Source organism: Takifugu rubripes, chromosome 7 (genome assembly GCF_901000725.2).
Source record: "Takifugu rubripes chromosome 7, fTakRub1.2, whole genome shotgun sequence".
In the NCBI taxonomy this organism is placed as follows: domain Eukaryota; kingdom Metazoa; phylum Chordata; class Actinopteri; order Tetraodontiformes; family Tetraodontidae; genus Takifugu; species Takifugu rubripes.
The window spans coordinates 3,967,715-4,088,424 of record NC_042291.1 but is presented as its reverse complement, the minus strand read 5'-3'; the positions used below and the strand labels follow the sequence as shown (position 1 = coordinate 4,088,424).

Below are 120,710 nucleotides of genomic sequence, written 5' to 3'. Positions count from 1 at the left end.
GATGGCCCTTTTGGGTTTCCTCTGAGCCCTGAGCTCAGTTCTTAAGATGCACAAAGTCCCAGAGGCTGGAAACAAACGCCACACATGTGACAGCAGAGAGGAGACGGCACCCGGGTTGACAAACAGTCGGGACACTGTTGCCTGCTGGGGGGTCGGCTCTGGCCTTTTACGGAGCACCTGCTGACCAAAAGGCTTGGAAGAGATATTATGAAGTAAAATGAACTACGCTGAATAATTTGGACACGAGAAAGACAAAACCAGATGGGAAAATGATGTTAAAAGTGAAAAAACAAAACTAAGAGGAATACAGAGAAGACAGAAATAGATCATGTGTCCATATTGTTGTGTTTTCCTGCTTAAATCTGTGTAGAAAATATCTCCAAATGGAGATAAAGTATCATTTTTCTGATTAATCTTTTCTTTCTGAAACAAAGAACATGACATAAAGGTCTCTGCTTCTGAAACTAAATAACTAACTAACTATGTTCTTATTAAACATAACAGACACCAACATTTCACCCAAATGCAGAAGAACGCTCAGATGCTTATGTAAGAGTTGCGGATGACGGAAGAACATGACATTAGCATTAGAGTCACTAGTTTCGTCGACAGACTTTTATACGCTGAAGTGCAGAAAATGTAAAATGAACACACTGAGACCACATCGAGTGGAGGTTCAGGTCAGATGAGTGCTGCATAAGTGAATGAAGACAACTGGTTCCCACTGTTCCTCCCATCTACTCAACTGGTTTGGGAACAGTGAAGAGACAGGAAGAGAAACAGCATAGAAGTGCCTCATCAATGAATAATGCATGAATCCATCTGCTGACAGAGGACACGTCTGTCAGGCCTCCTCAGTGTCCTGCACACACGCACAGATGCATCTACGGCTCCGTGTATTGACTTAGATGTATAGCTGATGGGCCTGAAGCTCTATAACAAACACAATCCCTCAGGTTAAGTGTGCTGTTCTCTCTGCCACGCTGCTCTTCATCCTGCTGCAACTGGCAGATTTAAGGGCAAACATGTGGCATCCATCAGGATTCCCAGCAGCGCTCGAGTCCACACACACACACACGCTGCAGTTGAAGCTGGCAGGTTCAGAGATCATTTCATCTCCGACCAACAAATATATCAAAGATGCTGCTTAATGCTTAAAAGAACATGGAAATTATGGGTGTGGAAGTTGAGCTAACTCTGCATGCTAAACATGCTTGTGTGACTTAATTGCTTTCCATGTGTGTTTTCTAGCAGCTTGCAAACGGTTCCCTGTGAGACAGTAGCAGAACAGACGTGCCGTCGTCCGGCCCAGATGGCAGAGTGGAGAAATCTCTGCCACAGTAATCATGCTGGAGACACCTGGAGCAGCAGAGCGATGGCAACGACAGGGAGCATAAAGCAAACACTAAGTGAAGCACTCAACCACCTTAATAAGGTCTCAAATTAGCTTGTGAATGAATGCTGCACTCTCCAATCCATCCCACTTCACCAAATGTCAGCTGGGAGTAAAAGGTTCCGTTGTGTTTAAACGACATCAAATTACAGACCTGCCACTTAAAGAGAGTACATACTTTAAAGCAAGCACAGTCAATTCACAGAATCCATCTCTACCATAACCCCCCCTCCAAAAAAAATAGATGGAAGACTTATTGCTGTCTTTGAAGCATAAGAGCAGGAGGAAGTGGCTGGTTGTATGAAGTGTCATCAAGCGGAACCATAGTGATGAGCCAACTCCTGGGTCAGGTCCAGCTGAGCGCTGGTCACTCTGGCTCAGAATGAAACCACAGAATCCTAATGTACAAACTTCGACAACAGACAGGACAGATTCGCATTTACAATCTAAAAGCTGTCACATGTAAAAGAAAAAGAAAAAGCGGCTCAGTGGCAACAAAGAAAGAAAGAAATTGTTGCTGCACCATCTCACCGTTAATCAGGTTACCCAGCAACGGCTCAGTAAAACCACTGGTTACCTGGAAACAGATTAGTGATATGCTTGGTTACCCAGCGACAGAATAGTGACGTGCTCAGGTACAAGGGACACACAGAGCAGCATATTCTTTCTAAAATAAACCTGCTGCCTGAAAACATTTACAGAAGAATCTTTACAACACTGTAAAAATGAGAGGACGTCAACAAAGAACATGGAGCAGAAAAAGCTGGGTTCAGTATTTCTGTGGGTTTAACGTTGGCAGCAGCATCGTGACGTTCAAAACACAAAACATGAACATCAGGACAAAAGGTCGACAGCAGCATCTACAGCAGAGCTTTCATCCCTGATCCCAGCAAGGTCCATTAAGGAAGAGGCCACAGTGGGATGTGAACCTCATGGTTCCCACCATCCAGCATGTAGAGGCCACAGCCAGAAGAGTTCCTGTGCAACACTTCTCTACAGTCAAAATCCTGGGAGTGTTTCCTCCAACAGTCAGACTAGTTTCTGTGCTCAAGAGTGGATTCATAACAATTAGACTTGATTACACCAAATCTTTCAGCAGTTGTCTGATCACAGATTAAAGCAGCTTTGCCAGCAGAGATGTCTGCATGTGTGGAAAGTCCCGGGGTCACCTTTGTCTAAGAGCAGGGGCATAAAGGCTGATTTTCTGGAGCCCTGTTTTAGATGTTCTAGAGCCCGGTACATACATAATAAAGTACATCTTGAATCTTGAATGTTCTAGAGTCCCGTTTTAGATGTTCTAGAGCCCGAGCCCTCTTTTAGGTGTTCTAGAGCCCTAGCCCTGTTTTAGATGGTCTAGAGCACATGTGTCAAATTCAGTCCTCGATGGCCACGATCCTGCCCGGTTTTCTGTCCTACCAGGCTGAAAATGCATTCAGTAGGATAGAAAACTCGGCAGGATCGTGGCCCTCAAGGACTGAGTTTGACATGCCTGGGACTCTAGAGCCCTAGCCCTGTTTCAGATGTTCTAGAGTCCCGTTTTAGATGTTCTAGAGCCCGAGCCCTCTTTTAGGTGTTCTAGAGCCCTAGCCCTGTTTTAGATGTTCTAGAGCCCAGTTTTAGATGTTCCAGAGCCCTGTTTTAGATGTTCTAGTGTCCCTTTTTAAATTATCTAGAGCTGTTGGGGTCCATGGTTCTGGGTTGTGTGTATGGTTTTTCCCTCAGGGGGCATAGAGGAGCTGATAATTTGCTACAGCTGGCGCTGCAGGCAGGCGCACCTGTCGGCAACCTACATCGGCCACCTATTTAAAGACGGCGCGCCTGCCTACCAGCGTTGGAGAGTTTTGTTGTCTTCTCTGCTTGTTTGAGCAGGACTAGAGAATGCGCAGAACCTGACTCCCATGTTGTCTCTGTGCCGGAGCTTCCTGTGCACCCTGGAAGATTGAACTACTGCTTCCCTGCGGTCCAGGAGGACTGCCAGTTTGATTTGTTTTGTTGAATAAAGACTAGTTTTTTACTTTTTATCACTGCATTTTGCCTGCTTTCGGGTCCTGTAACAACCCAAACCGTAACAAGAGCCCTGTTTTAGATGACCCCTGCTGGGCTCAAGACAGTAACGCTGACGAGTGTGGACGATGTAAATGTCAACGTGTAGCTGGACGAGGCTCAAGTTTCAGTTTGGACTAAAACAAGAACATCATTCCCAGTTTAGACAGCAGAAATGCAAACGTCAGTAGTACAGTAGTATATGAAGTATTCAAAAATCTGCTGCAAAACCTGTGTGTGTGTGTGTGTGTGTGTGTGTGTGCGTGTGTGTGTGTGTGCGTGTGAAGGCCTGGACCAGCCTCAGCAGAGGGCTGATCTGCAGGATCTTGGCTGTGTCTCCTGGTCTGGTCTCCTCATCTTTGATCACAGACGAGTGGCAGCAGCAGAAGGAAGCATTGTTGTCATGGTGTGATCCAGGTTCAGCAGTAATCCTTAGGGATGTAGGTGAGGGTCAGGCTGGAACCTCCCATGAAGCTCTGACGGATGGATAACAAGGAGAGGATGACTCCATTATCTGCCTTCCCTATTCTCTCCGGAGGACGACAGCCAGCAGCGGCAAATCGATCGGCAGAACGTGGGAATCCCGGTGAGATGAATGAAGGTGCTAACGAGATGCAGACGTGGCAAATAAATCGCAGAAAGTTCCCCCATCACACAGTTGCAAGTGGAATTTCAACAGAGTGAGATGGAGAAGCTGCTGTGTGAGCAGGAAAACACCTTTAACAGTTTGATGATACAACTGTTGGTGTTTGTCGGTGCACAGGTGACTCACCTGGACTGGAGCTGATGGACAGTTTAAAGCAGCATCATACTCTGGCATCAATGAGGTGTTCTGAACCAAGACAAGCCCAACTCGTCCAGATCTTGGATACTCGATTGCAGTGGCTTCTTTGTAATGCTGCAACCACAAGGAATTCTGGGTAAACCTGAATTTTGTGGATTAAAAACAGGAAGTACAGGAATGTGCCAATCTGTTGTTGCAGGAGATTTTGAAGTGAGATTAATGATATGAAATATCTTTACAGACCGACAAAGATGGAAAATTGCTTTTCCAGTTGGATTGTTGCTGTATTCTTTCTCACATGGGCAAGTTTTTGGTGTGTGTGTGTGTGTGTGTGTGTGTAAGTGAGAGAGAGAGAGAGAGCATGTGTGTGTATGTGTGTGAGTGTGTGTGTGTATGGGTGTGTGTGAGAGCATGTGTATAGGTGTGTGAGAGTGTGTGTGTGTGAGTGTGTGCATGTTTTCTCTCTTCCCGCTGTGCCAGAAATGAACTATTTGAGAGGCTTTGACGCTCCTGAAACTATTTCAGCTTCACAAATTTCAATGAAATCTATCGTTGTCTTTATGTGTTCTCCGATCTTCATCACATGAACAAGTTTGTGATCAGGTTTTCAGACGTTTTCCTCATGCCCAGGACATGTGTGAAAGAACCTCCAACAGGCAGCAGCTGGGAAAAGATCTGTCACGTTTGGGCTGCACAGGAGAAACAGCAGATAACAAAAAGATCGAAATGTGAATTTCATAAACACACACACACCCACACCCACCCACCCACCCACACACACACACACACACACACAGACACCCTTACACACCCTCAGACACACACACACACACACACCCGCACACACCCACCCACACACACACACACACACACACAGCCTCACACAGACACCCTTACACACCCTCACACACACACACACACACACACACGCACACACACACACACACACACACACACACACACACACACACACACACACACAGAGTAATAGAACATTTTTGCAACTGCACCAGGTTCCTGAGCGACACGCAGCAGGTGACTCAGTCTGTTGTCCTTCTTCACCAACTACAACTCAGGGGACACATCTGTGAAATTCCTGAAGATTGTGGACGTCGTCGCTGTCATTGGTCTCATCCAGAACAGTGACGAGTCTGCATACAGATTAGAGGTAGGTCACCTGGAGCTGAATCTGGACAAGACCGGGGAGATGATTAGTGGCTTTCGGAGCGACCTGGCCTACGCTCCCCCTTCTGACCATCCTCACCAACACAGTGCCCACAGTGGGCCACTGCTAATTCCAAGGCTCTACCTTTCACAGGACTTTAGTTGGTCCTCACACTTTGACTCAGCCAGAAGGCCCAGAAGAGGCTGTCATTCCTGAGGCAACTCAAGAAGTTTAGCCTACCACAGGAGCTGCTGATGATCTTCTACAGTACCTTCATCCAGTTTGTGGTAGAGAAAAGTCTGGAGCTCTGGACAAAAAGGCTCTCTGCGAGAGAGAGGAGGCTCCTGCTGTGGTACAGCAGAGAGGAACCGAGCCCGACCCCACTGACACCTTCCCTGACCTCCAGCTGAGCCCTGGGTCTGAGGACTTCAGCGGCCCTCTCCTGAACGTCTACTACAAGAGCTGTCTCTGTGTGGATGGACAGGCTGGGGGAACAGAGTCCACATTGGAGGACCCTGTACAAACCCCCATCAAAAAGAGGACTGGAGACATGCAGTGGAGGATCCTGCATGGTGCCATCGCCACCAGTGCTTTTATGTCTGTTTTAAACTGTAGTGTCTCCAAAGAATGTCCGTTCTGTGGTCTGAGACGGTTTTTCATGTTTTTACAGAGTGCAGCAGACTCGCATGGGTTTTTTTTTTTTAACTGGAGTTTTTAATCGTTTTAATGGTAAAAAACTGAAGGCACCAAGTGTCAGGTCTTAAATCGCAGAGGCTAAACTGATGATTTATCTGACACGCAGGGACAGGATCCAAGATGGGGACAGACTGAGGCTGGAGTTCTGCCTCTATAAGGCCACCACAAACCTGGAAGGGGTCCAGCAGCTGTAGGAACATGAAGGTGTCCTGTGTTCAGTGACAGAGCAGAGACAGTTAAAACTCGCTAACTACCTCCTAAAATGATGGAGTGATTGTTTAATATATGTTTTATTCTATTTATTATTGTCATTAAAAGTGCTGTTAAATGTCAAAGTCCCTCTCTCTCCCTCCCTCTCTATCTTTCTCCCTCTGTGGTGCCTTCTTCAAGAGTGAGACAAAGCACAGGACCACTGGACCACAAAGAACGTGCGTTCTGGAGTGACCAATCACAATGGATGAGTCTGGGTTTGGCATTTGTCAGGACAAAAAAAAAAAAATCACTCTTTATTTATATAGCGTCTTATACAGTCAAAATTGTTTCAAGGCGCTTTCCAGAATCCCAGACAAGCAACAGTGGCAAGGAAAAACTCCCCTTTAACAGGAAGAAACCTTGAGCAGGACCAGGCTCATGTAGGGGGACCCTCCTGCTGATGGGGGGGTGGGTAAAGAGAGAGGAGAGGAGAGGAGAGGAGAGGAGAGGAGAGGAGAGGAAAGGAAAGGAAACCAAACCATGACCCAGTGGGGGGACAGAGGCCTGTCAGGTGATCATATTTCTGGACCCCGGCAGCCTCGGCCTATAACAGCACAGCTAAGATGTTAACCTAATGATTAGATGACCCCTAAGTATGATAGTTTGTCTATCTATGATAATAACTGGAGCTACAGAATTAGTAGCAATAAGCTTTTTCAAAGAGGAAGGTTTTAAGTCTGATCTTAAAAGTAGAGATGGAGTCAGCCTCCCGTACCTGGACAGGGAGCTGGTTCCATAGCAGGGGGGCCTGGTAGCTAAATGCTTGGCCCCCCATTCTACTCCTAGAAACTCTGGAAACCACAAGTAGACCAGCATTCTGAGAGCGGAGCGGTCTATTGGGCTGGTAAGGTGTCACTAGCTCCTCCAGGTAGGATGGAGCTAGGCCTCTGAGGACCTTGTAGGTCAGAAGAAGGGATGGATGGATGGATGGATGGATGGATGGATGGATGGATGGATGGATGGATGGATGGATGGATGGATGGATGGATGGATGGATGGATGGATGGATGGATGGATGGATGGATGGATGGATATTCTAAATTTAACGGGCAGCCAATGAAGCGACGCCATTACAGGAGTTATGTGATCTCTTTTGTCAATACCTGTCAGAACTCTGGCTGCAGCATTTTGGATCAGCTGGAGGCTTCTTAAAGAGTTGTTTGGACACCCTGATAATAAAGAATTACAATAGTCCAGCCTGGAAGTAACAAATGCATGGACTAACTTTTCAGCATCAGGCCGCGTCAGCACCTTCCTGATCTTTGTGATGTTCCTCAAGTGAAAAAAGGCGCTTCTAGAGACTAATTTAATGTGTGAGTTGAAGGAGAGATTTTGATCAAAAGTTACTCCTAGATTCCTCACAGAGAGACTAGATGTTAATGAGATACCATCTACAGTGATCATGTGATCTAATCTATCCCTGAGAGGTTCAGGACCAAACACCATGACCTCAGTTTTTCCTGGGTTAAGGAGGAGGAAATTTGAAGACATCCAGGACTTTATGTCTTTAAGACAGGTCTGGAGCTTCACTAACTTCTCTGTCTCCTCGGGTTTCATGGATAAATAGAGCTGAGTGTCATCAGCATAACAATGAAAATGTATCCATGTTGCCGAATAATGTTCCCTAAGGGAAGCATGTACAAGGTGAAGAGGATTGGTCCAAGTACAGAACCTTGAGGAACTCCATGGCTAACCCTACTGTATGAGGAGGGAACACCATGGACATGGGCAAACTGGTATCTATCAGATAAATATGATCTAAACCAGTCTAGTGCTGTCCCTTTAATCCCAATCACATGTTCCAGTCTATGTAACAGGATGCTGTGATCAACTGTATCAAAAGCAGCACTGAGGTCCAGCAGAACCAGCATAGAGACCAGTCCATGATCTGAAGCTATGAGAAGATCATTAGTGACTTTAAGAAGTGCCTTTTCTGTGCTGTGGTGAGCTCTAAAGCCTGACTGAAACATCTCAAACAGGCTGTTCCTCTGCAGGTGCTCCAGTAACTGAGTCACCACCACCTTCTCTAGAACTTTAGAGATAAAAGGAAGGTTGGATATTGGCCTATAATTTGCTAATACGTCAGGATCTAGTGATGGTTTTTTAAGCAACGGCTTAATCACTGCCACCTTGTAGGACCGGGGTCCATAACCTGACACTAAAGAACCATTGATCTGGTCCAGGATAGAACTGCCTATCACTGGTAAAACATCCTTCAACAGGTGTGTTGGGATGGGATCTAAAAGACACATGGTGGACTTGGATTTCTGAATTAGCGATGACGCTTCAGAAAAATATATAGGGGTGAAGGAGTTTAAGGGCTCATTGGAGAACCTGTATGTTCCCACAGTCAGCACATCTGGTGATGGTCCAGTTGTTGGGATGGCCTGGTTAGCTTTTTCTCTGATAGCTAGAACTTTATCAGTGAAGAAGCTCATGAAGTCTTCACCACTAAGGGAAGAAGGGATACGTGGATCTAAAACACTGTGACTCTTGGTTAATTTGGCCACAGTGCTGAAAAGAAACCTGGGGTTGTTCTTATTTTCCTCAATTAAAGAAGAAAAATAAGCTGTTCTAGCCTTGCGAAGGGCCTTTTTGTAAACTAATAGACAGTCTTTCCAGGCTACATGATAGCTGTCTATTTTACAAGAATGCCACTTCCTTTCCAGTCTTCGCACTTTCTGCTTGAGGGTCCTAATGTGTGAATTATACCAGGGGGCACACCTCCTCTGGGTTACTATTTTCTTTTTCAGGGGGGCAACAGAATCAAGCGTGATTCTCAGTGAGGTTGCTGCACCTTCAACAATAGAGTCGACCTCAGCAGGGCTAAGATTATAATGATTGATCCCTGGGGAAACACACGGTGGTCCTGGGATCAGCACAGGGATCGCTTCCTTAAACTGAGCTACAGCATTATCTGAGAGACATCTGCTATAATAAGACTTTGTTCTGAGGATAGAAGAATCCTTAATCAAATGTAAAAGTGATCAATGAATGATCTGACAGGAGTGGGTTCTGACGGAACACTGACACATGTTCTACCTCAACACCATCAGTCAGAACTAGATCTAAGGTGTGGTTGAAGTTATGAGTTGGTTGGTTTATCTGCTGGAGGAAACCAACTGACTCAAGTAATGAAATGAAGCCATTTCTAAAGCTGTCATTTATAATGTCTACATGGATATTAAAGTCTCCAATGATAATGACTTTGTCTGTTCTAAGGACCAAGTCAGATAAGAAATCAGAGAACTCAGACAAGAACTCTGAATGTGGCCCAGCAGGGGGCCGATATACAACTACAAACAGAAGTGGCTTTTCTGCCTTCCAGTTCAGATGTGTGATGCCAAGAGTCAGGCTTTCAAATGAACTGGAGCCATATTTTGGTCTGGGATTAATTAATAACTTAAATAATAACAACGCTACTTGTCCGACTGCATTGTGCCAGTTGTAAAGTTTGGTGCTAGGGGATTATGGAGTAGGGGAATGTTTTCTTCTGGAATGCCTTTCTAGAAGAGTTGAAGCTGTTAAAGCTGCAAAGATTTGTCTAACATCATTAAAGCCTTTGGATTAGGGCTGGGATGTCGCTCAAGCTCACGTGTGCAAACGCAGACAAGGGAATGCTTTTGGCAACTTTTATGGCATATAATTTTACATCTACAATTAATCTAGGACTTATCAAATCTCTTTTTAAAAAAAAAGCCCTGTGTGTAGACCACAACTGAAATATTTGAGGTCATCACACAAATACTAATATTGGACAAATATAAACTGACTAAATTGAAAATGCAGTTTCTAAGTAATGAGTTTTAGGAAAGACATTTTTCCTCATTTGAACTTTGCCACATTGGAGGCCTTCAGAGTGATCTGTCTGTTTAAGGTCAAACCACAGCAGCTCAGTTAGAGCCCAAGTCCAGACTTTGACCCGGCCATTCTAAAATCTTTATTTTAATTTATTTTCTTTCTTGTTTAAGCCATTCAGAGTTGAACATGCTAGTGTATTTTAGGTTGTTTCATGCTGCATCATTCATGTACTCATCCATGTACTTTCAAGTAGACAGTGGTTACATCAGTCACAGCAGATTGTCCAGGGCCTAAAGCCGTAAAGCAACCCCAGGCCATCACACCACCACCACCGCCAGGTCAGACTGTTGGTACAATGGTCTTTTGTTTTGTTTTTATACAGTAGATGGAACTTTCTAAAAAAGGTCAACTTCTATCTTGTTAGTCCATAAGATATTTCCCCAAGAGTCTTGTGGATCATCAGGATGTTTCTTTGAGCTGTGGTTTGTTTGTGGTCTGTACTGGTTTAGGCCCTGGAATTCTCCAATGATGCCAGCATTTCCCCGTCTTGTTGGGTCATGAACTCTGAGCTTAACTGAGGAATGTAGGTCTTCACATGTTGGTTATTTGTGACCTCCTGGATGGGTCATTGTTGTGCTGCTGTAGTTATTTCAGTATGTTCACTGCTTCTGGGAAGGTTTAAGACTGTTTCCAATTTTGTCCATTGGTAGAAGATGCTTCTGAATGTGGTTCAATAAGTCCCAAAGCCTCAGAAACAGCTGTAGCAGTTCAGACTAATAGATCTTCATCATTTTGCTTCTGATTTGTTTGGGAAGGTTCTGTTTCAGTGGTTTCTTTATCCAGCAGGTCAGTGATACAGTCTGGCTGTTGACACTGACGCTGACTCCAACACTCTTAAAAATGTTTAGATGCATCTGTTGGGCCGGCTTTGTCAGTCTTGTCTCAGTCTTGTGTCAGTCTTGGCAGGTCATTCTGAGTCCTGTCCAACCTGTGGGTGACAAATCACAGTTAAGTCATGATTTAACAAGTGGGCAAATGTTATAATCATTCAAAACTGAACTGTTTTCACATGATTAGATCTTGGTCTCACCCCCAAACTTTTAATTCTGGTAAAATCTGTTAAAAAGAAATAATCAGGAAAGAGACAGATACTTGTCATTCTCCCTGAATGTAACCATTAAATCTCTCATGACAGGACATTAAAGCAGCCTCATGTGCAGAACTAACGTCTGATCTGCTATGATGTGGACACAAAGCAATGATGTCAGTTGGTCTAATCTGAGTTCTAAGAGGCTGTAAAGGTAATATTAAATTGAATGCGTGCCCAGTTTAGCATCTTCTGTTTTCCTCCTGTTTGAATGGCCTGTTTCCATCCTGAGACTGAAGGGAAACTGCGGGCGATATCCACATTTAACTTATTTATTATTAGCATAACAAGTCATGCATGAAATGCTCATAAAGTTTTTATTTTTGTACAAAAGTCGGAAAAGTAGCTTTTCAATTATGAATAGGACTGATTTAAAACAATTCAAAGGACCGACTCGGCATTAAAACACAGACAGAAGCACAGATGCATGGAGACACCTTCCACCGCCATCTAAAATAAAACTGCTGCATTTTATTTTAGAGCAGCAGTGACCTTCCTGCTTCTTCTTCAGCTTATTGCTGCTTCTCTCTACCAGAACAGCAGAAAAAAAACCAAGAAAAAACTCCTTCAGAGATTTTCAAAAAATGTTGAAAAGAAGAAAAGTTCTATTTGTAAAGACTCTTGACTTTGACCTTGTTAATGTGCCTGTTTATGCTGATGTAGCACACCTCATGGCTGGGAACTGTGAATTCACATTTACCATTCAGACAACTTCTGTCTGTGGCTCCTCCTCCTCCTCCTCCTCCTTTTTCCAATAAATTCCTGCCTTAAAACTATGTGATTTGATAGTTTGCCAGGTTTTTATCCCCTACAGACTCTGAAAGAGCACGTTCGATCCAGATCAGAGCTGGATCAGTATTAAAACAATCTTTATGTTTAAATGTATGGTGGTCTATATGTTCTTTCCCACCTACACTGGTTTGAGGTTGAGAATTAACAATATTTTATTCACTTATCTACCACTTCACTTGGTACTCAGCAGAGGGTCACAACCCCATACTTTAGAGCACCCAACAAAGGATGCCTAAGGGACAGGTTTGAATATCTTCTCATAATCTATGAAACACATGTTGAACCAAAGCATACCCTGCAGAGGTTATACAGCTGGTCCCATGTTCCACGATCAGGACGTAAAAATGGGTTGTTCGACTGAATCTGTGGCTTTCCTCTCAAACAACCTGGTGAAGACCTTCCCAAGGAAGCTGAAAAGTGTGACCCCCCTGCTGTTGGAACATATTCTCTCTTCCCCCATTTTTAAAGAGTTGCCCAGGTTTGCCGTTCTTACTGTCCCTGACTGCTACAGTGGAGGTGTGTCAACTGAGAAAGCCCCAACAAAGCTCTCCAGAATTTTGTGAGGTCCACTAAGAGTCCTTTTCTGTGGCCTCCCTGAACTCCTCCAAAACACTACCCTTCAACCCTGTTGGGAGTTTCATAGGCACACACAGGACTCCTTTGGCTTAAAGCAACCCCTTACTTACACCACGAGGAAGAGAACATGACCCACTTCGACTCAACATCCCCAGCCTCCCTCAGAATCTGGGTGAAGTTCTTATGCTCAAACAGGTGTCAGGATAGGGATAAGGTTAGGGTAGGGATTAGGGTGAGGGTTGCACATCCAACAACAAAACACCACCCACTTCAGATAGGCAAGGTCTTTCCTCCAAATGTGACACAGTCATTGCCCATGTGAGCACTGAATTTCTCAAGTAAAACACTGGATTTCCCAGTCGAAGCACTCCCAAGTACCCTTTCCAGGGAACCCAAGAAAGCTGGATACTCTGTACTGCTGTTTGGCCCATAGACACAAACAACGGCAAGCAATCTATTCCCAGCTTCAAGGCACTGTGAGGCAACCCTCTTCAACGCTAAGCAGGGGAGCTATAAGTAAGCCCACACCAGCGGCCACCTCTCGCTCTGGGAAACTCCAGCATAGTGGATTATCCAACTCATTTCAAGGAGCTAGAGCCGATGCTGTGCGTGGAGGTGAGTCTAACTTTTTCTAGTCAGTAGCCTCTTAACCTCCAGCAAAAGCTCAGGCTTCTTCATTCCATGTCACTATAGCCAGAGTTTTGCTGAGAGAATTGGGTCATTGACACCCTCAGCCATGACTGTCACCCTAACCATATTGCAATGGCTCCTCGTGGACTTTCCTGCGGGCGGTCAGCCTACTGGAAATTAGACCCACACTGCCATTTCAGGCTGAGATTGGCTGTGTACCATGGAAAGAGAACCAGACATCAGTCACTCACCTGCGAGTCCCAACCCATGCCTTGCTCATGGTTGAACAGCGGTGATGCCAGTCTGAGCAACATAAATGTACTTGTTTGTTTACTTTCCATGGTGAGTTTATGAGCCACCCTTATTCTGGCCATCACTTCGGACGTGTTTGCCTTGGAAGATCCTACCTGGGCCATAATATCTCCTGGTCACATTGAGGCACACAAACCTCTCCACAGAACGGTGGCAGTTCAAGGAGGGCAACATCCATGTTGAACCTATTTCGCCACTCTGTGAAAAACAGTTGAAGAGATTTCCATTCTAAATGGTGCAACACTTACTTCAAACAACCCACCACTCACATGAAGTAACAAGAAAGTGACACCAAAAAATGGTCCAGCTGTTCACAGTTTTGTTGTAATTTTTGATGCAAACACAATTTGTTGCAAAGGAACAGATCGTTAAAATGTGTGTGGTTGCCTGGGCGGTAGCAGCATTATTTCATCAACTTACAGACACATACACACACATCCAGAATGCTGAAGGCCTGATGAGACAATACACAAGTGTTCCAAAAGTCAGGAAATGTTTTTTCATTTCACTTCCATTCAGTTTTGGATGCAACAAAGTGTTCAGGGAAGCTTTACATGTTCTAACTCCCCCAACAGTGGAGCAGAACTTAGCGGGTCTCATTAGGAATTAATCTAAACTAACTTTACTACTCCAGTATGTGTGTATGCGTGTGTTTGGTGACTGCTAGATTGCTCACCTCTGCATTGCAATTGATCCGTGATCTCTTTCCACGCTACCTCTATTTTTAACAATCATGACACTGCAAGGAGGTAAAGCTTCTGTTTCCACACTGCAACAAAATTTGCCTCTTTTCATGTAATCCACCAACTTCTTTTGGTGTTTTTCACCTCCATTGCAAGCTGCTAATTCAATGTTTGCCTAGCACCAGTGTCATGGTAGTCATTGCATAATTTCCTGCTGCATTTCTATTGGTTAGTTAGAAGACAGAGGTCGTAGCAGCTGTCACATTGTGAGGTGGACATCCTAAATTTCAGATATTGCCACGCATCTCCCACAATGGTGCTCTTTCGTCTAAGACAGTTTGCACAGTGTACACATATAGGCATAGCCTTGCACATGTCTCTTCATCCACACACTTCTCAGCACTCAGAATTAAATACCTTCACACTCCCACGCACTGAGCAAGTTACATCTGATTACAAAGTAAGATGCATATATCAGACGGAAGGTGCCTAATATTGAAAGTTCCTGGTACGATGTTTGACACGAGTTGGACATCTTTGGGGCAGAAGCTGTTTCTCAGCCTGGATTTTTTTAGCAATGTGACATCACTATTCAAATGTGATGTCAGAGCCTTTCAGCTCTATAATTCTCTCCAATATTGATGTGCTTTTTCAATATTTGTTGGGAATTCAGCAAATTTAGGATTTGCAGCACAATTGGTACAGCTGACTGATGATTTCTTTGTCGGATCAATCTTGTCCACTTGTTTGAATGAGCACATTGTTGATGCAGAACCCCACTGCTGCCCTCTGTTGTGGTTTTGGGGAACGGAGAGGTTCACACCAGTTTATTTCTGTTTCTGGGAGCATTTCTGGAGGCTCCTAAAAGTGATCTGGCCTCAGCATTCTGCCAGAGTGCATGGTTTTGGTTTTGATGGTAGAAACATCATCCTCGTATGGTGCATACTTCAGATTTACTTCTGCTTTTTCCATTGCAGCTTTAAGAAATAATCATGAAATAAAAATTTTAAATGTAAATACTAAAGTGTTCTATTTGAGCTAATTCTTACATTGGGAAAGACAGATTTAGTAGTGAGTGTCTGAAAAAAACCCTCTGTCACGGCTTACTGCAACTTTGGTTCTTTTAATCTTTTCTACAAGCTGCAGCACACATCTGCTGCATATGTGTGTCTGTGTTTGAATGTTTTGTAAGGACTTGATGTTTACTGTTGAAAAAGCCTCTCTATTCAGCATAGCCATAAGCTAAAAAAAATGATTAGCAATGCATAAACACTCTATGACCCATTTGTGACCCAAAATTGATGCAGGAGTGGACATGCACGAATGACTGCAGTTGCTGTGTAATAACAGCTTTTAAAATGGCTGCAGCACCACATCAGCATAGAAGGAAAGGTTTGGAGCGAGACGGCTTTCTGCTGCCAGCCTCATTAACAGGCGAACATCAAACACTCTGCTGGGACATAATCCCAGCCCGTTTTCAGTGCTTAAGCTCTTGGCTCTAATCAAAGAACACAGGTAGATGCAGAATAACATAATCCAGCAGATTAGTGGGAGTGCAGAAAAATTTATGGATGAGTGTGTGAGGAAGGAAACGATTTTTAAATTTAAAAAAAGAGCTTCAATCTATCACACAATACATCAATTAAAGACTTCAGTGATCCACAATAACTTTTAGGCTGAAAGTGAATTTTTTTTTATTTCAGTTGATGAAAACAGCCAAAATAATAGTTGTCATTTATCTACAACACCCCATAACTGTAGGTGGTGCCATAACCTGAGTCAACATGTTGAAACAACTCACAGGAGCTTCCACATCACCTGCAAATGTTCGATCAGGTGTGAGACGAAACAAACGAGTGATTGAGCTAGCTTTGTCAAGCTATAACTAGTCTTTATTACTCAACTCAACAGTTCCGACTAATCAAATGAAGCCTGGAAACTAGTAAGAAGTTAGTACTGGAATCTGGAAGGAAAGACTCTTCAAGACAAAGCTATATATGGGTATACATTTTTCTAAATCCACCAATGTTTCTGAGCTAGCCAAATGCTGGTGTAGCAGGAAATGCTACACTCCCTGCCCTCTTTCTGTCCTCCAGGAACAGTCATCCTTCTGAGTGAGTAACCCTAACCCGAACCCTAGTCCTTAACCCTAAACCTAACTCTAAACCCTAACCCTAACTCTAAAAACTAACCCTAACCATAAACCCTATCCTAACCTTAACCCTAAACTCTAGCCCTAACTCTAAATACTTACCCTAAACCCTAAACCCTAACCCTAAAACTAATCCGTAACCCTAACTCTAACCCTAACTCTAAACCCTAACTCTAACCCTAACCCTAACCATAAACCCTATCCTAACCTTAACCCTAAACTCTAGCCCTAACTCTAAACCCTAACTCTAAACCCTAACTCTAGATATAGAACACACATATTTTTGTGTCCATGTACCTGCGAGAAGAGACTGTCCTAACCACACGGACAGCCAATCAGATTGGCAGACAATGGCTGTCATATTTGCAGAGCTGTGTGTCTGAACTATTCTTGTACCTTTTCTCTTCACCACATATACATACACCCTCCACTGAGTCATGTCAACTGCAGAAGTCCTCAGACATCATGGCCATGGTTGGATATGTAGAGAGTGGACCGGATGATGAGCGCAGGAACTGAGATGCTCCTTTCAGTCTATTGAGTGACACTCTCAATAAATGCTGTTTGGTGTGCAGGGTTCACTTATCAAGACCTTACAGGATGGGGCTGCTACCGTTTGGCTCTTTTTTTAAATTTAATTTTCATTGTGTTCTTGTACATAAGGCAGCTGCCTTAGCTGTCAACAGCAGTGAATTGCTAGTGAACATCAGGAATAAGATGCCACTTACATTTTAAACCTTTGCAGGTTTTGTAATGGCCAAGTGAGATACTACGTAGAGGGGAAGACAACATGATGACCTGTGGGTGACCTGTCAGCAAGAGTGGCTTTTCATCAGGATGTGAAGGACTGTAACATCCAATGTGTTACTGGAACAGCAATCACATCACTGACTTCAATTCTGTTTTGCATAAGAAGGACGGAGGTCAAAATGTGGTAAATTTGTTTTTTGCTCCCGATCAGCCCCCCTATGAACATCAAGTGCTTGGCATTCTACCTTCCTTGAGACTTCAGCTTGGTCATCACCACAGCGGTCTACAGTGTGGACCTTGGCATGGCATCGTCAGGACTATGTGATGTGCGTCTTGTGACTCAAGACTAACACCAGGAAGCTGCACTCATTGTGATGGGGGAATATAATAAAGCGAACCTGATGCAAGCTTTGCCAATCATGCCCCAACACATCTCCTGTCTGACCAAGGAGACTCCTTGCATGCAAGCTTCTAAGGCTGTGCCAGAGGGTCCTATTTTGGAAACCTTGCCATTTTTATCATACTGGAATTTAAACAAGGACTCTAGAAGTTCTGCTCAGGCAGGAGGTGAACCTTCAGTAGTTGTGAAGTGGTTTGGTGTCCACAGATGACACCCATTTGGACAGGAAGCAGGGAAACTACCTGATATTTCTGTTTGTGGACTAGTTCAGCTTTCATTACAACACATCCTGGGAGACTGTTTATCAAGCTAAGAGACATGGGACAGAATAACCCTGTGTGCCTGGATCCACAATTTCCTCACAGGTTGCGCACAGGTGGTTAGGGTTGGCGACTCTACCTCTGTTTCCATCACCCTCAATACTGGTGCCCCCAAAGTCACCTGCTCAGCCCCATGCTGTATGGCTTTTACACTCAGGACTTCAGCTGAGCTGAATGTGCTTTGTGGTTAGGGTCCCCATTTTGTTGTTCTGGCCAAACAAAGACACTAAAGAAGCTCGTAACCAGAGTTAAACTCAAACAGCACATGGCCCATATGATTCTATCTAAAGAAGCCTGAACCTAACCGTGTACCGGTCGGTACTGGTGATGACAGCCATTATGTTGACCGTTTGTACAGTAGACAAAGATCCGCCCTGGATGCACTTTTGGAACACAATGTTTTGGTTTACTGGGAACAGACATAACCTACAGGTGACACCTTTATGAGTAAACACCCCTTTAGCTGTTGGCCAACCACAAATTAATTCAGCCAATGCCTTTGGATTGAGATACAGGTGCATTTAATGTAGATGCCTGCTGGGTGAACAGCGTAACGCCTAGATTTCTCTTTACGGTACAGTTGTGTAGCGTCCTTTGTTGGAGTTGAACTTAGCCTGATCCTGGCAACATCTGATCTGAATTCATCTGCAAATGAATTTCTACGTCAGGAGTGCTTCCCGATTTGAGAGCTAACGGTTTCTCTTTAGAAGATTGTGCTGGGAATTGTAATAAATCATTTCCTTTTCAAATCACAACTGATATTGACAAACATTAACAAGTATTGTGTCTCTTGCTGGCCACTATAGAAATAGTGTAGCGTCCATTGAGGGGATCCATGTCTAAAATGATATGAATGTGTCAGTGCAGAATGAAAGACCATGGTTAAGCTATCGCTAAATGTATGGGAATTGCTTATATGACAATAGCACTTTTTAAAACACTTGTTCTTAATAGCACCTAACTATAAATTCATCATTCTGCTTTTAACAAATATTTAAAGGAAACACTGATTTAAATTTGACCATTTCTTGGAGTAAGACTGGGACACGAGTGAGGGATCAGATGGTTACTGCACGCTGGAGCTGCAGGGCTCTGCAGCCGTGGTGATGCAGCAGATGCAGATTTGTTTGGCTTCACAGGTAGATATTAGTGTAGAAAGTGGTGCAGTCATTCCTTCGCTCATTCATTCGTACATGCATAAGTGCCAATGTGTGGAAAAGCATAAAATCAGTCATGTGTTACACTGAATGTTGCTCATGTTTCCTGCTTGTGGACATGTGCTCATCCGTCTATAAAGCAAGTCTAGATACAGGGCAAAGACTGGGATGAAGGTCACTTAAAGTATGGTCCATGTTTGCATCTGCCAGGGGGAATATCACAGCTGGGGGTCGGCTGAAAGTATAATTCTCTTCCTCTGAGCCTCTATCCACAGCAGATTTAGGGAAATGAGCTCCCGGTGGCTTAACTAATACGTAATTTCCCTTCAGTGAAAGACACCAGCAGCTTCGCAGCCATAACCTGAGCGTTTCTTGTGCTCGTCTTAAACTAAAGAAGCACTTCCTTCTCTTTTCATTGTTGACATTTTCTTGTGTTTTTCTCTGGAGCTCCTGAATTTTACTGCAGTGAGGAAAACATCACAGCAGGTCACCTGAAAGATAATGACACAGAGAGAAACAGCTTCACAAAAATCAGACCTTTCTGCCTTTAAAATCAATTTATATGCAAAAAAGGGTTGGAAGCATTCAAACATGCATCCATTTGCTGCTTCAGATGAGTTTAAGTTAAGACAAGTGATGGAAATATTTTAAATGGGGCCAATGTTAGATCAAATTGTTCTCACAACATGGCCTGATTAAAACCTCTTTGAGCTGGTCCGGAAAGTTTAAGGGAGAGACCGACCCAGCAAACCCAGGTTTCAACACATCCATACCACATTCAGAAAACAATAAGAGTCATAGCTAACAGCACGTGTTGACATAAGCTGAGGCCCCCAACGAGGCGATGAGAGAACAGGTACGAGAGCTGTGCTACCCCAATGTAAAGACCCCCTGAAGTCTACATGGACAACAAACCCTGAGCAGCTTCACATTCACTTACCTCTGATGGTGGTAAGAGCATCGCCACAAAGGCGTAGGTTCACTTTTTCACGCTCACACACTAAGGGCAGAGCAAAAAGTTAAACTGCTTATGGACATTGGACGACACAGCTTTGGCAGCCATTTTGGGGCTCAGACACGATGCAGACATATCACATGAGTGAAAACTCTACAGTGTGGCTGTGTCAGAGACAGCCCTGGGAAACACCGCAGTGATGCTTCTGTAGCAGCAGGTTATCTGTTGGGAGGGTGGTTTTCATGTCATTGCTGCAGTGTGGTCACCAAAAGAGAAAAGAAAAAGGGTAAAAACGCCACCTGGAGGTAATTTCTGACTCTGAAAATCCTAACTTAAGCAATTTTTAGAAATAAAAAAACAAACCCATAAATTGTAGCAACATATGACCTTATATCCCTCTCATTTCTGGTGTTGGGTTGAAAGGGTTAAATGTTAGAGGTACTTTGCTAAAACCACTCAGTCTGTCTTCAGAAGGAGACTATGCTACAGAGAGCCATGCTTCACCAGAATGAGCTTCCAAAGATCTACCTGTTGAACTGCATAAAGCTGGAAAGTTTAACAAAGTGATTTCAAAGACTTCACCAGGATACATTTAGGAAAATGTACAAATGGAGGCACTGAAAACATTTCATATGGCCCCAATATAAGCTAATGTTATCTGAACCAATTAATATGTAAGAAATCTCACACTTTCAAACGTAAAGAGGATGAAACAGATTTCTGTTCCACTGTAGATGTGACGACCCCAGTGTCCCCTCCTGGACACTAGGGGTCTCTCTGACTTTGCCTCTCAGTGCCTTGCAGGTCCTGATTGGATTGATGGGCTGCACCTGGATGCTGCCTATTAATTGGCACAGTACCAGTTTCTTTCTGTCTCTCAGCTGGACGTCCCTGATGCTTACTGTGCTGAGTCTGCACTTCTGTTCCGCCTGCTCCAGGTGTTCCTTTGGGCACATGCATTAGTGAATTTAGCATTCACTATTGATGGTTGTTTTGTGTTCACATTGAAGCCTTTCCACCTGTCCAGTCTCAAGTTGGTGCAGATAGGAGCTGAATCGTGACCTACAAGACTTTTGGGTTACTTGATAAGCAGTAGACTGGACTAGAGGCACGGAGAGCAGATGGGCACAAAGGTGTAACTTTGAGAGGTTTAAAAGTTATGAAAGATACCTGCCATAAGGGTCCCATATCAAGGACTCTTATCTAGGTTTGCTGATCTCACCAGGTCCACGCCACTCAGACCTCCCCCTTACAAATGGTGACTAATGCCGATGCCATTTGGCACCCTTGTGGCAATTTCCCTCACTTGGGTGACACCACACCCACTGGCCTGTACCCTGTTCTTCACATACAGCTGCTTGGTAGCAGCTTATATCTTTCCAAGGTTGACCATGTCCACAGATGCCAGCAGGTGTAGATCCAGCCATGGGATGTGCCAAAAGTAGCTGTCATTGTGCCCTTTGGCCTATTTTAGAATTCCTGCAAATGGCCTTTGACCTTAGAGAGGCAGTACATTCATTCAGCCTCTGTTAGACTCTGTCCTGTAAGCTCTGCTGACAATGCCAGTGCGTATGCAGAGGAGCACCTCCGCAGCTGTTTGAGCGGCTCGGTGAGCAAAGAATTAATATCAATCCCACCAAGCGCCAGTTTTACCAACCATCCATCGCCTTCCTGGGATACCATGTTAATCCACAAGGAGCACCTACTAGGGTGGACACAGGCACTGGTTTTCCTTGCCCCTGCACCATGAAGTCTCTTCAGAAGATTGTGGGCCTGGTGACCTTTAGCAAGACTTTTGTTGGTGCACCCATCTCCTAATGCCCCAATTGCCCTCATTCAGATGCCTCGTTTCATCCATTTTGAGAACCTGTCACCCGTGTTTGACAGGTTTAACTGGAACATTTACTCAAAAAACAACCTGGAACTACCATCAGGAATCCTTTGGCTGGTTTTTTGGCTCTACTTCCTTGACGAGTCAGCATCGTGGCATCCATAAATGACAAATGACTGATGTCAGGACGCAGCAGAATCATTGGGATCCAACTACCCCAAATGCAGAGCTGGCAGTATGTGACAGCAGAGCTGGAGTTGGAGTCTTTCATATTAATAGTGATTCATAAATGTATTGAACTTCCCCAATGACAGTTTGAATCACATCATCACAACCACCTGTTTTAAATGTATTTTCTGAAAACATCTTTTGTCTTGGAGTGCCACCTGAACACTTTCTACAATATATCCAAACACAACATTTCTATATTCGATATTTTCTACAACACTCTTGTTGCACACACTATACTAGCATGTTTTCATATAGCACAGAAGCAGCTTTAGACCAATATTTTCACCCTTTTTCCCCCCCATTTCAGCTATCGTTTATCTGAAGCTTTCCTCTTAGTAGACACTATCACCTTGATGGAGCGTCTAACCTTTATAGTCACCAACAATGAAGGCATGCTAACACTTCCTGGGATCAGATGCAGTACAAGCACATTCCTTCCATCCACTGGAGCCACGTCCCAGCTCACTCCATCCTCCATCTCTGTTACACTTTCAATAATCTGTATCTGAAAAAACAGTCTGGCAATTAAAGGCATCAACTGCTGATGCATCTGCATTGAAGCAGAACAGCGTCTGAGCTGGTCTGTGTAATGCTGGATTTTAGGACAAAAGAGAATTATGAAAAGCTTGTGAGCCAATGGAACCCTCCCAATAATCGAAGCTTTGAACATCAGAGGTTACGCTCAGCTTGTGTTTCTGTTCTTTATGCTCCACTCAGACCTTTAAACCAATCATTAAAAAAGAAGACCATGACACAATTTGTTTCTGTTCTTTAAATCCCAAATCATATTTTACCAGCAACACAAGGCCGAGGCGGGAGAGAGAGAAGCTCCTGGTGCTGCAGGAATGCAACACAGGCCGAGTGTGAGGTGGGGGGAGAGTCTGTGGCCCTCTTAAATATTTAATTACACATTTAGTCATTTGGCCACGTGCTGAATTAGTCATGTTTGATAATGGTGTGCAATGCAGATGACAGGGCTCTGCATTCTCCAGAGTCCTGCAGTACAGCTGAACCTCTGTGTGCCTCTCTTCCAAGAAGGAAATCAGCAGAACTCAAGAGAGACTTCCGCCACAATGAAAGGAAACACACATTTGCTCTGAAGCCTCGTCACCAAGCAAAGTCAATATCAATTTAATCAGTGTGTGTCCAGAGCGGACAGAGTTCCAGAATGCATTTATCCTGTTGGAGGCCAGCACAAAGGCTGAGGCGTGGTGGTGGTGGGTGAGGGGGGAGCTGATGGTGCAACCTAGAGATACAGCTGGATGGAGGGCAGCTGAAAGATGGAGCGCTTGAGCAGGCTTGCTTCCAAACTAAAACCTGTCAGCAGCAAAACAACATTCCACCATTTTATCTAACTATTGATACTTAAAAAGACATTATTAATGTAACTGAACCTTAGAAAAGGTTTGGTATTCATGAAAAAAAAGCTTAATAAAGAAATTTGGCCAATGAAAATGCACACCTGTACAAAACTGTACCAGAAGCAACCAGAACACAACATGTAAAACATTTATTTTCTTTCTTTTTAGTTTTCACAGTGCAAAATATACAAGTGTTAAAGATTCTTATTTCAGCTTTTTCCCTCCCTTAAATGATGCTTATGATCCATATTCATTCCCACTGAGCTGTAATGAATTCATGAGCACATGGATGTGTGTGACTGTGCAGAATCGGGAGAATCGGAGTTTCTGCCTTTGATTAGCTAAGATGCCACCACGGCTCCTCTGTCCTCGTCTCATTGCTGCTGTCAGACTGAGGCTGAACATCACAACAGAAAGAACGTCAGAAAATGCACAATCGGCCTGTAAATGTGCCACAAAGAGGAACGTTGGCAGCCCAACAATTTCAACCCTGATATTTTCCACGAATGACCAGGACACACAACTGGAAGGCTGCTGATGAAATATTCATAACTTGCTCATCTGTAATGTTGACATACTTTGGTGAAGTGGTGCGATGGCCTTCTGTTTGTCTGTTTGCTTCTGACTGGAGTGCCGACAATTACGGCAAATCGGGAAAGTCGTGTTTGTTGCCTCTTGGCTTAAGTATCCTCTCAGATCTCTCGGGGTTTCACATCAGAAGGATGTGTCGGTTCTTTCTGTTCAATCAGAGAGGCTCGTTTTTGTTTCTGTCTGCTTAAACGTTGGCTGAAAAACATCTTGTACGTTCAAAATAGCCACTATATGCTTCCCTGCGAAGGTCACACAGCAAATATGGTGCAGTTGTCTTCACACACAAATACACACATGCTAAAGGTTTGAATCAATATTCTTTACTACAGCCAACCAGACAGATGACTGCATAATAATATGATCACAGGTTACACACGTGTCAAGCAGCAAACTGGGCCAACAGTCAGCAAGTGGTTCAAGACTTCTAAGGAGGATCTGAGCAGCAAGCAGACACTAAAGTGGCTAAAGTAACGGCGGTGAGTCAAATACAGCTGCAGTTGGGTTTTTCTGGAGGAAATCTTTCTGTCTTCAGCTGATGCTTTTCATGTACATGTTTTGCTATCTTTTATTTGACAGAAGCTTTTAATGAAGAAAGTTTATGAAGTCTGTCTCACATGTGAAAGCGAGAAAGTTAAGTAACACATCGAATTGATAAATTAAAAAGTGAGCAGTTCTTCTCTTTGTCGATCAATTCAGAGTTGTGCTGCCCTGACAAGAAAGGACACAAGTGTAGAAAGTAGTGATCAGGAAAGAAGGAATCAGTATTTGTGAAGGATATGAGAGCCCCAGTGAGATGAGCAGGATTGGACCACCAGCAGGTCATGTGACAACGCTGTTCAATGTCCAGAGCATCACAGGCTGCTGATGGGAGAGGGTGAGAGGAGGACCACTTCGTTCGGTAGGCTCAGATTAAACATTTACCAAAGTAAAAATATGAAATATTGGGAGTGCACCAAGCATCAGTCATTGAGAGCTTTGCTTTGGTTGAGTGATGATTGATGACAATGAGCACATTTCATGATTTGGCTCCATTTTTTATGAATTTCACGGACTCTTTGACTGCTGCTTTACTTGGACAAAACCACAGTCCCACAATGCATTGCTCTCTTTGGTGAATACAGGTGGCGTCACGGCGCTGAGACGTGCTTGACTCCAGAAGAGGGGGCTGCTGGGTGAAATTTCTTTGGAGACAAGGCCATGCTCGGTGGAAACAGGGGGACAGGAGGTTGAGCCGCTTTTGTCTTCAAAATAAAAGCATTTCCAGAGGAACACCTGCGTGACAGAGGTTTCTGTATCCGCCCACACAGCAACAGGTGAGTCACGAGGATGCGATGTCTCCAGAACATATGATGCGGGACAGCAAGGAGGGATTAAAACAACTACAACAGCAAGTACACAACGTCTGGTGGGTGTTTTTGTTGGGAGATCACCACAGACAAAAGGCCTACGCGTTCACGAATGGGTCCGTTGGAAGTCAATTACACTTTTGTGTGCTTTTTACCACAGATGCAATGGCATAAGTAAGTTAGTCGTGACTGCGCTAGGTCTCTTGGATGCAAATTATTAACGAGAAAAATTTAATAAGCGTGAAAACACGAACGACTTAGTTCCACACTTCCTTTCACTCTTATTTTCAAAACGAGCCCGGAAGTAACTTTGCTGTAATTTCTTTCTTGACGGCGGCGCGAGACCTTCCAAATAAGGACTGAGGCTGTTGCTGCGCGCGGACACAGCGACGCTCCGATGAGAGCCGCGCGCAAGGCTCTCCCCAATCTGCAGTTCCGTTAAACCCTCGCGCGCACACACCTGACCCGTCCTGATGACCGGAAGGTTGCTTTAGAATTTGGAAATGAACTTTTTAATTTGAGACAAATCTGAGGTTTGGCGGGATAAGAAAGCTTTCAATCATAACAGAAACGCGCATTCACGAGAATTCTTTCTTTTCGTAAGTCTGACAGGCGAGAGTTTGTGCACACGTTTGGGATTTTATGAATCCAGTTTACGCGCAGAAGAAGACAGAAGGCAGCAGGAACACCGAGAACAACTCCGCTACTTTGCTCTCATCATCTCCCATAACGTCACAGCGGTTGTGCGCAGCGATGCGGGATTTCCGTCCGTAATCATGCGTTTTTGGGACTTAACAAAGACCATTTGGGAATGGGTCAGTGAAGGCACCACTGACTCTACGCGCCACAGGCTCTGCTAACTCGCTCAGGTAAATGATCTTTCGGTTTTTACTCGTCACTCCTCTTCTTTCCAAGCTTCACGCGCACCGTTAAGTTTGGGGAAATCACGCATCCTCACGCACAGTCAGCCGTGTGTTTTCTGTGTTGTTTGTTTGGCCGTGATGGTTTAAAAGGCAACAAAGCTAATGTGGAGTTCTCGGGCCACATTTTGTGTGAGACTGTCGCATCATGTTAAGTGTCGCACACCCAAAAGGCTCGCGCAGAGGGAGGCTCGCGCAGAGGGAGGCGCGCCGCCCTTTGTGGATGGATACATGGGTGATGGATGGCGGAGGCGCACAAAGTCATGTTGATTGGAAGATGTTGCCTGAGATCAGACTCTCAGAAACACAGCAGGAGCAGAAACAAATGTAACTTTTTTAGCGTGTCAGGTGTTCTGAAACAGGCTCCATCGCCGCTGAATAAAGCTTCATGTTCCTTTAATGAACTTTCCATTCAGTAAATGGAGTTTCTCTTCAGTTCAGCACTGATGGTTGAACACGAACCGCTGCACAGGGGATGATCTTGGTCTCAGAGGAGCGGATGGATGCCGCTGTGGCGCATCTCCATCACTTCATGGTGTGAGGAGGACCCCATAAGGATGTCTTGAGCTTCAAATGACAAGAAAAAGACAACCTTACCGCAGGAAATATGCCACCTTTCCTCATATTTAGAGAAAAAAATGTTCTTTCCATCTTTGCTGTTAGGATGAAATCGAAGATCAGCCTCTTCTGTGCTTAAATTTTCAGAACACGATGGATGTGCCACTGTTATATGTTTTTATTTATCCAGCTCAGTCTCAGGAGCTGAAAATGCTATTAAAAGGTTTATTTTTGCATTTGTTGTAATCTTTGACCTTTAGCAAGCCAGCGTTTATGTTTGGTCCACATAGCTTGAACATGTCTATGACACGGACGACTGCGGCATCTGAAATCATCGTTACAACGCTCAAACGTATTTCAGAAAAATCCGTAAGTCCTGGAGCGGACTAGACGGGATGGCGTTGGGAAAGCAGTTTTCTTTGTGCCCCGATTGGTGATCAGGCAGAAGCACAATGTTGAAGGAATTTTTTTTTTCAAATGTTAACATTTGCAGCTGTTTTCTGACATCTCAAATCAAAGCACGGGTGTGTACGATCCCCTGACCTCTTCTTCACCCTGACACGCACACAGGTACCCAGATTGACTTTTGCTGTCTTGGGCGCGTGTGAGACCCCCCCAGGTGTGGATATTTTCCTCCATGAGAAAGATAAGATAAGAGGGCATGAGGCAGTGGTAGCGCTGACAGGCACGGCTGGCTCAGAGTCACCAACACGCAGGTCTTTTCAGAAGCATTCATGCATGTTTTCTTTCACGTCCGTGTCCTCCTTTGTTTCTCCATCCTAAATCTCCTTGCTCGCCTCCTTTCTGGCTCCTCAACCTCCAAGCAGGCTGTCTCAGGACCTCATGTCTGACTCTTTGACCAGGGAGCGACAGTGAGCGGGGCAGGAGAATCTGGTGATGAGAAGATGGGACCATAGATGATGGATTGCAGGCCAGGTAGAGAGGCGGCGTAGACACATCAGCACTATTCTGTTGTTGTGGAGGCTTTGTGTGCGACATTCAACATGCTCGGGACTAAATACGCTGCAATCAGTCAGCAAAGACAAGCTAGCTGCATGTACTCTGAAGGTGAAACATGTCGATAGCTCCTGTCTGCAGCGTTCTTAATGGTTTCCTCACAGAGCAACGGTAAGCCCTCGGTAAACACCAGGTTCTGCGCTGGTTGTCAGATGGAGAGTTTTTTAAATGGTCACCAGTGTGATTTGGCATCGTGGTTCAGTGAGACAGGAACAGGCTGTTCACCAGTGGATTCATCCAAGGGCACCAGTGCAGACATGGACATGGTGGGCAGGGCCTCACCTAGTTGATGGCTGAGCTACAAAACCTGGTCTTCAGAATTCAGTGTGAAATGGCGACCTTTCACCATCATGTCTCAATGGTGTCTTCGTGCAGATGTCAGTAGGACATACCGCATTTAAAACAACGTACGTTCACTTCTGCAGTACAGAAAGAGAAGAGCCAGAAAACGTGAACATGTGAAACCACGTGTGCCTTTAAAATCCGGAACATTGTCATTGACACCATTAAAAAACATTTTAAACAGAAAACAAATCTTAGCAATCTTAATCTTAGCCTTAGCATGAAGTCTTAGCAACACAGATAGGGCATAGAAAGTTAATGTTTTAGAGGAAACATAAATTATGCTAATCAAAACTAGACCTTGTTCACCTTCTGGTTGAGTGCTTAAAATGCCATCCGTCCCATCTGGTCCCAGAACCTTTAGTGTTGTCCCATATACCTGGTGCAGGCTAAAAAGTCCCTATAGTGATACTGGTGCTTAAGCTCCAGAGGGAGTATGCAGCTGTCCTCAGCTGGCTGCTGTTAGCTACTACTTTACTTTCATCTACGTTTTTCTGCCTTTCTGTAGTTGTGTTCTCATCTTTCTCTTTTTGCTTGGAAGTTCTCCACATCTTTGGTTTTCCTCTTCCTTTGCATTCCAAAGTGGGATTTTTCTCTGATTCAGTGTCCCTGCTACTCCCCTATTCCCTTCAGGAACTTCTGGAAGATGCTGTCATAATAGTGTCAATAACCTCAATAATCTCTTGTTGGATTTGATGGAATTATTTCTAAATATTGGCTTGTCACATTTGGAGGGGCAGGAGCTCGGGATGAAGGTGCTGTGAGCAAACGCCTTGAGGTAACAGGATTCTCTAGCTTGACTATTTTTGTCTGGTGGTGTCAGCAAGTGAGTGAGCCACAGAGGAAACACCTTCGCAGTCGTTCTTCTCTGCGTTTGCATCAATTGGTATCACATCAGCTGACTGGCTGGGGGTTTACCACAACAGTCGATAAGATGATGCACAATTACAACCACACAACGTATTAACTCACCTCTGATCCAGCAGAATGGGAATATTTGAAGCGCCAGAGACGTCCAGATTCATCATCGCTGATAAAGATTATCAGTCAGGTGTTTGCTGCTGGAGCATTTGATCGCTGTCACCTGGAGGAATGCTTAAGCTGAGCTCTTCTGTTGGCATTGAGATCGTGAAAGAGTGTGACATCGACAAACACCATCTGTCACGTCTTCATTTCACACCAATCAGGACTGAGACTCCAGCCCTCTAACGCTCCATTTCACTGCTGTCCTCTGAACCTAAGACCTCCCAGACATCCACATTCTGGGTTCATCCTGTTGAGACAAAAATATCTGCTTTAATTTTAGCTTCTGAGATTCATCAGCGTGTGGACCTGAAGAAATGCCACTGAAATTAGTCATGCATGTGTAGGCCCGTCCACAGCGCGTCCCCCGCGCCTGAGCTGTACACGGACACCTTTCTGGAGAAAACCACAGATGGTGGATTCTGCTTCCCCCACAGCTTTCTCCGCACTGCCGTGACCCTTCACGCTGGCCCGAAATGCAACTTTGCATCAACACGCTGTGCCGCCATTTCTAGCACGTCTAACAACTGTCAGCTCTTCTTAATCACTTCATGAAATAATCACGACTCTGTCCTCTAACGAGCTCTTTCTAAGGCTTTTAGCTTCCTCTCAGCGCTGCTGTTTGTGGCGCCTCACGTGCATCTTGACAAGCATGTGCGCTGATGCGGCTGCCTCGGTTTGATGCCGGTTGGCTCAAACCGAGACCCTGCTGCACAACCGTGGAGTGGAGCAGGCACAGGTACTTTCAAAGCGTGGATGAAATGCTCTTTTCTTTGTCCTCTGATGAGATTGAAGGAAATCTTTGATCAGGAGTGGCGAGATAATCATCCATAGCCGAACCATGATTTCTATCTCTTTCAGCTCGCCCCTGGAAGCTCCATAAGCAGCCGTGAACACTAGAACTAATCAGGGTTATTACTACTCTCTGCACTGCACGCTGCACTTCAGATATGGGATTAGATTTTCCATCCATGACGCTGCCACTGCTCTTCTTCATGTTGAAAGTTGTTTCTGATGCATTGGACGGAGCCAGGTCACCCTTTTTCTTTGTGACATACAAACCAGAAGTGAAATTTTGTTCACTCAGAGCGCCTCTCCCAGTGCTCCTGTGTGGAGAAACATCAGCATGGACCCACCAGGCAGAGAGCAAATGGGTGGAGATGCAGCTCGTAGAGAGGAAGGGTGCTTCTCACTTCAATAACACTTCCTGTTGAGAAAGGGCAAATGAAATCTGCTGGGCAGGTAGTGGGGGCGGCAATTTCAGCACAGAAGGGAAGAGCATCTGGGTCTACCTTCCATCTCAGTCCCTGGGGCATGTCCTGGGTCTCCTCCCATCATTTAGTATGGTAACCGTTCCTTCTGCATTCCCCCCGCTGGAACCAGACCACATAACAAACTGGCATGTCAGTCACGTCGGGGGGGCGAAAGGCTGTATTACTGATGTACCCTGACCTTCGGAGGGATCCCACCTACTTATAGATCATCTTTCGCGGCGAGATTACCTGAACGTTTCGGTCATTCAATAGCTTTTCCAACCTGCTGCAGACCACTGGGGTCCACTTACCTTTGTGTTGTGATAAAAACCAGCACAAGGACCAAAACTCCTAGAGAATCGATTTGAGATGTGACCGGTGCCAGCTGGTGCCAGCTAAAATAGAATCGTGAGTGGTATACAGTGAGCCATCAGGATTACGGATATACTGCCCTTGGCCTGCTGTCTGTGGACGGTTGCTATGCTAAAGTAGCTGTGTGTGAAGCTCCTTAAGAAGACAGCCCACAGTAGCCAAAGACGTCTGCTGGACTTAGATAAATGTCTTGGTGCTGATGTCGGCTGTGCTGTGGTCAGCCGAGTTTGTCCGACGGTGGTGCTGAAGTGACCCTCTCAGCGTTCCGCCTCATTACATCTGCGCTGTTGTTTCTGCAGCAGCTGGAAAAGTGAGCTCTGCATGTTTTCTCTTCCCAGACACTCGATTTGCTTTTCTGCTCTTTCATGTGGCGCTAATGGTGGACAAAAGAGGGAAAAGCAAAGTGCAGTTTGACAGATCTTCATCATTCTTTTCCCCACACAATCAGACTCCTCTTTTATCATTTTTTCCACTACATTTCATCTGTTATGTCCTACGGCTCCTCTCTTTCCCTGCCGCGACGTTATTGACAGACTCCCGTCTGCACCAATGGTTCTCTATAGATTTATCAACTGGACCCGTTAAGGCAGATGGCTTCTCTCACCTGGATTTGAAGAATCTGCTCAGGAAAAGAAAAAGTTGGGACTTATTTTATACGTTTATTAGAACTAAACGTCTCAGCTATTTTACCAGGAAATCTTTGATTTGTTTTACATCCTGTGAAGTGTTGCAAGGTCTGCTGATGTTTTCATATTCACACGTCTGCGTGGCTGGAGCATTGACGTTTCCAGATGTAAAGGAAGTTATGGTGAAGAAGGGGCACGCCAGAGCCTTTTTCTAGATCTTTCTGGAGGCCTCAGCAGCCACGAATGAATCACCGAGGATCCATCTTTCAAAGACAACAAATCAAAAGCTTGAATTTAAAGCATGTGGAAGATCATAATTGACATCACATCCTAGAGATGGCAAGCTGGTCCCCATCCCATATTACTTCTTGTCACATGTCGTCAAGGATCTCCTGGAAGCTCAGAATGTGTCGTCTCTGCGGGCGGATCGCAGCAGATTTGTCAACTTCTGCGTTGCCTATCGCAGTGTGCTAATGTGCCCATGTGCTCCCCGCAACACACATACGCACATTTGGTGTAACTGCCGAGGAAATGAAAGACAGAACATGTTTGCTTGCTGAGCAACCAGCGGTTTTTCTGTGTTAGCACCGCTAATGTTCAAGCTTTATGGAACATCTCAACCTTCATTTCCACCATTTTGAGAAGGCAAATTTATTTGCAGTGAAAGGTAACAGTTCATTACTTTAATGTAGAGGTGAGACACGGGTGGAAATGTCAGTTTGAACAAGTTTCAAAGGAAAGTTTGGACAAGTGAAAGAAAGTGTCCTACGGTGACTAAATGTATTGTGACCAAAGGGCTGTTGCTTACGGACGCTCACTGTGATGAAGTGAGCCTGTCGGTGTGGTTGATCACCCGTGGACACCGTGGCCAGATGGCCATCAGGGATGCGCACAGTAAAGTAATAGAGTACACACTCGGTCAGCTTTGAGGCGCATTCCTTTTGTCAGCGTGTACAGTCATTAGAGCTTCACATTCCATGACTACAGCACATCTTTAGGCTGTATGGGAGTCCCTTCCTGCTGTTCAGGTTCCTTATTTAGACCAAAAGTTATTCGAAATTCAAAAAACTTTTGCTCAGACCTCTGTTTGAGCATGCATTTGTGTGAATTCTCAAAGTTTAGCTTGGGTCCTGTTAGACATCTGTGCTCACCGTTTAACATTCAGCTCAGACTGAAGACTTCTGAGTGACTGATAAGTTCAGTCACTGAGTGTGTTTACCAGTATACAAGAAAACCGCACTCCTGCATTAGTTTGGATACATAAAATACACGTGAAAGCTGTAGCTAGACTAAAACATCCCAATGTAGCTGGACTACCCCCCGATAGCTCAACTAATGAGAGCGTGAGGATGGCAATTTCTGCACATGTGCCATATTTTGCTCGCAGAGTTGTGTAAAACCTGTCTAGCGAACCACAGCAAAGGAAACTGCTGCGATACTAATTCACGGACAAGTTTCGCTGCTATTGATTTAGCTGTGGCTGCTAGCTTGCTGCCCAACTTCTTTATGTACTGCTGTAGTGTGATGTAAAAGGTCAACTGGTGTGGCCCAACACCAACAAATTAAAACTGCAAATTGTCACCTGGCCGGGGGGAGGGAGGTAGCCTGACTCACCTATAATCCGGCTTCTGCAAATTGCTTGCATAATTAATTCACAACAATTTAGTGAAAAGTCTAGTCCGGTTTAGATGCACATGGAAATGTGCTTAATGTGATAGGAAATGTTATTTCCCACGTAGTAAAGTCAGTTCTGTTGAGGAATACACGACAATGACGATGGCCAAAAACAGCACATTTCATTACTTTTGTGAATTGCTCCACATTGGCACATTAATCTTTAATATATTTAACATTAAATATAGCGCGCACCTAACAACAAAAACAGCTATGACTACCAAGCAACATGGGCTGCTAACTGTGCTGCATCAATGCTGTGAGCAGCTGAGAAGCATTTGTTATATTTGCCAAGGAAGGAGCCAATGGCTAATGTTCCATTGAATATTGCCAACCACTGACCTGGCAAACTCACTACAGCAAGAAAGAGATTAAAATATATTCAAAGTCCTTAAATGTAAATACATCACGTACGTTTGGTTCTGTGGTTATCTTTTTCTAAGCTTCAGGCTCAGCAATTTAGACTTCTCCTAACCTTGGAAATGTGTGCATTAGGACTACTTTGATCAGATTAGAGATTTCCATTAATTCAGCCTTAAATTGTATTTTATTCCAAGTGTTTTTGCCCACAGCTGGTGAGGCTCATCCAGAACAAACTGTCTGAGTACTGACTGAGTACTCTGTAAGGAACAATGAGGTCATGTAATCAGATGGGTCCACGTGCACCCTGTACCAAATGCGCTGAGATCTGATCAGATCTAGCTCCATCTTACATCAGGACAGCTGACTAGCTAAATATGTCATAAACTTTTCTTCCAAAATGACACAAGGGTGCTCCAGGATCACTTTAGTCAGTGACGTACAAGCACACGGCTGTAGTGAAGCCAAATGCTGGCAGCGTGTGTTTGTGAGTTTGTTTCTGTATATGTGGTTGACAGTTCCATATGGAGGGGTAGTATCATGAATCCATCGGTTGGGGGTTCAGAGTCAGCTGTGTGGGGCCTCGCCCTCAGGGACTGATTGTAGAGCAAGCACGGTAACAGCGGCTGGCACTGGGTAATTGTACCCTGCAGGCGTGTCATGTTTTTTCACTTGTGCACTGAGCGATCTCACAACACCCCACGGGCGTTTCGAATAAGCGCAGCTTTGATGGCAGACAAGAGGAGCCATACAAGCGAGGAATTAGAGAGTAATACATACAAGGCTACCCCAGTCTGCCGGGAAACCTCTCCCTCGGTTTACAGGTAAAACATTCATAAAACCGACCAAATACAGGACAGCAATTAAATACCAGCGACCTTATAACATCATACTTTGAAGATGTACAGTCTGCAGTAACCCAACATACAAACTGGTTATACTGGGAGCATCAAAGCATGAATTAACTTGTGATAGTGGGAGCAAAAGGTCATTCTGGGAGAGACTCCTGGTCCAGTAAATCAATCAGACGGTGCAGAGTGAATAAAGAGGAACACGTCAGATTGATCCGCATCATTCCTCCTTTTGTGTGAGTCCACAGGTGTCACCTCTAAATCTGCCTCCATTGATTAGCAGCAAATATGGATTTTTTTTCCCTCCCGAAGCCCCGAACTAACAGCAGCCTTGTTTGGCAGCTCGCGGTCGCGTAAATCTCTGTGTGACACTTTGATAGTGGGCGACATTGTGAGGAGAGCAAATATGATTTGAATGAGACGGTATTAAAATCTATTATCGACAGAGGTGGCAGCTCGAAGCTGCACTGATATGGAGCTCTGACAGAGAAGAAGAAGGGATGACAGTGTAGATAAAGAGGAGGAGTGGCTTGTGGGGGTGGAGCTCAACGATCAACAGAGTGGTAAACATTTCAGCCGTCACCACCAAGTGTGGGCAGCTGGTCTGTTTGCATGGCAATGAGAGGAAAAGAGGACAGACTGGCTCAATGGAGCCCTTCAAGGCCTAAGAGAGTCCAGGACAGTGCAGGTCTGTCCTGACCCACACCATCCAGAATCTGCTGCTGCACGTCCACCCCGAGGGAAAGCTCAGCAATGTGCTGAGCGGCTAATGTTAGCAGCCAAGTACAGGACACCAAAACACCTTTTGAAGGAGTAAAGTACCCAGAAACAACTTCTGAAGTAGTAAAGTACACAGAAATGCCTCCTGAAGTCGTAAAGTACACAAAAACAACTTCTGAAGTCGTAAAGTACACCAAAACACCTTCTGAAGTAGTAAAGTACACAGAAATGCCTTCTGAAGTCGTAAAGTACACAAAAACAACTTCTGAAGTCGTAAAGTACACCAAAACACCTTCTGAAGTAGTAAAGTACACAGAAACAACTTCTGAAGTCGTAAAGTACACCAAAACACCTTCTGAAGTAGTAAACTTTACAGAAAACTTCTAAAGTATTAAAGTACACCAAAACACCTTCTGAAGTAGTAAACTTTACAGAAATACCTTCTGAAGTATTAAAGTACACAGAAATACCTTCTGAGGTTTGTGGTGTTCATGTCTGCTCTCGATCACATCCGCTACTTTTTCATTCTAGTTGAAAAAGTAGTTCTAATGACACTTCAGAAAAACAATGATTTCCTTCATCTGAGTATAAGTGGACAACTGATGTTCACATCATCGTGTTTGTCCGACTAAGTTTTCCTTTTCGGACACCGAGAAGAAGCGATTGGAAATCACCGTTCTCAGGTGTGTATGAGCCTTTATTGGAGTTCAGGTGGACAACGCATGTGCACATGATCCACATACTCCTCGCAGAAGAGAGCACGGAGGGACAGCGTGCGTCTTACGTACAACAATAGGTCAACAAAGCTCCCCGATGTTCCATCTTCCTGTTGTTTAAAGTGCTGGCCTGCCGCCTGACTCCCGTTGCTCATGTGATGGAACAGGAAACGGAGCCGTTTTAACCGGCTGAAGATGAACACGGCCCTGAACAGGTTTGTGCCTTTTCACATCACTTTTGCTTCGCTCCATTGTGGCCGAGCCAGAACTACAGTTTTCAACGGAAAACGTTGTGTAAACAGCTTCTAATTCCACTTCTGATATGGAACTCATCTCTCTTTGTCAGGTTGTCATGACAACCGTCCAACATGGAGGCATTGTTATCGCTGTTTCAGGTTCAGGTCGTCCTCCAATAGCAAAGCTTAAGTAAATAAACATAAAATGTTGACTAAACATTCACAAACACAACCTGTGAACCCCTAACACTACCTGAAATAACCTTGTGATTTTTTATATAGCAGAACAATGCCATCCTTTCACCAGGTGCAACATTGATGATGTCATGTATTTAAGACCCAAGTGCCAGCAGCCCCCAGTCATCCCAGCAGCCCAGTGACCAAAGAGCTGAAAGGGTGGACAGTTTGAAGTACCTGGGTCTGTTCTGCTGCTGCTGCTTCATCATGGAGACTGTGTAGTCCACATAAAGTTGAAGGAGATGGGACCCTGTAACACTCCTTGTGGTACTCCTGCAGCACGAGTTCTTTGTTTTAAAGCGTCACCAGTATCACTGTTTATGAACCTCAAAAAGAGAAGCCCTGTGTTGTCCTGCTGTCCTGTGAGGATGCTAGCAGTCTGCCACATACAGCAAACCAGCAGCTACCTAGTGGTTCCACTGGTGCTGCAGCAACATCAGGTGAGAGACACCTGCTGGAAGTCAACCCGAGCAAAGCAGCCAGACACGAGAGATGGAAGGAGAGGTGCATGCAGAGGTGTCCATTACCTCCACATCGCTGACTCAGACAGTCATCCACCACAGATCGGATTGACTATTCCCCCGCGACACTGACACACGTCAGCGTGCCCGGAGAGGCCCGGGTGGGGCCAGACGTGCCTGCATGGTCATGGTGGACTTTAGGTCCTTCCCCCAGCTAGCCAATTAAACAGACACTAATGGTATGCTAACATTAGCAAGCTTCTTGCGAGGTCTTATTGTGGAAAGGGTGTACATGAAAACACCAGTGAAATTGGTATTGGTGCCTCTAATGTGCACATACGTGTGTGAGTTCATCATGAGCTGCTCTGAAGAATGCCAGATGAATGAAAATGTGAAGACAGGAACACAACACACCAGCAAACATTTCTGTTCCTCAGGGAGGAGTGTCATCACTGCTTTAATCATCATGGTGCTTTAAACCAAAAACATAGAAAACGAACACATCCCATTTCACTTTGGCTCAAGTCGGCTCTGGTGCAGGTGGACCTGAAGACGCAGCATGTTTCCTTCTGACAGTTGAAGATACATTGATCATCTGAACCATCATTCAGAACATAGACTACTTCCGCATGCGAAGGGTCACAACACTTTAACTGCAGCTCCATTCAGATCTTAGCAGTCCAGATCCCTCTTTAGTTTAACATTCTCCTTTCTTTGTAAGATTCACATTGTTCTCAGGGGCAGTTAAGGCATGGGTCCGTGTGCGTGTGCACGCACGCGCATGCTTGACCCTCTGTTTATTACAAAGACTTTGACATTTAGTGCAGTAAACACATTCTTCAGCACAGACAGATGATTATGGGTTTAATCTAGGACGTTATAGAGATGTCAAAGGTTGTGTAGTCACCATTTGTTGAGAAAATAATGTGACGTTCTGAAGTAATCCAGTAAGTCATCCACTACTAACACATCTAGATACACCTGGGCTGGTGTCTAGAATGGACTCAGAATGGTGGTCAACACTCACCTGAGTGGTAGTTTAAGATATTTAAACATGTTGATGTAGATCAAGGTTAAACGACACTAAGTGCATCACTGTCATCATCAGTGCTGCCGCTACGCCTGTGTATGTCTTCATTAACGGGCTGTCTCAGACTGTCCGCTGACCTTCACAAATCGATACTCCTGTTCCTTGGAGCCCGCCGTGAGGAGCAGTGAAGGTCTGTGTAACTCCTTCGCTCCCTTTACCTCCTGCACTCTTCATCCCAGCACGCATGCACGAGAGACTGTTGAGATCATGTCTCTTCTGATACCATCAGTGGCCATTTGCGCTCTTTCATCTTACAACTGGGCCATTTGTGGTGGGCTTAGCATGTCACAGATCACAGTCTCTAGCCAAGTCTTGAGTTCTTGTTTTCATTCTGCTCATGTATTTTACAATAGTCGGCTTCTTCGTCCAAGAGTGGTTTTATCTGTAGAGGAAAGCAATGCCAGTTTTCCCCACTCAGCCGGCTTCTCCTGGTATAGCATCACCTCCTTTCATGCTGCTCAAGTTCCGGTTTAGGATTTGGCCCAGAGTTGTAGGCCGCGTGCAGAACAGGCTGTTCCAGCCCCACTGTTGTGTGGACTTTCATTCCTTTTGGTGCATTAGCTCCACTTTTAAAATGTTGACATGCACTTTTAAAGGGACTAATGCAATAGTTTGTTTTGTCATGTAAGTCTATTGACTGCTAGCTTGTAATATAAATAAAGGTCAAGCATCTGGCATTAGCTGATCATTTCACGTTCTTATTGATCTGTGGCTGCTGACTGTTGGTTTTATTTGGCCCGTTCTTTCATCCCCTTTGCTCTCTTGTTTGTGATTATTCACTCTACTGCTGCCATCGTCACTGTCCAACATCTTAAACCCTGCAAGTGATGTTTGTCCCAAATTATTCAGGATGCAAAAGAGCTGAGTGACACTGAGGAACTGTTGGATGATATTAAGAGCTGAGAGATGAGGAGATCCAGCTATGGCTTTTTGCCTCGTGGTTGACACGTCATAGCTCCCAGTGCTCCTCTGCTAATCAGCCTGTAATCCCAGCATGTGACAAGTGATGCTCCATACAACTCTATCATTTTCTCATCAGGGCTCGCTTTGTCTCTGTCTATCGCTCCACTGTTCCATGTGTTTGAAGGGATGTTGCAGCGCTGTGATTGGGCCATTGTGCACCAGCCCGTTGGGCTTGTTTACATGGATTTGTGCTTCTGGGCTGCTGGCTAATGCAACACCTTTGTTCTTTTAATTGCTTGTTGTTGCAGCCGTAGGCTGAAAAGGATGAATAATTCCGCAGCTACTGAGCACTCAACCTTTCAACAACTTTTCAGCTTGAATATGAGGCAACGCCGCTGCTCTGTCCATTTATCACGATCAATCACTTTCAAACAACCAGATGATTCATATTCACAGATTGACTTATGTCTAAATGGATTATACTTCTCACATTTCAAAGAAAATGCTGTCGCTCACTTTCACAAAACCTTCCCCATAATAGGGGTCATGCCCTACCAGTAGGTGGTGATCCAGCGTATATCACCATCTTTATTTCTACTGTTGCCGCTGCAGGCTGATTATTAAATATTATTTCTAGAAGTCATCATTTTTGTCCTAATATTTGACTCCTACTCCAACTTCAGTATGTAGGCAGCGTTGCCCTGGTCATTTCCCCCCTGAGGAAACTCCTTTTCCCCCAGCAGAAGGTAGTCCAGGCATCCAATATCTGCCTTCACTCCCCGTGTGTGGACTGGTACACTCGGCTGTGGTCACGTCCAGATCTCCTGTCAGCAGCACATCTTGGTGCCTCCTGAGGCTCCTCCTCCCTTTGCTGCAATAGTTACTTTCCTCTTCTGTCTTCCCTCCCTCTGTTTGCTTCTCAAACAAGGTGGATTAGGAGAGGCTGGAGGACCCCCAACTTTAGGGTTAGACATCAGGGACGTTATTTGTGGGAGGAGGTTGGACATGAACAAGAAGTCCTGGAAGAGTGGAGCTGTGTGTGTGTGTGTGTGTGTGTGTGTGTGTGCGTGTGTGCGTGTGTGTGGGTGTAACTCTTGCCTGCTGAAAGCTGGAAGGAACATTTTTCCCCATCTCTTTTGGTGGAGACTTGAGATGGCACAGAAGAGGAGGGAGGCATGAAGAAGATGGATTTGTCCACCACTTTCCCTTCTTACAGAGATCTCAAATTCCCATCTTCTGTGGGATATTAGCAGGTCAAACAAAAGAGTGTCTTTGTTGCTGTTGATGGGGACGCTGCAGCAGCAGCTCATCCCTGCTAAATTGCAGTAATGAATGACAGCAGGTGTTGCCTTTGGTAATTAATTGTCTTCTAATTGGACAAATGAATGAGCTGGCAGAGGAAGTATGGGAGCAGACATGTAAGGAGGAACAGCAGTCTCTCCGGAGGAGACCCACATGAGCTTGTCTAACGAACAAAACCCCTCCAACTTGCCATCATGGCTTGGTGTTGCTATGGATATCCTCTGACACAGTGGCTGATGGAGGTTTCTTTGCGCTCTGATCGATATAATTACCAGAATTCCATTGTTTCTGTTCAGATTGGAATACTAATTGGTTTCTTCTGTCCCATTCTCCAGGTTCACAGGTAAATCTTGGATCGACTGAGGCAGCCATGGGCCGACTGCTGTAATCTTCTCCAGTTGGACACAGCGTCAGAGAAAAAGGATTCACATCAGCTGACATTATCTTCTGTTTGTCTTGGAAACCATGACAACTCCGTCTTGGCCTCGGGGCCAAAATCAGCCTCTCTCACTGTGGCTTCTGTATTGTGCCTCTTTGTTGCTGATCGCGGGTTGGGGCTGTGCCTCCCCATCGGGCCCCGAGTCAGAGTCCTGCTCTAGTTTAATCCAGAATCGCTTCTTTGGTTTCTTCCTATCATCATCTGTATTTCCCAGCATGCCTTGTTCTTGGACCTTGCAGAACCCTGACCCAAGGCGCTACACAGTCTTCATCAAAGTCACCAAACCCACCAGGGACTGTGTGCCATCACAGTTCCGCACCTTTCAGTATGACTCTTTCCTGGAGACGACGCGCACCTACCTGGGTATGGAAAGCTTCAATGAGGTGGTGAACCTGTGTAACACCTCCACACCAGTGGCCTTCCTGGAGGCCGGAAAGCAATTCCTCCAGATGAGAAAGGCTCCTCCTCGTTCGGGGAAGTCCATTGCAGATGGAGACGCTGAATTCAAAACAGAGTACCTGGTAGTGGGAAAACGCAACCCCAGCGTGGCGGCCTGTCAGATGCTGTGTCAGTGGCTGGAGGACTGTCTGGCCTCCAGTACATCCAGTAGACCCTGTGGCATCATGCAGACTCCGTGTTTGTGCTGGGAGCCACCACCTCAGCTAAGTGAGGGGGACGGCTGTTACCGCAACGGAGTTTACCTGGAAAACTGTTTAACCAGCCTGGAAGACAATGCGAAAGAAGCTCACGTCAAAGGTGAGTATGCGCTTCATGTTTTTTAATTGGAATGTTTAAGAAGGGGGATGTGCACCGTTTTCCAGCCACCACATGTGATCAAAAATCAAGATGTTTACAGCAATGTGAAGGAGAAGGCTTTTGCATTTGACTTTCATATGACTATAAAACATCTGTCTAAATAAGGTAAATAAAGATGTTGGTGTTGTGTGTGGATGTGGATGTGGACAACTTCTGTTTCTCTTGCTATCCCATCTAAATTAGCACCTCCTAGATCACCAGGCAGTACAAATCTTGTTTGACTACACTATCCAAGACTGCCCCCTGTGACTGTAACAGGTACTGCATCACCACCTTTCTGCAGGAAAGTTGAAAACAGAATCCAAATCAACTCAAGTTGAACAGTTAAAGACATCGGTGCATCACAGTATGATGAGCTGCTGGCATAAAAAGGGCTTTGCCATTTTTAAAAGAAAATATAAACACATCTAAATGTCAGTCTTCAGCACACTCTGTGTACATCAACAGCAATCATATGGAGCACTTTGAGATGGGGAGGAGGCAAAGGTGAGGTTTCTGGTTTCATGTGATGATAGTGGGCTCTTTGACCTTGTGAGGTCGGCACCATTGCGGTTCAGGAATGGTCACTTGATCAGACTCTGAAAGTCTGTGGGAATGAAGGAGACTAATGAACTGATATTTGATAGCTCTGGGGAACCGTAAGACAGGAAGAGGCTGAAACGTCATTGAATAAGGGCCTGTGGCTTCTCCCCAACACTTTCTCAGCAGACACACCGTGGCCTGACATCACTTACCTAGCTTTGTCAGGACTCTGGCCAGAGGGATACAACAATTCTTGGCTTCTATCCCCCAACCTTTCCACTGTTGATTTTATTTCTTCCTCTGCTACTCCGAATCAGCCTGTGGTCTTCCTCCTCCTCCCCCTCCTACCATCAGCCACCACTGCTGACTCCCCATCCCCAGGGTGATAGTGGGCTGATACCAAGCCCATCCTGGGAAGTCAGCCAAGCAAAGAAGAACTTGTGGTGGTATCTTCTGTGTTTTCCTCCCCCAGTCTCATGAGCAGCTAATATCCCCTCGACACCCCGGCTGCCTTTCTGCCAGTTATGCTACTTATGTAATCCTGTTTATGGTGCTGAAGCAATAGGGCGTGGGCTGCTGCTGCTGCTGAAGCTGCTGCTGCTGCTGCTGAAGCTGCTGCTGCTGCTGCTGAAGCTGCTGCTGCTCCTGCTGCTGAAGCTGCTGCTGCTCCTGCTGCTGAAGCTGCTGCTGCTCCTGCTGCTGAAGCTGCTGCTGCTCCTGTAGCTGCTGCTGCTGCTGAAGCTGCTGCTGCTGCTGAAGCTGCTGCTGCTGCTGCTGCTACTGAAGCTGCTGCTGCTGAAGCTGCTGCTGCTGCTGAAGCTGCTGCTGCTACTGAAGCTGCTGCTGAAGCTGCTGCTGAAGCTGCTGCTGCTACTGAAGCCGCTGCTGCTGCTGAAGCTGCTGCTGCTCCTGTAGCTGCTGCAGCAGCTGCTGCTGCTCCTGTAGCTGCTGCTGAAGCTGCTGCTGCTGCTGAAGCTGCTGCTGCTACTGAAGCTGCTGCTGCTGCTACTGAATCTGCTGCTGCTCCTGTAGCTGCTGCAGCTGCTGCTACTGAAGCTGCTGCAGCTGCTGCTACTGAAGCTGCTACCGAAGCTGCTGCTGCTGCATTTGCTGCTACTGAAGCTGCTGCTCCTGTAGCTGCTGCAGGTGCTGCTGCTGCTACTGAAGCTGCTGCTACTGAAGCTGATGCTGCAGGTGCTGCTGCTGCTGAAGCTGCTACTTAAGCTGATGCTGCAGGTGCTGCTGCTGCAGGTGCTGCTGCTGCTACTGAAGCTGATGCTGCAGGTGCTGCTGCTGCTACTGAAGCTGCTGCTGCAGGTGCTGCTGCTGCTACTGAAGCTGCTGCTGCAGGTGCTGCTGCTGCTACTGAAGCTGATGCTGCAGGTGCTGCTGCTGCAGGTGCTGCTGCTGCTACTGAAGCTGCTGCTGCAGGTGCTGCTGCTGCTACTGAAGCTGCTACCGAAGCTGCTACCAAAGCTGCTGCTGCTCCTGCTGCTCCTGTAGCTGCTGCTACTGAAGCTGCTGCTGCTCCTGCTGCTCCTGCAGCTGCTGTTACCGAAGCTGCTGCTGCTGCTGAAGCTGCTACCGAAGCTGCTACCAAAGCTGCTGCTGCTCCTGCTGCTGCTCCTGTAGCTGCTGCTACTGAAGCTGCTGCTGCTCCTGCTGCTCCTGCAGCTGCTGCTACTGAAGCTGCTCCTGCAGCTGCTGCTACTGAAGCTGCTGCTGCAGCTGCTGTTACTGAAGCTGCTGCTGCTGCATTTGCTGCTACTGAAGCTGATGCTGCTCCTGCTGCTCCTGTAGCTGCTGCAGTTGCTGCTACTGAAGCTGCTGCTACTGAATCTGCTGGTGCTGAAGCAGCAGTATTATGTTCTAAATATCAATGGAATTGTTACATTTTATTTATGGTCCTGACATTGTTATTAGAACATGAAGACAAATGACATGAGGCAGATATAAAAGACTTTTATCCCTCACATAAAACTTCAAGACAACTTAAAATCAAATTAAATTAGCTCTTTGTTATCCAACACAGGATAGATGAATGGAACTGTCTTTCTTTTTCACTCCACTGTCACTCAAATACCTTTACAAGGTAAATACAAACACATTTTAGCACTTTAGCACCATTTAGCTAGCTTCCAGTCCAAATTAAGTCGTTAACCTTTTCTAACGGTACAACGGCCTGTTTCTTCTGAACAACGCGGCTTGCAATGGTTCACATGAACCGGTGGATGCAGGAGTAGCGAGATTTGTGGGCGTGCGGGGCCAGCTTGTCTAGGGATCCTTCCTCCTGCTTCTGTCTCATTTGTGACTGTTGTTTACATGAAGACCCCAGAACGCTGCATGTTTTCAATCATGGGAAAACAGGACGGAACGTTCTGCACATGACTTAAAAAATAATTTGTGTTATTTTCCACGAATTAATTGTCTCATATTAATGCATTCATTTAGACAGCGCAAATACAGACATACACACATGCATGCCTCTCCAAACTACTGGCATTTAACAATTGAGAGATGAGTACTGTTGAAATGAAATAGTTCAGTCTTGATTCGCGGCTTGTACGTGGCTTGATCCTCTGTCCAGTTTGAGACATCTGACTAGTAAAGAAACAAGGGAAACTTTATTAGTGGCTTTAATGGTTGTTACATTTATGTATGTTGAGGTTACCGTATAACAAAGATCTGTATGTTGTTCGGTGACCTGGCAGCCGAACGCAATAAAAATATATATGATGTATAAAAATGTATAAAAATAGCATACTTATTCATTTGTATTTAGAATGGTAAGAAAATGCAACCATGAAATGCAAAATAGCAGCATATTTACTCGGTTGGTAGGATCTCTGTGACAGAGTTGCTCTCCTCATAACTGGCTGGATGGAGATCTGAATGGAGGAGTGGAGGATGAAGATAAGGATGGAGGTATAATGGTTGGTAGAAGTAGGTCAGAGACCCAAGGATAGTTAGGAATGATGAATGAAGGTGACAACCGATGTATTGGGAGAAGAAGATGACAGAGTTGCATTAGAAGCTCCTGGATTGATGAGCACACATGGTCATTGCTTGAAATAGGCCTGGAGGAGGTGGACCTGCTTTTTTCTTAGATTTCCATGTGTCCACAGCGGGACTGATGTAACCTGCTCAGGAGCAAGTATCACACTGGCACTGCGTCTGTCCTGGTCTACACCAGTTAGCGTTGGAATTAGCACACTTTGCAGCTAATGGATGAGAATGTGCTCAATATACCAGCTTGATGCTCAACAACAATGATGGGTCCTCCGCTGAGACCTGTTGGAGCTGCACGGAGGTTGTGGTCCAGTGGAGCAACTCAATATTCATTGTCATGACATTGATAGATCAGTGTTTAAATTAATCTGAGGTGAGAAGATGGTGAAGAAGGTGGCCGTCACTGTACAGAACATGCAGACTGGTTTCATTGCATTATCGAATATGTGGAAGACACATCAACATCCGCTGACAAGAGATTGGTGCGAGCTCATGATCCGGAAGTTCACCTCTAACTGTAATGTGAGCCTTTGAAATGTTAGGAGCTGAGGCTAATCTGCAGTAGTTGTCCGGACATCTTTAACCTTTATCCTGGCTATTTTTGGGCCATTCTGACATTAAAGCTTTGGGGACAAACCATTCGTGGCTGCTAGCCTCAGTCTAGAAGTGGTCTCCACACAGAAATCTCTGAGTAGAGAGTGGACGTGTCGTGTCGTGGGATGTGGCTGTGTGGAGCAGAAGAAGATTGATTTTTTTGGGCCCTCGGAGGACGGCAGGGGCGGCAGTGAGTGATTAAACGGTGGATCAGAGAGATGTGAGGAGATGAGAAAGTGCATGACTCAGTGTGAACAAAAGAGACACAATGGTGATAGCTTTGAAGAGGAGCCAACAATGAGAAACATGAAGGTGAGGGAGGATGGCTCAGACCCGCCGCGTCACACACCCTCGCCGTCAGCTGTGCAGCCGTACTCAGGTGTGAAATCAGCAAACCAGGTTGAGGTGGAGGAGGAGAGCGGGTCTTCCTGTCCAGGCTGAGTGGAGGTTTGCTCACCAGTCCTGACCTTATGGATGTGCATGTGATATCACTGTTATGGAGATGTGACAAGTTCTGTACTTGTTGTTTGTAATGTTTGTAACTGTCAGAAAGCACTAGTGGTGGTGCACCTGTGTCATTTCTCTCTCTTACAGCCAGACATGTTTCTGCAAATGTCTCAGTGTCCTTGAAGGGAGCAGCAAACTGCAGCCAGGGATCAGGAAAATGTTGACCTTCCACTGGGCAGAATTCCTGATGCTGCTGCGTCAGATTCTTTGAGCGGGCTACTTTGAGTTTCTGCTCACATGATTGAGCACCAGGGGGCGCCCTATTTAGGGGAAGAGGTTAATTTTTGCAATTCCTTCTGCCTTCTCCCTGAGCCCCTCCTGTCGGAAGGATTTCCCTTGAGTTGATCAGGCTTTGAGAACTTCATGCCTTCACGGTTTCAGCTCATGGGCGAGACCACCAGTGTAGACCCAAGGGGTCCATCACAGAATGCAGCAGCCATGGCTCGGCTGACGTGTATGTTTGATCTCAAGGACCAGTCCCATGCACACACACATGCACATACACACACACACACACAAAGCCGAGAGAAACAAATGTGTAAATACTGTAGATGCACTGAAATCCTTTGATTGCCTGAATGGCACAGTTGAAGAGGAAAGAAGAGAGAAAATAGTTTGCCCAGACAGTTTGTGGTCGTGTTTTTACCCCATCCTTTATACACCAGTAGTGAACACACAACTCAGGTCCAGGAGCAGTGCACAGCCCTGAGACTTTAACCGGCAACCCTCAGGTTACAGAACCAAATCTTTTTCTCTGAGAGTTGGGCCTTTATTGAGGAGAGAAAATGCTGCTGTGCTTTGCACTCGACAGGGTTGGGGTCAGGGGTCAGACCTTGTTTTTTCTGGGATTGTTTTAGCAAAACCTTTGGCTCCTCCAAACTCAACAATTCTCATGGCTTTAAGGCATAATACAATAATTTTAAAAATACCTTCAAAGTGTAATTTGTTGGGAATATTTCATCATTACAGAAGTTTTTCAAGAGGGAGATAATGGATTTTTTTACCTCATGGTGGTACGGACGTGTTATTTTCAAACTTTCCCTTTCAAATCATTGACCAAGTCAGTGTGATGTGTCTGGAAATTACAGACATGTCTTGGTCTCTGTGCCGCCTCAGCTGGACAGCCATTTTGTTGGTAGCCTTGGGTAATAAGCAGAGGGCGAGGAAATGTGCCTGTGGTGAGCTTTAACTACATGGCCTCCACCGAGATGGACAGTCCCACAAATACCATCTTTCACCACTCTGATAGCAGCCTAACTGTTGGTGACGGGGACGGAAGGCCACCACAATGAGGAGGAAACGCGCTCCAAGCCAACTGACTCACAGCTCCTCCTGCTGTCGCTGGCAGTGAGACCTGATTCTATCAGCATCCGTGAGGACTCCAGTCGCCTCGTTAATGATCACCGTTTCTGCTTCTCCGTCCAGTTAAAGGGAGGGAGGGAGCTGCACGTTGGTTCCTGCTGTTTCCTGTTGCACTACAGGGGAAAAGAGTTAACTCAACACAGTTCAGCTGGCCTGAAGTTCACCCACTTTGAGTCATGAGCTGCTAGGATCAATAACGCGTCTGTCTGGAGTCCTCAGAGGTGCGACCATGGAGACACTGAGGGACATGTCTCTACAGGTGTGAGTGTGATGGATTTATTATTACGTTCACAACAGTTAGCAATGCTAAGCTCCTACACGGTTGAAATGACTTCTTGGTGTCCAGTTACAAAGGACTGCATGACTGAGCCGTACACAGGCCTGAATGCTGATTGGCTGTTGGTTCTGCCTGAAGTCGGTTGGAGGTTGTGTTTGTCAGCCCTCTTTTACAGCAAAGAGAAAATGATGATAAAGAGTTCAACATTTAAAAGGAACTATTCAAAAAGAGCTGCATCATATGGAGTTTAGACTATCTGTCACACACCTCCCTCAGGTTCAGTTTGAGCTCTGCTGTCACCACATTCACCACCTCCAGAGGTCCACTTGCTCTCATTCTCCACCATCACCTTGTGTCGTCATGTCTTCTTCTCAGATTTCATCTTCCGCTGCTGTTTTGGAGAGTTGCAGTTGAGATGAATTAGCTGCATGCTAACATTTAGAGCTGTTGTTGCTGATATCGTTCTGCTCACGTCCACCCGTGCGCTGCAGATCTACGTGCTCCTTCACCAGCGAAGGGTGAGGAATTATCTTTCTCCAGGCTGTCCACCAGCAGACGGCCTGTCTGAGAGCTCCCCGAGGCTTTATTAAACATTCATGCTTTAATTAAGCAATTTTACCACCACAACGTTCAGGCTGATGATAAAAGCAGCGCCGCAGGATGAGTGTGCGAGTGTGTGTGTCTGTGTGAGTGTGTGTGTGTGTGTGTGTGTGTGAGTGTGTTTGTGGCTGTGTGTTAGTGTGCGTGTGGCTGTGTGAGTGTATGTGTGTGTCTGTGACTGTGTGTGTGGCTGTGTGTGTGTGTGTGTGTGTGGCTGTGTGTGTGTGTGTGTGTGTGTGTTAATTTCCTGGACAACAGTGAGGATTCCAGAGAAGATAAGGTGAAGGTTTTGACCTCCTGCGATGCTCATGTGTCGACGCTCATGTGACACCTCAGGTGATGAGAGGAGTTGTGTTGTCCACCTGAGTCATGGAGTTTAGGAGATCTGAAAATGTTTTCTCTCTGGGAAAGTAGTCTTTTATTGAGAGAATGTATCTGTGTGTTCCTGAAGGGTGAAATTGTGTGAGAGAGAGGGAAAGGGGTGTGTGTGGGTGTTTGTGTATGTGTGTGTCTGTGTGAGTGTGTGTGTATTTTTGTCCTTGTTAAGAGCAGACGGTGGCTCTGTAGGATGACTGTGAGTGTTGCTCTCCTTGGTGGCATCACCTGAAATGACACCCAGAGGTGAAACACTGTCAAAAACACACACCCCCACCCCATACACACACACACATTCATACTCACATGCGTGCACACACATGCGTGCACACACAGACTTACGCAATCACATACACACACCATCACACACCACACACCCTCACAGAGACCAAGAGAAAATGGAGACCCTCATATAGAACATGTAGAACATGGAGACCCCCACATAGACCAGGAGAACATGGATACCCTCACATAGAACATGTAGAACATGGATACCGTCACATAGAACATGTAGAACAAGGATACCCTCACAGAGACCAGGAGAACATGGAGACCCTCACATAGAACATGTAGAACAAGGATACCCTCACAGAGACCAGGAGAACATGGAGACCCTCACATAGAACATGTAGAACAAGGAGACTCTTAACTAGACCAGGAGAAGATGGAGATCTCACATAGACCAGGAGAACATGGAAACCCTCACATAGAACATGTAGAACAAGGATACCCTCACAGAGACCAGGAGAACATGGAGACCCTCACATAGAACATGTAGAACAAGGAGACCCTCATATAGACCAGGGGAACATGGAGACCCTCACATAGAACATGTAGAACAAGGATACTCTCACAGAGACCAGGAGAACATGGAGACCCTCACATAGAACATGTAGAACAAGGAGACTCTCAACTAGACCAGGAGAAGATGGAGATCTCACATAACCAGGAGAACATGGAGACCCTCATATAAACATGGAGACCCTCACATAGAACATGGAGGTCTAGGAGACCCTCAACTAGACCAGGAGAACATGGAGACCCTCACATAGAACATGTAGAACAAGGATACTCTCACAGAGACCAGGAGAACATGGAGACCCTCACATAGAACATGTAGAACAAGGAGACTCTCAACTAGACCAGGAGAAGATGGAGATCTCACATAACCAGGAGAACATGGAGACCCTCATATAAACATGGAGACCCTCACATAGAACATGGAGGTCTAGGAGACCCTCACATAACCAGGAGAACATGGAGACCCTCACATAACCAGGAGAACATGGAGACCCTCACATGCACCAGGAATACCTGGTGACCCCCTCAAGGTCACAAAGAGAACCTGGAGACCCTCACAGGAAGACAGAACATAGAACCAACTCAGGTTTTGAGGATTAAGCTTTTCTATAGGTGGACACAGAAAACAACAGGCTTTGATCCTCACAGGTGCAGTAAAGTTCCGATGGAAGTCAGCAGATGAAGTCCAGCTGGCATCTGTAGAACAGACGTGTAGTTTGATGTCTCTGCCCTTGGTAAGAGTTTGCCTTTAGTCTACTTGGTCACCGTAACAGAAGCACTCTGACCCTGTTGAGCCAGGTTCTCCTGTCTTCACTTCAGCTTCACCTTTGTGCTGGACTTCTTGGTGTTCCAGTCTTGTGGTATCGGCGCTGCGTCGCTCAGGAGACCTCAGAAAAACAAAAATTTACTCAATATTTTTTTCAGGTGTTACAAAGAGCAAATTCCTTCCCTGCTGTTCAGAGGCCCCAAGGCTGGACTGAGACGGAAATTTGCTGGCTTTTAATTCCCATTTCCTGTCCCTGCAGACCTTCGTGCTTCCCTCAGCAGTGCACAATGGAAGGATCATCTGAATCCTCATCAGGGGTCTTTGCTCTGCGAAAGCTTTTGGAGATAAATGTTGTTTTCAGAACATCTCGGTTCTTCTGCCTCGTTCACACTGAAGGGTCAACAAACAGGACACACACCAGAGGCATCATAGGCTGTGGAACGGAGGTGGTAACCTCCGATAAGCCCCACCCACCCGTGCACCCATCCATCCATCCATCCCTCCATCCACCCTTCCACCCATCCATCATCTATCCACAATCCATCCATCCATCCCTCCACCCATCCATCATCCATCCATCCACCCATCCATCCACCCCTGCACCCATCCATCCATCCCTCCCTCCCTCCCTCCCTCCACCCATCCATCATCCATCCACCATCCATCCACCCCTGCATCCATTCATGCCTCCATCCACCCTTCCACCCATCCATCATCTATCCACCATCCATCCATCCACCCCTGCACCCATCCATCCACCCCTGCACCCATCCATCCATCCCTCCCTCCCTCCACCCATCCATCATCCATCCACCATCCATCCACCCCTGCATCCATTCATGCCTCCATCCATCCATCCATCCATCCATCCATCCATCCATCCATCCATCCATCATCCATCTTCCCATCTACTCCTCCAGTCATCTATCCACCCCTCCATCCATCCATCCATCCATCTTCCCATCCACTCCTCCAGTCATCTATCCACCCCTCCATCCCCCCATCCCTCCATCCATGACTCACAGCACAACCATCATCCCACACTGTGAAGGGAAACCACAACTTCTTTTACTCCAGAGTGTTTGAATATCAGTGTGGGAAGTCCAAACTATAATGCTCAGGTGTGTGTGTGTGTGTGTGTGTGTGTGTGTGTGTGTGTGTGTGTGCGCGTGTGTGTGTGTGTGTGTGTGTGTGTGTCTACACAGGTTAACGCTCCCTGGATTCCTGTGAATTTACTTCTTATTACTGTTGTTTACTGAACAACTTAAATGTTCTCCCAAAGTAACTTTTAGTCAGTAGCAAGAGGAAAACACAATGACGCATTCATGGTGAGCTCAGAGGCTGAAGAAGCTCCAGAGAGCTGAGGACACAGTCAAGCACAGCGGGGGCGATTTTCACTCTTAATAACCTAGCGGGGGGGAGGCTGAGGGGGCGTGGAATCCACTTGAGGCCACAGACGAAATATGTACAGAGGCTGTGGCAGTTCCTATAGGAACGATGGAGGCTGATGCCAGGTGTCCCGGCGGCCCTGAAGGAGGGGGGCTGAACATCAGTGGGTGCAGTGGACATCAGCAGAGACACAAAAAGAGCAAAGTCAGTCCAGAGTTTCTACAGAGATGACAGTCATCCAACAAGGTCTTCCTCTGAGCTTTATCATCCCGCTGACATGTGCTGTGGAAGACGGAAAGCTGCTGCCAGCTGCCACTCATCCCTGTGCTCAAAGACCTCTGGAGCCTTCCTCTTATCGTTGTCTCTGACAGGGGTATCCATCTTCGGAATTGAAATGTCTGGTTGGCAGACGTGCACCTGAAACCAGAGAGGAACCTGGAAGAAATGCAGATGGCCCATCCAGATGAGTTTAGGCAGAACTCTGCTGCTGGGTCGGTTAGTTTCAGTCTGGTCCAGGGTGTCTGAAAGTACTCAAAGAGGAGAGAAAAGCCAAACGTTTGCTCGAATAAAACTCAGAAATGCCCCTCTGGCAGGGTGAACCTGTGATGTCATCAGACAGTTCCGACATGCATTTCACCTACAGCAGAAGTGAGGAGCCAGAGGCTGAGGTGACATCCAGGTCACCTGTGCTGCATCTTCAGCCAGATGATTGATCCCTGCTAACATCGCTGGACTGGACACTTTGTTGTTTCACGTTATGATACTCAATTTAGTTTGATCTTCATCAAGGTTGAAGATGGAGCCGAGCATCAGTCCATTGTCCTTCAGCTGTTGGAGATCGCCTGTGAAGCCCCTCCCCCACCCCTGGACAAAAAGGCTGCAACACTGATAATAGAAACACCTAATTTCTGTTATGAGTTCATTATTGTTCAAACTTTTTTTCCAACTGTGTCTGAGATGAAAAGCTACAATGCTGCAGATGTTAATTATATCATCCTCAATGCCTTCAATCATTTGTACTTGGAACACTGTTAGGGTCTGGGTTTTAACAGGACCCAAAAGCAGGCAAGAACGCAGTGATGAAAAGTCCAAAACCAGATTTAATTCCACAAACACAAAAACGGCAGTCCTGGACTGCTGGGAAGCACAAGTTCAAAACTTGGACACTCCAAACGAGCAGGGAACACGTACCATACACAAGATACAAAATACACTAGAAAGTACCAACACACCAAGGTCACCAAAAACACCAAAATACTCCGTCACTGGTAGGCAGAAGTCCAGTCCTTAAATAGTCGGCTATTGCTGATAGCCTGCAGGTGCGTCAACCTGTGGCAGGAGCATAGCTCTACCACGCCCCCTGCAGGAAAAAACAACCCAGAATCCTGGACCCTAACAAACACTCTCAGACTGTTTTTCTTTCCTGCATCTTCTTGTCTCGTAGCATGGAAAGCAGCTGCATCCAGCAGTCTCTGGCTCCAGGGGACATGCTCATTTCTTTTGGACTTTTGTAGGCTGAACAAGGGTTTACCATATTTGAAATCTTGAACAAGCTTTTCCTGGTCTGGTTGGAAGACTCTTGATGAAAATTGACAAAGGAACAATAGTGTCAACATACTGACCAGCGGAGACATGACGAATGAATATCAGTTTTCACCTCCTCTGAGCTTCTCCATGGAGCTTCTCCACTCCCTTGTATAGCTTTACCCCCCCAATGACACAAGCCTAAAGCTTTAGCCTCAGTTTACAGACACAGATGTACAGAGGAACCCCACCCCCCACAGTGCAGTTGACTGCTTCTGTCCTCTGGGTGTCTGCACTCACCTGATCCTCCACTGATGTTGGCTTCTTCGTGCATCTCCTGTTTTCCTACCTTCATCTGTTTTCTGCCAAGATCACATCCCCCCTCCCCCACCTGCTGATTGTCACACTTCCAAAATCACATTTCCTGTCTGCACGCTCACACACAGTAGATCTGTTGTAACCCCAAACTTGCATGTGTGTTTGTATGTGTGTGTGTGTGTGTGTGTGTGTGTGTGTGTGTGTGTGTGTGTGTGTGTGTGTGTGACTTTCACTGAGGTTTATCACACACACACACATACACACAGAGTGAAAAGGAGAGTACCGGTATGTCTGTTTTAGAGGTGGCTGAAGGTCGGGGGGGATTTGGAGGGGAAGAATGAATTGGAGGCTTGCGAAGGTGATTTGTAAAGGAAGACCCCACCCCCTGAAATATTACAACAGTAGAAAATGCCCTTCTGGGCGGGGGGGGGGGGATTATTCTTCCCTGCAAGACTGATGATTGAGCAAGAAAAGAAAATACAAATTCATCGTCCAGGTATTGTATCGTATTTTCTTCCCCAGCAGAGTGATGAATCTTATCAGTGGTAAGTAGCGCCCCACCCCCACCCCCCCACAGCCTCACTAGTGTCTTCGTTTGACAGAAGGAGCTTGTGTCCTTTGCTTTAAACTGCCGTTAATCTTCCTGAATATTCTTAAAGTGCACTTCGTCAAAATCCAATGATTAAGGAGAGCAGCTGAAGGTTATGGTGTTTGTCCCTCACACCCTCCCACAAATGAAACAGAAAAAGCTGTTGGGTTCATCGCCATGGGTTACAGGGGGGGGGAAACATCTGTCACCGGCTCAGAAGAGTCAACAGAAACACAGACAAGAGTCAGGAGTCTCTCTGACCCTGCTCTCCTCTTTCTGGCACTTCTGTTTAGTTTTCTTGATTGAAAGAAAAGGGGGATGGATCATTCCTGTATCTGAGTGATTTGGTCTCACTTTTTCATCTGGCTGATGAAACTGTGAGAATTAAAGAGCAGGGTCCCCAAAGGCCTTTTAACACTCTGCCTTAACTCGGCCTTCTACACTTTGATCCTGCAGCCTGGTTGACCCTAAACCAACCCCACCACAACACCAACAGTAACAGAGCCAACAGGCAACCACAGATCTCTGGTGTCATCGCAGGGAACTAGAGCAGAAACGAGGGTGGTCACAGAGTCCTGGTTAGTCTGTGTGGAAACAACCTTCTCCAGCCAGTATTCTTCTGAATGTATGGATGGATGGATGGAGGGGTGGATGGATGGGTGGGTGGGTGGATATATAGAGGGGTGGGTGGATGGATGGATAATGGATGAATGGATGGGTGGACAGACAGATGGACAGACAGACAGGCAGGAGGGGCAGACAGACAGACAGGAGGGGCAGACAGACAGACAGGAGGGGCAGACAGGCCCCAAACCATAGAAGCATCCAATTCTCTTGTTACATTGTTATCATATCTTATTGTTCTCAACTCCAACATGAACCTGAGCGGTTGGTGCTGCTGTGAGTTACTGTGGATAAAGTTCTCAGGGTTCCAGGGAAAGACCTGAGAGTGCTGATAAATTCACACACACACACACACACACACACACACACACACACACACACACACACACACACACACGCACACACACAGACCATTCAGTCCCTTAGCCCAGAGGAAATTGACGGGGGAGTAATTAAAAGGTGTGTGTGGATGTCGGCCATCTTCATGTTCTATTCATGCAGATTAATACATATTTGTCGTAGCCTGTGGGGCTAAAAGGCATCTGTCTGTCCCATTAAACATTCATGACCGAGCAGAACACAGCAAGAGGAATGGAGGGAGAGCGAGCTTACACACTCCTCCTCATATCATCACACATCTTAATGGAGCGCATTAAATCAGTATGGCCAAAGTGGGAATTTAATGGTGACAGTGGCTTCATCACGCCTGTGTTTTAAAGCAGAACAAACAGCTCCCTTCAGATCATCTTTGGTGTTCAGTGGCAGCATGTGTACTCACGCTAGCATGTATCTGGTTTGATGGCTGCCTTCCTGGGACCACGCTACATGACTGGGGCTGTGCACAGCTGGGTTTAGTTATCTGGATCTTGATTGATGGCCCTTCAGGACGGTGTCTGCCTCTCCAAAAGTTCTGCAGAACACGTTCTTCATTTCTTTGGTGCAAAGGTGACATGAACACATTATGTGATCACAGTAGTTTTACTTCTGACACTCTGAGGACTGACAACTTTTCAAATGCTAAAACTTCTGGTTTATAAAAGATTTATTCACAGTTATTCATTCATCCTTCACTCAAATTAGCCATTTTCAGAAAAATGCTAATATTTTAGGCAACAGTGTTTAACCTGAGTGACAGAGCCCTCTCGTTCTCAGCACACAGTGACCAGCCAGTGTGTGTGTGTGTGTGTGTCCAGGTGGCTGGAGTTTGTGGGGTCAGTGGGCACAGTGCAGCAGCCAGTGTGGAGGTGGAATCCAGACCCGCAGCCGGACCTGTCGGGTGCCTCCAGAGGAGTCGTCCCTGTGTGAGGGAGTGGTGGAGGAGGGCCGACCCTGCAACTCACAGCCGTGCACAGGTGAGTTTTTCATTCTCCCTGCAACTCACAGCCGTGCACAGGTGAGTTTTTCATCTTCCAATCATGACTGGTCTCAAAGTCCAGTAGTCCATATGTTTCTGAGTGGCCTCATGTGTAAATATGAGTGGGATGTCAACCACGTCAACCAAATTGATGTTTTGGTGTTGATGTTATACTTTTATTTTATTGGAGTAGTTAGACTTTATCGCAGTTTGAAACATTTCATCATTTCAGCAGCACACAGCAACAGATTTGAATTGTGGGATCAGCAGGAGGGTTCGACTGGTCCTCCCCCATTTGGAACTGCCTTGTTGGAACAAGACACCCCACTTTAAATTATATTCAATGGTCATTGAAAGTTCAGTGTAAAACTACTTGAGACAACTTGGTTTTGATAAAATTAGATAAAATAGTTATCCCAATTGTTCTTTACACTGAAATGCATTCTGGGTAATGTTGTGGGTCCAGCAGTACAGGAGCAGTGGGCCCAGGGTCTCCCATTCAACTGCAGCGCACTGCCAGAGAAAGGTTCGATAAAGAATACTCACTTTTTATTACATAAACGTGTCTCAAAATGGGATAAAGAGTGAATCAATGGAACTGTGGTTGGAATACTACATGATGAAAAATAAATGTTGTGTTCATCCCACAGGTCTCTCATCTTCATATGAGTCACTTTATGATGACTGTGAATAGAAAATTGCCACCAAAAGAAGCACATTGTGACATTTTTGAAATATCAATGTACCACTAGACAAGTAAGCATTAGACAAGCATTAGCCTTTATCTCCTCATTTTCTTTTTGTTGACATTAATACATTATTTTTATGTTATCATCCTCATTAAACTGAGAAAAATGGCAACATCTGTAGGTTGAGAATGCTTTCAAATGTTTAGAGTTCTTTGAGCATTAAAGAATTTTTATGTGTCACCAACTGCAGCAACAACATTGGAAGAGAACAGTAATAATGTGTCTTATTGATTTTGTTGGAAGAGCTTTAACATGACGTTGTTCCTCGTTACTCCCCATCAGAGAGCATCTTTGGCCACCATCAAATGAGCACTGCACACATTCACAGCACAGCAGCATTCACACAAAAGTCCCAAGTTTGGCTGATGCGTATCTGGGTGACCAATCACGTCGCAGTTGTGCCCTAAATTTATAACATCAATGACAGACCTCAGGTTGCTAACCCCCACCCTTCCTCCCCCTCCGGCCTTGCCCCACTTTAGGCAAAGGCCGCCACCTCTCTCGCAGCCAATCGCTTCGCTCGGTGGACAGCCGCAAGCGTGATGATGTAGACAAGCCCCGCAGTGGACAGCAGAGTCCTCAGACAGGTAAGACAACGGGACGCAGAGGGATCCCATGCATCAGTCACTGCAGCAGCTTGGGTGTCCACTGCACATGTAGGACATTTACAGTGCACACGTTTAGCAAAATGAGCCATCACTGGATTCATTTCCACATGATCCCAGAGGGAGCCTGAGGTACTCTCCTGATGACGAGGCCAGTCTGTCAAGCCCCCACACTCACTAAAGTGATACTCCACTTAAGAACACAGCAAAGGTAAATGGGTGACATTGGAATTAGGCTCAAGAGTGAAAAACAGATGGGAGCTGAAGGAGGAATTCTTCCAAACAGACACTTACATTCGCTACCTGGCCACAAAGTGAAAAAGTTGCAGCAAGGTTGAAAATATGATCCGTAATGTGTGATAATGCCTTTAAATCACTCCTAGGAATTCTGTGTGAAGTATCACTTTAGACCAGCCTTACCATGTCCTTGATTCCAAGACTTTTTCCAAGCTGGTTTTGATAAACTTGGGAATGAGATATCTTCATTGGCAACATCAGAGCCCCCGCAAGAATGGCTAGTAGGGCAGGCTGGGAGTTGTTTTGGTGGCCGCTTCCATCCATAAATGACCTTGGATGAGAGAGGATATGTTCCTTCTCTCAGCTCTTTTGTCTAGTAAGATGGAATTCTGAGTGTCATCCAGATTTGAAGGACTCTTTGGAGCGACCTCATTCAGAGATTACGCCTATGAAGGATACGGCCCCAAAAATGACCGTCAACCAGCACCCTTCCTGTTTTGGCTGCGTCCTGCATGTTAATTAGTTTTGGCCCTTTCCTTGTCCTCCTCTGTCTCCCTCTATCCTCAACCCCACCCCCCATTAGACTCAACGTCAGGTGAGGAGTGGTCAGCGTGGAGTGTGTGTTCTGCCACATGTGGGGAGGGCTGGCAGAGTCGTACTCGTTTCTGTGTGTCCTCCTCCTACAGCACCCAGTGTAGTGGGCCGCTGCGCGAGCAGAGGCCCTGCAACAACTCTGCCGTTTGTCCAGGTAAGCCTCCCACCCTGTCCTCTACTGCCCCCATTCCGCTCTTAGCCCAGCGCTGTCCTGAACCCTAACCTGGCCCATCCCACACCCTGCAACTTCCTTCCTCCAGCACTTCCATGGGTTCATGTGCCGATTACGCTGCTGTACAGGTGTTTAAATTGCCAGTAGCAGCCAGTGTCATCCCATCCGTATCCTCGGGAGATGGTCCCGGACCTTCCTATGTGGACTTTCAGGGAAATATGATCAGAAAAGATAAAACTTCTTCAGAAAGAACTTGTGTCTGTTTATGTCTGCTTATTTTTAAGTCATATATCAGCTCCTCTGATTCCAGTGAACGGCGCATGGGACGAGTGGTCACCGTGGAGTTTGTGTTCATCAACGTGTGGCCGAGGTTTTAGGTCGCGGACTCGAACCTGCACACCCCCCCAGTTTGGAGGGGAACCGTGCGTTGGCCCAGAGAAACAGACAAAATTCTGCAATATAGCAGTGTGTCCAGGTATGGAAAAAATGGTGCACAGCCCCTCAGGTGCACACACATGCATGCTTTACCCGTTCACCAAGAACTCACACATGCGCTGACTCTTGTTTTTTCTGTCTGTCTGTCTGTCTGTCTGTTGACCAACATTAGTGGATGGTGTGTGGAACGAGTGGTCCAGCTGGAGCTTGTGTTCGGCCTCCTGTGCTAACGGGACCATGCAGAGAACCAGGGAGTGTAACGGCCCTTCATATGGGGGCTCCGAGTGCAGAGGGGAGTGGTTAGAGACTGTCCACTGCTTCCTTGGAGAGTGTCCAGGTGATTCTGACACATGAGTGTAGAGCTGGACAGTGAGAGAACGGGTTTCTGTACAGCTGTGTTGCATCTTCAGGTTCATAGCTGCTTCGTGATGTTAAAGACTTAATCAGATGAATGTGTCTCATGCACAACTATCGTGTGTCATGTCACACGTCTTTTTAATACTTTATTAACTCAGACGGCATATTCTAATACTTAATACTTCCTTGAATATGAATGGAAATCCATCCAGGCAGTGAAAAATATGCACTGAAGTTAAAAATATCTGACACTTTTTCTCATTTTGGATGATTTGATCAACAGCTGAGTCTCTCGTTCTCATCCAGCTGACCTGGCAGCAACGGTCCTTAATTGTAATGTTGGTTTGTGGGTTCAGCTTAAGGTGGTGTTTGAAATAAATGAGTATTCGGCTGGCTGCCAGGCTTCGTTAGCATCACAACGCTACAAATTACCCGTAAATGACCCGAACAAATGCTGCAGTGAAACCCACCCATGTGCAGTTCCATCGTGCACTTACACACATTTGTGTTCAGTGAACGGAAAGTGGCAGCCGTGGTCGTTGTGGTCGAGCTGCTCAAAGACCTGTGGGGGCGGGACCCAGCAGAGGAACAGGGTTTGTTACGGACCTTTCTTTGGAGGTCAGTCGTGTCCTGGAGAACGAGAAGAGGTCCGGTCCTGCAGCGAGAAGAGGTGCCCAGGTGAGTGGATGGGGCGAAGCTGCACATGTTAGCTGGGACTTGTTGGCGTTACCTTATTTGCTGCATGTTTGTGAGCAGAACCTCATGAAATTTGTGGAGAGGACAACTTCTCCAATGTTGTGTGGAAGATCACTCCAGCTGGGGAAACAGCAGCTGTCCGCTGCCCTCCCAATGCTATGGGTGAGCTGCACCTCCATCCTGCAGGCTCTAACATCCACTAGGCTTTACAGGTAAAAACCATCTTTTTATCTTATCGCTCTTCTGGCAGGGCTCATCCTGCGCCGCTGTGCCCTCGATGAGGAAGGCATTGCCTACTGGGAGAACCCCACCTACATGAAGTGCGTTTCCAATGACTATCGAAGTATACAAACCTTGGTGAGATACCCTTCTGTCACCCTGAGTCACACATTGTTCAGTTTTTCTCTGTGATGTATCACTGATGTCACTTCCTCTTTCAGACACGGGAGCACTTGTCTAAGGCACAGCGTGGTCTTGTGGGAGATGGAGTGTCAGAGGTGATGACCAAGCTGAAGGTGACATCCAGTGATGGGACCAGTTACAGTGGTGACCTGCTGGCCATTTTAGATGTCCTAAAGAACATGACAGAGATTTTCAGGAGGGCGTACTACAGTCCCAGCAGTGCAGACATGAGAGTGAGTGAGAGGGTTTCAACCACCATAAAAGCAGCTAATCATTGAGCAATGATTAGTGTTTCCTAATAAATAGGAAGCAATCTTGGGTTCATTTGTTATTATTCCATTGTCTTGACTCTGGTCTCAGAGTAACTGAATGTTCATAGGTTCTGTGATAAGCTGTTGAGAGGATTTTAGAAGATGCATCTCATTTCTTTCTTTTTCCAGAACTTTGTTCAGTCACTTTCCAACATGTTGATGGATGAAAACAGAGAAAGATGGGAAGAAGCACAACTCGTAGGTGTCCCCCTCTATTCTCACATCACCTCACCTGTAATTTTCTGTGTCAGCACTCAATAATAGCAGAGCAGAAATGGAGGACTTGATTAGTTAGCTGGTGTGACAAGGATGCAGGTGGACAAGAAAACCACCTGTGTCATCACAGAGACGGCAGAGAGCTGCTGAAGCAAAGAAATAACTACCGCAACAATGGAGTCAACACCCACTCGTCCATCTGGCTCATCTCCTGCATCAGCATCTTTGCTTCCTTCACTACTTTCCTCCAGAAGCTGAAGTTAAAAATGCACAAGCACCAAAGTTTTACAGTGGAGAAACAGCAACACTTCAGCTCATCACCTTGTTTCATCCTTTTACTGCACTTCATCCAGCTAAAAACCTCATTTATGGTCTACATCTCTGCACAAACCGACTGTGGCTTAAACAGCTCGCTAGAAACCAAAGATGAGAACAGAGCAGGATGTTGTAGAAGGCTCGTCCCCGATGTTGATGTTAGAGGCTGTGGAAATGAAAGAGGTCCAAATCAAATCAGAATTTATTTACACAGTACTTTTCAAAAATTGAATTGGCACAGAGTGCCTCACAGACAGCAAAAACAAGAAAAAAGGGACCTTCCCTCCCCTCGCACAGACTCAGTCATACACATACACAAGGACACACACCAACACACAGTCCTATACACGTGGGTGTGACATGGCTGGGCACATGTAAAATCTATAGGCTAAGGGACCAAATTAATAGCAAGTAGTAAATTGTACAGGAATGAACAGGAGACATAAAAATGATTTTACAGGGAAGTCCTGATGAAAAGGGTGGATCTGGATCTTGTTTTAAATACATCGAGTCTCTGCAACCATGAGGTTCTCTGTCTTCTCCGCTGTTCCACAGGGGTCCGAACCTCATCACCTCCTGGGTGGTTGAGTTTTGTTGAGAAACCTGGAGAGCAGGGCTGAACAGTAATCTAAACGGCTGTAGGTGGAAGCTCGCAATAGCCTGCCTTTGTGATGCTTTTAATGAGTGGAATCAAACTGAGCTCAGAGTCTAATCATCTAACCACAACTCTAACCCTAACCTTAACCCTAACCCTGTCCCAAAACCCTAACCCCTAACCCAAACCCCCAAACTCTAACTCTAACCCCCCCTAACCCCAACCCAAACCCAATTTCACCCCCCTTTTATCTTCCTCCCTTATTAACCCAGGGACTGGGGGACAGTTCTCACCTTTTGATGATTTGATGGTTGATGCACTTCCTGTTTGTTGTTTTTCATGATGGATTTGCATCACTCTTTAATGGCACTTATTTTTTAGCAATTTTGCACTACTGCCCCCCCACCACCTTTATCTAATCTTTTTACTATCTCCCCCAAAAAAGAAATGATCTTATTCTTAACAATAACTTTTTAATGTTCCATTTTTTTCATTTACATACTGTATTATCTATTTCATTACTCTTTTTTTAAAAAAGAAATGTAATATCTTGGCCGGCAGGAGTGAACGGCTCTTTTCCCTCTGCCCACCTGGACATTGTCCTGAACCTAGATCCCCTTTGGAAGGTACCAACCCCAACCCTAACGTTATCCTGAGCCTTAATCCGACTGCATTTTCAAACATTTTAAAGTCCTCTGTTCCTATATTTACACTTAAAATATTTGCAAACGTTGCTCAACTCGTCTGTTAGTGCTGATGTTTTCCATCTTCCTAAAAGAACATCAGCCTCAGAAAATCCAGTTAGCAGCTGCAGCAGAACATCTGTTTCCTCTTTTTAGAGTCAAAGCGTCCACAGACATTAAGACACAAACATCCCATAAAATGGCAGTAGATTTATGATACAGAAGCATCCCAACTGCTCCATCTGGTGTAGCCACATCAGTTAAGCTAAACACACACACACACACACACACACACACACACACACACACCCACACACACACACACACAAAGACGTACGTGTACCTTAATAAATACAAGCAAACAGACATTGTTGAAGATGTAGAGTCAAAAGCTTGAGTAAAGTTGCTGATATCTGATCACTGATCACTTCCTGCAACAACAGGAAAAAGTTGCTGCTGGTTGATGATACAACGTTTCAATCTGGCCACATCTGCAGCTCTCGTCCATCTTTTTCACTTCATTCTTCTTTGTCTTCCGTGTCTCTCAGCTTGGGCCAAACATCAAGCAGCTCTTCCGGCTGGTGGAGGACTTTGTGGACGTCATTGGTTTGAGGATGAAAGCCTTCCAAGACATGTATGAAGTCACCGATAACCTAGGTGAGGGTGGTGCAGATGAGTGAAGGTCCTCCTGGTTTCCTTACAAGGCTTCATTACTAAAGGCAACATCAGATGTGATCACAAATTAGGAAAGAGAGCAACACAGAGAAGCCTGTGTCGAGATCACATGATGGGTGAGCTCCAGCAGGAGTGATGCTGCTGTCTGGAGCTCACAGCCTTCACAGTGAACTATGATTCACCCTTGATGTTGAACTGGCATTTCAAGAACAAGCTGAATAATCTGTTTTTGCCCATAAATGAATTTTTTATCTGCTGACAGGCAGCATCTGACACCAGGACCTCGAGACAGGGCCCGATTATTTACTGTCTTTGTTTCAAAAAAGTGACTGGTGAGGTTTGGCATGTGTTTAGCTGAATATTAGCGTGCAGCTTATTCATGAAGGCTAGAGAGAGTTTGGAGGTTACAGACCAGGAGTTAACCTGAGAAAAACTCCTAAACCCAACATTAGCTTCTTTATTTTAATTGTCACACAAATTCTTCCATGAAAGAATAAAATTTTAGCAAACAAAAGTGTCATCGATGTATTGCATTCATCCATTTATTCCTCATGCATGTGCTCGTGGCTGTTATTCCAGTTTCGCGTCTTAACGATAAGGCTATTTTGTGACAGCAATTTTCAAACATGAGTCACTGCTGAGTCATTGAATGTCAGAAAGATTTTTTAGGTCCTGCTAAAGAGGCAGAACTCCATCTACACATGTTGGACAGACAGGAGACAGAAGATCCAAAGAGTGTAAAATGAATTTAAAGAAAGCTTCGAATGGTCACCTTTCTGTGTTCAGTTTTGAGCATTCACAAGAGGCCAGTGGCAGCTCATGGAGATATCAACTTCCCGATGAAAGGCTGGAGGGGAATGGTGGACTGGGCTCGCAGCTCAGAGGACAGAGTCACCATCCCCAAGAACATTGTGTCTACAGACAAGACAGGTGAGCACAGACACACTACGGCCAGTTGTCACATGTTGACATGCTGTTCCAAGGGTTAGCATTCAGGGTGGGAACTTCAGAGGAGAAAGTAGAGTGAACAAGATTGTAAGATAAGGTTCTGTGTGCGTACTTTTAGTGGCTCTCTACCAAACACTACAATTATCAGGCACTATGATGTGTCTGTTGACATATTTATGTCATCTTGCTGTCACATGCTGTGTCCGAAACCACTCCCTATACCCTAATAGTGCACTCGATAGTGTGTACGCCATTTTGAAGTGAGCATCGCTGTACCTACAATGCACCCTAACTCGGAAATGTATCCCATCAGCCTTTACGGTATCACGTGACACCGTAAAGGCTGATGGGATACATTTTTTTAACGTAATTTCCACTGTGCGGTTTGATATAGGAAATTTCTGGGAAATAAGAAATCAATGTGTAGTTTACAATTGTTTTCAGTAGGGGTCCAATATGATCATCTTAAAATATTACAGCATAAATGTGTGAAAAAAAAAATCAATCAACCTTCACTGCCCCCCCCCCCCGCCACTGCCCCTCACTTAAAATTGTTCTTCGGAATCATCTTTTCCTCACCAGGCGACTGGATCTCAGTTAAAGAATATTTACAAAGATGAAAAGTAGCTCTGGATCCATTTCTTGATGAAAAATTGCTTTATTAAATGGTTATTGAATACACCTCTAGGTGCTACTTGGACGCATCATCAGTGATGAACCCGAGGTCATAGAGTGTTTCAGGTCTTTGATCATCCAACACCCTCGCTCGGGCGACCCAGCCGGGGGTGATCAGCTCCCGACTTGCGTCCAAGTGGCCCACTACTCCACGGATCCCCCCGCCGGATCCATAGCCATCTTGAGGCTTTCTCCGCAGCCTCTATGATGGTTTTGATGGCTCTTCTGCACAGCTGGCCTTTTACTCCAAGGAGTTTTAGGGTGCGGGGTAGTGATTGGCCAGCAAAACCCCGGCACCCTACCTTGACTGGTTCACGGCGGGCTTTCCAGCCTTTGTTCTGGCACTCGATTACCAGATTGGCATATTTGCGCTTGTTGGCCTCCTCCAATCTGTCTTCCCAGGGGACAGGAAGCTCAACCAGGACCACTTGCTTCGTTGACTCTGATGTTAGCACCATATCTGGGCGGAGTGAAGTGGCCGAGATGTGCTCTGGGAACTTGAGCTGTCTTCCCAGGTCGACTTGCAGTTTCCAGTCCCGCGCCATGGCGAGAAGCCCTCCAAAGGAACTTGGCTGTTGTTGTGCCTTCTCCCCAGCTCTGACAAAGGTGATGGACTGCTTGGGAGTGTTCTGGTACTTGCAGTTGTTGATTGCTGCACTGACTGTGTCTGCCAGAGTCCTAAGCACCTGGCCGTGATGCCAGCGATACCGTCCGTCCTCCAAGGCCTTCGGGCAGCAACTGAGGATGTGTTCAAGGGTGGCTCTCTTTTTGCACAGCTGGCATGCCACAGTGGCTGCTAATCCCCAGCGCTGCAGATTGGTTGGGCTTGGGAGAACATCATATACTGACTGGATGAGGAACTTGATGTGCTGGGGTTTGAGTCTCCAGAGCTCTGGCGAGGTGAGTTTTCGCTGTTCGGCGTGCTCCCACCTTGTCCAGGCGCCTTGTTGGTACATAGCCACCATCTTGACCCTCCGATCTTCCTCCACCTCTGCTCTGATCTCATCCTGAACCATACTCCGCTTCTCCCTCCCTCTGGCTTTGTCATAGCGGGGTATGGGGAAGCTGCCAAGTCCCGCCCGGCCAACTGCCATATTACCCTCCAGGATGTTATGCTGCAGCCGTGCCTCTGCTCTGTCAACGGCTTTCTGTGCCTTCCACTTCCTCCCCGTTTTCACCAGGATTCCTGCTGTAGCAACTTTCGTGCCGGAGGAGTCCCGGTACATCATCAGCTCCCTGGCGCGTGTGACCATAAACTCCTCTGACAGGCCGCTGATTGGAAGCTGCAGCATGGTGGAATGGCCATACAGAGCAATGCTACTAAGGGATCGAGGGAGCCCAAGCCACCTGCGGAGAAACTGGCTGATGTTTTGTTCCAGCATCTCCACTGTAGACATGGGCACCTCGTAGACAAGCAGGGGCCAAAGGAGTCTTGGCAAGACCCCGTGTTGGTACATCCAGGTTTTGAATTTCCCTGGTAGCCCCGACTTGTCTATTGCTGTGAGCCATGATCTGCTTTGGCTTGCAGGAGTGCGTCTGAGTCCCTCAAGGAGCTGTTGAAGACCTTGCCCAGGCTCTTGACACGTTTTCCCATCAAAGTTGGAATTGGTGTCCCTCCTAAGGCAAAGCGGAACCGGTCGGCCACCTTGCCTTTCCTCAGGACCAGAGACCTGGACTTGGCGGCTAGAAGCTCATCCTCGCCCAAGAGATGAGCCGCTCTAGCCCCTGGAGTAGCCATCTGCAGCCAGGAACAGAGGTTGTCATCACTGTAAGGTCGTCCATAAACGCTCTTATGGGGGGCTGCCAAGTGCCAGATCTTGACAAGGGGCCTCTACCTTCCACCTCAGCCGACTTAACGATCATGTTCATGGCCAAGGAGAAGAGCGGCACCAAAATAGTGCAGCCTGTTATAATACCCTTCTCTAGGCGTTGCCAGGCAGATGTTAATGATCCTGTTGTTACCCTCAGTTGGAAGTTGTTGTAATAGTCCAGAATGAGGTTGGTGATGGTTCCTGGCACATGGTGTCTTGTCAGTGCTGTTTCGTTGAGCTTATGGGGGATGGATCCATAGGCATTTGATAGGTCTAGCCAGAGTGTTGCCAAGTCGCCTCTGCTTTCCCTTGCCTCCCGGATCAGTTGGGAAACCACACCCGTGTGCTCTAGGTATCCCAGAACACCTGGGACCCCCCCCCCCTTCTGTACTGAGGTGGCTATGTAACCCTTCTTCAAGAGGAAATCTATAAGCCGTTCGAACACTATCTTGAAGAAGATTTTCCCTTCGACACATAGCAGCGAGATAATTCGGAACTGCTCGATGTTACTTGCATCCTCCTCTTTTGGAATCCAGACTCCTTCTGCAGACCGCCATTGAGTGGTGACTCTTCCCCTGCGCCAGATCACCTTCCTGATCTTCCAGAGTCGCACAAGGAGTTTGGGGCACTGCTTGTAGACTCTGTATGGGACTCCACTGGGGCCTGGGGAGGAGCTTGATCTTGCCGCCATCACTGCTTCTTTGACCTCTTTTAGGGTGGGCTCGGTGGTGTTGAACTGAACCACAGGCTCTGGCCGCTTTACCAGTGCCTCGCATGGGCCGAGATCTTGTTCCCTTAACGGATCACTGAAGGTGATGTTGAGGTGGTGGTTAATCTCCTCTACAGGACACGTCAGGCTGCCGCTCTTCTTCTGTCCCAGTAGTCGCTTGGTGAAGCTGAACGGGTTGGTGATGAATGCCTTGCACTTCTTGACCCTCTCCTTTCCTTTCCTTCTATGCCATTCAGCTCGCCTGAGCTTCCTCCTCAAGATCTGCCTGAGCTCAGACAAGGCATTTCTCTCTTCCTCACTTGCTGCCCTGAACTGCCGTTTCAAGGTCTTCAGTTCCTGCCTCAGTTGACTGATCTTGTGCTCCTGCCGGTTGGGTCTTGCTGATTCCTTTCTCGCAGGCCTTTCTGTCACCCCAAACCGTTCTGCACCGATGGTTGTTATGAAGGTGCACATGGCCTGGAGCTTGTGGTCCACATTTCCCTTCCCTGTTGTCTCCATGATCTTGTCTATGTCCTCATCCAGCTGAAGCCACTCCTTGTTGTTGGCGGCAGGCCACTTAACCCAACGTTGTTCTGATTTTCCACTCTGCGGGAGGACTGGTGAGGCTTGGAGGTTCCGGACACTGTGGGGTGGCTCCAGGCCTGGCTCCTCCTCCGTCTGACCAGGAACTGTGACGAGCACTTTTCCTGTAGTGCTGTCCACTGCCCCTGTGCATTGCTTTACCTTCCCTCCCTTCAGGCAGGCCATCTTGGTCTGATGGATTTTAAGACCTGTCGGGTTTTTGCACACCTTGCCGCAGAAACAGACTGTGCTCGTTATCGATTGTCCGTTAGCTGGGGTCGTTGCCGGTAGGTCAGTCTGATTGGGATTCTCATTCCCCCCCCTCTCTCGGGAATCCCTGGGGGTATGTTTCGGAAGGGTTCTTTGTAGCTTGCTTTTGGGTGCTCCTTCACAGGAACTGCAGTTCGGGGTGCTAGCCCTTGCTGCCCCGGTTGCCGTCTTTCCGTGCTGTCAACTGTCTCTCCAGTCGTCACCATTCTATTCATGGTCGTCATCCAGACACTCCCGGTGGTCACTGACAAGGCCAGACATGATAGTTAGCCAGACATAATGTTTTCACCACAGCGGAATATTACTTGAGAATGTGCCATCACGTCTTAGCTTGAAAATGTCAAGGGACACTTATTATTTTAGGTAATAAGTAATAGTAATTTTATTATTATTGACATTAATATTTATTTAATTTTCCTATATAAAGTTAATTCTAGCGTAAAATATTGCATTTCCAAAAAAATGACCTCTGAATGTGTTTGGGTGTGTTTCGGATGGGTTAAAATAATGAAATGGACCTGGCCACTTTTACCGGCGACCGGTTCGTAATTATTATGTGACACCAATGATTATGCACACGTCAATTTAGGTGCGCCGTAGTGTCCGAACGATCATTTTAAATTCAGTGCACTACGTAGTTCACTCCATCCATGTCCCCCATGTAGTGAGTAGGGAATAGGGAACGAGTGTGCGGTTTCGGACACAGCGATGGTTTGACCTCTGCCAGAGGAAGTAGCAGTAGCTGTACTGAAAGTCACTCAGCATGCTTGTTAGCCATTAGTGTTGGTATTAGTATGCTAATGAAACAATCGACAGTCATTATTAACTAACGGGACCAATCAGAAACAATTAGAAACAATTTCCTTACCAGAGGTTCTATTTCATGCCAACCAGGATGCTAGCAGTTAGTTAGCATCCTGGAAAAACCTCAATCAATTTGTCATCAAATCTAAGGGAAATACTGAGTTTTGATTTGTTTTACACAAATGTGCTCGTAAATGACAGGAAGTCCGTGTGATGAAAGGATCCTAGCATATTTATCTTCACACAGGTGCTCCAATCCCACTTCAATTTTATTACCACAACTTCAGTTACAGTTTAGACTTTAGTTGGGCTACAGAAACCCAAAACAATCATGAGTGGCAGGAAGCACTGTCTCCAACAGGAAGAAGCCTGCAGCAGCACCAGGGAGACACCTTAACTGATAGAAGGTCAGGAAAAGGAGGGAGAGGAGGGACGATCGGAAATTTGGGCGGACAGAAAGAGGAGAAGAAGAAGAAGAAGAGACACTTGGGCAAATATAGATTCAAAATTAGGGATTGTGAGCGCGGTGGGAGGACAAAACGTAGTTCTGCTGTAGTTAGCTTGCCAGTTAAGAAACAGATAGCTTATAGCTGCTATAGTTAGCATATAGCTGCTAGGAGTACAGTTTAGTTGTAAATATGCATACGTTGGTATCAAAGAGTCTGTGTGTCAGAAAACACAGGCGTGTGAGAGCGGAGCGTCATTAGCAGTTGATGCTGGTGCACAGCAGAGCTGAGAGACGCACTTCCTGCGTGGCTCTTTTCAGCTTCCAACATCCATTATAGTAAAGAGTGAAGAGACACGCGTTCACACGTCTGACGATGATGCTGTCTGACAGAACAAGACAAACGTTAAAGTTTGATGATGTTACCTCGGTGCTCACGCTGAATGGAGGGTGTTGGACTAGCGGGAGCACATGCTCTGCTGGAGTCCACAGCTGCCGGACGGGGACATCTCCAGACGTTCACACCTGATGCGCATCACTCTGTCGGGAACAGACGCTGTATCAATAATCTTGAACAGAGCTGTGCAGAGTGGATGATCCCCGGAGCCCCGGCTCTGCCTGATGGGGGCTCAGCTGTTGCCCCGGAGCTGCTGGAGCTGAAGAGCTGGATGTGAGGAGACGGTCCAGCAGATGGAGCGCTGGGTTTGTCTCCGCCTCAGGCTCTTCTCAACCTTCACGTGTTCCAGCAGCTGACTTTTGGTAGATTCCTCCTGATTTTAGTGCTTAGCTCTTGAGTTTTACTGAGCCACATCATGAATATCTATTTCTTCAGAGATATTCAGTAAAACTGCTCAGTAATCTGGGAATAAACATGCAGATCCACAAAGGAGTCAGGACCAGGACCAGGACCAGAGAGAGTGATATCATCTATTCCAATATCTGCAACTGACATGAACGTGCTGTCATGTTCAAAGTTCTGTTCGACAGGATTTATGGTTGAGTGAAAAATGCTTTCAGGTCGAGTTTACAGCCAATTAGTCATGTCGATCCAGATCCAGCCAACACTCCTCCTGTACGCGTGTGTGTGCGTGTGTGTGTGTGTTGTCCATCACAGACACAGACGAGACCTCCACCTTCGTCAGCGGGATCGTCCTCTACAGGAACCTGGGCAGCGTTCTGGCTCTGCAGAGGTGAGATGGGTGATTGACAGATTCCATAAAAATGATATCCACGTGCACACACACACACACACACACACACACACTCAGTCTCTGGTCTTTGAGAATACATGGCGAGACCGTTCAGGTTGACTGATTGTGTTGTGGAGGGTGTGGCGGCGGTGTGAGGACGTGGGTGCGTCTCAGAACCCCTGGATTCTCTTCCTGACACACAGGTGTCGACTCGTCCAACTGCTCATCTGAAATCTCTGAGATATTTGCTCACTAATTGATCAACTCATTAATGTTTTCAAACTCAAATGAATCGATTCCTAAACGACTTGGTAAAATTGGTGTGACCACCACAGCCAAAGATCCAGGAAATGATGTCATATCGATATATCAATGATGTCACTCGATATTGGTTTCTCCCATCAGTAGACAGTTGAGAACATATCCTGAACGCTGAGGCTGACGTGGCAATAAAGTACAAATAGTTTAAGGCCTCGATAGGAGGATATAAAGACAGGGTCAAAATGGGGGGGGGGATACATCATACATTATCTAATGCAGATAGATTAGAAATATTAGGTTAGGATAGATTAGGCTAAAATTAGTCTAAGACTACGTTAAATTAGGTTAGGGTTAGGTTAGTCTTAGTTTAGGGTTAGGTTGGGTTAGATTAGGTTAAAATTAATCTAAGATTTGGTTATATTAGGTTAGGGTTAGGTTAGCTTGGGTTAGGTTAGCTAGGGTTAGGGTTAGGATGGGTTGAGTCACGTTCTGATCTGAACCAATTTTTTGCTGATGCAGATGATCAGTGATGACATCATGCAAAATCCCCCAGTGAGATGTTATAATGAGGAAAATGATTTCTTAAGAATAAACACTTTTCTCCTGCATTTTCTCCATAACATCCCATGGAAAGCTAGTGTTAGCATTCAGCTGAAGGCAGGAGGTAATCCTTTGATGTTGTTTTTGTGGCCTTTGCAGGAACAACACAGTCCTGAACTCCAAGATTTTATCAGTGACCATCAAACCATCACCTGTGCTGCTGTCTGCACCTGTGGTCATTGACTTCTCTCACCTGTACAACGTGAGAAACTTCACATATTCTCTCGTCCTCTGGTTACCAGCACATGTCGTTCATCTGTTGTTTCTGTCCGTCAGGGCACCACCAACCAAACCTGTATATCCTGGGATGAGAGCGACAGGTAAAAACAACCTTTGTTTTCATTACATTACCGCTACTCTTGGTTGAGACGTAGCTTTTAACAGCAATATTTATTCCAAGCTGAAACTCAAAAAAGTTCCATTAAAACATTCCAGAAAATAAGAATTATCAACTGTTAAGCGAGAGAAGATTAAACTACTGACTTGTTGCCAGTGAAAATACTTCCCAAACTACCTTCCAAATTTGCTAACTGTTGGAATTATAATATCCATGAATCAGTAATTCCAGGATGTCCTGACTGCTGCTGCAGCAGCAGCAGCTCAGTCTGTACGTGGCTGGGTAGTACGGAGAGGTGCCAGGACACCTTCAGAGCACTGCTGAGGTGCCTTTGAACAAGGAACCGAACCCCCAAACGCTCACATAGAGCATCTCATTGAGGGATGCCCCCTGCCTTCCCCTTATGCAGCTGGGATGGACTCCAGCAGCCTCCCTGTGACCCCCAAGAGGGATGTAGAGGTCAAGAAAAAATGAATAAATTAAAACCCTGCTTTGACAGATGGTCTCAGTTTGGGAGACCTTTTCCATCTCAGTTCATCCAGAGGGACAGAAAAGCGAACAAGTATTCATGGGAATGAAGAGACACAGTTAAACATCTCACCGCCATTTGATACGCTGCCTACGTGCCAAAGTTCCTCCTCCAGAGGCCTGGAACCTGACTGCAGCTCCGCTCTGTTTGGCTCCTCTGCGCTCACAGGTCAACTGAGAGAAGAACAGAAGAAAGAAGAAACTAAAATGAAGCTCTAACACGTCAAACGCTGCAGTTTTCTGTTAAGGCTGGAGGAGAGCAGCTTGTTGAATTGAAGCACAGCAGAAGGCCTGGGCCACATTTAGCACCGAACTTGTTGTTCGTCACACCATTTGGTCCTGCTGTCAGAAACCACGACGGCGGACGCAGAGATGAAAGCAGATGGAATCTATGCTAGGGGGTCGAGCAAAGACGTCGAGCTCTGAAAATTAAAGTCTGTGTGGACAGCAGCGATGATTAATGAGCTAATATTTGGGAGAGAAATTGGAAGCCGCAGAGGCGTCATTGTCATGTTGATAAGAGCTGTGAAGCTGTAACGGTGCCACGCTTTAATCTCCTCAAGTCAATAATGCTGTCATCAGTTGCATCGCTGGCTGCCTCCCCATCTTATTACGGTACTTTGTTTAGTGGTTAGCCCTCTGGCCCAGCGGTCTACCTCAGGCATCTCGGTTGAGTCACCTGAGTTCCACAGCAACTCTCCAGAAGATGCATCTGCCTGTACTTGTTGCTCAAGTTGGTCAACTTTGGTTCTAGTGTGGTTTCTTCTACCAAGACCCTTCAGCCAGAATGCCATCTCTCATTTTGGGTAGCTATATAGCAATAGCTGAGAAGTGGTAGTCATGTTGTCATTTATTGGCAGTAACTTTGGGATTTAATATTGTTGTCTTTTTTGAGAAGTGCTTTACGCAAACAGGAGAATGTTGCATATGAAACAACCAAAGCCTTTTATGACCTTCAGGAGGAACAAAGTCACAGGGGAAAGTTTGCTTCAACAAACGATGTTGGCCGTCTTCTCTTGAAAACATGTGAAGGTGCATGTGAGACGAAAGCACTGCTGACTGGACAGGGGCCCCTTCGCTAGCTTTGACGTTAGCTGGCAGCTGCCGCACTTTTCAGATTGGTACCCTGGTACATGACCACTAGAGGGCAGTCTGTCTGAAATATGGTGAACTGGAGCATAATTGGAGTGTTCGGAAAAAAATGACCATGAAGTGGAATTTTGTCTGAAAGGGCACAAAATAATAAATAGACAGAAGTGAATAAATGGCCGGAAGAATCAGAGTGGTGGAAAAATCACGACGTCACATCATTCACAACTCCTTCCCGACTTTTGCTTTACTGTAGCAGTAGTAGCTAGTAATTCTACTAGCTACTACTGCTACTATTGCTACTACTACCACTACTACTACTGCTGCTGCTACTACTGCTACAACTACTATTGCTACTAATACTACTGCTACTAGTACTGCTGCTATTACTACTGTTTTTAGTACTGCTGCTATTACTACTGTTATTAGTACTGCTGCTACTACTACTGCTACTACTACTATTACTGCTGCTGCTACTGCTGCTACTACTGCTACAACTACTATTGCTACTACTACTACTGCTACTAGTACTGCTGCTATTACTACTGTTATTAGTACTGCTGCTATTACTACTGTTATTAGTACTGCTGCTGCTACTACTGCTACTGCTACTACTACTATTACTGCTGCTACTACTGCTACAACTACTATTGGTACTACTACTACTACTGCTGCTACTACTACAGCTGCTACTACTACTACTACTAGTACTACTACTACTACTGCTGCTACTACTACTACTACTAGTAATACTACTGCTACTACTAGTACTACTACTAGTACTACTACTGCTGCTAATGATGATGATGATGAAGAAGATGATGATGATGATGATGATGAAGATGATGATGATGATGATGCTGCTGCTGCTGCTGCTGCTGTGTAGCGGGGCGGTGTGCTGGTGAAATGTGTCCGGCCAGCGTGCTGCAGCTCTCCTCCTCACAGCCTCCTCAGCTCCTCTCTCTGCTCCTCCTGCTGCAGCGCTCACACATGTGAAGGTGGATTAAATGTCGGTGAAGACGCTGGACTGAAAAGCTTCTGTTACTGTGGAGTTTAAATGTGTGCTGGGAGCTGATTCTGCATTCACCGCATCGCCTGTGTGTGTGTGTGTGTGTGTGTGTGTGTGTGTGTGTGTGTGTTTGTGTGCTCTCTGTGCAGCTCCTCTCTGCTTGGATCCTGGTCTGCCAGGAACTGCAAAGCCGTGTTAGTCGACCCGTTCAGAACCAAATGCGTGTGTGACACACTGTCCTCCTTCGCCATTTTAGCACGGCTAAATCCCGACATGGTAAGTCTGACCGAAACGACACGCTTAACATTAAAGCTGTGTGTGTGTGTGTGTGTGTGTGTTTGTGTAGGGGTGGGTTTGTCGATGCCTCAGCTTTCTCTTTTCAAAGGGCATCATTGTTGTTACATATCAACAGATTTCACATTTCACTCCTCTTTTTCCTCCTCTGCGTCTCCTTAAAGGTTTTCATCATTTGCTCATGGACACGGGGAGTGTTTGGGGGGGGTGAAGCTCTCACTAGGACAGCTATGCATTAACCTGTGAGTTAAGATGGTAGTGAACACGTCAGATTAGCATCCAGGAAGCTGTGGTTAGCGGCCCGCTGCTCCTCCAGGACCGTCCGTGATTGTTCCTGCTGCACAAACGTCCCCTTATTTGACGCAAATTTTCTTTCTGGTTAACCTCCAGTTATTTTTAGACTGGAACTTGGCTCTGGAGCAGATGTTCATCCGTTGCCATAGTAACAACATGCTTTCTTAAAGGCGCAGGCAAACACAAGCTTCCTTCTTTGTCCTCATGGATGTGGTTGGAACGCCAAATATGACACGTTGGCACTAATGCAGCTTAAAACAGCTCCTGATGAGGGCAAACCACAGGTCAGTCCCGAGACAAAGGATGGAAACACAGAGGTCAGTGACAGCGTGACACACCTGTAGTTCAGCATAAGACAATGTACAATCAGAGGTGGTGATGCGGTAATAAGATGGACTTGTACGCTCCACAGTTGGGGCACGTCCACGAGCTTCTCACACCATCTCAGTAGTTTTTCCTGTTGGATACCCACAAGCTGATTGTGTTGGTCCAGCGTCTGTGAGACGAGGCAGTTGTGGTGTTGTAGTTGTTGTTTAGATGAAGATGTGTTGTTTCTGGATCTGACAGGTGTCACACAGTGAAGATGAGCTGCTAAAAACATGAATGGAAGCTTTTCATATATTCTTCTTTTTTTTCTTCCTTTTCTTCATTACGATTCCACATCACACCCATGCCAGGAGCCATGCTAAGAGCCATGCTAAGAGCCATGCTAAGAGCCATGCCAAGAGCCATGCTAAGAGCCATGCTAAGAGCTATGCCAAGAGCCATGCTAAGAGCCATGCTAAGAGCCATGCTAAGAGCCATGCCAAGAGCCATGCTAAGAGCCATGCTAAGAGCTATGCCAAGAGCCATGCTAAGAGCCATGCTAAGAGCCATGCCAAGAGCCATGCTAAGAGCCATGCCAGGAGCCATGCCAAGAGCCATGCTAAGAGCCATGCTAAGAGCCATGCCAGGAGCCATGCTAAGAGCCATGCCAAGAGCCATGCTAAGAGCCATGCTAAGAGCCATGCCAGGAGTCATGCTAAGAGCCATGCCAAGAGCCATGCTAAGAGCCATGCCAAGAGCCATGCTAAGAGCCATGCTACGAGCCATGCCAAGAGCCATGCTAAGAGCCATGCTAACATCCAGTTGCTTCTCAATGGTCCAGCCGCTCCATCTGCAGCATTTATCAACAGCACCATAACTACCCGAACTCACCCCCTCGTCGACTCTCTCGCTGCTTCCTCTTGGGAAGGAATAAAAGACACAATTTTTAGAAAGCTCAAATGGCGTGAACCTGGACAGTTTGAAGAGTCCAACAGCAGAAGGTGTCGTCATGGCAGCAGGGACACCCTCATGGTAGCTTGGTGTACAGTGGTGTGACTGGGGTTACTGGTGACTGACTGGATGCAGCAGGACTAAACTATGGGCACAGACCACCAAAGTCAGTGTGTTGCTATTTTTGGTTTTGGTCCCATCTCCTGTCTCCCATGTCCTGTCTCCCTTCTCCTGTTCTGGGCTTCTCCTCCATGATGGGAAGCGGCCAGTCCACATTAATCAGAGGGATTTAATGAAGTTGGCCTCAAGCATCAAACTGAACACAACTTTCCTTATAAATTGAGGCAAATATTTCCTGCTAGACAAGTATCAGAGCCCCCCCCCCCCCCCCCCCCCCCCAACCCCCTTCACACACACACACACACACACACACACACACACACACACACACACACACACCCCTCCCCACCAAGCACCACCCTAATTGTAGCCAGTTTAAAGTCTTGGCTCAGAAGGAGGCCCCCAGCATGAGAGCTTGAGCCTCACCTGGGACGACCTGTGGATGCCGATATCACATCCAGCCTCCATCATGGATCATCACTGATCATCACCACTGGTTTCACGTCTTTAACCCAAAGGGATGTTAGCAAGTAACCCTAACCTAAAGCTGTTTACGTGTTTCACCTGTGGTCAAACTTTGCTTCTAAACATATGGATGGAAGCTAGAGATTGGGGATCGTTATCGATGCCTCATCTGTTGAGGTTGGAGATGTGAGCTTTGCTTCTGCCCACCTCACCAAGCTTGTGGCTTCACATTTCTTTCCAGAGTTGGAAACAACATTTTTGCCTAAATTCCATTGTGACTTTGATGTTTGACTTTTCTCCTCCGACCTGTTTCTGGTGAGCAGGGATGTTGGACTGAAGATCACTGCTGATGCTCATCGTGCACCTGCGTTCTTCTGTCCTCCAGAACATGGATAAGCTGCAGCTGCCGTCCGTGACGTTGATCGTAGGGTGTGGAGTCTCTTCGCTGACGTTGTTGCTGCTCATCATCATCTACGTGTCCGTGTGGAGGTGAGAACAAGTCCCACATGTTTCAGCCATCAACCACATGGATAAAGAACTTCTCAGGGTCTCCAATGAACCTTTGCTAAACACCCTTGAGTTTGAGCTGGACTTCTCTGGAGAAGGTAGGTAAGTTCACAGCAGGGTCACCAGAACAGCACGATCTGGTCAGTACCTGGGTACGATCTGGAGACCCTCATGTCACGGGGGTAGGTACCCGACAGCCCCCCTTTTCTGGAGTCCAACATCTGCTTGAAGCAAACGATGGTCTACCATGTTTCCTCCTCGTCGCTGCTAAAGCAGGCAGATGGTGTTTTCATTCATGTCTTCAGTTGTCTTTGGTCCATTTCTGCTGCAGGTACATTCGGTCGGAACGCTCAGTCATCCTCATCAACTTCTGCCTCTCCATCATCTCCTCCAATGCCCTGATTCTCATCGGACAGACCCAGACTTGGAATAAGGTAGAGTCCCTTTGAGCTCGCCCGTTGATGATGCGGTCCACTTGGTCCTCCTCCTCACCCCTCCTGCGGCCTCCCGAATCCCTCTGTTGTTTCAGGTCTTATGCACCATGATCGCCGCCTTTCTTCATTTCTTCTTCCTGTCCTCGTTCTGCTGGGTTCTGACGGAGGCATGGCAGTCATACATGGCGGTGACGGGACGCCTCAGGAACCGCATCATACGCAAGCGTTTCCTGTGTCTCGGCTGGGGTGGGCCTTCAGTCTGCTGGCCACGTCTGGTCTTTGTCTTCACTGTCTCGTCAGTAACGTCCATCTGATTTTCCCTGCAGGTCTTCCTGCGCTGGTAGTTGCCATCTCAGTGGGGTTCACGAAGGCTAAAGGCTATGGGACACCAAGCTAGTAAGTGCACCAAGAGCTCCACAGCACGGCTTCTTCTGTCTTCTTCTTTCGTCTGTGTTTTCTTCTCTGACACTTTCTCTCCCCTTCATCTCGTTCTGCCTGCCCGTGACCTCTGTGACCTTCTCCTCTTTGGCATATCCACATCTTTGCTGTGCTGCTGCCACAGCTGTTGGCTCTCTCTGGAAGGAGGGCTTCTTTATGCGTTTGTTGGACCTGCGGCCGCAGTGGTTCTGGTACTTCCTCTTTTTGCTCTCATTACTTTCACCTGTGAGCCATCAACATGAATTCCGGGTCCAAGCTCCCATCACCCACTTTTAAGGGTGTTTTTAAAGGAAACCAGTATCTGAATACCCTTCTTCTAAACGCGTGAAACGTCGAAACATTTCTTTCGAGAAACAAAGCTTTGATGTCAATGTTAGCTGCTAGCTTACTACACTAACAGCAGAGGCAGAACAGAACAGTCAGAAGTAAAAAGGAGCAGAATCAGTGCATGAACCTTTATCGATCTTGTCTTTTAATCAGTTTTCTGTTATCAAGTCTCTTCCCCCTCTCCCTCCCTCTACACCCCCCCTTCTTTTTAATTCATAAACAGAATTTGCTACCTTTAAGTTTAAGGCTGTTGGATTATATTTAAGTTAGTGACGTATCTAAAGTATAACAGGCGTATCTAAAGTATAACAGGTGAAGGTTGAGGTGGTGGTCTTCACACCACCAGACAATCCAACCCTCAGTTTGGACCTCCCAACTGTCCTCTTGTCATCAAATATGTGGTCCCACCTGTAGCATGTAGCATGGCTCATGTGGTTGTGGGTCTCCGTGGCCTCGGTGGGCGGAGCAGAGCTGCATGCTGATGACTTGATGAAGTGGCGTTCTGCTTTAACTCTGTCTTCTCTCTTCGGCAGGTTAACATGGTTATTGGGATTCTCGTTTTTAACAAACTGGTGTCCAAAGACGGAATAACTGATATGAAACTGAAGGAGAGGGCGGGGTATGCCTTACATCACACATCCATTGTACACAGTGGCCAATAAGCAGACGGCTGGACGAGGGTGGGGGCGGGGCCTGAAGCGGATTGGGCGCTAATTGAAACTAGCCAGGTTGTTGTTGAGAGCGGAGGAAAAACCAGACGTCTGGCTGTCTGCTTATCAGTCCTGCACACACTCGGCACGATGGTGACTCATCGCATCACTGTTGTGGACTCCTGTCTTTGGTTTGCAGGTCTTGCTCCTGATGTCACAATGTGTGAAACCATCTTTGTTTCTCTGCTTGTTTCTGTGGAGGGAAGCAGGAATAAAGTAATGGAGATTTTAGACCTTTTAGAATCTGGTTTCATTAAAAAAGGTTGGACTCCTGCAGAAAATCAGCGTCCCAAAAACATTGGATGGCAGATTGGTGAAGAAGAGAAGCTGGGAGTTTGGTGCTCCTGAGACATCAGACAAAATGTCAATGTCACCAACTGAGAAACAACCAAAAAGGGATTGAAAGGTAGCATCAGGATGTGGTTCCTCTGGACCTTCCAGACTTTGGAGCATTCTTGCTTTCTTTCCAGAACATTGCTCTGGTCCACGCTAAAGCTAGTGGCGTTAGGCGATAATAGTAAATATTTGGCAGGTCAGTACGGCCCTGCCTCCCTTCATTCCTCCAGCTATCTGTCTCCATCTCCATCATGGCTGCATTGAAATGTTGTTTTCTCTGAAAATGTTTGCTTTCTTCAATGATCTCTCTCTTCTGCCGTATGTCTTTTTGCTGTGTGAAATGTCATTTGCGTTTGCACAGAATTCCCTCTCTCTCACTCAGGGCTCTTCAATCAGGAACACCTCAGTCTCAGAAGCCCCTCATGTCTCCAGTGATTGGGTAAACCTGGCCCCACCCACCCAACAAACGTGTAGAGTCCCATGACTGATTAGCTTACTACTACTTCCTGCTTCGTCAATGTGTCACCGTTAGCTAGAGACAACGTAGCACATTTCTGGTTCTGCAGTGAGGAGCATGCTGAGGCAGCTTTTGAAGGAACCTTGCTCTGGATCTGATTTGAAGTCCTGGTTTCTGAGACTGTACGTTTTTCTGCTAGCAAACCAGGTGGTCTGGTCTGGTCCGGCCATGTCTTGCCTGGCCGGTTCTGGTGTAGGGTCTAGAGGGAAGTTAACGGAGTGGACGTACAGCATGTACTGTAGCATAGGCAGCCAGGAATCCAACCCTCCACAGTGTCTCGGTGTCTGACATGTTACTTTCTTATCAGTCTTCACGTGTTAAACATCGACTTTAGCCTTTCAGGGTTGACCATATTTCCTGGAGAGAAATGCCTAAAACTAGAAACCCAAATGAAAATAAAAAGAAGGGGGATCCTCGTGTTCTTGGTATTTGCTATTTTGCCCGATTAAATTACAAAAAACAAAGCAAAGGAAGATGTTTGTTATTTTCTTGACAGGAAATGACATCATGCTAACAGTGATCAATCCACATGTTATTGATCACCTTCGACCACTAGAAATGGAGCCCAAAAGCTCTACTAAGGTCACCACCACCCCCCCCCCCCCCCCCCCCCGGCAAATTGGCTTATTTTCACTTCTGGCTGTAAAATTTGTCCACGTAAGGACTCTGTTGTCTTGATGAGAGCTTGACACGTAGCCGCCAGCACTTCCACCACTGTGCACATCTAAATACAATACACAACATCAAAAAGGGATATTGTGTCTCCCAATAGAGTATGTTTATGGCTATATCATAGAACTAAAGCAAATAATTATAACCTTTAAAAAGATATCATATTATGAAAGTATAAAACAAAGTGCAAAATGTCTGACCAAACCTGAAGTGACCGATATCGGTGAACAACAGTGGTGCACAATTAGTGCAAAGAATGTATAAAAGAACTATTGTTCATTCAAAAAATGTCAAAAGAAAGAAAGATAAAAGAGTAACTGTACAACAAAGGCAACTTTTTACAGTGGCCAGTGAGTAGTAAATATCTTGTAAATACTGGCTGAGCTAGTTTCTGTAATGTAATGTGATTTATGTGAGGTTAGATGTTGTAGTCCATCACAACTTTAGCGTCATTTAATATAGAAGCGTCTTCCTTTTCATGGGACTACAAACATGGCCACCGTGACTCACAATAAAGGAAGTAATTTGTTTCCTCTTGTTTGATTTAACTGTCACTGTTTCAAAGCATTTTTTCAAAATTAGCTTTTACACACGATTGGCCTTTATTTCTGAGTGTTGTCGAAACCTTGAGCACAAGTTTACCACTGTTTCCTACATTTTAGTGGCTGTTTTAGCATGTTCTTTGTCCCTACAACTGCACGATCGGCCTTATAGGGTTGAACCTGCAGGAGTTGATGTGGTGAAAACGTAAAAAGGACCCTCGGGGTTCTGTTGCTGGAGGACCTCCTAGTTATGAGATTTGGTCCAAATATAGAGGTGTTTTCATGAAGCTAATTAGCCTGTGCAGCATCCACCTATGAGAGGTACAGCCTGTAGAGTGAGAGAATGAAGAGAGGCCGATGAGCTGTGAGCCTCTTTAGTCCGTTCACTCATTACTGAGGCACATCTCAGGGATGCTAATGTCAGCTGGTATATTAACAGTTTGTCTGGAGTGAAGTTTTGCCGACAGGAGACACATTAGAAGAAGAAGAACAACTGCGGCCTTCGTCCATTGGCCAACTCAGTCATCTCCGTCAGGAAGTCAATGGAAACAAAGTTGCACTTCAAAATATCCTGATTGTTTTTTAATATCACTGCCTCTGGCCTGCGTTTAGCAGCCATGTTGCTCTTTAATTTGAAATGGAAGCACTGCCATTGTGCTTTTTAATGCAGGCACCTCGGGCTCCTCATCGATTGGCTGTGCTCTTCAGTGTTGTTTGTCGTTCAGCGGCTGATTCTCATTCCTGGTCGGCGGCAGCCGTAGCCATAGCAGGTCGTGACAGGTAGCATTGACAAGTCGATTTGTGGAGATCTACAGAGTGGTGATGGTTTTGGGTGCTGGGGGGACACACACTGCATTGATCTGTGTTGAAAACACAAAAAGTTCCACTGAAGGTAAAATGCAGTTTTCACTTCACATGATTCATCTTCACGCTGAGATATTTCTGACTCTGGATGTAGCGTCAACTGATGCTTCACTGATCTGGAAAATCAATAGTAAACAGCAGATTGTGTGGTTGTTCCCTCATGAACGCACAATATCTTTACTGGAGACCGACGTTCAGGAAACACTGAAGCTAAATGAAGGAGAAAGAGGCAGAAATACACCAGGGTATGAAGGGAAATCATGAAAGTTGCCCCCCACTGACATGTCAAGATGAACAACTCTACCTAAACGTTGCACTTTGTCCCCTTTAAAAATCCAAAGTGATGGGGATTGAAAGGCGGCGCTGCAGCCTTATGTGGCCCAGCATGTCTGAGGTCCCCTCACTTTGGATTGGTTGTAACACTGTAGTGGGCCAGTCGTGGGTTGTTGCTAGCTCTTGTGGTAAGCCTGGTTGAACTCAACAGAAAATATCTATTTGTCATTTAGTCAGTTCAATAAAAACAGAAACAAGTGAAAATCAGCCATATTTCACCATTTCCATGTTTCCATGTTGCACGTCAGTGGTTGAAAGACCGTAAACAGAGCGATATCAGCTAATTTCTCCAGATGATACAACGTATGCTAACTGCCACTAGTTCTCTCACGTGTTCCCACGTGTTTAAGGCCTGATTACTGGTCACTGGACCAAAATCTGGATTTCAGGTCATCACTCGGGTTTGGGATGATGATCAGTATAAAAAAGACAACATGTCTGTGTTACTCCCAGATGATCAGTCAGTACACACCAGCTGGAGTGTGCAGCCAGTCTCCTTTGATACATCTGTGTGGGTGATCCTGTTAGCATGTCTAGCTATAAGAGACTGGAAACCATCCAGCACGTCACCATAATGTGAGTGGCAGAAATGCAAATCCAGCCTTGCTGGACTGGAAGCATCAGAAGACACCCGTTAAAGTCGGGAGTGTGACATCAGCCATTAGTGTGAGGTAGACACCCCCAGACAAACCAGCCCTGAGAGAGAGACCGTGGCAGAAGACTGTGAAGTGTGTGTGTGTGTGTGTGTGTGTGTGTGTTTGCTCTCACCTGTGTGCAGGTGTATCTGTGTCTGTTTGTATGTTACAGCGTGTTAATTTGACTTTGCAGTCAGATGACAGTGCCACTGTACAATATGACGCTCAAATGTGCCAAGTGCGGAGTTATCTCTTCGGCTGACGTTTCCACCACAGCTACCAGTAACGCCATGTTAGTCCCGCTAATTATTTTTCCTTACTTCTCTTTCTTTGCTTTCTCTAGTGCTCTCTTCTCCTCCCTCTTTCTCCTTCTCTCTCCTTCCTCCCTTCGTCATTTGTCTTCTCCCAGATTGCCCGACAGTGAGGCTCCCCTAAAGACAAACATTCTCAATATTCATGCAACTTTTCCTCTTCACATTGTAGTTTAAAGAGCAAAGACTCATGTTGCTATTGGATACCTGGGCTAAACTAATGTTACAAAGTGTCTCTACATGCAAAGTCTACTATCTATGAGCTAATGCTAACCAACCAACCAACCAACCAAGTTATTGGCACCAATTCCCACTTTTGGCTCTTTCCATGTAGACATGTAGACTTGGCCCGTTCTGTCTGTGTAGATGCGCCTTTTTTCCCACAATCCTGTGGGAAGTGTGCGTGCAGAGTGGTGGACTGGTGACCTGTCCGGGGTGTTGATCGATGGGAGCGGTGGCGTGACCCTAAGGTGCAATACTCAGAGAACGGATGGAAGGGATCTCATTTGTTTTCACTCTGTAAATCAAGTAGACACTCGGATTATTTCATGAATGGATGAACATGGAAACAACTGTTCCAGTTTGCCAAACTGCTGATATCCAGCTCAGGGAGAAGTCAGTGGCCCAAGTGGAGGAGTTCAAGCATCTCAGGATCTTGTCCGTGAGTGAGGGAAGATTGGATCAGGTTCAGGACGGGGGGCAGTCGGCCTGTAGAGGTGCAGCAGAGGAGCTTAACCTTCTCTCTCCAAAACGTCTCCAATACAAGCTGCTGAAATAGGTTGACAATGTAAGGGGGCATGGCTCAGCCCCACCCCGATGGGATCGCGGTCTGGTCTTCAGGTATGGCCCCGAGAGGCACTTGTGAAGAAATGTGCCATCGCACCACATCAACACTTTAAACTGTATAAAACGAGCCACAAGAGCCGCAGACACTGTAAACTAGTTCCTCCGTCCAGAGGAGGAGAAGGACCCTTCATTTCCTTTCATTTTTTTTTTTTAACTCTGAGCATTTGGGGGTTTGGTACCCTGCTCAAGGGTACCTTGGTAGTAGTAAGGTGTTCTGGCAGAGAACCAGAGTCCACCTGCTCTGTTCTGGACGTCCTCCGCCATACGATTCAGTCCATCTTTATGTATCCCACAAAACACACACACACTCTAAAGGGAGCTGGTGGAAGTGTCTGGGGAAGGGAGTGGCTGAGCTGCCCGAGCTAGCAGGACCTGGATGAGGAGACCTGATCCATCTGTCAGTCTAGTTGACTGTCATGATACTTGAACTCCTCCACTTGGGCCAGTGACTTCTGTCGGACCGGGAGTGGCCAATCCACTCTTTTCATGCTGAGGACCATGGTCTCAAAATGAAGAGGTGCTGATCACCATCGCAGCACCTCCACACTGACAAGTGTCCCCAGGACAGCTGGAGGTCAGTGATCGATGAGGCTAAAGGAAGTGCAGGTTCAAGAAGACCTGAATGAGAATGTTAACGAACAAGGACAAGTGCACCCTTCCAGGAGGGATACCGGGACCCACCCTGATGCCAGGCCCGGGGTTGGGGCCTGTCAGAAAGCACCTGGCGGCCGGACCTATGCAAATGGCGCCCGGCCTAGAGCAGAGCAAAGGTCCAATGCCTGGCTGATGGAACTGGGATGGACGTTGCTGGACTAAAATAAAAGGTGCTGCAAACCTCTAGTTCTGTGGACTGAACGACCAGATCCAGATCAAACCGGACGCTAATCAGCCACACATTCTTCTGCTGGTTCAAGAGCAGAGGAAGATGGTGGCAACAATAGGAAGGAAGAAGTTGCTGCAAGATCTGCGAGCTCTTCCGGAAGAAATGTGGGCGGAGATCTATGTCCATAAAATGGTGAATGGAAGAAAGCTGAAAGGAATTCAGACTGTTCAAGTCACTGCCTGTAACCTGAAGGCTTTCCACATCTCCAGCCAATAAGATCCTTTCCGCCATACCTAAGGTGGCACGCCTGTGGTTCTGAAGAGACCCGGGAGTAAAGGTCCTCATAAAGCAGGCATCAGTAAATGACAGTGAAGTGGGAGCAAATGAGTAGGAACCATCAGTCTCCACACTGTCCTTCTTCCGTTTGTCTTCCCACCCGGCGTCAGCCTCATCACACTTGTTTTTCTCACTGCTCACCCCTCCCCCTCTCTATCCTGTAGATCCAGATCCTCTGTGATTTCACTGACCATCTTAAACATACATGCATGGAATATATGTGACTTACGGACATATATAACTGCAGATAATGGATGTATGTTTTTGGTGAAGATTTGTTTGGAATTATGCATGAAAAGCATAAAAGTTTCTAACAGTTTAGCTGATTGCTTTAGCATCCAAAAAAGTATCTATGTGATCATGACACTAGTAAAGCTAATGAGAAATACAAGACTTTCAGAATAAAAGTCAGGAAAGTCTTTCCTGTCTTTATTTGTACCGAGACAAACTGCAGTTCCCTTTTCAACCTGCAGGGCATCCTTGTGGAGCTCTTGTGTGGTGTTACCCCTCCTGGCCCTCACCTGGATGTCCGCTGTCCTCGCCATCACAGACCGGCGCTCCACTCTCTTCCAGATCCTGTTTGCAGTCTTTGACTCTTTGGAGGGCTTTGTCATCGTCATGGTGCACTGTATTCTACGGAGAGAGGTAGCACACACAGGTGCACGGGTGACATGTGACAGACAGCTGAGGGCCAATGTCCCGTCTGACTGAAAATCACCTGCGCCGTTGCTGTGTTTATATTAAAGCCTGCGGAGACTAGCAACAGTCGTTAAGAGCCTTTTAGAGACCTTGTGTAAATCCTTCATGATGAACATCAGAGGTCCTTAAAGTTGGGTGCCACTGATCTGTTTGCATGGGGCGCCACAGGGCCCTGTCCTCAGCCCTCTTCTAGTCATTTACCAGGACGACCTTTGGTTAGACCCTCTAAGTCTTTTTAATCTCTCAGAGTTCAGATTCATTACTCGCCAACTGCTAAGTCTGAATGAGGACCTGAATGAGTGAAAGGTACCACCGTCCATAACGTAGGGTTAGAATATAAGCAGAGCCTGCCCAGGAACAAGGCAGGAGAGCAGATCCACAGAGGGATCAACGACTGTGACGTCACGGAAGAGCAAAGAAGCACCAGAGAGGTCCACTTGTTGACTCTTTGTTTTATCAGCTGGTCATTTCTGATTATCAAGTGTCACAAAACCTTGTGAAGGAGGTCAAATGAGATCTTAATCACACACAAACGAGTTACATCATCATTTAGCTAGTTACAGCTAGACCCTAGCCGTCCGTCACCTCTGTGAGCTGATGATGATGCTCCTACAGGTTCAGGAGGCTGTGAAGTGCCGTGTGGTGGAGCGCCAGGAGGACACCAATGGAGATTCAGGAGGATCTTTTCAGAATGGCCATGCGCAGCTCATGGTACGTCAACGTTGGCTTTAGTGTCTCGACTTTAGCTGCACAGGCACAAAGACTTCAATATTTCCCTTTGTGTCCTCAGACTGACTTTGAGAAGGACGTGGATATGGCTTGCAGATCAGGTAAGCTTGGCTTTTAGGGCTGTTATGTCGCTAGTTTCAGGTTCATCCATCTTTAGCATGAGCACATGGAGAGCAGCTTCTTTTCTTGGTGTTCAAAAGGATGAGGCAGGCCGTAGTATGAACATTTGCTGTTGGCAGTCACCAACACTGTCATCTAATCAAGCACACTTCATCAGATAGCAGCTCGGCTCCGATTCCCAGTGGAAGCCAGACGCCTGATTAGCTCTGGAGACACGTTATCAAGGAAAACATCTGGAGCAGAAGTACTGGGACATGGTTGGAGGAAAAAACAAAAGTGGTCCTTCCTCTCTTGCAGCCTTAATATAAGATATTGATGCTCCCGTTAGCCTGATAAAACGCAACATTAAAAGCAGAATCAGCAGCACGAGCAAAGATCAACGTGTTGATTTGAAGGTCTGAGGATCACTCGCGACTGGCTTTTTGCTCCCGGGCAGATTTGTGGTCGAGCATCCACACACAACCTCCATCATCTTCTAATGACAATTTTACACCCGTTTGTGTTTTGCTTCGGCACTGAAGCTGGTTGTGTTTCCTCCAGGAACTGTGAAGCGTTCCTCTGTCCAAGGGGAAGAGAAGGCATCTTCTGGCGCCCTTAGCCTTCAGAAAGGCTCCAACTTTAACACGATGCCAGCCAACCTGGCCAAAGTTCACCTGCAGAATGTGGTCGACTACCCAAGTCACACCCTGTCACTGCGCCGTGAAAAGGGCGCCGCCAAGGGAATTAGCACCGAGCTGCCTGGAGCCAAGTCCATCTACATCTGTGACAGTGAGCTCTTCAAACAGCTGGACGGAGACACTGCTCGAGGGACCAGTGAAAGCAGCAGCACTGAGGGTGCAGGGAAAGCCCAAGGGTACGTCATTCTGCCTGGCACCAACTCTGGCACCCTGAAGCCGGCCAAAGGGAAGGAAGAGCAGGCGGCCAAGTACAACATCAGCATTGAGCAGCTGCCACAGACCAGACTCATCCACCTGGCCTCCTCTGTGAGCGCAGAGGCTGTTCCTGCATTTGGTCTGAAGAGTCTACCCGCTGAACAGATCAGCGTATCGTGTTCCGACAAAGACTCACCGGCACATCACCTGCAGAACCTTCCTAGAGACCCAAAAGGGGCCGGCGGCATGTGTGAGGCCGGAGAGGCTGCCAACTCCGCAGTGATGACAAAGAGCGAGACCGTGTCCACACTGTCCATGAGCTCCCTGGAGGTAAGACCGTCAATGGGATTAGCATAGATTTTTCTCATAGGCTAATGCATGATCCACCTCATGAGCATAGACATGTGACCCTTCAAAAACTCACCATAACTGTAACAACCGTCCCCGAAGATTCTGATGTTCAGTAGGAACCCTTTCTCTGTGCTTTTAATGTGAAACAGCCACAGGAAGTGATGGTTGTGGACGGTTGGTGAATCAATTCATCAAGGGGTCTCTGTGACGTCAGAGCAGGACCGAGTTCACGTTCCACGACTGCTGCTGCGAAAGAACCTGAGAACACGAGTCACTGTTTTTCTGCTAACTTGGCTACTTGAAGCCTCTTTTATCGTTTTGATTTGTGCCCGCTGGCACAACGACGTGATGGCAGACCGTGAGAACGTGAGGATTTCCTAACCTGGACGACAAGATTTCAAAGATCACGTGACACTATTAGCATGTCGCTGCTGCTCTCCACTCAGAATTAATCTTTGAAAGCAGACAGTCTCCCATTGGTGAAGGAGCTGGTCGTCCACAGGATTGGAAGAATTCCGTTTCGATTTTTGGGACGTTACTGGCACATTTGGCTGGATTTTGTTGATAATATTTTCATTTACTGTTTTAAAGCTTTGCCCAATATGGCAGCAGAAACTGCTCCTCTTTATTGAAGCTTGTGACACGATCAGGGCTAACATGCTAATCAAAGCCTTTCCTCCATTAACGTGGTGCGAGGGGGCAGCAGCCACAGGGGCCAGGCGGGACCGAGGTCAGGTTTTTCCTTCTCCACTCTCTGACGGAGAGTTCAAAGGTCACCTGGTCACAATCTGTTAAGTGCACACTTGTGCCAACAGGGTCAGCCTGACCAGTCGCAGCCCTCACACTGCATCTCCCATGATTCAGTGCTCTCAGGGACTGGCTGACCTAGACACACAATGCTAACAGCTAACACACGCTTCCGTCTGTCTGCTCAACGTATGAATTCCCGTCTTTAACCTCCCTGTCTCATCTTCCTCCAGAGACGAAAATCACGCTATGCAGAGCTTGACTTTGAGGTAATTTAAGTCTCTTTGATTCTTGCACAGATTTTCAGACCAATGGCTCTAATGTCACACTGAGCTTTCACCTCTGGATGTTGATCACACCACGTGACAGCCGTGACTGTGACAGTGTTGAGATTAGGAATGTGAAGGGCACAACACATGTGTAATGTGCACTGTTCCTGTGTAGAAGATTATGCACACCCGGAAACGGCACCAGGACATGTTTCTGGACCTGAACAAGAAGATTCACAGTGCAGACAAGGAGAGAGAGTCTCCACCTGTTGACGCCAAAGCTGCCAAAAGATGGAGCGTGTCATCTGCCAGCAGCGACAAGACCAACATGAGTGTAAAGAGTTCCACTTTCTTCATTCTCCCACCTTTTCCCTCTGATGTTGTTCTGCTCCTCTTCATTAGCAGCATTAATCAGCAGCACGCCAGAGTTCCTCTTCCATCAGCTCCTGGCTGATATTTACTGCCTTCGGTTGAGCTTTGATGTCTGTCCAAAGCAGAACAATCATCTACCTGATTGACTGCAGCTGACGGCAGCATGTTTCTCTCTGACACGAGTGGTCGTGGGCCCCTGCTGACGTGTAGCCTCTCTGTGGTGAAGCAGCAGCCTGCAGACAGACGAGCCCAGGTCCAGTCATCAGCTGAGGTCCTCCCATTCTCAGTCCCTTGGGAGGACAACCTGTCCAGTTCAGCATTGGCCAATGCAGAACACCAGAGTATTTCAGTAAAAAAGACCCAGAATGTCCAAACTACATGGATGTCATCCTCCGAACTCCAGGTCACACGGGTCGGTAGGACTCCCTACAGTTAGCTGGAATGCTAGCCAGCTATTTCTGGATCAGGGTAAAATGATGGACATGTCCTCTGTGTCCATCTGTGCTTCTGTAATGGGAGCAGCAAACAGCCAACAAGTCTTTTCCTCAAGACTTGTCCATCTGACCTGTGTGACCCTGATCTGATAGTTGCCTGGCAGTGAACCAGTGGTGGTTCTGTCCGGACTGACATGCTGGACTATATATATATCTATATGATATATATATATGTGCCCACCAGGACAACTAAAATGTATGCTTTGTCCCTTTCAGGGTCAGGGGGAGGGTCCACAGTGGGTGAAGGCTGGTCCCCCCCTGGATGAGTCTGCTCAGGGCCCTGTATGAGCATTTGTGGGTTTGGTACCTTGCTCATGGGTACCCGGGCAGTGCTCTGAAGGTTCTGGCACCTTCCCCTACTATCACAACTCCTGCCATGTTTCTTTCTGCCCTGGCTTTTGAACCAGGAACCTTCTGCTTCTCAGCCCAGGTCCCAGCAGGCTGAGCTACCAGCACCCACTAACGTTTGAAAGGTGTAAAGTGACCTGGAAGGAAAATCTGATGGATTTGAAATATACAAAATATTTAAAATATATAAACACAGTACTGAAACACACACGTCAGAATATACACACACGTGTGATAAACATATGCATGTGTAACATATATATACACATAATAATTATACACACATGTCAGAATATACACACACGTAAGAAAAATACACATCTGTAAAATATATAAACACATGATACTTATTCACACGTGTGAGAAACATACATACACACAAAAGAAACACACACATGTGTAAAATATATAAACACAATACGTATACACACATGTCATAATATACACACACGTGTAAGGAACATACACATGTGTAAATTTTTAAAACATAATACTTAAACACACATGTCAGAATATACACACATAATAAACATACACACGTAAATATACACACAACATACACACATGTAAAATATATAAACACATGATACTTATACACACACGTGTGAGAAACATACATACACACCTAAGAAACATGCACATGTGTAACATATAAACAAAAAAAAACATGTCTACATATGTAGACAACAGTAAATGTGCAGAGATTCTTTCTGACTTATTTCGTCTTCGTCCTCCTCATCGTCAATTCTTGTGACGGAGAAGCTTGTGTGTTTACTCAAAGGGGCCTTTATTTACGTGTTTTTTTATCTGTTCTGTTTTGATCTGACACTGTAGCAGCGGCGGTCTGGTACCTGTTAGCATCACAAACAGGAGACGTAAGCCTCCACCATCGTTACAGAAATCTGTCCTTGACCTCTCCCCAGTGAAGGTCAGGAGAAGGATTTCATTGCTCAGCTGGAGGTTCTGATTCAAGTCTTCAGACCCTCTGAATCACATGTGGAAGAACAAATGTTGTAGGATCTTCAGAGCCTCATTCTTATCTGATCTGTATGATGTTGCACGTGGGAAAAAGTGTTGCTCCAGCAGACCTTTTGTACGAGAGTTAGAGGGCAGATCCAGGTCAAAGGTCACTCCAGGATGAATGCGTAGCTGATGAGGTGACGAGATCTGCTGATCTGGGCCTCATTAGTTCAGGACCAAACCAACCAGTTAATAAAAAAGTACCACCTCTGTGGTTGAAATGGATGTTTTGATTCTCCACCCAGCTTTATTGCCACCTGTCCTCTTTCTCCTCAGGACAAGCAGCAGACCCCGAGCAAGAAGGCGTGGGAGGGCATCAGGAAGAGCCACTCTCCCCCATCCTGGGTGAGGAAGGACCTGGAGACGGTGGCAGCCTCCCCTCTGGAGCTGCAAACGGTGGAGTGGGAGAAAAACAGTGCAACTATTCCTTTGGTGGGTCAGGAGATCATGGACCTGCAGACAGAGGTGTGAGCGGTTCTGGCCTGCACCTCCTCTCCACCTTCTGCTTATTCCTGCTCTGTGCTGTGATGGTGATGAAGAGGAGGAGGAGGAGTTTACCGAGAGAAGATGAACATTTTTCTGTGCTGTTTCCTGGTGTTTTGTCTGCTCATCCACTCGTTGGCGTGATCTCGGGTACTGGAGGGAGGTTCAGCTGCTATGTGATCGGATCATCCTGTAATGAGCCACATAGCAACGGTATCCATGTAATGTTAACAGAGGAAAGGAATCATTCTGTCCCTTGTGTGTCCCTATTGGTCATTGATGTCCTGATGTCGAACACAGAGAAGCTCACTGGATTCTTGGTTCAAATCCTTTCTCCAACATCAATCTCAAAGGGAAAAACGGAAAATCTCAAAGGGAAAATGGAGGTGCGGATAGAGCCCCTCCACCACCATGCGTAGCTAACCCCCTCCCCCCCCAAAAAAACAACAAAATACCACCCCCAGTACCTGGCCGTGGTGCTGCAGGGCCCAGAACTGCTCCATGGTAACAAGAACTATGTCTCCATAGTGCAGGTGGTTTCTGCGGTCCAGTTCTTCATGTACAAGGAGGCTTCAAACACTCAACCTGTGACCCAGAAGAGGTGTCAACGTATCTGTGTGTGTGTGAACGGTGTAGATATCTCCGGTGTGATGGCTGGCAGCGCGTTAACACCCAGTGAAGCACAAGGCTCCTCTGAGTCCTGATGTACAGCATTGTAATTACTGAACAGAGTTCTACAGAATGAATTTTAGCTTATAAATATCTTTTTACTGTGCTTGGGGATAGTTGTCGTCATCATCATTATTGATATTATGGTTATTCTGACACCCCTCACGCTGGTCTGCTCGTGCTCCTGGGCTACACCAGTGTTCTGTATCACAGTGTAATCGTCTGTGTTTTTGATATCACCTCTGTATCGGAGCTCTGGAACACCCCCCCCCCCCCCCCCCCCCCCCCCCCCCCACTCCCGCCCCGCCCCCATTTCCAATTTCTGGGTTGATTCTTTGTTAATGTACAGTTTTCAGAGCACAACATGAATGTGTCTTATTTCTAATAAAAGCCTATAAATATATATCACATACTGGTCCATTATCAGCTTTGTGTTCTGGTGCCTGTGGTTTCGCTGGTTCAGTGAAGGAAATTCTCAGTGGATTCCCATTAGGCACCGTTCCAGAGACAGCGGATGCTGTATCAAAGGACATGTGACATGTTTCCAGACAACCCTGCATGAGCAGAAGGTCTTTAAAGCCTGACCCGACTCATAGAAAAACGCGTCCCAGGATCTATAATGATCACAGAATGAATTCCAATCTGGGCAGTGGGAGTGTGGGAAGCCCGCTAATAAACATTTAAGTGGTCATAATTTGTCAGGCAGATTTCACAGCTGCATCGGGGCCACAGAGCCGTTGTTATTAGCAACACAGCAGAGCCACTTCTGCACAAATGAGAGCAAACTCACAATTTTGCTCTTCTTTAACCAGGGAAAGCTTCACCCTTCCCCAACCAGGCTGATCTGGTGGGATGATGACCCAAGATGAACATCAGACACGACCAGGTAGTTAAGTGGTTCTGACACAGATGACAAATAGAATATCTGTGACGTCAGCGGCCTTTGACCCCGGCTCATTAATGAAGCAGAAATTGGAGTGTCCTGGTCTCTCTGCGCACATCTGCTCCTGCTGGGTTCAAAAGATGAAAACATCCCATTCAGTCGGAGCATAAAACAAACGCAGAAGCATCCTGACTGTTGACGCAAATCTGAAGGCTGTAAAAAAAAGTGTTGTGACCTTTCGAGCATGTGTGAAGACACCACTGTGCCTGTGCTGACTGTGTGCACTCCTCAACTGCTGACTCAGGCCGTACTCACCAACGAACATCGAAAGTGTCCCCAACAGAGCAATCTAAACGTCCCAAAATCAGATTTGAGCAACATCTGTGCCGAAGTAAACGCTGTCGATAAATCAAAGGCAACAGCGGAGGATGTGAAAAGAAGGTGGCTGAGGTGAAGACCCAAGGCTCAAGATCAAAGAAAAACTCTCGACTTGCATCCGTCCATCACAGGCTGCCGACCATGGCCCAGGACTCGTGAGCAGAGTCCGCTACAGCTGGAGCGCTCCGGTAGGACACATGAGCCACCGCTGCACGCCATCAGCTGGTCAGGACTGCGTCTGGTCCAGTTCACCGCTCCAGTTCGATTGGGAACCACATGGAACCAGAAACCACATGAAACCCGGGTTTGGGTCCCTCAGTACTTTCTGTGTGAATCCTGCTAATTCTGTGTATGTGTTAGCATTTATTACATCCGAGACCTTCAAGCAGCCCCAGGGTGGCTACAAAGGAGACATCATTTTTTTCTTCTGTCGTTCCAGATATCCTCTGGATTTCGATGTATTTTTGTTTTTTGTTCCCTCATCTCCTCCTGTCCTGGTGAAGATGACAGAAGCAAGTGTACATAAACTTCAACCTTCTTCTGGCACAATTCAGATTGTCTCCAGGCAACAAGCAACAGTGACAGAAAAAGTCCCTTTTAACAGGAAGAAACCTCGAGCAGGACTTGTCAGGTCCTCCATTCTGTTGGTCTCAGGTCCAGAACACAAACCCCAGCACTCAGACGCAGATGTGCAAAAATAACAGCTCTTTGATGTTGAGCGGCTGGATTTGAGTGGTTCCTCAAGAATGTAGCTTCCAGCAGCAACATGTGTTGTTCTCCCAGCAACAAAAAGGACAGTTGTGCACGCTTGTGTGAGTGTGTGTACACGTGTGTGGATCACCTGACTTTGACAGCTACATTAATGGTTGACCAAGGGCAGACGTGGGTTTATGACCAGTGAGTGTGTGTGTGTGTGTGCGTATGCATGTGACAGGAAGGTGTAGCATGAAGCAGAAGCTCCGCAGAGCAGGAATTAAGCTCCTCCCCCTCGGATTTACAGTAATTATTCAACTGAGACATTTGTGATGTGTTCCATGGTGGAGATGTTGAATGCTGCTGAGCCATAAGGACAACAATTACTAATTCATAACATGCTCACTGCATTATTTTACACAGTCTGGGTGGTGTGTGTGTGTGTGTGTGTGTGTGTGTCAGGGGGGAGGGGGGTGTTTGTGTATGAACAGTTGAACAAATAAAAAGGAGACACAGGAAGTTCACAGGAGGTGTTATTGCTGAGATAAGCTTGGTCATTATCGCTGCGTCTGTCCGACCACCTTATCTGCTGCTGCTATAATAGCCCAGCTAACGCCATCATTTGTTGTGTGTGTGTGTGTGTGTGTGTGTGTGTGTGTGTGTGTGTGTGTGTGTGTGTGCGTGCACATATTCTGAACCTAGAGAACCTCCAGCTGATCCAAAATGCTGCAGCAACTGTGAGGTCACATGACTCGTGCGCTGGCCTTCTTTTCATTGGCTGCTCATTACAGTTTAATGGTGCACACACACACTGGCCAGTCGATCCCAGTCCGAGTGCAGGAGGATGACTCCCTATATTAGATGAAGATGGAGACCATACTCTGTGTGAAAGTTTGGACTCATTAATTCTGTAGCTAAGGTCTTATGCCAGGTAAGCTAAGGGTTATAGTTGGAACAGGAGCACCTAACCTTTAGCATCATCTACGCTGCTATTGACCGAGTGTTACCCACTGATGGCCGTGAGCATGTGTTTCTCTTTTGTGTGTCTTTCCTCCCCTTCAGCTGGGCCTTTTCCTGCATCTGTTCACCAAAACTAGATGGTGCAGGCATTAAAACGACAGAAAGAGACACTCGTTGGCCTGTTGGCAACAGCCACTAAGTGAAGCTGTACTTAGGTGTTATGGGTGTTGGTGGATTGTTTGTCATTCTTCAATTATTCACCTGGTTCCTGCATCACTAGTCTAGTATTGTGTTTGATCACCAGACTCTTTTGTTTTCTTTTGAATAAAAGAATTCCATCGTCTGTGTTTTCCCTCCTCTCCTGTTCGGTACATCTCTGCTTATTGCTTCTCCTCATCCCCTGGATTACATTGAGGAGAACATACCACCGAGGCTGCTGGGATAGTGGAAACTTGCTTTCTGTCTTCTGATTGGGCTTCCTCTCCTCTCCTCCTCACTTCTAACCCTAGAAGTTAAAGAAACAGGCATGAACTAATTCTTCCAGTTCAACTCAGTATCTCCTGGCCAAAGGAATCAGCTCACACTGTCACTAGAACGTGTGGAACGGGTCCTCCAGGATTCTTCTCACGTGACAACAAACAGTTCTCTGTTGATGAGTCTGAGGATTCAGGTGCTCATCCTTCAGGCACACGCTCTCAGTGTTTGGAAGTGTCCTGTAGACTGTGCCCCTGGTAGACCAGCAGCGCTGGCCAAGGTTCCGGCCCTGGTGATGCCCATCAAATCAATCAAAATCAAATCAAATCAAATCAAATCAATCTTTATTTATATAGCGTCTTTTACAATCAAAATTGTTTCAAGGTGCTTTCCAGAATCGCAGGGCCTGACCCCAGACAAGCAACAGTGGCAAGGAAAAACTCCCCTTTAACAGGAAGAAACCTTGAGCAGGACCATGCTCATGTAGGGGGACCCTCCTGCTGATGGGGGGGGGGGGGGGGGGGGGGGAGGAGAGAGGGGAGGAGAGGATAGGAGAGAATAGGAGAGGGAGAAGGAGAAGGAGAAGGAGAGGAGAGGGAGAGGAGAGGGGAGGGAGAAGGAGAAGGAGAAGGAGAAGGAGAGGGGGAGAGGAGAGGAGAGGAGAGGAGAGGAGAGGAGAGGAGAGGAGAGGAGAGGAGAGGAGAGGAGAGGAGAGGAGAGGATAGGACTTGCACAGAGCACAGAAACACATACAAAAATACTATTTATACACTATTTATACAGCAGGTCAGCAGGGCCGGAGGTCATCATGCAGCTCCGAAGGCGGCGATACCTATAAATGAATAGAGAAGGGGGGGGGAGCAGAAAAACTACACAAGAATCAGCATAACTAGTCTGCTTGATGAGGAGGAGGAAAGAAGAGGAGAGGAAACCATGACCCAGTGGGGGGGGTGATAGAGGCCTGTCAGGTGATCATGTTTCCGGACCCCGGCAGCCTCGGCCTATAGCAGCATAGCTAAGATGTGACCTAACGATTAGACGACCCCCTAAGTATGATAATCTGTCTGTCTATCTATGATAATAACTGGAGCTACAGAATTAGTGACAATAAGCTTTTTAAAAGAGGAAGGTTTTAAGTCTGATCTTAAAAGTAACAATGGAGTCAGCCTCCCGTACCTGGACAGAGAGCTGGTTCCATAGCAGGGGGGCCTGGTAGCTAAATGCTCGGCCCCCCATTCTACTCCTATGAGACTCTGGGAACCACAAGTAGACCAGCATTGTGAGAGCAGAGCGGTCTATTGGGCTGGTAAGGTGTCACTAGCTCCTCCAGGTAGGATGGAGCTAGATGGAGTGATAGTGGCAGTGCTGGTGTGACTAATGGTTTAAACTGGGAAGAAGAGACACTGGAGTTCTATGTGGTCACAGAGACTCTGAATCCCCACATTCAGAGGTCTGTTGTGGGTCATGTTTGATGGTGTTTGATTCCAAAATAATCAAATACCCAAGAAAACCCCGATTAGACTGGTGTCTTTCAACATTATTACCAGGGTCCTGCAGCCTTAAATGCCCTCCTGTTGTCTCTGTGTATGACATCAACATTTTGGAAAAAGAAGGTCAGGGGCCCCTGAATATCGCCCCAAAGATGGAGTCTTTCAGACTGGACTGCATTATGAATGTGGCCCCACTTGTCTGGACACTGACACTGGACACTGTAGCCGAGGATCACCAGACATTCTCCTTTGCCTGGTTGCCTGTTCATAAACATGAGGAACTCAGCTGATTGGTGATCTGGTGCACCTGGGCCCTGTGTGCCAAGGTAGCTATGAAAAGCCTACCCCAGGTTGATTTCTCTTGCTCTCCGCCTCCTCCCTGAAACAGCTCAAAGGTTTGGTCTGGTTTCCATTTGGTTTTTATTAGTGTCCATTTGAGCTATTGCTTGATTAAAATATTTTCATTGTATTCCCATTGTGTTGGGTCCCTTTTTCTTTTCCAGTGTGGTCCATTTTTGGGCAACTTGTGGACTCAGATTACTGGGGAATGTGTTTTGTCAAGTGCAGTTCAGATCTTGAAGTTTTGGCTTTTGTTAGTATTATTGAGGGATCAGAAGTAATCATGGGGTCTTCTGGTGCAATACAGTTTAATGTGGGTTTGGCATAGCCAGGCTCTTCATTCGAACTTGTTGGTTTGAGCTTTTAGTTTATTTTCCTTTGTCCCTCGATCTCACAGATTAGCAGACCTTTTATGTAGCCACCTGCTGTCCAGCGTCAAATCGTTTCGTCCTCACCGATGGAAATGTCCAGCATCCCAGACTTCCAGTTCTACTAATTCGTCTCTCATGTTTTGCTCACCATGTCGTCCCTTCCCGACGAGGCTTTTCACTTTGTTGGCTTTGCACTTTGTTCACCACAGTGGTCATGAGCAGCACACTTTTTCTCACCATTGTAAATATCCTGTAAACTATTTGTTCACTGGAAGCTGCCCTCCCTGTCTACTTTCTTGGGTCCCGCCTAGAATTTTGGCTGTGAGTTCTTAGAAACTGCGTTGTGAACTGGGTCCATCTGTACTTCAGATTTTTTTTATCTAGATGAGGGTTCCATTGTGACTGACTAAAGAACTAGGTGACTCTTACATTTTTGAGTGCATTGTTTATCTATTTGTTTGATGCTCAGGCTTTGGAGTTTGGGGCCAATCCAATTGTGTTTGACATGCCTTCAAGTGCAGATTGGGTGAAGCACAACATTGATGATGTAGATGTAAAACCTTTGTGTCAGCATTATCAAGCTTGTCCTGACAAACAAAATGATCTGGATGTTCAGAACTGCAGATATCTCTTCAACAAGTTGGCCTTCTCCATGTACTTTGGGTGCCCAACAGCGCAAGATTCTGTACAGATTTTCAATAAGTCCAGGCACGACCAGTTTGATGATGCGAAGCACTTGAGTAAATTTGACCTGCTGAAAGAGTAGGCGGAAAGCAGGTACCTTTGTCCAAAGGGGCACAAGAAGTGGCTGCCTTTGTGACTCCACCTGAACATTATTCTTATAAAGTAAAGCCATTAAGACTATAGAATGGCCCAAACACTCTTCAGTATTATTAGCGAGTGGTGAATGACTTGGTTGGTTGTGCAGTGTATTTAGATGATGTAGTTGTCTGGGAATTTTTGGCCCTCTTATCATCAGACAGTCAGAGCATTGTTTGACAGGTTGGCTGAGGCTGAGCTCACAGTGAATCTAACAAAGGGTGAGCTTGTATGTGCAATGGCAGTTTCCACAGAATACCACCAAGAAAGACCACCTGAGGTTTCTTGGAATAGTTGGGTAGAGCCGTGAGGAACTCCTAAAGGGTCTTCCTCAGTTCATCCCAGAGGAGAAGACCTCCCTTGACTGCAAACTGACCCTAGAGGAACTGACGGTCACAGTCAATCAGATGGCTTTAGGACAGGCACCAGGGGTCGATGGTCTCTCCAGACTTTTTAAACATTTTAGGGCACTGCTTGGCTGAGACTTACACTCGGTACTTTTGGAGTCTCTTTTCGAGCCCCTGCTGTGCAGGCTGACAGGTCGGCTGGGGGGATTATTGTGGACATTGGGGCAAAGTGGGCATCCTACCGATTGAACTCAAAAGAGGATGTTGTATGACTGTGGTCCCAACTGGCTGAACACAGCTTGGCTGCTGCTGAGGAGAGCCGGACAGCTGGGATATGACAAGCAGCTCTTCCTCCTAAATCCAGGTGGTGGTGATATCACAGGGCTCAGCCTAAATCTATTCTTCAGTGCTGCAGGCCTGGCAGATCTTCAGTTATAAATGGACAGCAGGTGAGATCGGTGGTCACTGGGTGTTCGAGGAGTCACTGTTTTGAACAGCTTCCTCAGCACTCAGATGTTGCAGTCTGCCAGCCTTAGAACCTGTCTTCATGAGGCTGGCTACAATAAGGTGGACCACCTGCTGAGGGCCAGGGCCTCATTGCTGCACCTTCTGGAAACAAGAATAAAGGCTACTAGACTGGTCGAGAGGATGGTGGCTGAAGTCCATGCTGCCCTGTCTGCCCGTTGGAGATCCTTCACTGACAATTAGACCCACTATGAACAGTGGTTTGATGGAGGGGAATACAGTTGCCCTCCGTTATCCATCGCTCCGGCTGTGGGGGACTGGCAAGAAGGACAGATTCTGTCTTTTTCCAGCTCACCGCTTGACACTTTTCAGGCACCTGGGAAACAGAGTGCTGTGCTCCATAAGGGAGGAGAGACAGCTTCTCTTTTCCTTTTAATTCAGTTATTGACTTATGCTTTGTTCACTAAGCTGGTTATAATTTTTATTACTATTATTTTTAACCTATTAAAAAGTAATGTAAATAAATGAGATTTGAAAACCAAACCTCGTCTTTGCTTTTTTCTGTTTTGCCCATCTCCTCTCCTCTGATGGGAACAGCCACAGTAGACTTGACCTGTATTAGTGGAAGTGGAACATGAGTGACTGTGTTTGAGTAAAGTTCCTCATCCCATCTCATCGGTCTGCAGCTGGAGTTGCTTGTAGCTGATGAGGGCTCCTAAAATGGAAGCTACACAAACAGATGTCTTCATGAATTAGTGAAGCAGCCATGAAAAATGAACAGATGACCCAGGACATGAAGCCAGAGGGCTCAAGCTCATTTCATCCTTCAACATGCAATATGCTGCCTGCAGTCATACTCACGTCTGTTCTGGTCCAGCTGTAGCAGATCTGCTTTCAGATCTTGCAAAGGAGTCCTGACAGAAATCTGGCTGGCCAATAAATTCATGGTAACGCAGCTACATAGCTGCTGGAAAGTCATTTCGTTTTTGTGTATCTGTCTTTGTGGGTCTTTTCACAGTTCCAGAGGTTCTCTGGTGCTGCTGGTGACATGTTGCCAACCTGCCCAACAACAACAACTTAAGTAATCACACAACTGCCGCACCAAAACAAGCACAGTTGTGTATATATGCTGTGTGTATATGTGTGTATGTGTAGCCTACTGTAGCCTAACAAAAAATGTCTACCTGGACACACACACACACACACACACACACACACACACACACACACACATATATATATACAGCATATATACACACATAGTATATACAGTATATATATATATATGTGTGTGTGTGTGTGTGTGTGGGGAAACAGACCACCTCTGAAACGGAGCATTATGATGCCACAGCTAAAGAAATGTCAACATTATAATGGTAAAACAGGACATAAAACTTTGAAGTCTTATTGAAGTCCAAGTCCCAGGGGTAGAAGCTTCAGCAGGGCCAGTTGATGGATACAATCTCTAGCTTGTCCCAGGTCTTCCTTGGGGTCTCCTCCCAGATAGACACACCCAAAACCGATTTAGAGGTGCTGATCTTCATCCTAGTCATTTCACTTACGGCAGTCCACAATCTCCAGTGTCCCTTCTAGCATCCGAGCAGCAAGAGCTGGTCACCTGCACCACGACCAGGAAGACAACCACCAGCTCTACGTGCCTGTGTGCGTCTGTGTGTGTGTTTGTGCATGTGTGTCTGTGTGTGTGCAGGTGTGTGCCTGTGTGCATGCGTGTGTCTGTGCGTGGGTGTGTGCATGCGTGTGTGTTTGTGCATGTGTGTGCTTGGTTGTGTACATGCATGTGTGCGTCTGTGTGTGCATGTGTGCATGCGTGTGTGTGTGCGGGTGTGTGTACCTGTGTGTGTGTGTGTGTGTGCAAGCTGTTGTGAGGAGCAGATTGAGCTGAGGACTTCAGTTTGTCCTCCTCAGTCATTGATGTGGACAAAGCCGTATCTACACACATGACACCAACTAACTGCAGGGGTCACAATCAACATTGCATCAACAGATCAGCTGAGATCAGAAAACATGGACATCATATCCTGTTTGCCCAACATCTGTTGCATCTGTCTGCAGGATGAGATGGACCTGAGAGGATGTGAAGATCTCAGCTGGTAATATCATCCATATGAGCAGCATGCCAAACCTACAGACTCCCAAATTTAGCAGAGTGACAGCAACAGGGCCTCATCTGTCAAAACCAAAACACCACTCAGCTGATGCCTCAGAGGTGGGGCTTATCTCAGAAACATTGTCACGTGACTTTTCTGACCTGGAAGCAATTAAAAGTTAGCAGTGGTGCGCGCTGGCACATCATTAGCTCTGATATCAGTGAAACACAGATGAGTATAGTGTATTGATCGGGAGCCTCTCCCTCTGATGGAAGCCCATGTTTCTGCTGGGAGATCAATGACAGCCCTGGCAGAAGCCTCCAGGGGCTGTGTGGAGGATGGCCATGATGTGGTCATCTGGTAAAGGAGATAATCTCTTCCCCCCAGCAGGGAGGCAATGGGATGGCTCACAGGGACACGGTCACTCATGTCCATGCCGCCCTTCACCATTGGGTGACAGAAAGGATGTCAGGTGACACCTCCTCATCTGATGTTCACCTGCTCATTAATGTTCAGACCTTCGAGGGAGGTTTTCACTGTAATATCTGGTGCTGTTATGTTAGCTTCACCTTGGGGTTCATAAACGTCTCACTCACCAGCTTCTCCACCTCTGTTCTCAGCATTTTCTCAGCACTCTCTTCATAGTCTTCTGCCAACAGAAATCTTAAACACTTACGTGCAGCTGTCCCAAACCCCAATAAAAAACATGTTTAAAGGCAGCTCATGAGGAAGCAATCATTGTGTAGCACAATCCAACATGGAAAACTGAAATAATCCCATGGTCCCTTTGGAATTCTGATGTTATAACATCACTTTAATTCAACTTTATTTATACAGAGAGTCCCCCTCCACACACACACACAAACTCACACAGACACACACATTAATCAGTGGCAGGAAAAGGTGCCTTTACAGGGAGAAACCTAGGGCAGGACCAGGCTCAACTGAGGGGAACCTCCTACTGAGGGACGGATATCCCTACTAGACTGAGAAGATCTAAAGTCACTTAGATTACAAACCAACTTGTGTTTTTCTAATTTTTTTAAGCAATATGTTCCTGGTTCCAGTCTGTATGTTCTTCTGTGTCACAACCCAAACATGCTTTTAGGGGACAGAAAAAAACTCATTCATAGTAACAATGATAATGTCCACGTCTGGACATTAACTGCAGCCTAACAAAAAATGTCTACCTGGACATTTAAACACACTCCACATATTACTTCAAATATTAACACATAGAACTGAATTATAGTTGTAGTTGTTAATCCACCTATTTTATTTTATTTTTACAAATTTTACCTCCAGTTGTGTAGATCAGGGGTGGGGAACCTTTTTCATATCGAGGGCCATTTAAATTTTTATAAAGTCCTCCGAGGGTCATACTATTATGAACACATACCCAGGGATGCAAAAAAAAGACAAAAAAAGTCTATAACCACTGTGTTACTAAGTCTCATGATTGCTGCATTTGAGTTTGAATTATTTATTTCGCACATGCATATAAAATCACCAAAAAAAAAAATAGAATAAAATGACAAACAAGTAAAATATGTTTTCATGACCATACAAAACAATTAAAAAAAAGAGGTGCAGAGTTGAGGCAAGAGACCCGTAAGGGCCTGTTCGAGGCCTCTACTCACAAAAACTGCAATACAACAAGATAATCAAGAAAATAAATGAAAAGAAAGAACGATAAAGACAATAATAATAACAACTAGAAAGCTATGGATGTGCGGTCAACCACCCCAGCCAGCTGCAGCGCGCCTGTCTGTTCCCAGTGGAAGACAACTTTGTTGAGCTGAACTTTGATAAAATCATCAGATTGCTGTGCAACTGCACCTTCATCCCAGCCATTCAGCACCTCCTGAAGCTGCCCAACATTGAATGCGAGGATATGAGGGTGAAAGCTGTGGAAGAAACGCTGATTTTTGGGAGCAGAGAACAAAGTGTCAGATGTGATATAAAGAATGTATAAAGGACGTTAACGAAAATGGGGATGATTTTAAGCATCTTGAGCTGGTGCATTGAGTTCTGTGAAATGGTAAAATGAATAAGTCAGAGCCCATTGCTTATCTTCTTTTTATTACGTATTGAAACAATGTATTACTCTGATCTGTGTATTAGAATGAGTTCTTTTTTTGTATAAAATAAAAGGCTTTTTGAAACATGACGTTCCTCTATATCAGGGGTCGGCAACCCGCGGCTCTAAAGCCGCATACGGCTCTTTAGCGCCGCCCTAGTGGCTCCCTGGAGCTTTTTAAAAAATATGAAAATGGGAAAGATGGTGTGAATATATTTTTTGTTTTAATATAATTTCTGTAGGAAGAAAAACATGACAAACATTCTTAAAGTTTTCCAATGCTGTAAAAATGTGTATAATAAATATTTAATTTCATCATCTCATTATACTGAAAGTTAAACTTAAAGCACCATCGTACAGCAGAGTGGTCACGTGGTGCGTTATTCTCTCCAGGATGCTCCTTATGTATTTGTAGCCTAATTATCATTTTAAAATAATCTAGACACTTACAGCATGTGTTGCCTCCATTATAAGGCTTATATAAGGTTTTTCATTTTTTTCGACTCCAGACAGATTTGTTTCTTGGTTTTTCTGGTCCAAAATGGCTCTTCCAATGTTTTGGGTTGCCGACCCTGGCTCTATATTAACTGTTATCCATGTTTTCTCTGAGAAGGCATATGTTAAAGTTCTAAATAGAAAAAAGAGCTGTGGAGGTAACAGACATCAGCCAATTAAACCTGCTCATCCAAAACCAGGAAGAGAGGGCACATTAGGCTAGATTTTTACAGGACTGGGATTCATAATAGACTCCAAGACTCCTATCAATTTATGTCCATCCTGAAGACAGAGAAATTTAAAACTGTGTGTTTGAAACCTTTATGCTTTAAATAGTTTTGAATAACTAGCTGACAGAAGCTGAATTGGCTAAATCTTAGCTAGTTTGCTCAGAATTCAGTCGTGTTTAATTTCTAGTTTTCTAGAGGCAGACAGCATGCTCACTGACCTCAGGTGACATATGGAGTGAGACAATAATGCTGTGATCCCTGTACTTGAATGCACTCAAAGATTTTATGACTTTATTCATGAGTCTTCATGTTATAGTTAAGGACAACATAGGGCCGGATGTGCTGTATTTTAGTCTAATTTTATCTTTTCACCCATTAAATGTTGAGGCAATTGTAATTTACGTCAATGTCAAACAAAGGTTGAGCTAGCAAACATTGGTTTCAACAGACAACTAATTGGCCCATCTGTTCCCACCTTCAGCTCTTTGAAACTCCTACTTCTGGACTCAAAGTATATTTCATCGTTAAAGATGAAGCAAGTAAAATGACATCAAGAGAGACTTCCAGGTGTTTTATGAATCCCTATATAAATCTGAATATAAGTCTCAGCCCCTTAGTTATTAATCTCTCTATGGCTTTTCACACCCAGAAGCATCAGTTATAGCAACAGTCCCATGTCACCAGAGGAGATCAGTGAGGAGGGGAAGGGGCCTGATTCCTGAGATTTTAAAGTCTTTTTACAGCATGCTGATTGAAACCCTGCTTGAAATACCATTCCAATACTTTTTTAATATCTAGCCACCTCCCAAGTACTAAAATGGACACCAATGCTTCAAGCATAGCTCAACAGAGGATCTCTACTCGTGCAGTCCTTTTGCATTGCTTGATTTAGACAGAAGTGTTGTCTCACAAACTTTAGCTAAAAGACACCTCTAACACACCATTTTCAATGGGCTAAACTGTTAGGAATACTAGGAAATTGATTAATTCAGTGTGGCACAAATTTTACAGCAAGACCTCTTGTAGCCCCTCTCCAAATTTACTGAAGGCTCTCTCTAATTAAATGTGGGAGGCAGCTATATTTAATAGACTTTGCCTATATGTGATAGCCCTTGTGTATCTGTCATTACAAAAGGTTAGACATTTCTCACATTTTCAGTTTCCCAGAGCACCCGGGAGGTTGTCCAATCTCCCCTACCCTGGTTAAACTTAACATTGAGCCACTGGTGGAGGTGATGAAGCCGGAGTTCCTGGTTGATAGCATTATTATACTAGCACACGATTGTTAAGAATGAAATCCAGATCAAACCCAAAAGCAGAGAAGAATATCTTTAGTCGAGAACCAGAGCTGGCCCAGCCCATAGGACAGAGCTGGGGTGCGATGATGGTCAGCCTGCCTCTGGGACTGTAATGAAGAGCGCAGGAGGGTGGAGCAGACCCATGAGGTCCAAAGTCTCTGCTGCAGAGAGTGGAATGAGAGGGATGAAGTGGACAGCCTTGGAAAATCTATCCACCATCATGAGGATGGTGGTCTTCCCATCTAACGGAAGGAAGACCAGTGACAAAATCCACTCCGATGTAAGACCAGCAATGCGGAGGAGTGAGAAGAGGGTTGACAACTCCAGCCAGAGGTTGTTGGGAGAATTTCCCAAGGGAACATGCAGGACATGTGGATATGAAAGCCCTGGTATCTCAGGCCATGGAGGGCCACCAGAAGCATTGCCAAACGGTAAGGCCAGGGTGGCCTAGAGGAATGCCCCCACTGCAGGACATTTAATCGGGCACAATCAGGAACAAAAAGACGATTGCGCGGCTGAAACAAGGATCTGGTCCTTTTTGTTGCACCGCCAAGACCCTCTCTTCCCATTGCAAGGAAACAGCTCCCCCGATGCAGGAGGGAGATAGAATGGGACTGAGTTCTGAGATGGAACAATGAGGAGAGAACTGATGGCACAGAGCATCTGGCTTTGTGGTGTGATAACCTGGGCGGTACACGAGGGAGAACCTGAAGCAACCAAGAAAAATTGTGCTTGGAGGGAGTTCAACAGCTTTGCCCCAACAGGCTGTTGAGGGCAGTCTTCCACTCATGACGAATCTGGACCAGATCGTAGGCATTCCAAAAGTCAAGTTTGGACCAAAAGCAGAGTTGAGAAAGTGTAATGGGCACGTATTCTTGGATGTGATATCATATCATTGTTTAATGCAGGGATGGAGAGAGCCATCCTTCTTTTGAGCGAAAGAAGAAACCTGTCCCCACAGAGGAAGATGAAGGCCATATCAACCTGGCCGCCTGCGATTCTCTGTACTTTCACATTTCCCATTCCCGCTCTGGTCAAGATTGTACAGTTATTGTACAAGTTGTATCGATGACTGGATGACATGGGAGCCCTGGAAAGCAGGTCAATGCCGCAGTCATAAGCACGGTGTTTGCTAAATTCCTCACCAAGTTAGTGGCACTCAGCAGGTATAGTGGAGAGATCTGAAACCTAAGGAAGTGGCTCTAGACTGGATGGTGAGGAGGAAAGTGCAGAGCAGAAACAGTTAGTGTGACAGGAAATGCTCCAATAAGTGAGCCGCCCGGCCAACCAGTCAAACATCGAGTTGTGACGAGCTAGACAAAGAGGGCCAAGGACTCCAGAGGAAGAGGATGGATGAATGAGGAATAATTGGATTATTTCATAGTGGTTACAGGGATGAGGGTCAAAGGTGCAGTACAATGGGTTACCTTTGTGAAGGTTTTACCATCCAAATCCGGGATGGCCTTGGGCTCAGAAGGGTCTTTCTTTGGGATGATGTCTCTCAACAGTGCAAAATCAACTTGGCCAAAAGGCAACACTCAAATTCACAGCACTCTCATGTCACTTAAGTAAGCTTATGCTTATTTTCAGTGCAGAAGACATCTAATTCCACATCGCTGAATAAAACGAAATATATTAATATGAACATGCAACAGTACATGAGCACAGGAACAGAAAGCAATCACTGTATGGTCTGTGGCAATCTGAAGGCATGGCAATAGGTGAGAGAGCTTTGTCGCATTGGCCAAAGCAGTCTTGACCGCCATGAATACTGAATCTCTCTTTCAAAGCCTCATGTAGCTGGTGCCTGAGAGCAGAAGCTTTGTGAATGAAGCAGTGGTAAAAGTGTACAATTCCTTGGAATTCCTGAAGGGACAGCACCGGTTAACTGGTTGTGAGAAATCCAACACTGCTTTTACTTTTGATGGGGGGGTACAGCCCCATCCTTGGTGATTTGATGTCACAGGAAGTCAGTGGTTTTCAACTCATAATGCACTTAGATAGGAAGGTCACAAAGGACATAAGGCTTTGAAATACGTGTCCAGAATTAATGAGGACAAACAGCTCTCTCAAATTGTCTGAACACTGTCACTTCCAATTTGTGTATGGTGTTGCTTTCCCGTGGTAATATCCACTGATGAAGTCAACTTTGGAAAAGATGACCTTACCAGAAAGACAGATGACTGTATTAATCTCAGATGGAAATCAAGTAATGAAAAAGGTGTAATGAAAAACCCTGGATGTGGAGCACTAGATAGTGCTCTATCATAGTAGCATCGCTTTGGCAATGGTAAACTTGGTCAAGTCTGGTGGACTGGAAGGAGGACATGGACATGAACATGGACTGGTGGGCTTGTGGTGGTAGTAGTACTCCACTTAATGCTTGGTGGCAGAGGATGACAGCCAGGAATGGGCACCCGGAGATGGTTTAATGGATGAACCACAGTCTACTCTACAGTGGTGGTTCCTATAATGGGGCCATTTTCCATCCCTCTGGAGCCACATGGTGGCGGCAGCATTTGTCCTTGGGTCACCATGGCTGCAGTGAGCTCTGCATCACCTAGGACAGGCCGTCAATGGAATTTATTTCCCTTGAAGTAATTATCTGTTGGCAAATGGATGATCTTCTGCTAATTTATTGACCCAAACTTGACTGATGGACATCGCTGAGCTCTTAGAAACAATTAATCAAGTAGTATTTATTTTCCTGTCCTGCTACAGCCTCTGACCTCTTCATGGTTCTCACTTTTGCCCTATTTAGGTGTGTACCTTAAAAGTTAGGTCCACTTCAGTTTGGTCACAGATGGTCTCTATGAAGATGTAAAATCACCTGACGGCACCTGAACAGCCTACAACAGTCTACTATTGTTCATGTGACGTTTCAGTTTTTCTTTTTGTTTTTATAAATGACAAACATTTCTTAAATTTTGGGTTTCGGTTGTACTCCTCAGCTACAGAGTGAATTTTTGATTTTAACATTTGGCTTCATCATAAGAAATGGTGAAAACAATGAAGAGGGTGTGAACAGCACTGTACTCAGCCTGTAAATAAAACACTGTCAGCTATTCAGTTACAACGATGTCATAATTTCACCTGTGTGCTCGTGTGAACCTTTAGCAAGCGCACCAGTCCTTTTTGTATGGCTTGCCTGTTACCGCAAACAATGCTATTTGAAGAACGACAACATTGTGAGTCTTCTTCAGCTTTTCACCTGATTGACATTTTAATTTAAATAAATGTCCATATTTTCAGCAAACACCCACAAAGAAAAAGAAGCCTGATCACTTATTAAAGTCTGTCACACAGGACTCGTCATCATTCTCTCCTTTATTTTGCACCTCAGCAACCGTATTCTGTTCTTGATTGTCTTGATTGTCTCATAAACAATTTTCACATCAATTTTGATTTACTTTAATCAATAATTTAGAGACTGACACAAATCTAGAATTACAAAATTTTTTCAAGAGGTATGACTTTATAAAAAACATTATACATGCAGCTCCAATACAAGATACATAGACACATGAAAATGCCCGTTTTACACGCCAAACTACTAGTCCATCTTAAGTGTTTATGAAATAGTGTATGCAATTAATGATTTCATTAGCTGATCTTTATATTCAAGAGCAAAGCCAATATGCACCCTGGCGTATGCATTAACTATTATGGCGTCTGTTTAATAACCAAGAGGATGAAGATGCATGAAGCAAAATTTATAGTGGTGAAAGCGATGAGTAGTTAAATTCCACACCAACCAAAAAGTTCTCCAAACAGTAGTGAACAACTCGTATGGGATGTCTTTCTTCTTCACAGGCATTTCAATTCAATTCAATTCAATTCAATCTTTATTTATATGGCACTTTTCATACGCTAGGTAGCACAAAGTGCCTCACAAAGGATAAAAACAGCAAAGAGAACAAGAGAATCAAGAAAAGGACACACACACACACATGCATACAACACACTTACACACACACCCACACACATAAATAAGATGAGGCAAGCTGAGACATGGCTGGGCACCGAGACCTGAGGCGAAGGAGACGCCACCTTTGGAGGCCCACCAGGCCGAGGGAGGTCACGGTCCGTGACCACAGGTGGTACCGCCACAAAGACCACCCCGACCCGGACAGACCGGAGGCTCCACACCAAAGCACAGAGCCCCCTAACCACCCAGGCCAGAGTCGACAATGGGACAGCACCCCCAGCGGTAGACCGGAAACATCTCCCAGCCTGGCAGGCCCCCATGAGGAAACACCATGAGGAAACACTGGAGCTAAAAACTGAAGGACTAAAACAGTAAATGGGATAAAAGGTATAAAAGCTAAAAACTAAGGAACTAAGAATTGAAGGAGTAAAACAGTACTAAGACTAAAACAGACTAAAACAGTAAATGGGATAAAAGGTGTAAAGACTAAAATAAAAGGTGTAAAGACTAAAATCAATGAAGGCATCAATGAAGCCATCAAATGAGCAACTCTAATGGACAATCTGACAAAATCTGATGAAATATTATCTTATTCCACATCTAATAGGATGCCATAATGTCCTTTGTCCCCTTTATTGTTTGCTGAGACACTCTGATGGGAACCTTGTGTGAACCTTGTGTGAGACCAGAAAGAAGGCCAGAGTTTGTGGTGCAGTTTGTAAAAACATTTTTCACAAAGTTATGTCATGACTCTCTCTCTGACACAAGACCATCACAGGCCAGTAATGAGACTTCAACTCCGCAACGTGAAAGAAAAGAATCTCGAGCTACAGACTGGGTTGAACCTCACCTACAGATAATAATGTGATGTTAGCATTTATGATGAGTTTTAGAAGGTCGGGTCTACAGGGGCACCTGTGCAGTCTGTTGACTTACTTTCAACAATAATCACACCCCTCTGCTGAGAGAACAGCAGGTTCTAGAACAGTTAAAATTTGGGTTCTACCACCTGTCAAGTGACTAACAAGCCTTGTGGGTCAGAGGGAAGGAGTGAAAGAGCCAGCATGTCTGAACAAAGACCTGCATAATGACACAATGCGGTGATGTGATGTGACAGAGGAGTCATTAAAATGTGGTTATTTCTGACAACAGGACAAAAAGGTGTCTGACACACTTACTTGTTCTGGATCATATGAGATCATCAGAAGGACCCATCACAGTTGATCTTTACAGCTGAGGAGAATGATGATCTTTACCTACATCAATGAGAGTGGCAGCTCTGATGTGTTTGTGGCGTACAACTGTGATAAAGCAGATAGTTGTCTCTGTGCATTAGACGCTATAACTCAGTGCCCCTCCCTCAGTGCCCTTTAGGCGCCCTCAGACGGGCTGCTGGGCTGGAGACTGCCCTTTGGAGACTGCGTCTGAGGCAAATTGTAAAAGGGATCAGCCACCTCTTCTATCAATTTACAGACCTTTCGTAGGCAGGCAGCTCTGCTCTCATTACCACAGCCTCGGGTTCACACACAATCTTTTAGATTCAATTAGCTCCGATACGAAGCCGAGTATTGAAGGGCCTTTTGCACAAGCGAAGCCTCGAGGAAAGTAGAAAAGGTCAGGGATCTGACTTCCTCTCTGAGAGGTACAGAGAGGTAGACGCAAGAAAAAAATGTCACGTTCAGTGGGCTAAAATGGCATTTCATTCTCCACCCAACTTCCCCACAGCAACCAAACTCAATTTCCACTCGGGAAATGCGCCGCCTGGAGCCACCAATTCTTTCACTGGAGCCGTAGCCTTTTAATATCCTCAGTATATTGTTCCAAGATTGTTAATATTCCAGCTGCAGCATGTAACCATTGGTTGTGTGTTGAGAAAAGGCCGATAGCGCTACAGCGTGTTAGGAACACAGACCCAGAGGCATCATTCTGAAGAATCAGGCAGCAGGCAAAACCTTCACAAACAGCCGCCATCATTTCCATCTTATCATAATATGGAGATGGGGGCGTTAACTAATGGGAGCCTCTCTTTAATGTGCAAGGGTGCAATGAAGGTGAGCTGATGGGTTTCTCCTGTCAGCTCACCAAACTTTTAATCACTCAGTTCCAATGTGTTCCCAGTCAAGTCCAGTGAAGGACCTTTTATCCAGGACTGAGAGGCAGGTTTCTGGATGTGAAGATTTGAAGTCAGTGTACAATTGTTCTTCAGGTCTGCTCATGAACAGCAAATCAACTCATCTTTGATCTGGTCTTTGTCTTACACATCCACTCAAAAGAATCCAGCAGATTTGGTCATTTCATTCATTCATTTTCTTCAGGTTGTGAGAACAAGAAAACAGTTCATTCTGTCCATTCCACCTCTCGCCACAGGTTTATTACTGGTCTCTATCCTTACATGTTTAACACAATGTGTTGTTTATCGTTGAATAGTTCTCTGACACTGGAGGAGTTGGTCCTGGCACAAGTGTTGAGAACAGGCTGCAGGCCTGTGGAAAAGGTGTGCAGGTGTTAACACGTCCAGGGTTTTTACAGATTTTATATTTACATGTGCCGCACCAAGTAAAAGTGAAAAACTGTAGGTCCATTTAGCACAAAGCTCGAGGTAGAATTTCCTCCAGAGCTGAAAAGCTGTTGAATGGAGCATCTTTGGCATCATCTAAATCCCTCTTCAGGGGTCCTGTCAGTCATCAGGTCCTCATTTTACCACGTTTAGCTGTCTGTGAGTGATGGACTGGAGGCTCCTGCCACCTTTTGTCCTCTTCTCCTGTTTGCCTTTGAAGCTTTTGAGCCTCCATAATGGAGGATGTTAAAGAACTCCACGGTCGCTGCCTGTCAGAGGTAACCTATTGGAATTCCAGAGGTAAAGCCCCCCTGAGAGACACAAAGAATCCAGCAACGCACTCGCAAGGCTTTGTAGATGATAAACACCGCAGTGTCTGGACACATGTGGTTAAAGTCATCAGAACTCAGTGGGGGGTCCACATGAAGGAAAGCAGGTTAAAACAAGGCTAAACAAGCCCACGGCGCTTTGTTTGCACATCAGAACAGCATTCAGTGCCAGAGTGACTTCCTGGAGCCATCTGCAATAAAGAAAATGATGTCATGCTGCCATGTGACATGTGCTAGCTTTATGTGGTGCTGTTTGTTATCCTGAGTCAGGATTTATCAGCCGGCGTGCACCAAATTTAACTCGTTGGCTTCATTACTGCCAATAAAAAGAGGCTTTGCTGCTGCAGCTTGTTACATTCTGCTCCTCTCGTCCAGGAAACCTTCATTCAATCACAATTTAAATTAGCTTCCGCAATTATTTAGGGATTTGTCGAGGTCAGTCAGATACATAATTGTGTTTGCTGACCAAGTAGCTTTTTCTGACTAGCTGAAGCTGCTGTTATCTGTAATTGTCACATTCAAAAATGGATAGGAGCTGTTTTTCATGGAAATGAATATGTAATTGTGTTTCATTAGGATGATTGCAGTATTGTTCAGCGTAATCCCTGACAGAGTGTTAGTGCTGCTCCAAACTGCCACCGTCATCTCCAGCTCAGTAGATAAGATCTTTGTAGCCCCAGTCTCACGGGAAGAGTTCCCTGTTGCATTCCATCCTGCAAATACGTACAACAGATGTGATAAAAGTATAAATATTCAACCTGTTTAAAATGCAAAAGTTACAATTCATTTAAGATGGTTGCATCACGTGTTGCATCTATGGAAGGCCTCTCTGTCAGCGCCCCCCCCCCTCCCCTTCAGGCCTCTCTGACCAGTTACTGTGGTGGTTCCTGGTCACTGTGGTGGTTCCTGATGAGCAGACTCTGCCTCTAATTGCATCATATGTTTAATCCCTCCTTAATGAAAATGACCATTCTGGACAACGGGAGAAAATTACATTGAACGATGGATGAGTAGCTTTGCAACCCCGCCCACCTCACCACCACTGATCGCTCTCCGCCTCCAGCCCCCTACTGGAACATCTGTAAAGATGGATTTAGCATTAGCGATAATATTCCTAATTAAACTGCACAATATTTAATTAAGAGCCAGAGTGTTTTAATTAGAACGATTCTTCGTCCTGCATTGTTCTCGTCCTGACGCTGAGATAACACCCCCAGCCCCCCCCCTCGGTGTGCTGAAACAAGGGTCTGTCTCTGGACTGAATGTCTCTGCACACTCTCCCCCCACCTCCTCTCATCTTCTTCAGTAAACAAACAGAACATCTCTGCAGTTACTTAACATAAGTGACTTTACAGAAACGGTAGGTATGGGTGGGGGCTCATACCTGCTCCAGTAGGGGTTGTTGGTGATTGTTGAAGACCTTTGGACACATTTGTGAGTGATTGGACTCATTTTTGTTCCATTTACACTGAAGCAACGACAGCGACACCAACACATTCTCTACATCCTCTCCAGCACAGACAGGAAGTAGCTGCTCGCCGCTGCACACAGATATGAAGTTAATTAAACTGCCAATCCCAGAGAGGAGGCTGACAGCCGGAGAGCCCTGAGCCTGGAGAGGAGGGGGAGGGGCTTCTGCACACGGGCAAGATCGCCACCCACAAAAACACATACAGGCATGTGCACACAGGCACACACGGACAAACAGACACAAAAATGTATACGCAAAGACAGATTAACAATGACATAACACACGTGATGGTGATCCGATGATGGCATCATCGACTGATGATGTCATCCTCCTCATCATCACCGTCAGCAGACTGAAGTCTGACAAATTCACCTTTCATTGGTTCCACCTCCTTTTTATCAGCTGTTAACAGCTGCGTTGTTCTGAACGATAAGAGGCACGCCTTTTCCATTTGACCTTTAACCCCTCCCCCCGCGGGGCCAAACGAGTGGGTGAAGAAATCAGTGGTGATAAAAGAAAATGAGGAGGGAAGCCCAGAAAACAAATAACTGCAGTCTATCATGCTGTCGCTGCGGCAGCGACTCAAGGCTGCCTGCATTTGTCAGCATGTGACAGCGGTGCTCGCCGTCCGAGGCGCTCGGCGTCCTGCTGCCCCCACCCCTCACTCTGTGAACAGGGTAAGCACCAGGCAACAGGGAATATCCATTTGGCATCCCAAATGTGATCAGCCAGCGCTACAATGAAATCAGCGTGACGGCTGTGACTGTAAACAGAAACGATTGCTTCGTTGGTGCAGCAGCCTCTGAAGATCCTGTAGCTTTAGCGTGCCACTATGCTGTTTTCTGGCGCCAAAACACGATAAATGGAAGAAGGTTGGCCCTCGGGTCAGACGGAGCGTTTTCATTGTTTGATGCATGGGAAATTCTACAGAGAAGACGGAAACGTTCCTGCTCAGCTCGGAGAAGGAAATCCCACAGGAGTCTTTGTAAAGAATTGTGATTGGTGGATCTAGTCAAATCTGAAAAAGGCCAAAAGCAGACCTTGACAGGGGTGAGCATCCAGCCAGGGATTCCTTAAAAACAATGTGATCAGTGCCGATCCAGGATTTATTTTGCTGTTACAGGTCAGGACAGCCAGAAAGAGTTCTAGTCCAAAAGAGGTTTGTGGAAGCATCAAGTGTGCTAAGATGTTTGGATGCTGAAGACGGAGCCTCTTTGCAGCCTCCTTATCATGTAAAGGTGGATGAATATAAACAGCTTTATTGCTGCAGTACAATCAGGGAGGGATTCAGGAGGACCCCCTTCATGTCCCCTTCAAACAGGAGCAGTCAATGGGCCTGATGTCTGTCTCTGTACCCACAATCCTCTGAACCTCTGCAGAAACAAGGGTGCTGGGAAACAGGCAGAGGAACCGTGTGTGTGTGTTTGTGTGTGTATGTGTGGGAGGGAGGGAGGGTTTCTGAGCTGCAGGAGCACATCAGCATATTTCCTAGTTCCAGGATGAGCAGCCCACTGGCGCCCCCTGTCAACGGTGAGGCGTTACTGCAGCAGCCACAGTTCAGGGTCAACTTGTTTATTGGTTATCATTATAAGATTCCTGAGTAATGACTCAATAATAAATCCCAAACTAATTTTATTGATCTGTTGGTGCATCAGCACTACTCACCTACACCAGGATGCTGTTGCTCATACCAAGACTACAGCTAGCTTGATGTTGCACACGCCTACAGCTTTTTGCCAGTATGACTGATGCTGATAGATGTTTGCACATTTATTTTCGTTGTTGACCTCTTTATCCCTTTCAGGGGTCACAGGGAAGCTGCTGGAGCCTATCCAACCTACATGTGGGTGAAGGCAGGGTCCACCCCTGGATGAGACACCAGCTTAACGCAAGGCTCTATTTGAGCTTTTGAGGGTTTGGTACCTTGCTCAGGGTACCTCAGCTGTGCTCTGATGTTGTCTTGCTGTACATGTTCAGTTACACTTAGTTAATAGAAGTTTAGACAGACAGAAAGGTTTTTAAAAGAATGTTGTAGAGTTAGGATGTGAAGATCTGTTTGGTCATGTGACCTCCGCTAACCGTCAACCTGGAAGATGAAGATAAAAGAAAAATTCGCTTGGAGTTAAACTGAAATAGGAGCAAAATAATCATAAAGAAAACTTTTATCAGAGGGCTCTAACAGGGGGATTAGAGCAGCGTCTGCAGCACCGAGTCGGTCTGTTGTGGTGAATAAAGAACTCAGGAATCCAACGGCGAAGCCATCAGTCTAAGTTCTGAAGCTCAATACAGCACTTAAAAGAATCCCAGGGCCTGATCCCCAAGAAGAAACCGTGGCAGGAACACACGCTCCTTTAACAGGGAGAAACCTTTAGCAGGACCAGGCTCTTTTGTGGGGAGCCTCTTGTTGGTGGCCAGTTGGGTAGAGAAGGAGAAGGACACGACAGACCCAGGTTGGAAGACAGACAAACAGAGATGGACAACAGGAGTGGAAATGCACTAAATAAGGTTTTTCTGAAAAATGTCTTTCAACCGCCGCTTTGATACAATGGTCCATACAAGATTCAACAAAGAAAAAAACATCAGAGAAAAAACACAGCGCAATGATATTGTTAGCTTTAGGTGCATGATCCTTCCACGGTGGAGCTGCCTGCCGACAGGTCTTGTTTACACTAGAATGACTAAATGAGACAGATGTTTGGACTTGACGATGACCTGGACACTATGATGTTATTAAGGTGGTTGATGGGACATCAGAGCAACGTTCTCTGTGGGGTTAAAGACCAGGACCGAGAGGAACTGAGAGAATTACACCAAGACAAGACTGGAGGACCTCCCAACGTGAGAGACGGGGACATGGGCCAGCTCCGTGTCATCAAGGCCAGGATGAAAGCTCCTCCACAGGGGGCAGTATGTCACATGATCACTGCATCAGGGATTATTTCATCTTTGCTTCCTTCATTTGTTGTGCTTGAAGAAGCCAAAGATCAATAGTCAGCCAGTCTTCATCTGGTCCGTTTGGACCTTCAGTTCAAATCAAAAGGTCAAATTTCAAATCCTCACGCATGTATTTAGTGATTTGGTGATGCAGAAAAAGCCTTTGAAGAATAAACAAGGTGTCTCCTGATGGGAGAGGGCGAGGACAAAGAGCACATGGATGAAGGAACGACACCAGGAGACAGTCCTGAAGCTTCAATGGCAGCTTAATGGCTTTTGTCATAAAAGTGCCGTGTGTTTCAGGCTCACTGTTTTCTAATGTAGCGGGAGGAAGTGAGCTTAGATGACAGATAACCCTTAAACTTAGAAATACTTTTAACACTTTCCAGGAAGCTTCAAGGATGGAGGGATTTTCCTGCCAGCTGCTCCCAAATCAAGCAGCCAGCAGCTGATGTGATGGGGCGGCACCTCCCAAACCATGGTGATCCATCAAACAAGACAATCAATAAAGCGAAATTAGTGTCTTTTACTCCACACGACCCTTCTGCTCACACTGGGCCTCATCAACTGTTTACATCTGCTGAAATCTGACCTGAGGCCACGAGAAAGGTGACAAAAACTCCAACCACATGAAAAGATATTGATCCTCAATGGTTCTGCTGAGGTGCAACACAAAATCATATGAAAGGCTCGTGGGCAGGATTTGACTTGTGGTTTTGGTTGAGTTCGAAGAAAAGCACAAATCTGTCACCGTGGCAACAATAGCCAGGGGTGGATCCATGCTTCCAATCAAATATAAACGTAAGTGCATTTTAATAGAGCGCCTCAGGGAGGAAAATGGCCTCATAACGATCCGGTGAATGTCCGATGGATGAGCCCAGAATAGAAGGACAGTGGTGGAACACTGGTGCAGGTGTTCACCACCAAGGTGACGCTCATCTGCATGACAATGCAGCAATGACAAAAAGACCGTCAATCATCTCATCAAAACAGTCGCAATTTAAAAAAGCCACACAAAACCAGAACCAACCCTTTAAATCCTCAGCTCCAAACAGGTAACCACGACAACCACGGTGACGTACGCGCAATAAACCCACAATGAGGAGGGAGGGGGAGTTAAATGGAAACACTAAGGAGAATCACGGGCGGCGGTGGCGTCCCCCTGAGCTTCTCTCAACACATCTGTCACCAATGACCTCAAACACACAGACGTTACACATAAACAATTCAACTCTATCAAGTCAGCATTGTTGATACAGCATCTGATACTGACCACATGATCTGTGGTGCTCTGGGGGAGAGGCAAAACAAGCAAAACAGGGGTTATACTGAGGATACTGAGCAGGTGGGGGGGTCAGAGGTCAACAGATCAGGTCAGTGTGTAACTAGAGGAGAGGAGAGGAGAGGAGAGGAGAGGAGAGGAGAGGAGAGGAGAGGAGAGGAGAGGAGAGGAGAGGAGAGGAGAGGAGAGGAGAGGAGAGGAGAGGAGAAGCTTAGCAGTTGTTAGCATAGCTTCCACACAGCTGTTGGTCTCTTCCCTCTCTGGTCTGTGGAGGCTCAGATCTGATAGCAATTCAGATGGAAAGTTTGTGGAGGAGGAGGTGACCAGATCAGCTTTCAAGGAGAAGCAGGAGAAACCTTGGTGGAGTTTGAACGTGGGAGGTATTTCTAAATGAGCTAACGCCTCCTGCGCTCGCTCTGCGTTGGATTGACAGGTGGGTTCACAGCTCCTCCAAACTGATGGATGATACATTTGAGTCAAATGACCTTTGAATGTCAGAATCTGACATTTTACAGGCCGCCTAACAAACTGGAGTCGCCTACAACAGCAACAACAAGAAGAGCAACAGCTCCCCATTCCCTTTTCTATTCTTCTTCATCAGCTAATGATGCTACGACATCCCACTTTCACTAAAATGTCTTCATCCTTCAACTTTCACTTGATTAGAAACCTTTCTTCCTTTCTTCGTCATAAATCTTTATCCTTCATTTAAACATGTTTTATCAAGCTTTTTAATCTTTACAATCTTCAGAAGTAAAATGTCAGTTCAGACTCACGCTCTCTCTCTCTCTCCCTCTCTCTCTCTCTCTCTCTCAGTCATGGTGCAGAACGACAAACTGAAGGGAAAACTGATGTCATTGACATTTTAATGAAACATTTTTCATTGTCATCAAATGAATTTGCACTTTCAGCTTTATTGATTTCTCTCCAGCAGATCGGCGGAGTGTGACGAGCGTTGCACAACAGGAAGTGGTGAACCCACAGTGACACCACAGTCTAATCCAGATGAAAGTGGATCAACACCAACATCCAGGTGCAGCAGATATTTACTGAGATCATTTTAAATGGATCCTTGATCACATGCAAATCTCTCCACAGCCTCTACTGAGCAATGAGGGCAGTCTAGTCTGGACAGAAATGTTTGCTCAGTGAGAATCAAGTGTAAACATAAGTGAGGATGAAAGGTCATTATTGAGTCTGAGCTAATGTTTCTAACTAGCAGAACTAGCCTAGAGCTCAAAACTCACCCACAGAACCGTAAAACAAAGATTGTCCTGATCTCCTGGCTAAGAGCCGACTCACTGGGTTATTAGTGCAAGTCAAACGCAGTGGAAGGAAGGGACGCGGATCGAGAGGTTAGCGCTGCTGCCCGGGTCAAACTAGGCCAAGTTGACCGAGCCAGAGACTTGAAAGGAAGCCGACACAATGACAGATATTAAGTCAATTATTTCCAAGCTGAGTGGCGAGATTCACTCGACCTCCTCCGCTTGGGCTCCAGTGAATCGGAAATACGCTACATTAATGCTACGCTCTTTGAGGTCCACGCCTTGTCTGTTCACATTGACATGAGCCGATAACGTGGGCATACTTGCACTTGATTATGGCCACATTAGTGTGACAGCATGCCAGAGATTCTGAAGGCGAGCCCACGTGTCTGGGCTAACCCTGGCTCATACTGTAGAAGCCAAATGCTCCAGCGGCAGCCTGCGGCGCACCATTTAGACTGTGTGGTCAGATGACATAATGGGATCATCTTTTCTTTGTTTTCTGCCTCACTGTAATCCACGTGTTTACTGTTAACATCGTCACCGTTAACGTATCTGGTTATGTGGACAGTTGTCATTGTTGCCATCTGCAGCAGAAAAACAACACTTTAGAATTGGGAACATAAACAGGCTGTATCATCTACAATGTAATAGATGGAGCATTTCTGCACTGGCTAACACTGTTAATGCTAATAGCGCCATATTGATGCTCGCTGATAAACAGCATTCTGTTCGTTTTCAAGGCGTTTCATCTGTGATCCAAGAAGCTTCTTTACTTCTTAATGAGCTGGGGAAACCCAGACTGAAATAAACTTTGCTTGTTCACTGAATGCTGTTGTGAGTGGTTGGTGAAGGTAAATTTGCATTGTTAAAAGGGTCATGTGTTCATCATAATATGAGTCATTTAGCTACCTAGTTCCCTGTCCAGGTACGGGAGGCTCCTCACAGGAGGCTGACACTATCTCTAATTTTAAGATTAGACTCCTCAGTCAGTTATTCTATAGTTCCAGTTATTATCCTAGACATACTTATCATATTTAGACGGCCGTCTAATTATTAGGTTAATATCTTAGTTCTGCTGCTAG

General features: G+C 45.9%; 1 protein-coding gene across 8 annotated transcripts; it reads left to right on the top strand.

The window, feature by feature from the left end:
* The first annotated feature begins 25,747 nt into the window (after positions 1–25,747).
* On the top strand, positions 25,748–92,816 carry adgrb1a (adhesion G protein-coupled receptor B1a). 8 transcript variants are annotated; one of them, XM_029839098.1, is made up of 33 exons: positions 25,748–26,237; positions 40,365–41,224; positions 55,735–55,893; positions 56,365–56,421; positions 57,127–57,231; positions 58,070–58,234; positions 58,563–58,727; positions 58,860–59,024; positions 59,558–59,722; positions 59,801–59,902; positions 59,991–60,097; positions 60,181–60,375; positions 60,583–60,651; positions 62,811–62,919; positions 63,724–63,867; positions 70,296–70,371; positions 71,332–71,434; positions 71,509–71,552; positions 74,345–74,471; positions 77,011–77,114; positions 77,464–77,566; positions 77,662–77,812; positions 77,893–77,962; positions 78,129–78,195; positions 78,865–78,950; positions 83,134–83,232; positions 85,730–85,901; positions 86,571–86,666; positions 86,746–86,785; positions 87,345–88,006; positions 89,008–89,043; positions 89,219–89,377; positions 91,554–92,816. In XM_029839098.1, exons 2-33 carry the CDS (start codon positions 40,495–40,497, stop codon positions 91,746–91,748), a joined length of 4,827 nt encoding a protein of 1,608 aa, XP_029694958.1. In that variant the 5' UTR covers positions 25,748–26,237; positions 40,365–40,494; the 3' UTR covers positions 91,749–92,816. The 8 variants fall into 8 exon arrangements, with proteins under 8 accessions (XP_029694958.1, XP_029694957.1, XP_029694959.1 ...); XM_029839097.1 differs by having other exon boundaries at positions 56,362–56,421; XM_029839099.1 differs by lacking the exon at positions 56,365–56,421.
* The last annotated feature ends 27,894 nt before the right edge of the window (positions 92,817–120,710 follow it).

Coding starts and splice junctions, on each gene's coding strand:
- adgrb1a (XM_029839097.1), top strand. CDS start 40,495: ATGACAACTCCGTCTTGGCCTCGGGGCCAAAATCAGCCTCTCTCACTG. Junction 59,723..59,800: donor CAGCGAGAAGAGGTGCCCAG/GTGAGTGGATGG, acceptor GTTTGTGAGCAG/AACCTCATGAAATTTGTGGA. Junction 60,376..60,582: donor CCAGCAGTGCAGACATGAGA/GTGAGTGAGAGG, acceptor TTCTTTTTCCAG/AACTTTGTTCAGTCACTTTC.